We start from the raw sequence: 123,034 nt of genomic DNA on the forward strand, positions 1-123,034 counted from the left end.
AACATAGTCAAAACTGCACGAAATTGGAAGTGTAGGATCATTATGACACCCTCTGTATGCACGCCAAGTTTTGTGGAATTCCGTTCATGGGGGGCCACACAATAAATTAATTTATGTAACTATACACCAACTGGCCTGTAGGTGGCCGGAGACAGTTTTCTGTGAATATCTCGAGAACCGTAGGGCCTAGGAGGTCCACCTTTTTTTTGTATGTTGGTCTTAAGGGGGCATGTCAACCCATCCCATTACCACTTATTTCATGTATAGCGCCACCTAGTTAAAAATTAAAAAGCAAAAAATTAGGTGTTTTCATCTCAATATCTCTGGCTGACAAGGTCAAAACTGCACGAAATTAAAAGTGTAGGATCATTATGACAACCTCCATATGCATGCCAAGTTTCGTGGACTTAAAATAATGTATGTGTACATTTAGTGACCGTACACCAACAAGGATTCCCGGGACACTGAAAGACCGGGGTACACGAAACTTGGTGGACATGTAACGCCACATGGATAGCATGGAACCATCGCTTTTCGTTTTAATCTGTAGCCCCCCCGCTGGACTGGACCCCCCGAAAGGAGGGTAGGGCAGACACAGTTTTCTGTGAATATCTTAAGAACCGTAGGGCCTAGGATGACCAATTTTTTGCATATGTTTGCCTCCAGGGGTCATGTAAACCCATTCCATATGCACACATGTGCATAAACAGATACACACGCACACACATACATTCACAGTAATCCTACAGTACGTATGACACATACTCACACAGTAGACATATATACGCATGCATGCACATGCACATGCACACACACAGGCACATAAACAGGCAAACACACACATGCACGCACACACACCCACCCACACACCCACACACACATAAACATAAACATGCACACAATTCAAGAATTTCTCAGAATTATGAACAGGCAAGATGGGGGTGGGGTTGTATAAAATGTATATTACATGTGAAATCTATGAACTAATCATGTTTTGATACTTGTTGTCTTGCAGATACCAGTGAGAATTGAGTGTGCATAATGCAATTCAGTGAGACAGTTAGAATCATATATGCCTTTCAGCGTGACTTATTTTTGTGGAAAACGTGCTGGACTGGGCGGCGGTCATATTTTGTACATCTAGTTAGTGTCGGCTTGGTATCACCCGAGTTTGGGGAACACATGTTGTCATCAATACATGACCAATATGTGTATGTATTAGGGCTAAATAAGGTCTCTATTAAATATAATAACACATTTATTAGGTCTTTGTTCAAAAACTCCTTATTCTTACTGAGTAAATTAGGTATTCCTCGAAAATCCTTAATAAGCAACTAGTTGGCCTTGATCTAAGGTTATTGATATTGATTTAATAAATTGTCTTAATATGTTGCTATTCTGTCACTATAAGTCAGGTATTCAGAAAGTGTATTAGGAGACTATAAACTCTATTTTGATCCATCCATGTTGTATTAATGGTTAACATGTGTTCCCTGAACTAAGGTGTTACCGTAGGCATTTGTAAGAGCCAAATTGCTGTGATAGAGAGAGCAGGCAGCCAGGAAGGAATCACCCAGAGAGACAGACCAGGGCAAGCTCCAGGTTGTGCCAGCTCCAACTCTGATACCTGCTTGCCTCTTGCTTGCATCTTCATATAAGCCTTGCTGTGTTAACTGACTATGAAAATCTATAATCGATCATTTGGCCAGAGTAAAATAGAAAGAAATTGGATAGAGTGTGCTCTTGTGAACACACGTTTCCTTTAAAGCAGTGGTAAGGAGTTTTGGTCTAAAGCCATGTGCTAAAACAGTGGTTATCAGCCATGCTTCAATCACTTGAAAATCAGGGGTAAACTTTTGGACATACTGTCTTAAAGCTTGTAGAGAAATAGTACTGTGCATAATCTAGCTTGTAAAATAGTCAGTTCCAAGATGGTCACAAGGGAAATAGTTTGAATTTGGGTAGTTCCACACAGAATGAAACATGTCTATTCTCAGATCTGTAAGTGCTGACATGACATGGTTCAACACCTCCGATCAGGTCATTTCCATAACCAGTGAGACAGCTGCACTGATCAAGAGAGGTTGAAGAACTGAAACTATACAAAACATTTTTTAACAAACTTCTCACCACAGTTTCCTGTGGTAGTACAACAGTGATGTTCTGGATTATGTTGAGAGCAAGTTTCCATATTGCATGAGAGATTATCATAAATATGATTAAATGCATATATCTGCAATGGCAACATTATAATTAATTAACCATTACATTGCATTAAACTACTAAGGTTGACATTGTTTTTATTTTAGTCTTGTTCTGTTCATTAAATGACAATTAATTCAATTTGACTGAGTAAATTCAATCCCATTCACATGCAAATTGTCCATACATAATACTATTTAGTTTAGTCCTGGACATTTTTATTATCTATATTAATATATATAACAATCAAAGCATAACCACATAGAATTAATATTTTTGCACCATTAAAGCTTGGTTCAATTATTTGTGTGCTCCGGTCTTTCTCTGGATTCAGTCTTTTGAAATGGCCCAAGACCTGCTGTTGATTCTATGGTCCTGCTCCGTGAGCACCAACGGGCTAGAACATGAAAGATACCTACTTCATTGATTAATATTTTTGTATTTGGTAATCATGTGTTTATCCACTTCCAGCTCATCCTCCGACTCCCCCTGAGCTGGTCTTGTTGACCCCCTCCCAGGACCTCTCCTCTGGGGACAGGGCTACGGTGGTGTGTCTGGCTCAGGGCTTCTACCCTGACGGTGCCACCCTGACCTGGTCAGAGGAGGGCAAAGCTGTGGCGGGCACTGAGTTCCAGACGGGCGAGTCTCAGCGCCAGTCTGATGGCACCTTCTCCCTCAGCAGCGTCCTGACGGTCCAGCCAGAACGCTGGCGCTCTGGACACACCTACACCTGTCAGCTGAGCCACTCCGCCCTCTCCAGCCCTCTGAGCAAGAGTGTGGCACACGGACAGTGCAGCTAGAGGCAGAGAGCAGGAGTCAGCCAAGCCGCACACACAAGAGTGTCTCAGCTACTGCTATATGCTCACATATCCTCAGGCATTCACTCTTCCCTATTCCATACATTCTTCAAACCAAAGGCTAGTGGTGTTTGAAAGAGGATGGGCATCTTTGTGTTTGCTGAAAATTTACTCATTTGAAAGCATATGTGGCTACATCATGATATTTTGTTTGTTTTCCATGCCTTAAGTGGTGCACATTTTATCTGCAGCACTGCATCTCAATAAATACTTTAATTTCATGAAAACATGACACATTGTCTTATTTTCTACTAAATCGGTTTCACTTTGCCATACGAGAAGGGATCTTGATCATGTGGACATGTACATCTCAGCATTCATTTGTTAAATTTGATTATGCAGACTATTTCTTTACTAAATGTATTTACTTTTAACTGAGCGATTGAGTTATATATACTGTACATAGACATCTGAGCGTCAACTTCTTCAACACAAATTGAAAGAAAACAAAAGTGTAAGTGGCAAATTTGTTCAAGTGAAGTGAGACCCAGTCATCTAACAGACCGGTCTCAGTACACTACCTGTTTCCTGCCATGGTGTAGAATGCAAATCCTTCAACAACCTTCGACCCCATGTGCTGAAACACAGCTGCAGTAGAGGAAGAACTGAAACCATCCTTCAGTGAACTTCATTACCATAAGCTTCATCCGTTTCTGAAAAGGTGTTTGGGAGAGAGCTGTATTAGACAACCAACTAACCCAACTGGTATTAGAATATATACACTCTAAACACACAACAAAATGATTTCATGATATCTTTTTAATAATACTCTTGTTTTGAAATTCTATGATAACGTAAAATTATTAGATTATTTCTAATTTATCTGAAATATTACCTTGGTGAAATTAATTTGAAATTAGATCAGTTCACTTGTTCCCCTTGTTGTTGGTATCCAGACGACTTCTTGGTAACTGCTGCCATCACTTGTCAAAGCATGTAGGGTGGTACTTACTCAGTTTCACCTCTGGCATAGCAGAGGGGAAGTAAGCAGAACACCGTTAGTTAAGAGATTTAAGTGTGAGATATTCAGAGCACGATAACAGTCATAACTGGCATTTTTATAATATCACATTATATCAAACATGGCATCTTTTCGGATTAATTCATATATGAAAATGAAGAAAGGCAATGAAATTAATTATTATAACATGGATGTGATGTTCAGATATCCCCGGACAAATTCAAGTCCTCTCTGAGATTTGGAGATCAAATGAGGTAAATGAAAGTGGGCAGGAGCATGGAGTTGAGCTGCTCTTTATAAGGAAGTGGGCAGGAGCATGGAGTTGAGCTGCTCTTTATAAGGAAGTGGGCAGGAGCATGGAGTTGAGCTGCTCTTTATAAGGAAGTGGGCAGGAGCATGGAGTTGAGCTGCTCTTTATAAGGAAGTGGGCAGGAGCATGGAGTTGAGCTGCTCTTTATAAGGAAGTGGGCAGGAGCATGGAGTTGAGCTGCTCTTTATAAGGAAGTGGGCAGGAGCATGGAGTTGAGCTGCTCTTTATAAGGAAGTGGGCAGGAGCATGGAGTTGAGCTGCTCTTTATAAGGAAGTGGGCAGGAGCATGGAGTTGAGCTGCTCTTTATAAGAAAGTGTCCAGAAGCTTCTCTCACAGTCTATTCTCTCATCTGCCACTGCAGCAGAGCTCAGCATCATGATCTTCAACACGGCCACTCTCTCTGCTCTGGCTCTCACTCTCTGTGGTAGGAGGACATCTACTGACTTCACAATCTTACCTACTCTCATTTCAACAGGGCGTCATATTTTGTGTTATGTTTTTGGATTCAGTTTAATCGTTTTTAAAGATGTGAATTGTTGAATGGTATCCTTAGGTCTGGAGGCCCTTGTCTTGATTCAGGACAAGTCTGCAAGCGTTCAGCTGGGGCAGAATGTGAAGATCCTTTGTGCACCAAGTACATCTAGCTGGGCATTAGCGTGGTACCAGCAGAAGGATGGCAGTCCGAAGTTCTTATTGGAAGACGGCAACAGAGCAAGCGGGCTACCCAGCAGATTCACATATTCTGGGTCTGGAAGTCAAGAATATCTGCACATCAACGGAGTGACTGCTGAGGATGAAGCTACTTATTACTGTGCCTGTCATGGATGCACTGCATTAGCTCACAGTGGTACAGAGTAGTGATCTGCTTAGACAAAAACCTGTGATGTTATAAACTGATCTTACAATGAACAGAACCAGTCCAGCTTTCATTACCATCTAGAGATAGGTAATTCTAAGTCAGGTGATGTGTTTAAACCTACTTCCTGTTAGGTTGATGACCGTTTTCACCCTTTTGGTCACACAACTCATGGTCACTGAAGCTTGAAGTCTCATTACACACAGTGACATGCAGCTCAGAGGTTTTTGTACGAGCATGTTTCACTGTGGGCTACCTACTTTGGTGGAGGCACAAAGTTGACCGTGACTGACGGTGGGTAAAACATTTACCTCATTTATGAACAAGGTTACTCTACACCCATTGATCAATCTTTCTAAATTGTCATTTCTTCATGTGATTATGTTTTATCTACAACTGTTTGATTTAACCATTATATGATGAAATGTGCACCTCATATGACCATACATAAATTAATCAGGTAAAACATTCAATACTAGACAAAATCTTTAGAACAATTCGTTTGACACTTTTAATCTGAAATCTGTCCATTGTATGCGTATGATTTCAATACTTTCTCTTTATTTAATATATTTGTACTGGATGCTTATTACATGGGGTAACAAAATGAAAATTTAGTAACTGTAAATGTATTGATACATTTTACCCCCTTTTTAAATTGTACATTTAAAATTGTATCTTTTTAAGCCTTAATCTATTTTTAAACTAGGATGAATTGGCACAGTGAATTCCTTTATGTGATTATCTTTTTTTTTTGATAATGCAACAGTTTGATTTAACCATTAAATAAAGAAATGTATTCATATTTACATGACAATTAATTGATCCTGTAAAAGATTTAACACTAGCCAAAATCTTCTTTTGATGCTTTTAATATGAAATCTGTCTATTTTATACATATAATATTTAATACAATTTTTATATTTAATATATTTTAGTAGATATTTATTACATGACTCATAGGATAACAATATAAACGTTTTTGTCAATGTAATCGTGTGTTTATCCACATTCAGCTCATCCTCCGACTCCCCCTGAGCTGGTCTTGTTGACCCCCTCCCAGGACCTCTCCTCTGGGGACAGGGCTACGGTGGTGTGTCTGGCTCAGGGCTTCTACCCTGACGGTGCCACCCTGACCTGGTCAGAGGAGGGCAAAGCTGTGGCGGGCACTGAGTTCCAGACGGGCGAGTCTCAGCGCCAATCTGATGGCACCTTCTCCCTCAGCAGCGTCCTGACGGTCCAGCCGGAACGCTGGCGCTCTGGACACACCTACACCTGTCAGCTGAGCCACTCCGCCCTCTCCAGCCCTCTGAGCAAGAGTGTGGCACACGGACAGTGCAGCTAGAGGCAGAGAGCAGGAGTCAGCTCAGAGGCAGAGCAACACAAATGGGCTATTTTTGCCTAAATGCAGCCATAGGATTCTCTTCCAGATATGGCAATCTCTTCTGTTCTTTGCAAACTACTTAATATCAAAAGCAACATAGTACAAATATAATTTCTGGATTGTATTTTAGTCAGTATTTACTTCCTTTAAATATTTTGTGGCTAATGTGTGTTATTTGGTTGTTTTATCATGCATTGTTGTTAAAAGATCATTCTGTTTACTTAAGAATCTCAATAAAGCATTTTCATGAAAATACATGGCTGTTTGTATTTAATTGTTGCGTTGGTATTAAATTACCCAGTTGAACTATACATAACTTTTAAAAATATATTTGGGTCTGCTGCCTTTACAACAAACTTTACAGTTTTGTTTCTGTACTAGCCAAGGATTATAGCAAAAAAATGCATTCTCACAGTGGTGACATGAGCCATGTTGAATATGAGGCTAACCGTTTGCCACAAGCTATTGCAAGCGCTCCCGTAGCACAATAGACTAGACGTCGCTATGCAAAGCACTTGAAGCATTGAGCCAGCGCCGCAGGTTCTAATCCTGCTTCATGACGTGACCACCGCTGTCACGCGGTCTCCCGTTAATTTAGGCAGCCGTGGCCTACTGGTTAGCGCTTCGGAAGTGTAACCGGAGAGCCCCGACCAATAGGCAAGGCACCTAACCCCTCACTGCTCCCCGAGTGCCGCTGTTGTTGCAGGCAGCTCACTGCGCCGGGATTACTGTGTGCTTTACCTCACTGTGTGCTGATTGTGTTTCACTAATTGGGATACTAATCACGGATTGGGATAAATGCAGAGACCAAATTTCCCTCACGGGATCAAAAGAGTATATATACTTATACTTATGTCACACAGGATGCACTAATGTTACTTCTCTATGTCACAATACAATATGTTGTGACAAGTGGGTTCAAAGTGAAAAAAGTTTTCCTGGGTCCTATTATATTGAGATTATAATGCCGGTCAAATGTGCTCCATATAAGACCATTTCATATGATGAAAGAACAATAATTTCAAAAAAAAGTCGCCACATACTTTGACAGGAAAAAGAACTGAAACCGCCCAACTCATTTACATTCTGTTCCAAACTTAAATCAACATTTCCTGTGACCAAGCATGAGTAGTATTCTGGCTCAGAACAGAACTTTAATTTCCTTGTGCATAGAATCCATGATTTTTTAGGCTCAATTGAAAAATAAAAAAAATACCCGCAAACTGTTCTATATTAACAACGTTTCGACCAGAGGTCTTCGTCAGGTATCCCTCTGGTCAAAACGTTATTAATAAACCACTCTGGGAGCTTATAACAGTGTGCGGGTATCTTTTTATTTTTCAATTGTCGACCAAGCCTTATACCCAGCACCTGTTTAATTTTTGTAGATGTGCGTGCACTTCACTCATTGACCTTTTTTTAGGCCCAATCCCAGGACTAGTGGCGGTTCCTCTGAGGCCAAAGGAACCTTTTTCTAATAACAAACACACACATACATGGCTGTGTCGTTTGCCATACCCCTTCCCTTGTCAGTTTTAATATTGTAGTGTGTTCACACAGCATCCAGCATCATCACAGTGCCTCCAACAGTTATTTTCATTTCATGAGCTTTCAATCCATCAACGCATAAATAGGTTGCATGAAGTTATGCTAGAGTGAGTTCTCCTGCATTCACACCTTCAGTACACTATGCAATGCTTAACCCTTAGATGCATGACTTACCAGTACCTACACTCTTCCATGAGTGGGGTCAAAAATGACCCCAATTAGAATGAATGCGTTTTATGCTGTAAACTTTTAAAAAATTATTTCGTTTTGGTTAAAGATGATGATTTGATTTGATGATGATGATGATGATGAGAACAATAATTATATATATTAATTATAACATATTATATAATATTTGTATTTTTTATATATTTTTAAGATTTGTTGACTCAAGGCAACATTGTACCATAACGGTGAAAAATGAAATAATTCCTATTTTTAAGAATTAAAGATAACTTATTATTTTAAACCACCTATCCTTATAACTTATCAATAACACAAAAATATTTATCTGGATTTCAATGCATTACAAGTCTCATGCTTAACAAAAATCTTATTTTAAACTCAGTTGTTTAGTTACTCAGTTGCCCGCAGGCAACATGTGCTGAATGAAAATCAAATTTTACAAATAAGAAGTTATAATGATCAAAACATACAAATGATCATGAAATCATCACAATCACTGTGATTTACTAGTTAAAAGCTCCATAAATCTCCCCAAATATTCTCGGGTAAACACATACACACACATGAGTTGGCACACTTACACCCATGCTCATGTATGCGTACTGATGCACACTCATGCATACATACATTACAACATCTACTTTCCCTCTGAGACATGTACCTAACTTTCTGAAAGTTTAGTAAGCAAGTTGTCTCAAAAGAGAACGCAGGGGGTAGGCCTACACTGCAAATAGAGGGATAAGTCAGGCCTCAAACGTGGGGCTACAGGCTAGCAGGTCTCCAGCTTCACCGCAACACCAAAAAGCCATAAATGTTGCTATGGTAGTCAGGGCACATACTCAACCGTAGTGATGGCATTCTATAAAACTTCATGAAGCACACTCATGCACATACAGGTGCTTCCCTACTTAGTATATTTGGTATGGCCATATGCAAGTCTGTTATGGTACAATGTTGCATCAGGGCAGCATGCAGTTTCACATTGATATGAAAATGTGTTGATAATACATCTTTACTTATCAATAAAACATGCTCATATTTTGTCTTGATGATTTACTGGAAGAAAAGCACTGAGAAATGCAATTTCCACAAGGGAAAATATGGTGTTGCAAGACACCTGCACAGTCCCTGAATGAGGAAGCAAAATGACTGCCTGTGAGTCATGTGACTTTTCTTGCTGTTGCATTGAATAGTACTGGAGTTCCCACCCCTGCTAAAGAATTATCCAATCAAATGGTTGTTTCATTTTGACAGTAAATGTATACCTGACAGTCACAGTTGATAAAAAATCAAAGGTTCTAAATTCCATAGGAAATGCTTGGGGTCATTTTTGACCACACGTATGGAAAAGTGTGGTACTGATACAAAAATGCAATTGGTAGAAAATAAATCGTATGGTTTGGTATCCAATTAGATACAAATCCAAATGGCCTCAAGACAAAGACAACCTATTTGAGGAATACATGGAAGATTAAATGATACAAATTTAAAATGACAAAGATATTGCAAAAAAAATATCCCCTCCCCCTCCCCCCTGACTCGATGTTGCCAACACGGATGCCGAAACACTACTGACTTTGTGATTACTAGATAGGTGGAGGGTGGCGGCATCAGGCCAAAACACAACATGACATGACAAAACACAACATCAACATCAGTTGAGGGCTGCAACTTCACTTTTTAAATGTCAAATATCCTGGCCGGACTACTATTGTCAGTGATATAAGTATTTGAAATAAACATGATTTCTTAATGTCTAGTGACTTATCAGGGCCATTTTATGACTAATTGAAATACATTTCTTACATACGGTTCCTTTAAGCTTTGATATAAGCATTTTGTGATGAAAACATGACATTTCTACCAGTGTTACTACAAACCATATGATTTATTTTCTGATGTGGAGGTAGATCCTTCTTGGTGCTTTGACTCACAAAGATATTTTCAGTGTATAAATCATAAGGGAAAAAAAAGGAATGTCCGCACACTTGCTCCCATCAGGATTTTTTAATGACTTTCACCCGTGTATAAATAATTTAATTAAATAATAATATTTGTTTTGTTATATTGTCTATCCCACAAAGTAGATATACAAAGCCATGTTTTATATAGCTTATAATTACTTACAGTGCTCTTTTTTTTTTAGAAATAAGCTTCCAACAGGCTTTCAAGACACTGATCATATAAAATGTTATGGATGTTAAAGGAGTCATGTAATTCTGTGTTCAAGTTGTTTTGAACCAGCCACATGGCAGGCCTCCATTGTCTTGCATTGTATTTCATACAGCGGCACACGTGTCTGTGTGCCCTGCCTATAATGTTTTCGAATTATATTCCTTTTTCTTTTCTGTCTTAACATCTTTGGATATTTTTTCCCATCCAGTTTAATTTCCCTAAATTAGAGTTTTAAATGCAGGAAGTATGCCCTAAACTGACTCTTTTGACTTTTAAAAGAGACTGGTCGTGCACATGTATTATTATTCCTCCCAAGGTACTTGGAATTTAGTCCAGTAGATGGCGGTAATGCTTTATGATTGCAAACTGCCAGTGATCAACGAAGAAGAAAGAAGAGTCGTTGCGACCTAATAAGATGAGTAGCCTGGATGTTTTGTGCTTAAATTTCAGTCTGTTTCAAGTTGTGTAACCTTTGAATTGCATTGGCGAGTTTCTTGCGGCACGTCGAACAGTTCCAGTTATGGATTTCGTTGAGGATTCGGCAGGCAGCGTTTCCTGCACTGACCTGCCGCAAATTATAGACGGTAAATGGTTAAAGTGGTTAGAGAACTGCTGTAGCCTAGGTCAGGGGTTTTCAACTGATTGTGAACCAGGGACCACAATGACTAATTACGCAACCACAGGACCACCACTGAATAAAAAATACTGATTCCCACATTGAAACTACATTACTGAATCCATGGTCACTACCACTAGCAAAGTCCTCATGGACCACTGGTTGAAAATCCCTGGCCTAGGTATTCATTGTCTATTCACGTTTTGCGTTAAATCAGTCTCTGAATGAATTGTAAGAATGTTCCTATATTTTGTCGAACCTCTTCTAGTTGATAGCTCACCTGGGTGCGTTTCCCAAAACCAGTTATAACCTGTTAGCAACTAGTTGGCAATAGGAAATTGCATTACAAGTAACAAAGTTGCTGTGGTTTTGAGAAACGCGCCCCTGCTCGACAGCTCCCCTCCTACACAGCTCTTTCTGTTCGTATCTTCACTCCCACAAACCGCTGGCACGCTATCTGGCAAAATATTATTATGACCGCCGCGCAGCGAAGCGCATGCCCAAATTTCCGTCAATGATTCCCGGGACACTGAAAGACCGGGGTACACGAAACTTGGTGGACATGTAACCCCACATGGATAGCATGGAACCATCGTTTTTCGTTTTGATCTGTAGCCCCCCCGCTGAATTGGACCCCCCAAAGGAGGGTAGGGCAGACACAGTTTTCTGTGAATATCTCGAAAACCGTAGGGTTTAGGAGGACCTTTTTTTTTTGTATGTTGATCTCAAGGGGCCATGTCAACCCATTCCATAACCACTCATTTCATGTATAGCGCCACCTAGTTAAAAATTAAAAAGCAAAAAATTAGGTGTTTTCATCTCAATATCTCTGGCTGACAAGGTCAAAACTGCACGAAATTAGAAGTGTAGGATCATTATGACACCCTCTGAATGCATGCCAAGTTTTGTGTACTTTCGTTCATGGGGGGCCTTACAATAAAATAATTTATGTGTACATTTAGTGACGTACACCAACAAGGATTCCCGGGACACTGAAAGACCGGGGTACACAAAACTTGGTGGGCATGTACCCCCACATGGATAGCATGGAACCGTCATTTTTCGTTTTCATCTGCAGCCCCCCCGCTGGACTGGACCCCCCCGAAAGGAGGGTAGGGCAGACACAGTTCTCTGTGAATCTTTTATGGTATGTTGGTCTCAAGGGCCCACATCAACCTGGCTCATAATCACTCATTTGTGATTTGCCCCCCCCCCCCCCCCCCCCCGGTAAAAAATGAAAATGCAATATTATTCTGCTTTAATCGCCCCTATCTTCAGTTAAGATGTTCAGAACTGCACCAAATTTTATGTGTATGATTGACCTGGCATTCTCTGGGGGTCTGGGGGTATGCCAAGTTTCGTAGAATTTCATCCATGGGGGGGGCTAAAAAAATTAGGTTATGTGTACATTTAGTGACTGTACACTCATTGGCCTGTAAATGGCGGTGCACACATATAAACATGCACACACACAGGCACCCACATACTATCGGTATTAGAACGGCCGATACATAATTACAAATTCAATAGGATCAAAAGAAAGCCAAAATATTCATCATCATCATCATGGCTGCATTTTCAGTATTGGCGATAAGTAGTCGTTTGTCCACTAGATGGCGCATCGTTGCAGTGAGACGTAATTTTTTTGGAAGTTAAAAGTGGGTTGAAAAAATAATGGACACTTCCTACAAGGACTGTAATTTACCGCAGCGAACATCTAATAAGGACAGGACGATGTTCACATGAAGTGTAAGTGAGGATGAAGTGAGGATGTTTATCGGACATGCTTGGTTTTTACTGCAGGTACGTTAATCTTGTAATATCAATAAGGACCTAGGTAATGTTACCGTTAGCGTTGGTTGAGTGATGGAGGCCCATTTGATTGATTGCATTTGTAGAAAACTATAAATGCGGTTATACCAAGCAAATTGATAGCAGCACTGTTTGTATCTTTCGACTGTCATTTATTGCACGTGCTACAAAATCATTCTGTGCAATGGAAGATTTACCAACGTTACACCGGTCTGATACAGTTTTGCCTATACATGCGTGAGACTGAGACGCCTGTTTATTTTGTTTTAAGTGCGTGCAGGGTGTGAGAGGGGAATCGATGTGCTTTGATTCCAGCTTGGTAGTTGTAGTCTGTGAAATTAAAAAGCACGTGTGTGTGAAGTATCCAAACAATGACACCTTCATTTCATTATGGCTGCTTTAGCAACACACCTTAAGCTACTGTGTAGTGGGTCCCATTTAGAAGTGGCTACTTCATTCGCGCTTTCCTTGACTCATGGAACTGCGTGAATGTTATTACAACTTTTTGCCACGATATGGCAGTTTAAGTCCGCTTGATACTGTAAGTCGTAAGCCATTGGTTTCCAAAGGAGATTTTATTTGTGTCGCCAGCATAGCCTATTGACAATTTATGTTGTAAATAGGCCTACCTTATAATCCTACCTGTAGCTGTAGGGAAGCTAACAGCTTTCTATTAGGATCTAGTTTGTTAGTTACAGTTTTGTCATAACTCCCTAATGCATTTTTGCATTTAGAATAGCCAGAGCGTGTATATCTCAATCTGAAAATTAAACAATATCGGGTGCCTATGGACTAGGCTGGGTGAACCCAGCCTGATCTGCCCGCTATTTATTTTTTGATTTCTTAAAAGATTGAGCTTGGTCTGATGAAAGCCAGACTAGCCATGGACCTCAGTTACACAATGCAAGGGAACATGAATCAGCCTATATTTGCACGAACAATAACGGACAAAAGCTCTTCAACTTTGGCCCGTTAAAATGTGTATGAACAGTCTAGCGACGCATTTCATCAAGGCCCATTTGGACATGTCAGTTATTTGCACCACTGGTTAGATGTAAAACAGCATTTCGTTTACTTAATTTGTGCATTAACAATAACGTTTCAGACTACTGTTACTTAATTTGTGCATTGACAATAAAGTATTACATGAACTAAAGATGACTAAAATCTTATGTAGAAGAAGAAACATTCACAAAAAATCCATCCATCCAAAAATGACCTTTGTTTTTGATAGCTGTTGAAAACGGCATGGAACTGACAGAGATGTTTTTGTTTATAAATACATAAATAAATAAATAAATAACATTATGCTGATACCTTTTGCTTTTCCCAAATACAATGTAGCCTACAGGTGTAAGTGACCTTTCATCAATCCAGTTGCAATGGATGAACTGTGATGACCTGCCCTACTTGTGATTGTTTAGAGATTTTAAAGGTTTTATAACAATGCTACATCTTCTTTGGCTATTCTACAATCTATTCACCTTTTCAGCACAAGTAGGCTACTTTCTGTGCAGCCGCACACACACACTCAGGCATGCCAAACAAGCATACACAAAAGTTTCAAGAGTGGGGGATGGAGTAAAAGATGGAGACAAATTGAAGTGTGATTTATTTTCGCGGAATGGATGTACAGGACTGAGCAGCGGTCATATTTTGTACCGCTATGCGGTACATCTAGTTTAGGCACCGCTAGTCTGAGATTTACTAGTAGGCCTAGTAGTCCGGCAGCCAAATACCATATTTAGGTGAACCTGGTTTTGTCGGTTAAAGTTTTTTTTTTTGCTGTTTCTTGCTGTCAAGGGGTAACTCAATAAGATTAGAGAGGGAGCCCAATGATATCCCTTGGGCAATTCTTGATATTAAGCCAATTTCTTGTCCAATGTGTTGAATATAAAGCGAGGCACCACAGGTGAATAGGGTAAAAAAAATAACTAGCAGATATCACTATGAAACTTCCCCAGTTGATTACTTACATTAATATGGAAAAAATGTATTAGCATTTGGACTGTTTCTTTGGACAGCCCAGGCTCCAGAAACAGCAACAAAAACAACTTGGTCCAGGACCATAAAAACAAACTGTTCCAGCCAATCACCGATTAGATGCACGTTTAAGAGAGTTTCAATTGCACGGGAGGGGGGGGGGGAGTAGCAAACTAGCTCTCTGTTTTGTTTGAAAGTCAACAGAAGTGACATTACCCAACATCGCTTAGAGTACCTTTAAAAAAATGTGTGGTGTGTGAGAGCATTGAGCTCACCCACATATTTTTATTTTAAAATAGATTTTGCATAGGTATTTATTTAGCTTTAGACTTTGCACTTTGCCCATGATTTAGGCTCAATTGGGGCTACTGTACACCTCTAAAACTTCAAACTAGAAGGGCACTTGCCAAAGCCTAAGTCAGTATCTCAAAACGGCCCTTTCCATTAGACTTGTAAATCCGTCGCCCGAGTTGGAAAGTGTAAATTACCCAGCTTTCTTGCGGCATTTCACGCAGGCACGCCCCCTTTACCTCGGAGTACTTGAGGGTACCCCGAGGTGGACGTACGACCTTACGACAAACATGGCTGCGCCCATAGTTGAGATGAGATGACATGTATTTTTTTTGCATATGTACTGTGTTGGTCATTTTAATGTTGATGCAATGCTCTTACACACAAGATTACATTGCTGCTTCAATTCAGTCACCAATTCATACATTGCATGGTCTTGCTGTGCGTGCAATACAATGTAACAATTTGTTTTCCAGCCGTTTAGCTAGAGGCTACATGTAGCACAAAACAATAACAATGATTAGCCTCCTTCTAATGCCCATCGTGGCTCGAGAGAAACGCGTTCCTTTAGCAACTCATTCGTACATGTTGTACGGGTGGGTGTACAATGATTTACGAGTCTAATGGAAAGGGCCATATGTCTTACGAGGAAGTGACGTCATTTCACAAGTTACGGGCTGTCACAAGCCATCAGCATGGACAAGTGGATCATACAATAAATCTGTGAATGTGAAAATGCTGGCTTATGTTACACCCTTCCACCATGTTACATGAAAATCAGACCTGTAGTTTTTTATCCTTCATAAAGACAGTGAAACCACCTGCACAGGAAACATATCCTTTCAAGTTTGCAAATGGCTGCTGCTGTTTCTTTAAACCGTATGAGATAAAAATACTTCTTTTTAATCCTTCCTGTAGTGGGAACTGACCTCAGAATAGAACCGATCATCTCAACTGAAAAGGTGAGTTTGTTTTGTAAAATTCATATTATTTGCGATGCAAAAATGGTACTATAACTAAACATCTGATCAACAGACATGCTAACAAAAATCATAATTCAATTCTGATGAAAGAGTAAAACCAGATCATACATGCTAAAGCTGGGAATAGATCTCCTGTTTTTTTGTTGTTTTTTCCCCCAATCAAACGTGCAAATGGAATTGCAATTGGAAGTTGGTAGTATCATAACTACAACCATGGTGACCATAGAACGGACCGGTCAAGATAATAGTGGCCATCTTAAGTAAGAACACACAGTGTTCTTGTGTGGACGCAAAACCTTTGAAAAACTATGAAAAACAATAATGTGGACTAAAAATCATTTTCACCTCACATATGCACATTTCTTTTTACCTGGCTAAATGTGAGCAAGGCCTGAATCTGGATAGCATCAACAATGGAAAAAATCGCAAAGGATTCAAATCTGTTACACACATAACAATTCATTTTGTTTGCATTTGCATTTGCATTTTGTATTTCTCTCTTTTCTTCATGAATTTCAGGGACAGGAGAAACAACCAGGCATAGCTCCAGTCCTCTGCTCTGAAGCAGAACTTTACTGTACAGACCCTTTGGTTCTAGCTCAATTAAGGAGAGTATCGGTGGTGCTGGTGGACTGCAGTAGAACACAAGGAAGACGCAAGAACAAGAACAACAGAGATGGAGAACAGCCCAAACCCAGTAAGACATCTCATGTATGTAAACTTAGCTTCATGTTGTGTTCATTCCAAAACTACAGTACATACACACCTTGATTTTTGTGTACCGTCACACCCCTGATTGTCCATGGATGTAGGTGTGGTTCAATGTGGTGACATGTACATTGTAATGGAAGAACTCATGTTGTTTGTTGGTGCTGAGATGTGTCTTTTTACTTTTGAAGGTAAGAAGCCATACTCCTGCTCCGAGTGTGGCAAGAGTTTCACTGAATATCGAAAAATGCAACGGCACCAGTACAATCACACCAGAGAGAAGCCATACTCCTGCACCCAGTGTGACAAGAGATTCACTTATCTTCGAAATCTGACAAAACATCAGCCCATTCATACAGGGGAAAAGCCATACTCTTGCTCTGAGTGTGACAAGAGCTTCAACAGAGAGGACAGCCTGAAACGCCACCGGAGTGTTCACACAGAGGAAAGGCCATACCACTGCAGTGAGTGTGGCAAGAATTTTAAAGCAAAGAAAGATCTTGACACACACCAGCTCATTCACACAGAACAAAAGCTTTTCTCTTGCTCTCAGTGTGAAAGGAGTTTCGCCACCAAGACTAGACTCAAGCAACACGAGCTCATCCACACAGGAGAAAGACCCCACTCCTGCGCTCAGTGTGGCAAGAGTTTCGTTCAGGCGGGAGATCTCAAACGACACCAGCGCATTCACTCCGGGGAGAGGCCATACCATTGCAATCAGTGTGACAAGTCGTTCAGAGACAAGGGACAGCTCAACGTGCATAAGCGCATTCATTCAGGAGACGTGTTTCTCTGCTGTCACTGTGGCAAGTTTTTCTGTCGAGAAGCACAGCTCAGCAGACACATACGTAGTCACACTGGAGAGAGGCCGTACACCTGTGCTCAGTGTAATAAGAGCTTTAGACATAAAGGTGGTCTCAAAGCTCATCAGTTCATCCATGCAGGACATAAGCCACATCAGTGCACAGAGTGTGGCAGGAGTTTCACCCAGCGGGGAGATCTTGTGCGACACCTGCGCACCCACACAGAGGAGAAACCGTACCGCTGCATTCAGTGTGGCAAGAGCTTCAGGGAAGGATGTCTCAAGGTGCACATGCGACTTCATGCTGGAGAGAAGCCACACAAGTGCGATGTGTGTGGCAAGAGATTCACTCAGTTGGGGAGTCTCAAACGGCACCAGCGCATTCACACTGGAGAGAAACCATACCACTGCGCTCTGTGTGACAAGAGTTTTACTACCGGTAGCGGCCTAAAAATGCATGAGCGCAGCCACACAGGAGAGCGGTGCTACGCCTGCTCCCGATGTGACAAGACTTTCATTCAGCTAGGCCATCTGAAAACCCACCAGAAAGTGCACACAGGAAAAGAGATCTATGAGGACCCGTGAGGATATTCACACTGAATAGAGGGCATATCTGTACACCCAGTGTGAGTAACTTTGTACTCTATATACTGAATATGACTCATTCCATGTCAGTTCAGACAGAATCCAGGAAAATCGTCGCCACACCATCTCAGAATTTGCTCAAAGTTTGTCTGCATGACGCTTAGGTCCCAAAACCTAAAGGAGAATTCTGGCGCTTTTCACATACTGTAGATCTCTGTACGACAGGATGACTGACAGGATTTGAACAGAAATAGTTTACAGGCCATGGCTTGCTTTTGGGGCCCATTCATGATATGACGAGGTCTGAGACGATAATAACCTTATTTGATTTGACACAGAATAACCCTATGAGTGCCCTATGTAATGGTAGCCCCCCTCTCACTCATCTTTGGTACTTGAAGTCTGTATAGTTTCCAGAGTGTGAAAAGCCGTCATCTACATGTGCATGTGTTTGGTTACTATATAATATCTAACATGGTTTATCTCCTTTCTTCACATTTTAGGTTTGTTCAACAATGTAAAAAATGTTGTGTGTTGTGACAGAGACATATTATCTACATGAGAAAAGTTCCCCATTTCTTCAGACAATGGTAAAAGAGTATATTCTGAGCTATTAGGTGCTGTGGCCTGCCAGGTGCTTTTCAATTAAAAGTTTTCTATGAAAATAGAAAAATGCTATGGTGTTTCCTTCACAATAAGCCTTCATTTTATTCATGCCATTTGTAAGATGCCTGACACAAATCTAAGAATTTAGTTCTATATGGACATAAGAAATGGTCCATGAAATGGCCTAATCAAAAAAAGCTTTAACAGAAAACCAATTGATTAGTGGACTAGACAGTGTGCACCAGACACTCTCTGTACAAGCTGACACAGAGACATGCTGAACCCCCCCCTGCTGTGGGGCCCTCTGATAATCACCCCGTAGCCTCCACTACCCCGTCAAACCCCCGGAATCTCAGCAAACAAATGGATATAGTGCGCACAAAGAGATAGATCAGAAATCTATATTGCCTATCAAGGCTGCTAAGAGGCTATCAGGAAAGAAGGGTCATCCTGAAACATCAGTGCCTGATCTACTAACAGCGAACCATCCTAAGGCTGATATCAATACCCCACCTCCACCGACTCCTTGTTACCGCAAAGACATGACAACATTGGACACTGCTGGAATGACGACTGCGAGCAAGGCCGCTGCAACAAACTCCCCTGGACCTCAACAGTCAAATGGAGACTGAACCAATATTCAATCCCGACTCCCCTGATTTCCCATCATCATCCACACCCAATCACCTCCCCCACTCAATCAAACTCCCCTACTGGCAACAGTCCAGTCTCTGCAGAGAACATCATGTGCTTGGGTGGGGATGATGAATGATGGGTATTTAGGGGAGTTGGGGTCAGATTCTGGGTTGTTTGATTGGGTGGTGGGGTGATGGGAGATTAGGGGCGGTTGAGTGGGCTACATGCTCACAGTCTCCATTTGACTGCTGCCATGCAGCTTTTAACTAGCACAGGACCGTCAACAGGCGGTGCTCTACTAGACCTTCAGCTGTTTTCTCTTTTCAACAGCTGTTGTAAAGGCCCTTCTCAAGAAGAATAACCTGGCTCCATGTGTTCTTTGCACACACAAAAACATTGCTCAAATATCGCCTCCATAATATTTAGGCTACTATAACATGGATGAACTTATTAATAGCATACGATGATAAAAAGTAGAAATTATCTACCCTTAATTAACACAGTTTTCACAAAGTCTGGAGGGGGAAGCAATTCACAATCTGTCGGTATGACCTGCTACAATGCCTTGTAAAAAGAGCAAAATGCTATACTGTGTTTCATCTGAGAGGGCGCTAAAATCTGTTTATTGTAAATGTTTATTTTGGTGTTCCCAAAACACCTCTACCAAATGCGTGATTCATCACAGATTTCGTTCTAAATGGATGGTTTATCAACTGTCTCTGGATAAGGTTAAACATTGATCTCAATACAAATTTCAAGTTTTTGCCTGAAATTGCACTGTGCCTATTTACAGGGAAACAGTCAAAATAAATGTGTGATGTACTCACACAGAGTTACAGAGGCTAGAATATATTTTTTTCTTTCTGCCGGATTACAAGCATCTCTGAACTGACCACATTTCAGCCCTCTAGGTCACTTGATATCACTTAGAAACACAACTGAGCCCTAGCACCAGGTCTTGTGAAGCTGTGTGCAAACGTAGATCAATATAGAATGAAAATATGAGTGCTTTAGAGCATTATTGGTCAAGGTATGCCCATGCGTTTCGTAAAATGCCTATGGAAACTCCCCATAGGACTTTTTGTTATCCAAAATGCATACTGACAATCAAATGCTTACTGCACATGAACCCCTTTGTGTAGAAGCATAATCCTGGTCTCAAATGAAAGGTAACACTTTGAGGTTTCTTGTGGACTATTTTGATTGTATGTCAGGTGTTCTGATATAGACTGACTACACAAAATATGAAATAATTACAAAAAAGTCTCTATTTTTGCATAGAGATGACTATGCATCTGTACAACTAATATTGGATAATACAACATGAAGATTCAATTTCTATGGATTCTTGTGAATATTTCAGTACCCAATATGTTGCATCTACTTATTGTGCTGCAGCCAGAAGTCAGGGTAGCACCAAAAGTGTGTGTGGGGGGGGGGGGGGCATTTTGGATCAAATTTAATTAAGACATAATAAGATTAATCTGAGAATGTAAAGCACTATACATATTTTACATGAAAAAAGTTGTCATTTTTGGATTCCCAAGATTCAAAGCTTTGAAATGGTGTATAACATTACTATGTTACATAGCAATATGGTGCATACAATTTATTTAGAATGTTGGGGGGAGGTGGTGGAGGGGGGTAACCGTAGTCCAGTCATTTTAAGCCAAAATAGGGGTCAACGTTGAACAAATTGCAACAGAAGAAAACTTAACTGATTTTGTATCCTCAATATGTCCTGAGTAAGGGAAAAAAGCCCCGAAGAATCCCAATAGGGGAAAGTTTAGAAAAAGACCTAAATATACCCTATTCATGCAAATAGGGAAAAAAAATTAACCTTCACATATCACCATGACTGAGTTGATTACTTACATCAAGACAAACAAAATATGTATTATAAGTTTTTTGAAATTGTTTGTTAAAATGGGCAAACAGGGCATAATGTAATAGGTATGTATAGGTATAAGTAAGGTCTGACCCAAAACTGATTGCAACATTTGACAAACAAATTGTCCAAGGCATGGAGGAAGATGATACATGTCCTAACTGGTATTATATCTCATCTAGAGGGTATATGCTTTTAGAAAATATATAGTTTATGGTGTTTAATTTGTTTTCCCTGGACAGTATAGGCCAAAATGTATCCACTTTACACTAGATTCACCTTTACAGAATAGAGGGCAATGTATTGTGCATGGTATGGAGGAAGATGGGAAATGTCTTAAATGGTGTTATATCTCCTCTAGGGGGTATATGCTTATAGAAAATATATAGTTTAGGGTGTTTAATCTGTTTCCCTTAATAGTGCAGGCCAAAATGTATCAGCTGTTTACTTGATTCGCCTATACAGAATAGAGGAGTATGTGTTATGCATGGTATGGAGGAAGATGGGACATAAGTTGATTGATGCTATATTTCATGTACAGTGCATGCTTTTATAATATGCATTTGACTGTTCTATGACTTTGGTAAAACCATGACCCATGCATAGGCATGCATTGTCAATTATTAATCTTAAACTATATGTATTAGTATAGCATGCACCTTTTTGCCAGATGTCACAACAATAGAGTCACCTTTTTGGAGGCTAACTGCAGTTATCCCATTGGCACCCTTCTGTCGAATTTTGACATGATCATGTCCATCTTCAACTTTGCCTTCACAATTTTCCTGCATTCACTAACATGAACATACTGTGCTGTCTGATTATTGTTTTAGACAAAATGGTGCAAAAGGGGCATCATACAGGCCCCTCTGATTGGACAGACAGTCTATCAGTCAAACCCCGGGCAAGAGGTCAATTACAGTCTTGGAAAATGATGGACTTTAGTGTGATAAAGTGTATGTTTCAGTGACCTCTAAATCAGATTAAACACCAAAACCACTTTCGGCTGAATAATGTTTATGTGTTTGTACAGCTTGAACATTGTGGAATACTTAGGGGAGACCGGGGCTGGTTGGAACAGGGGCAGGTTGAAACACTGTTAATATCCAGGCTACTAGAGGGAGCTGCAACAAAATTCCAACACTAAACTGACGGCCTTATTGAGTAGAGTAAACTCACGTATGTAACTGGTCTCCAGGTCATTAACCCTTTAGGTGAGAACAACTTTTTGATTTTGTAGTGTCAAAACTTAGAATATGCACCTCCCACTAAATACATCCTAGAAGGGTAATAGTTAGGGATATAAAAAAAATATTCATTATAATTGATTGCTAGGGGACTCATCTATAATTTAAAATGAAGTTTAAAAAACTGAGGTGACTGATATTAGCAGGCTAACAGCATTTGTGCAAAAAAGTTTGACCTAATGTGGGCGGGGCAGGTTGGCACACTGATTTTGGGGTTGGTTGGCACATACATTCCCTATGGCTATTTTGTGACAAATCTATAAACTTTGTATTTTACACATAAAAACATCATCAATCTTTATTTTAACATTGTTATTGTAATTACTGAACGTAGTTTTACATTTAGAAGCATTTCAGACCTTTTTAAACATTTGAAGTAAAAAAAAATCGGTAGGGACCAAATTGGTCTTGACGGTGAGCCCTACTGAAGAAAAACTCACAGAAAAGTAGTGTAGTGATATAGTAGTGATCTAGATGAGCACTTCAAACAAAAGCAAAAGGAGTACTGCAAAGGACTATAACATAGGTGTTCCAACCAACCCCGACTACATGTGCCAACCAACCCCGTGCATGGGGCAGGTTGGCACACGTGCACAACACCACTTTAATCATATATAACTCAAAACATGGGATCATTTGTTGACATTGAATGTATACATTTTGTAGCTGAGATCCCAAGCTTTCAGTTAATCACAATTTGACCATTTAAACGCATTGTAAGACGGAGAAATATAGCCGAGAGTGAAAAGTGTTCCAACCAGCCCCGGTCTCCCCTACATGCAAAAACACACTGGCTCTATTTAAAGAGTCAACAACCATTTCCATTGATTCAAAGGGCCAAAATGTAAAAATAGACACCAATTTTGCAACAAACCAGTCTGAAATAAGCCAAAGAAATTCAATCTTTGAAAATAAAAGAATGTTCCTCAACAATGCAAGATTCTAAAATTCCATGTTAAGTTAGATGGGGTCAGATATTCTTTAGAATGTGTATTCTACAACATTCTAATTACAGTTTTGTCAGTTTGCTGAAGAATAATGCATAAAACAACCCTCATTTTAACATATTTCCACCAACTGGATTTTCATGGTCTTTTACTATGGTGTTTAGATCACCAATTGAAATATAAAAATGTGAAAATAAATTCTGTTGCAATTAGTTTTGGGTCAGACCTTGCCTGGACTATTAGCTCCGTTGTGGTATTTATATAAATTAGCTATATGTAATTACATTATGCCCTGTTTGCCCATGTTAACAAACAATTTCAAAAAACTTGTAATACATTTTTTGTTTGTCTTAATGTAAGTAATCAATTCAGTCAATTTCAAGGTGATATGTGAAGGTTAAATTTATTCCCCTATTTGCGTGAATAGGCCCATGAATAGGGTATATTTAGATATTTTTCTAAACTTTCCCCTATTGGGATTCTTCGAGGCTTTTTTCCCTTGGACATATTGAGGATACAAAATCAGTTAAGTTTGCTTCTGTTGCAATTTGTTTTTTCATAAAATGACTGGACTACCGTCCCGCCAGCGGGACACTGACAATTATGTGGTAGAATCCTGGGATATACCCGCTTGACAATGGGAGAGATGGAACTAACGACTGGCCTTTGGCCATAGCAACCATCCATTTCGCACTCTAATGGCGATCGATTTGTTACTTTGTCAGAAGAAGCAACCCAGCCGCCCTCAGACAATTTTAAGTGTTAGCTAGTTATAATATTAAAAGTAGACCTAGTGATTGCTAGCCTACTGGTCCTCTTCGAGATTTGAGTCGTTCTGTGTCACTGCTCATGACATCAATATTTTATTTATCAGGTGACAGAGGAACCCCGGCCAGGTTGTCTCAGATAGGGAAGATTCATGGCTAGCCTACAGGTAAATTTGACATGGTGTTTTGACTAAATGTTTTACTGTTTGACTGCTTACAGTAAGTAATGCATACAAAGGGTGTGCAACATGCACTAGTTTATTTCCTTTTTGTGTGTGTGTGTGTGTGGGGGGGGGTGGGTGGGGGGGGGGTAGTGCCCCCACCAAAGCTTCTGACCAAACTTAGGCTACGCCCTTGTGAACTGGATTACTTTCACTTCCGTCTTTAAAAAGGGCTTTAACAAGTAGGCTAGGCTATCTTTTGTAGTATCACCAGAGACTTGACTTTGGTATCGCACCACAGAGACGACACGACCTGCAGAGGAGTGACTGCTAGATTGGTAAGTGGCATAGTGTGATTATTGGAAGGTGCCCGGAATCAATGTAGCAAACTCAAATCTGTCCTAGAGTTAGAATTATTCAGTTAGACCAATTTATAACATTAGGCCTATCTAAAAATGACACGAAGACAGCTGATTTCTGTTTCTGATCTTTATTGGCAGAATCAAAGGCAAAAATGTTAGGCATGTGTAGGCTACTTATAATTGATTTTCTTTCTCAGATATGCTTAAGTGTGTGTGATTTGTTGGTGGTGGAGCTGGAGCTGAACATTGCATTATATCCTACTCAAACTGAAGGCAAAGTGTAAAAACAAGGAAAACTTGTTATAAGGAAGTCATGTTTAGTTTGTCCCAACCCTCCTGCGTCTCTTTCACAATAACGTTCACTTCCTTTCACTGAAACGGGTTTGGTGATATACTAGGCTATCATTTGCAACTAACAGGAATTTTACTCGGGTACGTACATGTATACCTGCCACTATTGGTTTGGAATTGTAAGGCCATTCACGTATAATGATTAGGCTAATTGTGGAAATAGCACTTCAAAACTTGAAACTATTATGTTATTCTTCTGGGACAGTTGGTGAATTCATCTCACTATGGCCAGTCCTGAAAGCCATGTGTGGGTGGGCTCCATAGAGGGCCTTCCAGTGGTAAGCTCTGTAAAAGAGGCTGTGGAGTGGGTCCTGGCTGTGGCTGCAGATGACTCCGCTCTGGCCGAAGAGAAACTGAAGGTCATCACTGCAAGGCTCGGAGAGGTGGACAAGCTGAAAGAGAACAGGTCTCCTCGGAGTTCGTCAGGATATTTCTCTCGGAGCACATCTGCCAGCTCATCACAGAGTGTGTCAGGATATTCCTCTGAGAGCACATCTGGCAGCTCCTCACCGATTGGGAAGAAATCAGCCAGCCTGCCTACAAATGTGGAACGTACGTTTTCCTCTACTGACCAATGTGATAAGTGTTGTAGTGAGTTGTAGCCTACTTTGTATCTGCATTTACTGTTAGTTCTGTTCTGCTGATCAGTGTCAGCTGAACTATTTATTTGTGTTTATTGTTATAGTAGATATAGCCTATAGACATGTCTGATTGTCTGCTGTTTACGTTATTTCAGGTTATCCGGAAATTAACCTGATGGCCCACATAATAGAAGTAATGGGCCACAAGAAGAAAGGGAAACAAGGATCTGAATCAGTACAAGACAAGGCTCGCATACAGAAAGTGCAAAGAGTTCGAGATGAGACACTAGCGAAAATCCATCGCATTGACCAAAATTTTAGGTTTGCAGAGCCTCTTGATGATCATGGTAAAAGGTCCAGAAGGGGTGAGCATGTCATCAATAATGATGTAATTCGAATTTACAGTAAAGTTGTTGATGGTTTGGGGGAGCGCTTCCAACTAATTACACTAAATATGGACCGCCCCCTTGATACAGAAACAGAAGCTGACATTATGAATGTGTTAGTGGCACATTTTGATGAACACGAACTGTATATCAATGCTAATGCAGTGGTATATGGTGTATACAGTAGGGAATTGAAGACAGCTCTTACAGAATTCCTGACAGAGCCTACTCAGGGCAACAGGGATCATGTGAATTTCATTGTAAATCACATGAATGTGATAGAGGCTTATGTAGATCCGTTTGCTAAGATAAAATGGATTAGAAATCAGAATGAAAGAGGTGCAAAATATGAGACAGTCAGACATAATGTTGCAACCATGTTCGATCAGTGGGCTGTACATTTTGCCACTGTTAAAGGTACACTAGACGAACTGTTTGGCCGTACGGCTTAAGTCTTTGGCCTAACTCTCTCTACAAGGTGCAATGCAGTGAGGACAAACATATAACATATTCCAAAACTGGGATCAGTGGTCTCTCTGTGAAAAAGTGTACCACATCTCAAATAATATTAACATTCTGTGTTCCTTCACTTGTTTTCATAATCAGTGTCATAATGTTTAGGCATTATGTAGAGTGACAGATAATAACTTGTAACCACATATTTGAACCTTGAATTTCCCCTTGGGGATCAATAAAGTATCTATCTATCTATCTATCAATCTATCTATTTTTGGTGAATGCAATTGTTTATTTGTTTATTCAGTTATTTCTGGCAAATGTGTTTTTCTGCTAAGTTTGTTTAAACAATAAAGTTGCTGGTGTGACATGGTCATTAAATGGATGATGGGTGCCTGGCATCTCTATTATATAGCTTAAGGTGTTCTTTAGATGTTTCCAGCATTAGCTCCTAGCACTGTTGCTGCCTGCCACAGACATTTGTTTGATAAATGTGGTGTAACAGTGTCATATTTTGTTAGTTATGGTCAGAAGTTTCCCTTAAAATAGTCTTGATAAACATTTTTTTCAGACCCGTAGGCCTAAAATCATTGCATGTATAGTTCAAGAGGTCCCACTCTGCAATAATTCATATTTTATTGACATATGGTAGGCTGTAGCCAATTAAAACCCAGTAAGCATTCACAACAAAGTCAATAAGCAATGTGGTAAACTCACTAAGGTCCTGCCTTGAGAGATGGAGGTCTATAAGGTTAATTTGGACAGTAGACCTAAACCTTAACACAATTTTCAGATAAAATGTTTTAGATCACAAATGTAATGTTAGTGATAAGACATGTAAGCCTACACTTGGTGCCTAGAAAGATCTAGGCAGATATATGTAAAAACGTTGTTTTTAATAAAAAAAAAAAAGAAGAAGAAAATGTGTAGGCCTACATTACATGTAAGTTGGCCCGTAGGCCTACGTCACAAAGTTGGACCCTGTCTTTAATAAATGCAAACAATAGGTGGCAGTATTGGCTATACTTAGCACAGATTCGCTCACTGACAACACCAAAGAAGGAATAGGAGCCTTAGGTGATTTCAGCATGTGAAGTGTAGGCAAGTCTCATATGAATTTAAGCATTTCTATTTGTGTACGGATAGTCTCTATTTGTGTGCCGACAGGTACTCCAGACAGCGTTTTGTTTGTGGGAAAGGAAAAAGACAACGTGAGCCACAATGGACGGTAAGCTGTAGCCCTTAGTACTGTAGGCTACCAGCAGGAGCAGAAACTGTAGCCTACTGTTGTTGGTGGCGCTAGGTAGCTACTTGACAAGCTTAACACTTCATCCATATATTATTTTTTGATTTAAGCTAATCTTTGCATGAGTTGCATTAATATGCCCAAACACGTCCAACACAAGACGCTTTCGATCTTTGTTTTAGTCGACAAGTCTTGAATTTCCCCTTGGGGATCAATAAAGTATCTATCTATCTAGTTTACTCACTCACCCATGTCTTTTCCTCATATAATAGTCTATATGTTGGCAGTTGACAGCAGCGTGTTTTTATGGACTGCCTACTTTTGTTCAATACCATTTTTGTCTTGGCCTAATACTAGAGAGCTCAACCCCAGGAAGGAAAGGGAACTTGACTGGAAGTGCAAGAAAACTGAAGGACAATGCTGCAGATTGGCACAACTTCATTTTGAAATGGGAGCGACTGAATGATGAAGGATCTGCAACTGCAACCAAAATAGTCAACCTGGTATTAAATAAAGAGTAAGTAGTATCTTTCCATGTGGAGTAAGGAAACCAGGGCTAGATCATTTGGCACATTGATTAAAACCCAGCAGGGACATCCAATAACTGGCACATACACACAAGATTCTTGTCTTCCAGGAAGGCAGGAAGGAAGAGGGTAGAGGTTCTCCCTCTTTATTCATTACATTATTATCAGAGGAAACCCTGGCTGATGTCCCTAATTTGTCTCAGGGTTGTTTAATATCTATGTGGTCATGGGCTTATATAACATGAGAGTGAATACAGGCCATAATGGTTTGAAGATTATGGAAGATACATAATGGGAAATGACTTGAATACTAATACTACAAAGGTTTTATACTACACAAAGATAAAGATTTCTTCCAACCTTTTAGGCCAGTGAAAGAGATGCATCTTTTGGCGGGGGCAGACGCTGACCAGTCAGTTACACCCCCTGTTGGGGCAGACACACTGAAGTCTGTTAAAGACCTTGAAGAGGAGTGCACCAAATTGCAGGAGATTGTGGAGAAAATGGTGAGACCAACCTCATTAATTTCATTTGCATTCATTGGTCAAAGGTAATTTACTCTTACCTAGTACATAAACGCCTAATGTTCAACTATCTTGTTTATCCAGGCTCATATTGTCTCAAAAATGGAGAAAATAGTGTCGTCGGAGAAAGGCATCTGTGACCTGGAGAAATTTCAGTTTGGAGCCAAAGGAAGAGACTGTCCACTCTTCCTTACATGGCCCACATCTGAGTTTGGTAAGACAAGATGAATGCAGAGATAACCATTTTATATTTATGTAATTACAAATAAATGACAGGAGATGTCCTGTTGGTTTAAGATAAAACAAGCATTGTTTTGTTTTGTAATCTTTGCATAATGTAAAATACAACTGGGCCCTGATGATCATATAAAATCATATACTTTCACCAGTCTTCATGAACTAAAAATTGTCTCTTGATTTCTCAGCGGAGGTGTCCTCCAGGTTGTACAAATGCTACAGGCAGGAGCTGGCACTGAAGCAGCTCATCCTACGGGAGCTGGCCCACACCTCTGACCAGCAGCTGTCCATGGTCTACCTCTCCTCCTGGCTGTACCAGCCGTACTTAGATGACCAGACCAAACTGCTCCTGGAGAGCTTGCTTCTAGAGACAGGACACAGGACACTGTAAACCACCCCACAACCTCCTTGAACGTGTCCATTATTCACAAGGCCCTGGGTTTTGAAAAACATTCACTACACTTTGGTTACTGTATTAACTGAGATTTTGATTACTGGGCACTAAGATCTATTGTAAATCTGCCAGCCTACACACAGTTAGCGCTTATGGTAGAATTCTACCTTTGGTACAATCTTGAATGTCCAGGTGTACAATGTTCAGGAATACACTGGCCTTTTTGTGATCTCCAAGTCCTGCCACAAGGTTTCAGCTAAAAATTGCACCTTCAAATGGAAGATGGTCAGGAAGATGGACAGTGAGTTACACTTCGGAAGGTCTGAATGACCCTGCATCAACTCAAAAGTTTGGCTGTCTAAACTGGAGTGTGAACTGTTAGGAAAAGGACTGCCTCACTCATTATTGCTTTGATAATGAGCCTTTTCTGGAATAGAAGTACTGTAAATGGTTAAAGTGTGGAAACATTTAACAACACCACTGAGTTTTAGGAGATTTAATTTAATTCTCCCCTTTACATATGTCCCTCTTGATATTTCAAACATATGACTGAAAGAAAAACACGGTACAGTGGAATATTTATATTAAAAAAAGTAATAAAATAGTGCAACAACTTCAAAGACTGCCTTCAAACAGGACATTTATCTACATATAAACATGTCACAGACAAATTTGATCAACAAAGAGCTACAAATCTATACAAAGGAACAAAAACACTGAAAAGAGCTCTTATAGTTTGCTTTTCATTTGAGAGTAAACATGCTTACAAAACAATATAATTGAGAAAACAAACAAAACTATGATACACTGCAGAGGTGGCCAGTGACACTGGCAGGAAATGTGCTCTCTGCTCCAGGCATACCACACACACACACGCATTCTCTCTCTCTCTATCTCTCTCACACAAACAAAACTTCAACTCAAACTGAAATTTGGGAACACAAAACTGAAACAGTCCACTACATATCTGGGAGACCTAAAAAGCTACACACCTCAAGATGAAACCAAAGTCAAAACACTTACTTATTACTGCCTGGAACTCTTTAAACATATTGTGCAATTAGCCTGAACGGAAAGCTAAAATCACACCTCAAACTTTAGTTTGAGTTGCAATATTAGCTGCTGTTACATGTTCTTTTGAGTTATGATTACAGTCAGAAGGATGACTTAAAACGGGATAAATATATAATTATTAATTAATTATTTATTTCACAGCTTAATGAAAAGAAGAGCTTGATGTTCCCCATAAATATGCAAATAATGCACCAAACCATCAACTCTAATCATAACACAGGGGCTGGATGTTTGCTGGTGTACCTTATGAAACATTCATCTCAAATCACTTGAGCAAGAAGAGTTTTCATCGAACAGCTAGATGAACATGAACAAAACTCGAATACAATATGAAAAGTCAGATTAGCGTTGAAGGACGGCTGATCGCCAAAGAATTGGTGGGCAGTCCTGCGTCACAGGAATACTATGCGATATTGTGAAACACACATGTATTTGTGTGTTTAAGATCAGTGCTGAGATCCAGCAACGTGAGCATCTGCATTCTCTTTTTTGGCGTCATCCACCTCGAAGCTCAGCAGAGTGTCCACATTTTCGAGGGCAACCTTCTGTGGAGCCTGGATGTGTTTGGCTGTGGTGGCAGTGACGACATTGGGCACATTTACGATCACAATGCCCTCCGACGTCAGCGGATTGTGCTGCATCAGAAGCTCTCCGCCCTCTGCCTGCATGTAGACCTGATCGAGTCCCTGTTCCTGAACTTGACCCCCGCCGCGCTGCTCCTCCTCCTCCGTGTGGCTCTCGGGCTGCAGAGGCTCGGAGCTCAGCGCCTGCTCCAGTTCCTGCATCTGCTCGGCGATGTCCACGGCGGCACCTCCCTCGTCCTGAGACAGTTCCGAGATCTCGCCGCCGGAGGACTCCATTAGCGCGGGCGCCTCCTGGGGCTCCAGAGCAGTCGCTACGGGGCCCGTCTCCATGGGCTCGGCTACCGCAGCTGCTGGGGCTGCCGATGCTGCTGCTGTGCTCGAGTCTGGGACAGAGAGTCCCGCCTGGGCTGGGGCCTGGAGCTGCTTCGGTAGTGCAGCGGTGGCAGCCTGTCCAGCCGCCTCCACTGTGGGAACAGCACAGCACAGGGATGGAGAAGAACTTAAGTACAAGAGCCAATGCAACTACATGACACGCATGCAAACTAGTCCTGTAGAAGCATTATATCATTCTGCTCCAGATGTCAACTCCAAAATAAACAGAATAAATCCTACATTTCTAATCCTATGTTAAAAACCTACACCTCAGTACATTGTTAGTCTCAATATTCATTTAGATGCTGTAATATTTCTGTGGATCAACTTGACTAATAAAGCAACATTCCACCTGTATATCCCAGCTCAGAGGATCATGTGCTATTCTATTATTGTTTTGATTATCCTATCAGCAAAATTTGTGATTTTCATATATTAATACTGTAGTCTGAGGAACGCTCAGTGAAAATAAAATGTGTAGATTTAAACAAACCCTTTTTGGAGGCCTCGTGCACTAGAGGCTTCTGAAGACCATTCTGGCTGATTTGAAACCCATTTGTTTCCCCACAGCGGTTCTCCATTTTGAACCTTTTGGCTGGCGGCAGCATTTTGGTATTCTGAGCGCAAACAAACAAGTGGGCATCAAATTGAGCAACTCAGAGTTCGACACTCGACAAGGACACAGGGTTCCCACTCTAATTGAAATTTAAAATTCTATAGCTTTCCCTGACTAAAAACCTGAATTTCCATGACATACTATATAATAAAAAGGCAGAATATATCAACCAAAGATTCCAGAGCAAATCGTGTAGCGTTCAAGAATCCTTTACTTTTTCAGAGTGGGAGATGAATAAATGGGCATTGAATAAACAAAGCTGAGCTAAACACATCTACTCAAGCAAGCAGTAAAGCTAATAACCAGATATACACTAATTCTGCATTGGAATATATTTGTATATTAATATATGTTGGCAAATACATTTTAAACTGCTACAACAAAATTCCCTGATAATCCATGACTTTGCCCCCAAAATAATAAAATTCCCTGACTTTCCATGTCTGGAATAGACTTTACGAAATTCTATAATAATTCTAGAAATTCCATGACATGTGGGAACTCTGAGTACAACAACGGCTGTATAATGTGACATACATACACAACAAAAAATACTGAAGAAACACCAGGAGTTATTATCAAAATTAAAAATGTAATTAAAATGATATAAAATAAATATTTAGATGCCATTAATCACATCAAAATTGTGTGTGTGTGGGGGGTGTTTTTGTTTGTTTGACTGTCTTAAAGATCTCACCTCCATATGTCTAATGTTCTTAGTGGCCGTTCCTTCTTGAGAACCTGTGGGGGTGGCTGTTGGTGTTGGCGCAGAAACGAGTGGCTTTGCCTGGCTGGGACGATCCGTAATGCCGAGGGATCGCAGCACCTGAGTGAACAGAGCAGAGCCTTCACTCACTTCCACACCAATGACATAACAACTGCTTATAACACACAAATACTATAGTGTTACTTTACATAGGACACACCACCACCCCCCCCCCCCCCCCCCCCCCCCCCCCCCCCATTCTCCATGCATAGAAATATAACACACACCCACAGAATATACACACACACACAAACCTCCATGTTGTGCACTTCCAGAGGCTGGCCGACCGGATGATGCTGAGCCATCTTCTTCACCTGGCCATGTAGCTGCTCAAATTCGCGGTACACGTCTGAGAACTGGGGCTTGGTTGTCCTACCCCTCTCCACCTGCAGCAAGGGGGTCCGTGTTAGGGTCACTCAGCCATTAGCACTGATGACTGCATGCTTTGGACCTCATTACTGAGCGTAACACTATAGGGCCCAGTGCAGGATGGTTATAACCTGATTAGTCTGCCTGGACCATATCCCTGGACTACGACTCTGGAAACATACAAGTCAATTATATGACTGTCCAAAGTACTACATGAAGATTTGAGAACTTGAGTTCTAGGGCATTTAATGATTGTGTGGTACCTAACTCAGCACAGCTGATGGCTTCAGGAATGATACGGCCATGTGAACCATAATAAATACTCAGCCAATCATTCTCCAGCCAAGCAAAGATATTGTTGTGAACACAGCATTGTGGCATTTCATGAACAAGAATGTGCATACTCAAGGATTACCTTCATCAGAATGAACTCCCAAACAGTCATGACCTTCGTCAGCCTTGGGAACACGACATCCGTTAAGTCCTCATCGTTGCACTGCTCTAATACCTGTGCCACAAAGCATGATAAAATAACACGTTTCAACGAAGTACAACACAGCTTGGTTTAAGTCATGCCTCTGGAGAAGTGCCTTTATTGATATGCTTGGTAGTCTAAATGCTACAGTCCCATTTTATCATCACCAACATCGTGCCTGACCAGTCTGTGTGCTACATAAGGTTGTGCGTGTTATATCTGTTGTTCTAATCTGGACATCTTCTGCCCTGTGCTTTAGCCCAGCATTCCATAAATATGCAGATGCTTATTCCATAAATTATTGTAATAAATAAATCATAATATGTACACCGTACTGGAGACAACCGAACATCCATCTCCCTTCTGAGGACTCCATTCTGAATGTAAAGAATGTACCGTCCCTCTCCTAATCTGCCTCTGTGGCCATACCTCTCTCAGCCGTGCTTTTCGTCTCTGTGCTTGCTGCTCTGTGACGTTGGGCGGCTGGATCTTAGGTGGGCGACCAGGCCGACCTCTCTTGGGGGGCCGTCCTACGAGGCGGGCTTTCCCTGGTCTGCCTGGCCCTCTGGGCCTCCCAGGGCCTCGCGACTGTTGCTGCTGCTGCTGCTGTCCACCAGTCACTGCCTCAGCCTGTAGAAGAGGACGTGCCATTCAGACATGGTGCTTAAAAACATAGGTTTAACCACAAGGCTGTTTATTCTTGCTAACAGTTGCCATTGCAATTATTTTTTATTGAGCATGGTTGTTCAGCCTCTAGGCACTGCATGTGTGAGAACACCTGTTCAATTACTTTTTTCATGGACTAGGCCGAATATGGTACTCATGAGGAGACTTGACTTGATAGCATCTAGCAAGAATAGCAAGATGTAGCCTATGTCTTGGGTTTGATGAATTATTAAAAGGGATATTCCACCATTTGGGGGAATACACTCATTTTCCACCTCCCCTTGAGTTAAACAATTGAGTTTTACCTTTCCCCAGTTCATCCAGCCGTTCTCTGAGTCTGACAGTAGCACTTTTAGCTCCAGCTCATTGAATCAGATTAGACCGTTAGCATCTCTCCTATAAGCTAACGGTCTAATCTGATTCAATGAGCTGAAGCTAAAAGTGTTACTGTCAGACTCAGAGAACGGCTGGATGAACTGGGGAAAGGTAAAACTTAATTGTTTAACTAAAGGGGAGGTGGAAAACGAGTGCATTTCCCCAAATGGTGGAATATCCCTTTAAAGGTGTAAGCAATCCAATGGTCACTTGTAACTTGCAGTGCTCACCGTTGTGGGTGCATCCCCAGTAACCTGGCTTGGCGCAGGGCTAGTGCCATGAGAGGGGTTTAGCTTGTAGTGTCTGGACAGTCCTCCCAGCCCTATGTAGGACTTCTCACAAGTGTCACACTTGAAGGCTTTGGGTGCCAGGTTGAAGTTGACATCCGAGCCCTTCTTCTTGCCGTCTTCGTCCTCGTCCTCCACACTGATCTCAGAGTAGTCGTCCGAGTCTGACTGGTGGCTGTCCGCCAGGTCTTCCGTCTTGATGAACTTGTAGTCCCGCACCTTGTGCTTTGGCGGACGAGACACCCTGCCGGAGCGCGTCTGGATCTTTTGGGGCTTCTTGGCCCTTTTCCTTCCCCGGGGCCTCTCTTTCTCCTTCTCCTTCTCCTTCTCCCTGGCAGGGGCAGTGGGTGGTGGGGCAGGAGCAGGCGGGGCGACAGCTGCCTGTTTTGTAGGCACAGGTTTGGTTGGCGCTGTGGATGTGGGCACCGGCACGGCCACGGGGGTGACTTTGGGTGCGGGTGGGCGCACAGGCGAGCCATTGACCGGTATCTGGACGAAAGGCTTGTGCAGCACAGGGGTCGGGCTTGTAGTGACCACCGGAGCCGGCCGCTGCAAGAGCAGCTGAATGGGCGGCTCGCCAGGGTTCTGCAAGATGTACTGCTGCTGGCCAGGCAGGGGCGTGATATGAATGACCTGTGGGCTGCTGATTATCGAGGCTGTGGAGACTTTCCCCCGGATAGGAGTCACAGCCACTGGCTTGGGTTGAAGGAGTGTGACCGTCTGCTCCTTGGTCTCAGTTTTCGGAGGCACCTGCACCTGGATGCGGATCGTTTCCACCGGCTGGTAAAACAGATGGGGACACTTTCAGAATTCTTACACTCCTAACACAGTAGTCAGCTAAACAGTCCATGATAAGCTGACAGAATGTTACATAGTTGGAAAAAATGTATGATGAAATTATTTTTTTACTAGTATTAAGGCTACCACTGTCTTTCAAGTATTACATTCAGGATAACAACTGTATACCCCAGTGTTAACAGGTTTTTACCAGTCCTGAGGACCATAACACATTCCACGAGTAAATAAAAATGTTAGCCAAGTGCCGAGGTCAGACAGAGCGCACTGAAGCTTTTTACCTTTTGCTGGATCAGTCGGGTGCCATTCTGAGATTGTTGGAGGGCAACGTGCTTAGCGACGCTCTGAAGCCGCTGAGAAGCATTCTGAACAATGGTAAGAGGCTGGGGGCGTGTTGTCACACTCACCTGCCCGGCACCTGATAACAGGCTGCCCGGATCAAGAGTGATGTAAGAAGCAGGTTGCTCATTCACGACTCTCGGTAATACTTTTGGGGAAATCACATGAGACTGTTGCAGCTGCACAACAGCCTGTGGTGATTTGTTGACGTGGTCGATCACTTGCTGCAGATCAACTGGCACGAGGGATCCATGATGCTGCGGAGGAGCGACAGGTTGTGGTTTGGGGGCCTGGCTCTGTTCTAATATGCGAGCAGCTTCACTTTCCGATACCTGAACAAGCTGCTGTTTTGCAAGCTGTTCAACTAACTGCTTCTGTTCCTCTGCAGTCAACCCAGAGCCCTCCACGAAACTACCATCGGGTTGAACATAAATTATAGTGGTAGTTGGCGTAATAGCGTTCACCAACTCTGTGGTAACTGCAGTGCATTCTGTGGCTGTTGTTACTGCTGTTTCACAATTCTCAGCTTTAGGGATGAAGGAGGTTACAACATGCTGTTCAGCCAAACCATCGTGGTCGACCAACTCAGTGACCGCTTGACAATCCTTTTCTTCCTTGGATGGTTCTTCGGTACTGTGGAAAAATGCTGCTAAGCTGTCTGTGTTGGTAGCCTCTCCAGCAACATTCGCAGCTACAACACACTGGTTACTTACTGCGGCATGACTGACTAAACTGACGAGAGACACCGTTGATTCCTCGCCGCGTGCCACCTCGGAGACAGACTGAACTTGCGAGCTGTTATTCTTGTCTTCGGCTGCTGTATCGTTTGACATGTTATTGCTCTCGTCGTCGTTGTCCGCCATTTTGACTAGTGATAGCTAACGTTAAATTTACATGCAGTGAAAATGTAATCAAACGCTCCCTTGTCACTCAGAAACAGATAGAGTGACGGAGGCAGAATTTACGGTATTCTCTCACAAAAATATGTAGACAAACAAATATCTGGATGTTTTAGAAGGCAGTGGTGCATGTTAGAAGTTTCCATATAACTGGCTCCCATAGAAAATACACAACTGGAGAGGCTTGATGAAATATGACGTATTTCCGTTTCCTCTACGCCCACTTCGTTAATCAAAAGTGCGCGCGATTATTTCAATCAACCGTGCCACAGCATGCACCCTGCGTGCACGCATGTAATGAAGATCAACAACATCGTGAAGATTGTTCAACCCATGAAAACAAGTCTTTATGGACTAGCCTATCTGTTGCTAATTGTGCACGTGAACATTTAGTTATGTGAGGCAGTCAGTCACATGCCGTCAGTGTAACGTTAGCGTTCTTTCCCACTGTGAAGTCATTCCCTGAGTGCAAACAAGGTAATGTTGAGTGGTTGCGTTTGTCAACGCTATCCAAGATTCGGCAAAATATTCTTGGTTCTACCGCCGCTAGTCTGAGATTTACGGCTAGTATTGACTCTCATGCAAAAAATCAAAACATACTTCGAAAATGTGCTCAAACTAACGCCGCATACTTATAGCAACCATTTCACTCTAATAATAAAGTAGCCTACATTGTTGGTACAAGATATATACAGCAAAAATAATAAATGGGTTAAAGCAATGTGGAGAAATCTTATAAAACTGTCAGCCCCTAAGACTGCCTATGCTCACATGTATGGTCATAATGTGTTTGTCAGAGTAATGAAATTCAAACACGTAGGCTACCTTAATTATACACCACAATTTATAAAAGAACGAACGAAGTTTAAAAAGAAAAACAATCAATCAGATGGCTTAGATGAAGTAAGGAACAGATGGTATCCATATTTCAAATGGAGGAGTTCTATTCCACCATACCACATGTCTTTTTTATAAACTATAGGCCTAATGCATACAAAACTCGTTTTCATTAACGTTAATGGTTTGAGTTACTAATGATTCCTCTCAACCATTGGGTTTTGCTCAAAACCTTTAGAAAGCAGCTTATTGTCTTTCTTCACACATTGTTGCATAATATTGTGTGCTTTTCAAAGTGCATTATTGATTAGGTATTTTCTTCAGTTCCAGTTCCAGGCAATGTCTCAGTCAGTCCTTCTGCCAATTCTGTGCCCTTTCTTAAATGAATTCCATGTCTGTCAGTCAGGACACACCACATTTGAAAAGTTGATATAGAATTGCTATAAGGCCTTTGGGAAATATTAGATATTTGACCCATCAGATGTGACAGAACAATTAACTCGGACTGGAGCAGACTTGACAACTTGGTTGTCACCGGGATGTGGAGAGATCATTGACAGCCACAGTAAAGAAGCTTCTGGAGGGGAGTGGGGTGAACAGTCTGTGGTTGCGGTGAGAACAATGATGATTGCAGTGAGATGTCTTTTATGATGCTGCACGCCTTGCGCAAACATCACAGTGTTTCCCATACTTATTTGTGGCGGCCCACCACAATATCAGCATTGACCACCACACAATGATTTTCTATGTTGTACTACTTAAACTGGTGAAATCCTTTTGTTGTAGAGCTATGCACACTTTTGCAAAGAAGAAGCTATGCACACTTATGAAAAGATGTGGGCTACCCTAATTCTCTTACCAAATTCACAATAAAATGAATTACTTCTTTGCTTTCTCTATTCCTGTAGCTTAATTTGAATCATTCTATCAAAGCAAATGTGCTTTAAGATTATGTGCTGCTTCTTTACGCCTCAAGTCAGACAATGACATTTTTGCTGTCTCATGAGCTAAAAGGTGTTGTTATCTCAACTGTGAATATAGGTTGCACACCAGTGGGGTGTCTGTCCCGGAAAATAAGAACTGTGTATCTTCAATGGATGACAGGATTAGAGTTGCTGATGGGGCAAAGATGTTGGTGCCAAGCTGTTGGAAGCCCAGCAGATGTATTTATGGTAGCTTAGTGTGAAAGAATGTTCTTCTGTAGTTTATGGGCAAACATCTGACTGGATAGCTAATAATCTGGGTGATTATTATAGCTATTTTTATATTATTATTATATAAAAATATAATAATAATTATTATATTATTATAACCCCCCCACAACTCTTTCCTTTGACCCTCCGACACACTTGGTGGCAGTATTGTGTAAGATATGGTCTCAATGTCCAATGTTTTGGACTGAAAAGAATACGTGCATTTGTTGTTGAACCATTGTCAATAATGATCCGCATCTTTCATGTCTTCGGTCACCGTTGCCAACTTGTTGTGTTACTTGTGCCTTAAAAGGACAGAAGATTTGTTACCGATCGTAAGTTTGTTGTAAATGTTGACATTTATTGTCAATGATTTTACAACTTGTAACGTCGGCTAAGCAGGTAACGTAGCTGACTTGCTGTCCCCAGGCTAACAGCTGGTCGTTAGCCTGATAACGGCTGCTGTTATGGAATCGGGTGTGTGAGACCAAAACGTTACTTGACTTGTTTTCTGTTCTTGTGCATGTTACTATATTGATGGTTAAATCAGTAGGGGTTCACCATTCTAAGTGTTCTAGTGTTAATTACTTGACAAAGATGGTTTGTTGACATTTACCGTAATGTCTTATTTGGTTGTATCGTCAACCCAGCTAGCGATAGCGTTTGGTTGTTTGACAGTATGGGCAGTTGTTCGAAATGTTACAGATATCGACAGATCAAACGAAATCAGACTGATTTGCGTGTGCATGACAGGGACATGATTATTATTGTAATCCTATTTATAATTTCTTAATATGCCCCTTTTTGTTGGTTATTCACAGTATAGTGTTAGTGTAACGTTAGTGTCAGGGCGTGTGCTGTAGCCAGCTAGCACACGAGCTAGCTTGATGTCCGATGAACTCGTGCTGTCAGGTTTCTGTCTGTCCAAGTTAGCAGTTCACGCAGATGTGTTTTAAGCTCTACTTTAACTCTATGCACTTTAAACCTCCACCTTAAAATCAAACTGCAATTATGAATCGTCTACACGTGTGAGTGCCTGTCAAGAGTGCAGTTGCTGTCAGGTGCAAGGCACAGTTAGATTGTAATTCATTGAGAACCCTTGCATGGTATGAGTGAGCAGAAAGTCAGCACTAAGATGTTTCTGCGTCATTACTTTTAACATTATCCACATGCAGTCGAGCTAGCCATCATTTTGATTACAGGATGTTAACGCCCCCCACTAGACAGCCCTGATAGAACTGAGACTTCCTAACACAAGCTCAAAGTGTATCATCATACGATCGATATACTTTCCCACAAGTGATAGTTTACTAACAAAAAGTAATTGAAGTAACTGACTAATTTTTTTTCTTAAGGTGTATTTCATATATGTTTTGCACTTTTTATGTTACAGAAGCAGACCCCTCTTTAGCTGCCATGGCAACACCAAGTCCCACTGCACCACTGAGGGAGTTCTGCCCCCTCTACTACCTGCTCAATGCCATCCCTGCCAAAGTCCAGAAGGGTTTCCGCTCTGTGCTTGTCTACCTGACGGCCCTTGACAGCAACAGTGACTACATCGCAGTGGGCAGCAGTATTAGCATGCTTTATTTGTACTGCAGGCGAGTCAGTCAGATGAACAAATACAATCTAGAGGTGAGCTCAGCAGAGAAACACATTCCTATTTGAAACAAAGTTTAAAAGTGATGAGACATGGGGCAAATTCTTGAGCAAAGTTGCTGGACAGCCACATAACTTGTTCCATGTGTTCTAATCATGATGATAATGAAAATTTGCCTACCGATGAAGTACCCCAGTATCAGTGGGAGTGTGCCAGAACAACGATACTCAGGAACACTGCTCAAAAGGTCACCTTGTGTATCATCAGCTTAATGGTCTACCTACACATTTTTTTGCCAAAATACTTTAAAGCCAACTTCAACTTTCTCAATCACATTCTCTGGGATTTTGTGAGATTTCAGGTTTACTTTCCCTTTTTCCCCTTTTCCCAGGGAAAATCAGAGGCCATTACAGCAGTGAAGTTGCTGAGCTGTTTTGATGATCTGGTCGCTGTTGGCACGGCGTCTGGTCGTGTCACACTTTTTCAGCTTGTCTCTCAACTGCCTGGCAGGAACAAGCAGGCAAGTGGCTGAAGGCTGTTTCTATAACAATAATTCTTTGTTGTTCATCTTTGCAATTTCCGATGTAATGAGATGAAAAGAGTTTTATCCCATTGACTTGCAATACTCTTTCAAGAAATGTCATTTGACATTGTCAAACTGTTCTTTTGGCTTCTGTTCACTTGAAAATTGAGATTCTCTATGGCATCTCAAAACAGAATCACTGGATTTGACCAGCACTTTTCTTGCAGGGATAGGTTAAGCTAATCTCATTACAAAACTCTCTTGTTGTTTTATGGAAACATTTGTCTTGCTTAACTCACCCACCGATTCCACCATGACCAGCACATACTGTAATTAATTTTAGTCAGGCTGCATGAGTAGGTCAGAGTTAATTAACCTGCCTCTTCTCTCCCCACAGCTGAGGCGCTTCGACGTAGTCGGACTGCACAAGAGCACCATCACCGCGCTGGCCTGGAGCGCTAACGGCATGAAGCTGTTCTCTGGGGACGACAAGGGCAAAGTGGTGTTCTCCGCGGTCGACTTGGATCAGGTGATGCTCCAGCTGCACTATGTGGCCAGGTGTTAGGCCTCTCCCCCAATCACATCAGCACAGCCTCACCCTCAAAACTGACACGTAAAATGGAGTGTATTGGCCTAGAGTGATCAATATTCAGAGCAGTAGCCTGACGATAGATGCTAATTTTTTACTTCCATTTTCAAGGCAGGGAGGCGGCAAATCTTAGCATGGTGCTATATGAGATGAATTCTCATGTGTTTGAAATAGTTGCCAGTAATAAAAAACGAGTTGAGTCAAGGGCTGAATAAATGCCTTTACATGCATCGCATGCCTTTAATGTCTTTTCAGCTTTTCCCATTGAGCTGTTTTAAACTGCTATCGTTTTCTCTCCCTGTCCATCCTCTCTTTTCTGCTTTCCTTTATCTTCTCTAACACGCTTTCAGGAAAGGCACACAAGAATATTATTGTTTATTACAAAACAGATAACCTAACGTGTGTGTGTGTGTGTGTTTTCTCTCCCCAGGGTGTGTGTAACCCTGTGGTGTTGCTGGAGGAGCCTTCAGCCATTGTGCAGCTGGATTACAGTCAGAGAGTGCTGCTGGTCTCCACCTACCACAGATCTCTGCTCTTCTACACCCAGGACCAGACTATGCAACAGTTGGGCACCAAACCCCGCAAGAGGTACCCCACTGCATGCATGCTGTTGTGTGTGGTTACTGGTGCTAAGTATTAGGATATTACATCTCAGATCCTCTGGCAGTTGTTACTGTTTTCACAAGCTCCACTGCCTCTTTTCGCTGTTTTGATATCCCAGTTGTAATATCACAAGCTAAGAGTGAGAGAGAACACTTGTAGTCCATATGCTCAGTAACAGATGCTGTGTAACATTAAATAAGTGCTTTTTGAGGTAAAATGATTGAATAGATCATCATCAGTGTTTCCCACACTTTTGTCATGTTCTTTTGTGTTTCCCATACTTTTATGTCAGTCCACTATTTAAATTCAAATTTAATTTCACTTATAGAGCGCCAAAACATTACACATGTCTCATGGCGCTTTACAGAGTGTTAGACAATCAGAGTATTCAGAGTTAGAGTCAGAGACTATCACTTAACTCACTCTATAGGCCCTAATTCAAATTAATGAATGATCAGGCTGAGCAAAGTGTCCCGTTAATTGGCAAGTTATTTTGTTAGCGTTTCTTACACTTTAGACTTTTTACTTTGCCTGTTATTTAAATGATGGCTCCACATGTTGTATCCTGTATGCTCCTTTTTTCACCCCTACATTGTTTTAAATGCCTTTACATGCATCGCATGCCTTTAATGTCTTTTCAGCTTTTCCCATTGAGCTGATTTAAACTGCTATCGTTTTCTCTCCCTGTCCATCCTCTCTTTTCTGCTTTCCTTTATCTTCTCTGTTCATCTTCTTTCTGCCGCCCTGTGCTTTCTCCCGTTTTTCGGTTATCTATCTATTGTCTGTCCACGCTCATACCCCTTTACCTTCTCTTCCTCTGTCTATTTATCCTCACCCCTCTCTCCCTCTCACACTCTCTCTCTCTCTCTCAGTAATGGCAAGTTTGGGGCCTGCTTCCAGCCAGCGCTGTGCAAGCAGAGTGACCTGCTGGTGTATGCGGCACGTCCCGGCCTGCGTCTGTGGCGCACCGACGTGAAGGGCCGCGTGGAAGACACGCACGTGCTCAGGCCCCTCTTCAACCAGGAGGTCCCCCAGTTCCAGCTCTTCCCACGGCCAGGGCCCACGGGTGGCTACCGGCCCCCTGACCGGCAGCTGGGCCTGGTCAGCTGCTTCCTGAAGGAGGGCTGGGTGCTCAGCTGGAATGAGTACAGCGTCTACATCCTGGACTGCACCAATCAGGTAACCCACAAGCCTCAGCGGCCTCACTTTTGGGACAAATAACTCAGTTATTTGCAGTTTTGACAAAAAAAATTAAAACTAAGAAATAGGGTTGTCACGATTCTCCAATCCTCGATTCAATTTAAATTCCATCTTGATTTCATTACATTTTAGATCTTTATAAATTATATTTAAAAAGATCTAAAATGTAACAACATAATATTATGTTGTTTACTTTTTTTGCCTTATTTCCAGCTACAGTGGGTTGCATAAGTATTCACCCCATGCTAAAGATAACTAATAAGAGGAATATTGAAAATTGATCTTAATGCCTTAATTAAAAAAATGAGGAAAAATCCAACCTTTAAGGACACCAATTTTCTTTGTGAATGAATAATGTATCGTATCGTAATAAATGTTCTTCATTAAAATACAGGGTGCATAAGTATACACCCCCCTATGTTAAATTCCCATAGAGGCAGGCAGTTTTTTATTTTTAAAGGCCAGTTATTTAATGGATCCAGGATACTATGCATCCTGATTAAGCTCTCTTGGCCTTTAGAATTAAAATAGCCCCACATCATCACATACCCTTCACCATACCTAGAAATTGGCACGGGGTACTTTCCATAAGATCATCTCTCAATGCGAACCAAACCAGCTATTAGGCTAACTGAAATAAAACCATGCCAATTCGGGGCAGTCGTGGCCTACTGGTTAGGGCTTCGGGCTTGGAACCGAAGGGTTGCCGGTTTGATCCCCGACTAGTGGGAATGCCTGAAGTGCCCTTGAGCAAGGCACCTAACCTCTCACTGCTCCCCGAGCGCCGCTGTAGCAAGGCAGCTCACTGCTCCGGGTTAGTGTGGGCTTCACCTCACTGTGTGTTCACTGTGTGTTCACTAATTCATGGATGGGATAAATGCAGAGATCAAATACCTTGTATACACAAGTATACTTGGCCTAGATACCTGAATTACATTTACATGAGATAACACGGAGTGATGAGATAACACAGTGATAATTTGATTTTGATGGCACACTCCAAAGAGGCTCAAGAATACTACACTGTTATTGTGCATTTTATGCCATAAAGTAATTTTGGACTAGAACTTCACTTGCAAAGTTGAGTAACCTAAATAAGTGTTAACTGATGTGAATGAATGAACTTCAAAATATTTCCACACCCGTGATTTCAGAGAAGCAGAGGGGGTTTGAGTTCAGTTGATGTGTTTTTTAAGTGGCTCTAGTATAAAGTTTGTGGAGATCATGATGACGCGCCGCATTTCAACACGCTCCCCCCCCCCCCCCCCCCTCTTGGCATGCATGCATTATACATTTGATTATGAAATTTGATTAGAGAAATTTGTGACACCCCTACTAATAAAAACTGTTAGGAGTATTTTATGTTATAAATCACAGTTTGTCATAGACGCCATCATTCACTTAGCACAGGGATCATTTCTGTTTTGGGACAAGCATTGTTAAAAACTGAGAGTCAACTGCAGAGGCAACTGAGCCATGTCTGGCAGCTCTAAGCTAATAAAAGAACAGGCTCTAGGTTGCATTCCCAGGGGCTTTTTTGTCAAGGTCCTTTTCTCTGCGTCTCTGAGTCAGATGCAGGCGCTAAAGTGATTAGCCTATATTATTGCCAGCAAAATCACTTTATAAACCTACATATCACTGGATAATGTAATATTATTTAATAATCTTATCTGAAAGTCATCTAAATGTAATGTCTTAATTCAATCTTTTAAATATAGAATATTTGTGGTTATTTTTAAATCCTAGGTCATAATTGGTGGACTGGAGAGTAGTGGGGACATTGTGTCCGTCTCCTGTACAGAAAATGAGATCTTCATTCTGAAAGGTGATCGGGATATTGTTCGCATCTCCAACTGCCCTGAGGGCCTGTCCTCAAGCTGTGAGTGGAGTAATTTATTCATTATATTAATGCTATTGACAAACGATTATCCTTAGAAAAAAATTTACTTTAAATTTACTTTACAAGACTCTGTCTGTTGCTGCAGTTGATGTTCCAAGCTTGCTCATCTCTTTCTCTGTCTTTTTCTCCTTTTTGCTGCTTTCATCCCTTCTTTCCTAGTGTCGGAGCTCTCTATGCGTCTCACCTCCCCTCTCTCCACCCCCACCGTCTTGCTCCCGCCAAATGGCGCTGTGGAGATGGCTCAGCCAATCAGGACGATGGCCATCATCGCCGAGCCCGAGGAGAGGGCGGAGGTGGAGCAGGTGGAGGAGGTGCAGGAGGACGGCACACCGGTGGGCACCGACGCGTACCGTGGCATCAGCCTGACGGGGGAGCTGCTGGCGCTGAAGGGCACCAGCCTGGGCACCAGCATGTGCACCAGTGAGTCACGGAGCCGCAGCAGCTCGCTGACCTCGTGGGACAGTGTGCCGGGCACAGGCGAGTATTCGACCTCTGACCTCTCCAGCAGTCGCTACAGCATGCTGACGCCCGAGGAGCTGCAGCAGGAGCTGGTAGTGAAGGCCATCAGGGTGAAGAAGAGGGGCAAGAGGAGACGACAAGGTGAGGGTTCTCTTGTGTGTGTGTGTGTGTGTGTGTGTGTGTGTGCGTGTGCGTGTGTGTGTGCGTGTGCGTGCGTGCGTGTGCTTGTTTGTCATAGATTAGTTCAAGTGTATGTCCATGCAACTAAATGTACACATGCATGCCGTGTAACAATCATTGCTTGAACGAAATGTTTATACGGAACTCCCAACGAGCTTGCCTCTCTGTGTCTCATGTTCATTTTGCCACGCAGAGAGTGGTAGTCGTGGGAATCGTGTGCTAGAGCGCAGCAGCTGGTCAGAGAGCATGTTCGCGGGTGAGGGGTGCGGCGGGGAGAGTAGGGAGGCGGTCAGCACCCCCCTGAGCGAGCCCCCCTCTGACCCCACCAGCCTCCTGTACAGCAGCCTGGAGCTCCAGAGCTACGTGTCGCCCGACCAGGAGAGAGCGCCAACAACCACCACCGACTCCAACATCACCTTGGACCCCCTTGCCCCCACGCAGGACACCGCAGCAGACACAGACGCGTCTGCCACCCCATCTGGCGCCACCCAGGACATGGAATGCCAGGTGGGCGTCGAGCGAGCAGGGCCTGACTCAGCAGCTTTGGCTGAGCAGAAACAGGGTGAGGACAGAAAGAGCGACTCGGCAGATGGAGCTGAGAGTCAACCTGACCCTGAGGACCTGTCGGAGGAGGCGAAATCTGACGTGGCCCAGGTGGTGACCCCGGATGTGGACCTGCTACTGGAGTGCACCTTCTCCTACATGCAGGCATCCGAGGCGCCCGAGCCCATGGAGGACATGAGTTCAGTATTCACAGATCCTGCCGACGACGCCAACTCCTCGGACCCTACCCATCCCCTGCACGCAGAGGCCTTGGATCTGGAGTTCCCCATCCGACCGCTGGGATACTCTCCATCGCCTGAGCCTTCTCCATCGCCCTCTAGTGACGAGGAGGACATCTACGGCCATGGGCTACCTGGCTCAGCCTCCAGTGAGCGACTGAGGGATGGGCTGGACGCTCTGAACTTGCAGGGGGCCAAGCAGAACGCACAAGAGGAGTCCAGATTACACAAAGCAGATCAGGTATGAACTATGATGAGCCCATTTAGTCTTAAGATAATATAAGTTGCTGTACTTACTGCCCCTTAGATAAAAAATAAAAAAACACGTGTCCGTAACATCAGTAGCCAACTGGACAAGTGCCTCAGATGTCACACAAGTAAGTGAAGTAGCTTTATCAATATTTCATTTACTTCCATTTGCTGATAGTGAGAGCTCTGTGCTGTTCTCACCTGAGCTTACTTGGACAGCTCACTGACCACACTTTGTGGAACTGAAATGGTAATTCCTGTCCTTTCCCCCTTGTCTCCTCTCTCTCCCCCTCTCTCTCTCTCTCTCTCTCTCTCTCTCTCTCTCTCTCTCTCTCTCTCTCTCTCTCTCTCTCTCTCTCTCTCTCTCTCTCTCTGCGCGCTTGTCCAGTTGGCAGAGAGCTGGATGGGATACTCAGGCCCCGGCTGTGGCATCCTGAGCCTGGTGGTGACCGAGCGGCATGTGTGGTGTCTGGACTTCAAAGGCGGCCTCTACTGCAGCCCACTGCCCAACAGCGGGCTCACTTGGCAGAAGTTTGAGGAGAACGTCCAGCAGGTGGCACTGTCCCCCTCAGGTCCGGAGGACAACTGCATTTTGCTGCTTCTTAAGACAGACAAGGTTCAGATGAAACGCATAAGAAATATCAATGCTCCCTGTCATTGTAGTGGTGCCTGCGTTCTGCAGATCATTTTGAGTTTGGAGTCATGAACTTAATAGCATGAACAGAGGAGCGGATAGGTTAATTGATGCAATGGAAATTGACAGTGCAGTGCACTGCTGAGATGTTTTCCTATGTATGGAATTGAATTACATAAAATGCCATTTTCTGTTTTTTCTTTTGAATTAGAAGTGTTTGAAATACCAACTTAACCCATTTCATTAGCTGCCAGGGGAAGAAGTTGTTGCGTACTTCTGAGAGCTTTTTGAGTGGAAATCACAAAATCACAATGTAAGATCTTATACAGATCTTAAGACTTGCCCAAAGACTGTAATGACATTGTGGGCTCTGATGATTCCATTTTCCATTCCAATGGAATAGACACTGATGCTGCGGGATATATGGTGGACATTAGCTGAAGAATAGATTCCGTGTGAGAGCATACTGTAGGTTCAAAGGGCTGCTGTCTCTCCAGGTGCTCTGCTATGGAAGGTGGAACAGAAGACCATGACGGCGTATGCCTGCGGTAAGGTCACCATCAAGGGGAAGAGGCACTGGTACAAGGCCCTGACAGAGACAGCCTGCGTGGCCCTCAGCGAGGACACAGCCTGGATCATTCGCACCAATGGAGACCTGTACTTGCAGACAGGTACAAGCAAACCATCTCCTCTGCACACACACACACACACACACACACACACACACACCACAACACAACACACAACACACACACACATACACACACAAACACACACAAACACACACAAACACACAAACACATCACAAAAACCATTTTGGTCTGTAAGTCACATGTTCTGTCACACAATGAGATCACCTTCAAAAGGCTACAAAAAAGTTCCATGTCAAGAACTCACAACAGAATCTACAGGCTTTGAGTGTCTGTGTTTAACAGTTCCTCTTGACTCCACTTGATGGTGCTATAGATTCAGAATTCATCGTAGTCTTCAAATTGTTTTGCAGGAAGTCCTCTCATTCAGGGTGTATTCTCTGAATGTGTACAGTATATGAGTTGGTTTTACATTTCTGTCAAGTATCCAGGGGCGTCAGACTGGGGGTAAAGACCAATACTGATTACTAGGGCCCCAAGGGGAGGGAGGACTGTTGAAAAGTCTGTAATATATTTTGTTATATTTATTATGGGGGTCCATCATCAGGACTGACTATGCATAGGGCCCAGGATCTTGTGCTATGCCCCCGCAAGTATCTGTTTGATATTAACTAGTGATGCACCGATGTGAAAATTGTGGCCGATACCGATAACCGATATTAATTTTGCTGTTATGGCCGATACCGATATTTACCGATGTCGATATATCTGTATAGAAAACACATTCTTATGATAATCAAATAAAGAGCTATTTTCCAAAATGCATTTTTTTAAATAACGTTTCAATAGCCTACCTTAGAACACCAGAGGATTACAATATAATAGAATATATCTGTATTATTTTATATCCTGATATAAAAAGAGAGAATACTGAATGTCTGATATTTATGACAGCACTTTATGCAGATTAGCCTAGGTAGGTATGGCACACTATAGGCCTACTATTTATATTACAACTCTCCCTCTTTAATTCAGCTGTGTGGTTGAAGCCTGGAAATATTGTAAACAAAGTAGCATAGTAGCATAGTTGGCTAGCTTATCATAGTCTACTGATTGGACTGTTCAGTTTCCCCATGTGTGTTTAAGTTTAAAGGTAATACTTGTTCTCCTTGGTACAGGCACTTTTGGGAAACATTGGTATTGAGATGATCAGTCAACTTGAAACCAAGAGTTTTAAACAAATATGTGCAGCATGCTAATGTTGCTAAGCAGATTTAATAGTAATTTAGCTAGTCGTCTTCTATGAGTCCTTGCTTTCACGATTGTAATGTTTTACTTGGATTGCGTTGGCCGAGTCGCGCGTGTCCATTGAGTGAGCGAGAGAGAGCGGGGCTAAGAGAGGGGTGTTGTAAAATGGTGTTGCGGCTCCTTTAAGAGAGCTCCGTGTGTGTGTGTGTGTGGGAAGAAGCTGGGAAGGAGGGAGATAAAGTGTGGAAGTGTATGCATGCGACTGGAGCAGAGAGTGTGGAAGTTCAAGTTGGAGTCTGTACACAGTGTGAGCGGTGTTACTGTCCGAAATAAAACTCCATAAAGTTCAGCTCGTGTATTTTGCTCATCAGAAATGGGACCGTGACCCCGACGTTATTTTATCTTATAACATCGGCCCTCGAATAACGAATCTCCCCTGCGTTTCTGACTACGGTCTGAAACAAAGCAGGAAAGGTTAACAGGGGGTTGTTTATGCGGCCGCGTAAGCTGCAAAGCACTGCTAGACACTAGAAAGGGTGTGTCGGTTCTGCCTTTTCACACCGCGACACAGGTTTGTGGATATGAGTGTTGCGATTTCAGTTTTGAATCGCATATTGTTACAGCCCTATTAAATTCCTATTACGACCATATAACTACATTATGCCTGATACACAGTTATATTTAGCCTACCGCGAGAGATGTGCTAGGCGTGACATGACATGCAAGCCAGCCATCAACTTGACTGCAAGCAACGCGAGCAGCGCGATACAACGCAACGTTTTGAAAGAACTTTTGTCAGATGCTGCAGTGTCTTCTTTCTGTCAGTCTTGTTGCCCTGCTATTTTAAATAAGAAATATGATGCAATAGAAGGGCATATTTAACGGATTCAGTGTAGACAGATAACACGCTTGGATCGCTACACACACGTCAAATACACAGGAATGATTATCGGCCTGTTCACATCGGCCCTATTTTGACATCGGACCGATACCGATGTGTAAAAAAATGACCATATTGGCCGATATTATATCGGCGGCCGATATATCGTGCATCACTAATATTAACCATAATAAAAATTTGATACCATAATATTTGTTAATATCTATGTAAGGCTATATACAGTGTTAGCCTAATGTAGTGTAGTAGAATAGGATGCCAGGTTTCATATACCTTTTGCTTAGGACATGCTAATCTCCTAAAGTTTATGAGGATGACTTGGTGAGGACTGTGTAAAACTACTGGGTTTTGTCTGCGTGAGAAGGAGGGAGTCTTAGTGTTCTAGTTAAGTGTGACGTTGAACCTCTGCAGTGTGTGTGTGTGTGTGTGTGTGTGTGTGTGTAGACAAGTTGCTGCAGTGGTGTGAATGAATTGCTTAAACATTACATAACTAGCCTGAGCTCAAGATCAGAAGCACACTCACAAGCGTACACACACACACACACACACACACACACACACACACACACACACACACACACACACACCACAGCCAGCCATTCAGTCACTTAGACATAGGCTAAGTAGAGGTCACACACAGCAAGTACACACTCAAATAGACATACAAAACAGGGTAGATGTCATACAGCCAGCTGGCCAGACATACACATTCTCTTTCAGATTCTCTCTCTCTCTCTCTCTCACACACACTCACACTCACACACACACACACACACACACACAGCATCGTAGAGGTCACACGCATAGCCAGCTGGACACACACACGAGAAGATCAGACACCCCCAGCACACAAACACAACATAGTTACTGTAGAGAGAGAGAGTTCAAGTAACTCCAGAGACAAGCAAGTCATTTTGCCATATTTCTCTTTCAAATTGCATATACATTAATGCATACCTGAGTTGATCTCAGATTTACAGATTTACATGTATTGTTGCACAGTATAATCCCTATTAATCTGTGCCTGATCTGTGCCAGATTAAAACAAGATGGTGTTTAGGCATTTATGACCATGGTTCATAGTTCAGTTCAGTCTATTCAATTTGCTTTGTTCAATTTGCTTTGTGCACTCTGTATGTCCTCCACTCCACTACAGTGTGTGTGTGTGTGTGGAGTGTGTGCAGTGTTTCCCACAGTATTGAATTCCATTTGTGGTGGTTGGTTTGCAGAATTAACTTTTTAAATACAACAGTTTTAACAAACTAGCGCAGCGTGGTTATGATGCTAAGCAGAATTTAAGCACAATTTAGTTCAACCTGGAAAATCATTGTGTGATGTTCAATGTTGATATTGTGGTGGGCCGCCACAAATAAGTCAATGTATGGGAAACACTGGTGTGTGTATGGAGTGTGTACTCACTGCAGTGGCTGTGCTTGCAGGGCTGAGTGTGGACCGGCCGTGCGCGAGGTCGGTGAAGGTGGAGTGCCCGTGCCCGTTGGCACAGGTGTGTGCCAGGGGCGGGGTGGTGTGGGCACTGAGCGAACAGCGGGCGCTCTTCTACAGGGAGGGACTCAACGCCTACTGCCCCGAGGGAGAAGTCTGGAAGAATGATAAAATCAGGTGGCCAACACCTTTTGGTTTTGGGGAAAGCTCTTTGAAATCAGACTTTGTTTATTACAAAACGGATAACCTAACATGTCTTTTTGTGTCTGTCTGTGTCTGGTTGTGTGTGTGTGTGTGTGTGTGTGTGTGTGCGTACGCGTGCGTGCGTGCGTGCGTGCGTGCGTGCGTGCGTGCGTGCGTGCGTGCGTGCGTGTGTGTGTGTGTGTGTGTGAGAGTAGTGAGAACCATGCCCTGGAGCCAATGTGCATAGCGCTGGGAGAGAATAATACTCTGTGGGCTCTGGACACCAATGGAGGCCTGTGGTTCAGGACTGGCATCTCCACCAAACTGCCCCAGGGAGAGGACCAGCACTGGTGGCAGGTGAATGCTGTAAACACAGCTGTCTAATAGGCACAGAAATAGACATGTTTAACACATCCTAAGGAATACAGCTTGCATAAATCCTGAATGGATACATACATGTTGTCAGCCCATACATACCGGTACATATTGTCAGTGTACCACAGTTGCCTAGATTATATATCAGTGAGTGAGTGTACTAGTAAATGTAGTGATCTTGAGATCTGTTTGTTTCAGATAGAAGGATATATTTATCATGTATTTTGAATGATCCAGGAATTTGTAAGGGGGGGTGCTTCTTCTTTGATTGGTGCAGTATAAAGTTATACATTTTTAACTGAATAGAGGGTATGAACACCTCCTAAATGTACTTTCATCCTTAGAAAACAGGTCAAAGGTTTCTCAGCTCAAGCGTACTTTGGTTGATTTTAAACACACATCAAACAAACAAACAAATATCATCAAACTTACATAAGCTATTGAATGAAAGACAAATGAGAAACTTCCTGAACCTATACTGAGCCATGATGAAGATAGGTCTGCAAGCTCCACGTTATGTAATGAATCAATGGGAAGCAGCTAAATGCCCTGACTCAGCACTACATTCTAACTGTGAATTGACCCTCAGTTGACCTCTCCTCACCAACCCTCTTTTTTGTGTGTGTACAGGTGAGCATCACCGACTACGTCGTGTTCGACCAGGGCAGCCTCTTCCAGACGCTCATCCACGCCACACAGAGTGTTGCCACGGCGACGCGGGCCCCCGTGGAGCGCGTGGCTGAGTGCCTGCGCGTGGCATTCCTCTCACAGCACTCGCAGTGCCAGCCCAGCCTGGTCAGCACCAACGCCAGTGGTGTTTGGATCGCCTCCGGACGCAATGACTTCCACGTGGCCAAGGGCAGCCTCATAGGTAGGGGCAGCACCGCTTGAGCGGAGCCAATCAAATCATCACATTAGCTCATGACAGCCAATCAGATCATCATATCAGCTCGAGACAGCCAATTAAATCATCATATCACCTTGTGATAGCCAATTAAATCATCATATCAGCTTGTGATAGCCAATCAAATCATCATATCAGCTCGAGACAGCCAATGCTATTCCGGTTTAGTCTAGGCATGGCCAATCACATGGAAAGCCCAATTTTGTGTTCACTCACTCAAATGGTAGGGTGTGATGTTATCAAGGCTCTTTGTCTAGAGCATGTTAGAACTATAAATGTTGATGTGTGTGCTTGTGAAATGACTCACTGATAAACCACCTATCTGAGGTGGCTATCATGCACCCTCTTGTTTCCTAAGGGCTCAGCTATCTGTCATACCTTTGGACCATAACCTTCAGCAAAGCACATTCTTTGCAAGACCATCTGTGTCATCTCTCTTTCTCTGTGTGTGTGTGTGTGTGTGTGTGTGTGTCTACAGGTACTTACTGGAGGACTGTGGTCCCTAGAGGAACAGCATCTGCCACTAAGTGGGCGTTTGTCTTCTCCTCAGCTGTACCCTCTAAAGAAGGTGAAAACCCCACACACACCCTCACGCAAACTAACCAACCAGTTATTAAACACACTGCCACACCCTTGTTATTCTGTACAATTACAAATTCATATGATTACCAAAAGCCATGCACCCTTTCTGAAACACTCTTATACACTTGAAATAATGTGGACATGAGCAATTCTGTTATAAGTTGGTGCAATAACATTTGTAAGAGATTTGTATAGGTAGCAGCTACATAGATCCTGATATAAATAAACAAGTACATTTTCTGTCCTGGTGGAGAAAGTGTGGCAGTCCTCTTCTACCTCTTTGACCATAACTCTCTTATAGTATTTAATGGCCACAGTTAGTACTTTTCATTGACAGGTTGAAGTATTCGGATTGGTAGGTACAATAGATTACTGTATGCTTGGATGGTCATAAGCATCAATTATAGTAGGGAAGTTAAGCACAAAAATGTATCACTTTGTGATAAAAGCATCAAATTTGGTAGGAAAAACTCTCAAAAGGGGTCTGATCAGATTAAGAATTGAAGTCGCCTAAGAAAAAAATGGCCAACAAGTGTGGGTTTTGTGAGATAATTATAAAATTTGGCTCCTGTGACCAAATAGTGCTATATGCAAGTTCATGTAGTGCGATCACAATTTGTCTTTTAATCATTTAGCTGATGTTTTTATCCACAGCGACTGAGCGATTATTGATGTCATTGTGGTTCATTGAGATATCTGTAATTAGTTTCTGTTAAGCATTGGCATACAGTAGATACAATAGTACTAGTTGCCTTTTTCAGTGCCCTTTGCTCTGCTTAACTGCTCTGCTACTCTTAACTGCTCTACTGCTGTTAAGAGTTGCTGCAGCTCTGACATTTTGGAAATCCTCAAGCAACTCATTTGTGTCTCATTTGCCGTTGAGCTCGCCCCAAAATATAGTATTAATTTGAAGGCAGTTGCTCACACACAGACAGAAGGCCATTCGATACCCTGATAAGCAGCACCATTAGTAACCACTAGTGATGGCTCAGTGATTTGCGTTGTGTGCGTGTGTGTGTGCGTGCGTGTGTGTGCGTGTGTGTGTGTGTGTTTGTGCATGCGTGTGTGTGTGCGTGTGTGTGTGTGTGTGTGTGCGTGTGTGTGTGTGTGTGTGTGTGCAGGGAGCTTTCTGTGGCTGGGCCAGAGCAGGAAGGATCTGTTCTGCATGTGGGACGGGGACCCACAGCTGCGCCCCTCCACCGTCCAGCTACCGCCGGAGACCGAGATGGTGCACCTCTCCGCCTGCCCGGACGCCCTGTGGGGCCTGGACCAGCACGGCCGCGTCCACATTCGCCCGCTGAGCGTGGGCTGCCCCACGGGCATGCACTGGACCCTGCTGGACCTCAACCAGCTTGGTAGGTGTTGAGTCTCACACCTCACACTCACATGTACAAGCATACATGCAGACACATCCACACACACACACACACACACACACACACACACACACACACACACACACACACACACACATACTGTACACACACACACACACACACATACTGTACACACACACACATACTGTACACACACACACACACACACACACACACACACACACACACAAATGCAATATGTGTGCACATAAAAACTGTGAGAGTTTAAAACTGTAAGCACGCACAGTCAGTGTTAAAGAGTTAAAGGCCTCTATCGTGCACCCTGTGCAAGGTGGTGCAAAGCGTGACGCAAGGCTTATTCTTATCTTACACTCAATAAAGTGTTGATTTTTCCTCTTTTATTAAAACCTTGCGCCTAGGGGTGTGGTAATTAGCAACATAAGGTGTGTTCTGGCGCATGATCGAAAAATCGCTATCTTACACCCTCTAAAAATCATTACGCCACTGACCAAGAAAATCCTGGTCAATAGCGAAAGGTGCATTTAAAGCACAGCTGAAGATGCACTGTCACGAGATGTAAGCAACAACTCCTCTGAAGGAATATCCTTAGGATTTTTATTCAGTCATTCGAACATTATTGGGGTAAGTGTTGCTTTTTTCAGCTTTGCTTGCTTTTTTTTAATGTTTTTGATGGTTACCCCTTGTCAGTCAATAGTGAAAGTAATTAACTGTTTTGTTGTTGGCTATGAGACCATGGTTAAGTTAGTTAGACTTTGCCTATGAGTTCAAATACTAGACTTGTGCAGATGCATATAGGCTATACTCTGCTAGTCACAAACAGGTTTTAGTAAAGCAAGGTTTAATGGAATCCCTGTTCCATACGGTCTTGCGTGCAAGCAGATTCCTTCAAATGCGCCACTGACTATCAAAATACCGATGCGCTGTTTGAAATTATAGGGATACAGCTTGCTGTTCTAGGGAATGACAGATGTCATCCTCATTGGTTTAAAGGATGTTACGCCCAAAACACACCCATAACTGATTAACATAAAACATAAGAACAACCCTTTTGCACCAAGCGCCCGACGTTTGACCACATAATCACGCCATTAAATTAGTGAATATGGACTGGCCATGGCATTAAACTTTGCGCCTCTGACCATCCGTTTCTGATCGCCAAGATAGAGCCCAAAGTCTTCTCAAAAATAAACGGTCTATTAGGAATCAACATTAAAAAATTGAACTGAGTTTGTCTATTCAGTTAAAATCCATCCATTTATCATCCAATAGATATAAGATAGTTAAAATCCATCCATCCATCATCCAATAGACATTCCTGATTTCTTTTTTTTTGCATGTTTGTCATCAAACAAATTTAAATATAAGATAAAGATAAACACAAAATACTTAAATGAAGTTTTAAAATTAAAATTAAGGTTTTTATTAAAAAACCCATTCGCGCTGGATGCTGCATGACGCAACATTGACCTTCCCGCTGGATGCTGCGTAGCACAACATTGACCCTCCCGCTGGATGCTGCGTAGCGCAGCATGCTTTTTATTTCATGTTTCTAGGTGCTACAGAGGCTTAGATATTAAATGTTGGTAGACGTTAACAATTTTTAGTATGTTTTCAGAAAACCCTCAGGAAATAAGGTTATTTAGTCTAGAATGCCATAGGATTCTATAGGCGTTTTTAGCATTTCAGGAGTAAATGGGTTAAGGGGAAACAATCCAAACCTACACGGCCCTGTGTGACACATGTTTGGATTTTGTTTTCCCTTAATAATAACAACCTTCATTTAACCCATTTACTCCTAAAATGCCTGCTAAAAACGCCTATAGAATCCTATGGTTTTCTAGACTATATAACCTTATTTCCTGAGGGTTTTCTGAAAAAATACTAAGAATTGTCAACGTCTACCAAAACCTTTATATCTAAGCCTCTGTCCACCCAGAAACATGAAATAAAAAGCATGCTGCGCTATGCAGCAACCGGCGGGAGATTCAATGTTGCGCTATGCAGCAACCGGCGGGAGATAGAATGTTGCGTCATGCAGCATCCAGCACGAATGGGTTAAAAACTGCATTTTGGGTTTACTTGTGTTATCTTTGACTAATATTTAAATTTGTTTGATGATCTGAAACATTTAAGTGTGAAAAACATCAGGAAGGCTTTTTCACACCACTGTATATATGTATAAAAGAGAAGCATTGCATGCATAGTTCCACTGCACCTTACCCCTGGTCTTGTGGTCAGCATAAGTCTTCTGTTACTGTGTGTGCTGGGGCATCTGCAAAATCGTTCATGCAAGTCCACAAACACACAAGCTCTCACGCACACCATCATGTGCACATTGACATCCTAGACACACCATTGGTGCACATGGACATCCACGACACCTCTGCACCCCGCAGCGCTCGTCCACTGGCCTGGGGTTGACCCTCAACCCTTACCCCTAGAGGCAAAACCACTATGGGGACTTGGCAGTCCTCTCTCATACATACACACATATCCGAAGACTGCCATGAGTTCCTCTCATATGGCATGGGATGAGGCTTTTCTTTCCAAACACAAGCATCACACACACACACACTCACATGCTCTCTCACACACAGAAACTCACATGTACAAAGTCTGTTGCATCAGCAGAGTAAACAGCAGACACCCTCTAGGTCACATGGGTGTTAAATTTAGATCAGCTGTGTGTGTGTTTGTGTGCGTTTGTGTTTGTTTGTGTGCACGTGTGTGTGTTGGGGGGGGGGGGGGGGGGGGGGGGATCAATAAAACCCTGGTTACTAGCTGATTTCCCTAGACCAGCTGTTGAAGTTATTTAATCACACCATTTCAGTGCACTTCACTGCAGTAAATTAGCAATTTGACATGTTTTTGTTGGGCAAAGCCGTGTGCATAAACGAGCCCAACGTCCTGCTGCAGGGACAAAAATTGGGCACATTCTTGGAAGAGCCGGCTGAAATGTCAGTGGTCTGTTTTTGTGTTGGGTACACCGCGCTGAGGTCAGGAGTGACGCCAGGCTGCGTGGGGAACATAGTTTACTCCGCTGGAACAAGACAGGTCACCTCAGCAATCCACCACCACACCCCCCCTCCCCTGAGCCACACACCCCCTCCCCTGAGCCACACACCCCCTCCCCTGAGCCACACCCCCAGATCAGTTGACAATGAATGCTCCACATATTGGCAATAATGCCTCTCGCTGACCTACTTCTGTTCTATACCTTATGTTTGCACACACACACACACACACACACACACACACACACACACACACACACACACACACACACACACACACACACTCTTTCACTCTATGCTGTCTGGTATTTACATACTTTTGTATGTAAGGCTTTGGAAGAGAAAAAGGTTGCCGTGACAGAGATGCAGTTGTCAGTCATGGTCCTCACATCCTGTAGTTACACCGTGTGACATTTCTACTTTGATCGGTGTACATTTCGTCTGGGGGGGGGGGGGGGTGTGCTGTGGGGGACACTGCGGGGTTCTCACATATCCAGACTCTCTGTTGAGGGACGTGTTTATATTTTTACAAGGCCAGGTGGTTCTTGCATAAGACATGTTCCATAATAATGGCCTTGTCCCCATGCAAGGTCTCAAGGTTCAATATATGTCACCATCATGTTGGTGTATATTTAAGGTTATGTGCATTTCTAAGGTTATGTGTTATGTGCATGTATTTTAGAGACTCCTATAGGTTGACATTGCACTGCCTTCGGACCGTTTGTATGAATGTTATTATGTTTACCAGTTATTGCTGAAATTATTCTGCTTCTTGTGTTATTTTAGCAGCGATTGTGGCAGTGCCAAAAATGATAACAAAACAAGTTTTTTCTCGAAAAGCTGTATGGAGAATATAAACATTAAAACTCTGTTCTCTAATGTTGCTGGTGCATATGTAGTATTACACCCATATGTAGTACCACACCCATATGTAGTACTACACCCATATGTAGTACTACACCCATATGTAGTACCACACCCATATGTAGTACCACACCCATATGTAGTACCACACCCATATGTAGTACCACACCCATATGTAGTTGGGTGTGCATTTGCGGAAGTTGGATTGAGTAAGGAGAGCTAAACAGAAGAGTGTGGATGAAATGGGGTAGCAGGAGATTGATGAGATTGAAAGGACATCCTGGAACGCTGTGTTTTTGCTGTGTGTGTGTGTGTGTGTGTGTGAGAATGTATATGTGTCTGGGACTGGTCTACAAATAGAGGAGCATGTGATGGGCAGCTGTACCCATGCCCGTTTTTGGGAGGTGTGTGTGTCTGTGTAACAGGATCTGTATGAGCCAGTCATTTTTAGCCTGTTCCTCCGTGCTACTGGACATATGATGAGTCCTCCTCCGTCACCAACACCCTCTCAGTGGCCACACACCCCAACCCCAAATATTGCGTCAGGACCCTACAGCTCCTTGAAAGAGTCATCAGCAAAATGGCCACAGAATCAACAAGTGCTCCGTTTGCTGTGCAGACAAGGATCTGTTTTACCAAGCCACGCACATGAGAAAGAAATAAACAGCACTGCCTTTTCTTTTAGTCACAACTGGCCTAGTAACGTAAACAAAGCTTGTAAAGGCTCCATTGTCCATCCACATGTTATCCATGACTACTGTACCTGACCCGCTTCTGACACACACACACACACACACACTCACATGATAAGTAAGAACAGGCAGTTTTCATACCCAAAGCACAATGGCTTTCAGCCATAAGTCTGAATTACCTTTTTGTACTAGTATTGAGACAGTAGTGTAAAGCCCTTTGCAGTCAGTCAGAATAAGAAGTCTGCTTCAGTGTGTACTGGCATAGACAGTTTAGCAATCAGCTGGAGCAGCACCACAGTGGACCCAGATTCTTCCCGTGCATGGATTAAGCCTAGTCCTAAAGTAAAAGTGGAGAGGTTTTCAGTGGGGAATGAGTTCAGTGGAGGCCAAAAACCATTGGTCTTAATAGACCATCATGTAAAATTCAGGACTTTCTCAGTTCTTTCTCAGAAGTTAAACAACTTCAGCACATTTCTGTAACGAGTATATATTTTTTTACACGGTACGAGTCATGCAACAAATATATACCCATTAACATGATCAAACGAGTTTAGAAATTGAATTTAACATGGGTCTCCCCCCTCAAAATCTTTTCATGTACCTTAGCCACCATTTAAAATTCCTAACAGCTACGGACTTTTCTTGGCTTAAACGTTAGCCTACTCTGGAGGCAAATCCATGAACGGAAAATCGGCCCCTTGTGCTTATGTGAAAAATCTCAGAGCAAAAGCACTTTCAAGGAAGACTCCTGGGTCCTGACCGATGACAAGATGGTACTGATAGGATTTCACAGCGTTTGCACGTTTCACGAGATGCTGTGAGACACCTTGAGAGTTGTCCATCCAGGGACCTGTCCTGCTGACCCTGGCCCAGTTACGCTTTAGGCTCAGGTCGCTGCCGTTTCCCAGTGGTCTACTTTCTGCCTTCTTTTTTTTTTTTCTCTAAAAAGAATCTGGCGTCTGCTGTTGTGGAGGGGTCTGGTTTCTGGCGTTGTTGGTAGGGTGAGGTCTCTACCTTTTTTAAACTGCACGTGAGCATTCTGGACCAGAGGAGCATCCTGATGGTGGTCATCGTTTGTCAGGACATTGACAGGAATAGAGCATGTCACAAGGAGAGCATGTTTTGAGCCATGGTGGGGCTCTCTGGAGGAGGATGGTGAAGGGTCATGCCAAATATGTGTACACACACACACACACACACACACACACATTCTGATAGGCCCCAGAGGAGCCAGAGAAAGGAGGAGTTCTGTATGTAAATTATAAGGCTGTGATGTGGGTCTTCCTGCTTAACATGCTGATTTGTTTTAATATAATGTCAAATAACCATTTCTCTATGCTTTTGTATATCAGTGTATTGGGTGTGTAAAGTCAGGGTGTCCTCAGGGTTTTAAAATGTAGTAAATCAACTTAGCAAAAAATAAGGCCATTAAAAGGTATTAAAATGTAGTAATCACAATTTTACGAGGTATTAAATGTCATAACTATTTTTTAAATAATGAATATCCAAATAGCCGCTCCTGGAATGTGAGCCCTTCCGCAAAATCTTCACTCGATCAGTAGACTATACAAATAGGATTGAATCTGATTGAATAGGATCAGATGGGTATGAACTGAAATTCGAAATCAATTAATTTCATACCCCGATCAATATATTAAAATTACTAAATTTGACAAAGAAAGGTTTTGCCAACGAAAATCACCTTGGCGTTGAGGTTTTACATTTTTTGGAGAAGGTATTAAAAAAAGGTATTAAAATGTATTGAATTTCACTTCAGGAGTTCTGTATATACCATAAAAGTGGCTTGCTTTTTGACAAGTCTGTTAATATTTTGTATTGATTGTGTGTGTGTGTGTTTGTGTTTGTTTCATGCAGGTCGCGCCAGGCTGGTGAGTCTGTCATGCGGGAGCCAGAATGTGTGGGGGTGTGACTCGTGCGGGATGGTTTACTTCAGGGTGGGGACTCAGCCGCTCAATCCCAGCATGATGCTCCCCGCCTGGATCTGCATCGAGTCACCCGCGCTGGTACGTATGTCCATACACACACACACACATTCTCACTCGCTCACTCCCATACTCTGCAACCTGTCCTTATTCGTAATAGATACAGAGTTTGTCCGCCTGTCTCATATGCACAGTCACACAGACACAAACAAAATGGACAAAGAATCTTAAAGACAAAGAAGACCTTGATCCTCAAGAAAGACCTGATATGACTTGATTAAAGAGACGGTTTGGCCGCTGATTGAAGTGCGTGTGTGTTTTTTCCCTAGATAACAGTAGGAACACCCCCCTCATTTTCATTCACACAGTTTTTACTGTGACGCCACTCACAGAAAACACATTCTTAAGAAAGTAAACTCCAAGGTCCATGACCTCCTCACAAGACTCTGGCAGGCATGACTTGAGTCTGAGGGCTTGTCTTGGTGTTATCTAAAAGCACACACATACACACACTCTTGTCTTGGTGTTATCTAAAAGCACACACACACACACACACACACACTCTCTTGCGCACAGACATAGCTCTCAGAAATCTTCTGGTGGAAAAGTGGTATGTATGAGCCTATACACAAATATGGCTCATTTGACGTCACTGAGTGGAGCTGCTATCTGAAGAGTACTGTACCCAACCCCGGCAGAGAGCTCAACACCTTGTGGTGTCTCAGTGCCAGTGAGATTTAACAGGCTCTTGGGTGAAAACTCCAAACACGTGTTTCTTCTTTAACTCGTTCATGGTTCGCATGGTTACAGGTCATGGTATTTACAGACTATCGTGATCAGACGAAAACATGTGTTGTCATGTATTTGTTGAGGTGTTTCGGATTTATCTTATACCATCTTATATATTGTACTTGATTGATTTAAATTACGGCTTGTGTGGCACTCTTCACTTTAACATCTAAGTACTGTAATCATTCAAAACACCAGTTTTTCATTACAAGATACTGTTATAAAAATAGTCTTTTGATTTACACTGATTTCTGTGTGTGTGTGTAGCCGGTTGGAGTGCAGCTGGTTCGGGTCCACACCAGTCCGAATGACCGCATGCTGTGGGCACTGGACAGCCGGGCCAACGTGCACGTGAGGGTGGGCATTACTGATGAGATGCCGGTGGGCACAGACTGGGAACACATTCCAGGTACATCACTTCACTTCATTTTTCTGTACTTTCAGATTTCTCTCTCATATATACACACATACAAACACACAAGCACATCCTTATGTGCCTCCATCCTCCATCCTCCAGTATCCTCCATAAACACACTCATGTTTACACACACTCACATTGGCCAGAAAATGTCTTTTGAGTCACAGATTCAGTTTATTTACTTTTGTCCATTACAGAACTGGCAAGATCTATGTAAGGGATAATGTATAGAATGCGGTCATTATTGGGAAAATAAGTCCCAACAGGGCGAACCGGACCCCGACACGCAGCGGAGAAGGGACTTATTTTCCCAATAATGACCGGCGTTCTATACATTATCCCGCTTATTACACGGCTACTTGCCAAAACGAAATAATAAACTCCCCACGATATGACTTTAGCCTACATAGCCTAGCCTATGTGTTACCGTTCATTGTGGCATTTGCTGAGAAACAAATACTGTAGTTCGCAACAGCACACGCTGAACTTGAATCAAACATTCTTTAGAACACAGCTGATCAACTGTCAGCTTTCACTTTTGAATGAAGTTTCAGTCCTTGCGTAGAGATATGAAAGACCTGAATTAGAAGCACGAAAAGCAGTCATTATTTTTTTCAGAGGTCTTTTCCTCGAAAATAATGACCGCTAGAACTTTGGGAAATCCCATTCAAGTCAATGGAGCGTTCTACTTGCATTGTGAAGAGCCATGTAAAAAACTGTGTTAAACGCTGATTTTGAGTTGGTTGTCAACAATGTGACTGAAATGCAACGGAAATACTACAACATTTGGTATATTGCCTGTCTGATTGTGTCCGCCTGTCCGTCTGTGTGTAGGTCTGCAGGCCAGCCAGCTGGCTGTGAGCATGAGGACGGTGTGGGTGCGGTGCCCCAATGGCGAGGTGGCTCGGCGGTACGGAATTACAGACAAAAATCCTGCAGGTGACTACTGGAAGAAGATCCCTGGCCTGGTCAACTGGTTAACAGGTGAGACAACCACCATCCACATACGAGATTCCATTTCAGAATGACAGGCTAAAATAAAATTGTGTGCGTGCGTTCGTGCGTGCGTGCGTGCGTGCGTGCATGCGTGCGTGCACGCGCGCCATGTCTTTTGGTGCTGATGTTGATTACCTCTTGCTTGTCTCCCATCAGTGACTCCTCTGGATGAGCTGTGGGCAGTGACTCCAGCCGGTTGCCTGACCCAGCGCCTCACCAAGGCTTTGCAGCCCCAAAGCCCCAAACCGCACCCGTCCACTGGCTCCCTGAGCACCGATGACCTGGAGGACGAGTGGGAGGTCATCTAACCCCCCCCAGCCTCCAACCACGCCGTCATCCAGATAGAACTCTTTGGCGTACTGATGAAGGCTTTGCTTTTGTTTACAACTCTCTTTGTCTTCCGTCTTCTATGGTTCATTTTGATTCCGTTGCTCCCTCAACTCCTAGTTAAGAGAGTGAAGTTTTATTTAGTTTTTAATTTCGGTTATTTCGTTTTTGTCTCCTATGCTGTTTCGTTCTGTAGCCCCTTATCCAACCACGAGCCCTGTGTTTTGTGTCCAGTCACACCATGCCACTGCTGAAATGGTTGGGTTTGATTGGGAGTGTGCACTTTAATTGTTTTCTTTCTAACCTGTGTAAATAACCATGTGGTAACAAAAGGGATCGGCCATGCTTGGTAGGCATGACTGGTTCAAGTGTGGTTGTTGTTTTATGCTGTACAGACTTATGATCACTCAACTGATATTGTGGCTCATCAAAATTGGTCTTAATCTACCCATTTTAATTGTGGAATAATTTATTACATCTTCTCTAGAAGACATTATCTTTTTTATTACAAGAAGGAATTATTTTAAAAGGATCTGTGAGGTACCAATTATGAGAAGTCAGTCACCATCACAAAGTGAGAGACACTGGAGGACTGATCATGGCCGTTATTAACTTTACTTGACATAGTGTTCTGAATCAAACAAGTCCAGATACCCATAGTATTGAGAAATCAAGACAAAATGGTTAGACTTGTTGCAGTTTTGTACTCCTCTAAGAACAGATTGATCAGAAACAGCCTGTGACACCGTTATCATGTATATGCAACCGAATGAGAATCACTATATGTCAAAGTAGCTTTGAGGATGACGTAGGGAATTATGTAAATATCATACTCATGGGAAAAGAGTAGCTGTACTAGATAGTGTACAAGAAATAGTGTGTATGTAGTGCATACTAGTCATGGGAAGTACTGTACTACATTCAAGAGATAGTGTGTATGTATTGCATACTAGTCATGGGAAGTACTGTACAAGGAAACTCCAGAGTGGCATTTCCCAGTTTTTTTTTTTTTGTTTTTAATTTTCCTCAGAACATAACCAGGGTATACATCTGTAAAGCATTTTAATATATGCCATTTTAAGATGGTTGCTGTCTAACCTCTAACACTTCACTCTTTACATGTGAAAGGGAAAATGATGTTAACAGAAGTATCTGTTTGTGAAAGATGATTGTTGTTTCATGCTGGACAATTGTCTTTGTTTTTATGATATGCACTGGCCTTGTAGCAAATGAATGAAGTTATGTGTGTGAATTTATAGGATTTATTAGTGTGTGCGGGGGGTCTTCTTCATCTGCTTTGACTTTTAGTATGGACGTGGGGTTTTGAACAGCTTCTACTCTAAGGCTGGCTGCTACTGCCCATGGACTGACTGCATGATGGCCATTGTGAAACTGTGAAAAACTGGGGACGGCTTACCCGTCCGAGCTTGGCTTTGTGCTTTCTCTTCCTTCTCATGCTGATAAGCCTGAAATAAGTCATTCCCATAGTGGGTCTCCTGAAGCGCCAGCCACAAGGGTGCAGTCACAATGGCCTCATTCACACAAAATGCCAACAAGTTAGAGGTTGCAATTGTGTCAGGTTGCAACACTGTTGATCACCTAGGCACTGATCACTGTTGATCACTCTCAACATAATCTTTGCAACAGCACTTTTGTTCCAGCTTTATCTACCTTTTAGGTGTGAGGTATTGATTGGAGAAATGTTTGAAGGACTGTGCTGAACAAGTATTTGATTGTCTCACTTAAAGTATCTCTGGTTTCCTGTCTTAAGGAAAAAAACATCAAATATTCAAACTGTTGACTTGAGTGTTCCCTTATCATGCAGACAGATAGTCAGTCTTTCCTTAATTTTGTCATGAAATACACAGGAAATGTTTGCAGATACAGGATGTCGGACAGAATAGTGCTGTCTCGGGCACTGTAATTGCCTGCCATGGTCATTCTTACATAGATCCAAATTGACTTTTGACTTGAAGTGTCTTTCCAAATGGATATCCAAAGAGATCACTACTGATTATGTCAAGAGGACATTTATCGCTGGTTACTGGTTGTGCTTGTGGTGATAAAATTTGATCTAGCCTTGGCTGCCACTGTATCTGTTGCATAAGAGGCGACTGCTGTGCAGCCTCGTCAAGAGTGCTTGGAATGGATCACCCAGTGGCCCAGCTTCAGGAGAACCCCCCTCTGCCCTCCTGTGGAGTTCATATTTCTCAACCATCTGCCTCTTCTGCCCCAGGAATTAACACAATAACATTAACCCTCCCCAGTGTGCTCCATAGTATGTATGCCTGACTTAGTCAGCAATGCAGCTAACAGAATGATGAGTTAAAACACCAATGACTCCCTGCTCTGTACTTGATCCATGCTTCACAAACTTCACAAATAAAGATGTTTACAATTGTTCTGTGTGGTGTGTTTCACACTATAGCATGCAGTAAGGAGTAGTATGGCTCTTCTGGCATATGCTCTGTTTAACGCTGTGCAATTAGGCAGTGGGTGATTTTAAGGTTGATTGATTATTTCATCACACAGGTGTATTTAGGAGTTAATACTTGTGTTGTGTCTGTCTGCCACAGCAACAAAATAAGGCAAGATATATATATACATATAATTTTTTACAAAGAAAATGACCTTTTATTTACACACTGTACATGGCTAAAATGCTAGTCTTTTTAAATGCAATATTTAAAACCATACCCACAATATCCAACAGTTATTTACAGCAGAAGTCCCAACATTCCAGTCTGTGAAACTATTTACAATGTATTCCATCCCTGAGTTTTGGTGGCAAAAAGTCTATGCTATTTTCTGCAGCTGGTGCAGTCTGAAGTCAGGTGGCTTGAGGAAATCTGGAAGAGAATCCAGCTGTTCAGGGGGGATGGACTGTGTGAGCTTCTGCATGGCTTGCACGAACAGGGACGGAGGGGCCGTCCCCGAGAGCCACTGGAACGCCTGCTCGCCCAGGAGCGTCTTCCACTGCAGCGCGTTCGTTTGCAGCTGGCTCTTCATCCGGAAATGCAACTCTGGCATGAAGAGGATGAGGTAGCCAAGACAAACGTGCTTCCGCCGCATATCGAAATCGCTCTGACATATCTGATTCAGGAGGCAGTCCAAAGGGGTATCACCAGAGCGGTCCGTCACGTAAGGGGAGGCACCGTGCCCCAGCAACAGGATCAAACATTCAGGGCGCACCAAGTCACAAGTGAGCTGCAGTGCGGTCTTGCCGCCATCGATGTGAACACAACCGTGGCGGTTCAGATAGCTCTGCCTCTCAGTTTCCGAGAAGACTCTGGCAGAGTCCATGATCATTTTAAGAATGTTGACGCGGTTGTAACGGACGGCGATGTTGAGGTGCGGCGTGGTAGACGCTTGACAGCAGCAGAAGCTTCGACTTGGCATCTCCAGCGCTTGGATTGAATAGCGATTTAGGAGGTACCTCGCGTACTGCTGATGGTCGTGCACCAGTGCATACAACATAGCCTCGCACGGGGAGTAAGCGCACGCACGTCCATCGTCCTCCCAGTGAAACACCTCCATTGTTCGCATATCCTCCAGCACCCATACTGGTAACAAGTCCCTCACTGCTTGGTAAAAGGCGAACGATGTTCTCTGACACTGTTTTTCGGATTTATAATCCGCACGGCTGTCATACATTCCCAAATCGAGAGGCATAGTCAAAACTGGATGTCACAAGTCCTTACACGCTTTCGTATTTGACCAATACAATTACTTGACATGCACAACGCACTTTTTGTGCAAAAGCAGATTATACTAGTAGTTGTTTTTAGTAAGGATATCACTATGACAAAAGTTATCACATCAACCGTTCTAAATTGTCAGGATGGATCTTACTGCTCTGCGCTCAGTTCCAAGAGTTTCATCACAAAACAAAAACAGCAAAGCTTTCTGTTAACCTGTCAAAGATGAATAACAAACTGTCCAAGTTGTGTTATGGTTACGCATGCAACCAGTAACAAATCTCATCGAATTGTTTGCTTCTCGCTAGGAGACGCGCCCCCTTCAAACCCCACAATAAACTCCATCTACGGCTTATATATCCACATTCTGTATGACGTCCAGGGAACTCCCAGAACGGCCGCCCCAGTTGGTTCCCTCTTGTCGCATCAGGACACACCATTGGCTCCCCTGCATTGCAATGCTCTGCTGCGTCATCGGAGTACAAAGTACCCTCAACTTTTTTCCATATTTGTTGCGGACGCCTTGTGAGCGGGCTGTATGACGGTCGGGTACGCTCGCGCATAGAGTACATTCAGATCAGGACGCATGTTTAGTGGCGGGTCACCAGCCAACGTTATGTAATGTAGCGCATTTGAGTGGTGTGCCTCCTGCAGTGAGAGAGTACAGCGGCACTACACAAGCCATTCCACTACTTTATTAACACCAGGGATATTATGATTATTATATTAATAATATGAATTAGCCGTAAGCGTAGCTAATTACAGATAGCAAGCTGTAAAAATGGGAAATTATAGAATATGGGAATAGAAAACTAAAGTGTCTGTCTTTGTTTAACCATTTTTAGGCTGTTGTCCAAAAAAGCTTGTATGTCCAGGGGCATATACAGTTCTTTATTCACTGCGAATGCAGCAGCACATTTTTGCCCTAACTAATATTAACTATGTTTTTGTTTGTTTGGACAGTTGTATAACTGTATCCTACCATGTTTAAAAGGATGCTCTTAACTGATAAACAGTAGTTGAAATCTATTCAGCTTTCAGATTTAAAAAAGAAAAAAGAAAAAGTAGGCTAAAGAAAAATCCTCAGGCTCTCAGATAATGTTTTTAATGTCTGTCTCTGCTCTTGGCCTACATACCATGACTGAGATTAGGTCAATTTGGGGTTATATCACTTCAACTGTTCAGAGGGGGGCTTCACTTACAGTAATCATACTCTTCTAATCTGGAGGATGGTAAAGGTGTTACATGATATTCTATGTCAGTGTCTTCTTTTACCTAGTAGAACACTCAGTTGATACAAAACAAAATATCAATGGCAGCACTGGCATTCACCTTGCATACATTGTTTTAGGAGATAAGACTGTGACTTTGGTCAATAACACATCATCAGGAAGCTATCTTCAACTTCTAACTAATTGTGTTTTCCCACAGACACACCTGGTCTGGTTTGGGGTCATGCAGTTCTAATGAGCTCATGGGAGTGGTGGGGATACCACACTCCTGTCATGTGCTGTCATTCATGATGCGGGCAACAGTGACAGTGTTGTGAAAACACTCACCAGACAAATTACTAAGGTAACACCAATATTTCTATAGTAGTTCTATGGTAGTGTATCGTACCTCTATGGTGTTCTGTAATACCTCTATAACAGGGATCACCAAATGGCGGACGTGACGTGATCCTATCCGATCCTAATGACGTGATCCTATCCGGACCCAGACCATAATAGCCTAATTTAGATTTTCACGTAAGATTTCAAAGCTGCGCTAAATGTTTCGTTGGTTAGGATAACAGCATTTACTTCAGGAGCTTCAGGAACCATCATTTCGCTTGCTGCTACTCAGCCAGTGAAATCTGTGAATTCTGATAAAGTCGAGTCAGTGAGTAAAGTAGCCTACAATGGGGAAGAGACTGATAGCCCCTGCTGGGCCCCCTGAACCGCAAAAAAAGCAGTTTTTCCTAAATAACTACCTGAACCGTGACACTGAGGATGAAGAATCTTTTATGGTATGTTGGTCTCAAGGGCCCACATCAACCTGGCCCATAATCACTCATTTGTGATTTGCACCCCCCCATACATAATTACAAATTCAGTAGGATTAAAAGAAAGCCAAAATAAATATTCATCATCATCATGGCTGCATTTCCAGTATTGGCGATAAGTAGTCGTTTGTCCACTAGATGGCACATCATTGCAGTGAGTTAAAAGTGGGTTGGAAAAACAATGGACCCTTCCTACAAGGACTGTAGTTTACGCAGAGAACGTCTAATAAGGATAGGACGATGTTCACATGAAATGTAATTCCCATTTCTTCTTGAAGCCGAAATAAATCTGAGGATGTTTATCGGACATGCTTGGTTTTTACTGCAGGTACGTTAATCTTATAATATCAATAAGGACCTAATGTTACCGTTAGCATTGGTTGAGTGATGGAGGCCAATTTGATTGATTGCATTTGTAGAAAACTATAAATGCGGTTATACCAAGCAAATTGATAGCAGCACTGTAATTGTATCTTTACAATTGAAATGTAAATGACTGTCATTTGTTGCACGTGCTACAAAAATCATTCTGTGCAATGGAAGATTTACCAACATTACACTGGTCTGATACAGTTTTGCCTATAGGCTACATGCGTGAGACTGAGACGCCTGTTTATTTTGTTTTAAGTGCGTGCAGGGTGTGAGAGGGGAATCGATGTGCTTTGATTCCAGCTTGGTAGTTGTAGTCTGTGAAATTAAAAAGCACGTGTGTGTGAAGTATCCAAACAATGACACCTTCATTTCATTATGGCTGCTTTAGCAACACACCTTAAGCTATTGTGTAGTGGGTCCCATTTAGAAGTGGCTACTTCATTCGCGCTTTCCTTGACTCATGGAGCTGCGTGAATTTTATTACAACTTTTCGCCACGATATGGCAGTTTAAGTCCGCTTGATACTGTAAGGCGTAAGCCATTGATTTCCAAAGGAGATTTTATTTGTGTCGCCAGCATAGCCTATTGACAATTTATGTTGTAAATAGGCCTACCTTATAAGCCTACCTGTAGCTTAGGGAAGCTAACAGCTTTCTATTAGGATCTAGTTTGTTAGTTACAGTTTTGTCATAACTCCCTGATGCATTTTTGCATTTAGAATAGCCAGAGCGTGGATATCTCAATCGGCAAATTAAACAATATCGGGTGCCTATGACTAGGCTGGGTGAACCCAGCCTGATCTGCCCGGTATTTATTTTTTGATTTCTTAAAAGATTGAGCTTAGTCTGGTGAAAGCCAGACTAGCCATGGACCTCAGTTACACAATGCAAGGGAACATGAATCAGCCTATATTTGCACGAACAAAAACGGACAACAGCTCTTCAACTTTGGCCCGTTAAAATGTGTATGAACAGTCTAGCGATGCATTTCATCAAGGACCATTTGGACATGTCAGTTATTTGCACCACATCATGGTGGGAAGGTCATAAGTGACATTTATGGGGAGGTGGTTGGTGGTTTCCCAAATGATCATGAATTGGTGCACCAGGTAGAATTCAACCTCAATCTGAGGAGGGCGAAGCACGGCAACAAAAATGACATCCTCAAGTTCATCTTGATCATCATCATCACTCATGATGATTGGAGGTGTTTGCACTTGTCACAGATGGTAAAGCAGTATCTTCACCATCACTAATAGTGGTAATGGGTATGTCTGCCCTTGGTGGAGATGGTGACCTTGCTCTCTGTTGCAATTCTGAAGGGGCATAGAGGTCTCGTGAGGTTGCTGGTTGTGGGGACCTTCTGCCATTGGTTGGCATGGAAGACTCAACTGGCCTGGACCTCTTGGACCGTCTTGAGTCCTCATCATCACTTACGAGAACATCATCCCTCAGAAGAAAGAGGGGGTCAGCTCTCAACTGGTCCTGTAGATCAGTGTGGTGACTGACAGAGGGTCCTGTCTGTGAGGAGTGTCCATCTTGGCTAGACAGCAAGTAGTAGCCGCTGTTTGATTAAACAGCTCGGCGAGACTGTCGAGAGGACAGTTTCCTCTTCCTGCTGCTGTCACGGGTTCGCATTTCCTCACTCAGTTTTAAGAGAGGTGTTGGAAACTAAAGGGCAAAATGTAGAAAACATTTTATTCTCAACTAAAACTGAAGTAATTATGTGAAATAACTAAATCAGAATTATGTGTGGATGTTGGAATTTATTTAATATATTTTATTTATTAGGTGAAATATTTCACAATATAATTAAAAAATAAAAAATTACCTTGTTTAATGCAAGTCCTTAGTTCACTAAGGAAGTGTTGTATCAAAGGTTAAAAAATAATATCAAGACCATTATTTGGATAGGGAACTTGTATAGAGTTGTAAATCACAGTGAATAGGAGACAGATGTTTGAAAATTAGATAAATATGATTTTAGAACCTTTTCATCCAAGCCATGATTGCATCACAAAGTTTTTTGTGTTCCATGGAACCAATGTCCAGTCCGTATTATGTCAATGGAACCTAAAGGCCTGCAGAGGCCTGTAGATGTTCTGGCCTGAAGAAAGAGAGGGCTTCCCCAGACTGGGTCTGGAATGGATTACTGTCCTCATCTCTGATCTATGGACCACACCTTGTGCTGCAGGGTAAAGCCAAGAACTTTCTGCATGTTTTATACCCCATCAACACAACCCATTCTTGAGCTGTTTTTACACATCTCTCTTCTATCTCATTATTTCTGATCCTCACGGGATTGCTCAACATACAGGAACAAGGACAGTAGCTGAACTGCTGAATCTAATCATATTTTATTTTTTATATGAAGATGGAGGTTAGTTTAACTGTGTTATTGTGTTCGTTTTATTTTAGTTTTATGGTCCCAGAGTCCCATACCTTTTTAATAGCAGGTCATCTTCACACTGGCCAGTGTGGCATTTCCCTAATTTCCATATAAATATTTTTATATATTTTTGATACATGCCTACTATATTTGAGGTTTATTTTGATGCACTTCAAATTTTATATTTTATTTTAAGATACATCTCGATGCTTTTTTCCTCATCCCTGATGACACCTACATTGATATGTTATGAAAAGTTGTTGATAACACATCTTATTTATCAATAAAGGTTGCTCATATTTGTTCTTGATGATTTACTGGAAGGAAATAACTGAAAAATGCCATTTCTGCAAGGGAACATTTGATGTTGCAAGACACCTACAGTACAGAAGCCCTGAATGAGGAAGCAAAATGACTGAGATTCATGTGACCTCTTTTTTGCAATTGCATTGGTTAGCACTGGGGTTCCCACCCATGCTGAAGAATTATTCAATCAAATGGATGTCTCATTTTGTTTAATCAAGCCAAATTGGGTAATGTTGCCTGGTGGAAACACCATACAATAGGGAACATTTCCCAAATAGTTGCAGCACAAGTTAAAAGACACACTTTTCCACGCAAGTATTGGGTTAAGAATTGATATGGAAATTTTGTTTTATTAACAAAAAGTTCATAGTTCCAGGACAGTGTGCATCATTCCTCCCATCATAGTGCATCAGGTTGACCACACTGGGGTGGCTTACAACCCTAACCACACAAGAATGGGCTGAGTCACACCTGTGCCACACCTGTCACATATGTTGTCGTCATTAATTGATGTACCTTTCGCATGCATCTCATCTCTCGTACCGCACCTAAAACAGAGAGCTATACAGTCCTGAAGTCCTGAGTTTGGATTTAAATATAGTGAGAAACAAGATGAAAGAGGTCTCTGCTTATAGGACCTGATCCAAAAGGTGATGTCTCGTGTTGCACTTGTAACAAGAACTTTTTCTGCAGTGATGTTGTATGTCATCCAGCAAACAATATGTTGGTTCATGGAGGTGGTGGGAGAGAGACATAGCAGAGTTAAAAATAAAGTTAATATGACAAACAACAGGACACAAGTAAAAGAGAGTGATCCGCACACCATATAGCTCCCATGGAAGGTTTTTTTTTTATTATTTTACGTGCTGCAACGTTTCGAGCCCCTGGCTCTTCCTCAGGCAACCAACAAGTGTGTTTATGGAATTGATTATCTAATTGGATTCACGTGTGAGTAAGGGCAAATGTAGATATATTGATGGTACATTGTGAAACACTTGTTGGTTGCCTGAGGAAGAGCCAGGGGCTCGAAACGTTGCAGCACGTAAAATAATAAAAAAAAAACTTCCATGGGAGCTATATGGTGTGCGGATCACTCTCTTTTACTTTTGAACTATTTCCTCGGATCCAGCACCCATCCAAAACGGTGAAAAGGGATGTGCTTGACTTGGAAAGCTTGACTGTATAAAGGACACGTTCCTGTGATAGTTTTGGGTCTTTCAAGAGGGGAAGGCATTTCTGATCAACATGCACTTTATGGTTTGTATATTATAGTATTTATTTTCATTAGGCCATTGATTGAATTTACATTGTTGTATATTATTGTTATTCTCCTTAATGTAGTCTTAGCAACTTGTTTACTGTTAAATTTAACTTTGTATTGTTGTTATTTGTATGTCGCTTTGGACAAAAGTGTCTGCTAAATACCATAACTATAACTATAACCATAACCACTGTCAGCTGTGGTCTTGTAGAAGGATAGGCCTACCTGGTCACTGACAAGGTCCAAAACCAAACACACCCAGGTGCATCTCTGTGGAGTCAATACATTCTGGCCCTCACAATTGATCACATCTAACTTCATTGTGGACCAGCATACAAATGTCCATTTCATTTCCAATAGGTTCCACACACAAACATACACACCTGGTGCAGCAGAACATGTACTTATTTCATCCACTAGGGGGCAGTGTATCTTCACAGTTGGGGTCCACAGTACTATACATTACATTACATTACATTACATTTGGCTGACGCTTTTTAACCAAAGCGACTAACAACATGGTAAACAGTAAGTTTTAGAACAATTCTCACAATTTTAGGACAGTTTAAAAAAACATTAGAGTACAGTAAGAATAAGTGCGTCGGTGAGTGCTGTATACTATACCAAGTGCCATTGCTTCTGATGTTCCATAACAACAGTCAACAAAAAGGTGTTTTCTTATAACCCATCCCATGTAAAGCAAAACATGTAAGGTGCCTAAGACTTTTGCAAAGTACTGTATACAGTGAAAAAGTCTCAGTCTCACTCACTCTTAACTAGTATATGACAAGAGAACACAGGAAATATGTAAACAGTATTTACATACACATAAAATGTAGTTTCTGTTCTGATACCAGTCCAATTTCAATCTCAAGCTGCCTTGGATTTGTTGTTTAAGCAGTGTTATAATGACACTGCTCTGTTAGTGTGTGTCTGACACAAGCTCCGTCAAGAGCTTCCCCAATTCCCCACCCAGGCCACTGACAGGCATGCCTGGGCTGCCAGAAGCTGCTAGATCCAGCTACGACGGGGGTTTCGAGATCAGCTGCTGACTTGACCGTGGCTCACCCTAAATTTGACGTTGCCATGTCAGGAGCATTATGGGATGGCACAAAGTTGAGGAGCCACCTGCCTGAAATATACTGTACATCTCCCGTGAACCTCTTCATTGTATTCCCAGGTGGGAATACAGTGTCAATTTGCTTCATCAAGGCTCTTTGAATAGAAATCTTTGACCATGCTTTTTCCACTTTAGGTGAGCAATTAACTCTTCCAGCTGTCTACCTCTTTGGAGGACAACTTTTTTTTAAATAAAGCAATATATATATATATATATATATATATATATATATATAGCATACACAATATGTTACAATACAGACTTAGATCTAAGTGCATTTACTTTTTGTCCTACCGTAACCATTCACCCAGTTTAGTGAGACTCTGGGTACATAAGGGGAGGGGAGATTATAGCACCACTTTCAGAGTAACACATAACATATAAGACACGACAAGGTGACAGACAGTTGACAAACACAAGGACGTATTATTAATGATTGGGTAGAATGATCTGAGATTCACATTTGCTGGTCAGGGTTAGGGTGTTGAGAGGGGTTTGGAAACATGTTATGCATGAGTGTGGATAGTGTGTGCCTATGTGTGTGTAAAGTGGTAGCTGCAGGGGCAAAAACAAAAAGAAAAAGAAAAAGAAAATAAATAAACTTTACAGAAAGTAACAGGGAGGTATGTGTCTGGTAATGTACACGGCTTGTAGTTATGTTTTTGTGGAATTTAGAATTTAGGGACCAGGTGTCTTCAAAGGCTGATATTTGCTTCCTTCTGTGTGCATTGTGTTTCTCCATTGAAATGTGTTCTGAGATTAAATTAGTCCAGTGATTGATGTGGCAAGATTTCTTTGATTTCCAGTTTTGGAGGACTACTTTCTTAGCGACAGCTAGAGAGATGAGCAACGAATTCCTGAATTTTTGCGGGATATGGATTTCGGAGATGTCACCAATGAGACAGAGTGTTGGGGATGATGGGATTCTGTAGCTCAGGATGGTGGACAGTGACTGTGATCCAGAAAGAGTAAAATGGTTGACAGCGCCACATGGCGTCCAAATAGTTGTCTGTGCTACCTAAAGTGCTTTGTGAACAGATATCGGTGTTGGCTAGGCCCATTTTGAACATTTTACTTTGGGTGATGTGAGTTTTGTGGATGACTTTATATTGTATAAGTTGCAGGTTTGTGCTATCGGTCATTAAAATATATTCTTACAGATTTGTTGTATCAGGGTTGGGAGAGAAGGCCAGGTCGGTTTCCCACTTGGTTGTTGGGAGTGTTATTGTTTATCTATAGAGAGGGTTGTAATGTGGTGTTGGTAAGTGTGGTTTTATCTTTAATTTTAAGTGTAAGTTGTTGATATTGAAGGTTCTCTCCCAACCCCATATTTCTGTGTGAAAACCCTAAATTGTGGTTCTCAAATAGGTGGTGAAGATGTGTGATTCCTTTGGTTACACTTTATTTGACAATATCGACATAAGAGTGACATGTCACTGTCATGAACGTGTCATAAACAAGTCATAAATGTTTATGACATAACGCCTCTGTTAATAAGTGACATTCGGTTTTTGTCATAACAAGTTAGGGTTAGGTTTAGGATTAGGGTTAGAGGTTAGGGTTAGGGCTCATGTATCATGACAGTGTCATGTCACTCTTATGTCGATACTGTCAAGTAAAGTGTTACCATTCCTTTTTGTGCCCATGTGGAGAAATAAAGAGGTTTGTTCTGTATCATGAATACTGGGTTGTGCCAGAGTGGGGTGAACTTGTTTAATTCTAGTGATGATTTTGTGATTTGGTTTGTTTTCCACCAGGCTGTCAGAGTTGAAAAGATGGTAATACATTGGCAGAAGTTGGATTTCTTGATTGATTGTGAGGGGATGGGGGGGGGGGGGGGTCTGCAATTGGGATATTTGTACATTGGTTTTGTTCCAATTCCAGCCACGGGTAATTGTGCTTGTGTATATTGATCCATTTAAGGTACTGTAATTGATTTGCCAGGAAGTAGTGATGGATGTTTGGTGCCTCAAGCCCCCCATGTGATTTTTTTTATTTTGTAGTGTTGAGAGTGATATTCTGGGTTTTTTGTTTTTCCAATAAAACTGTGTTGTTAAGGTTTTGAACCATTTATCTGTAGGAATGATGGGGATCATAGAAAAAGGTAGTTAATCTGGGCTAGGGTTTTCATTTTGACTGCAGCTATTCTTCCAATTGAGTGAGTGTGTGAGTGGGTGTTCAGACCAGTGTTTGTATTTGTCTTTCCTGAGGAGGGAGGTGTAATTGAGGGTGAAAAGCTCTGACAGCCTGGGGGAAATCTGAATCCCAAGGTCCTTGATGTTGCCTGTGTGAAGGTGGAGGGAAGTGTCCTGAGCTCCTGGATCCCATGCATCATCTGAGAAGGGTAGTAAAATTGATTAATTCCAGTTGATTGTGTAATGTAAGACAAGGGAGAATCTGTTGATTGAATGTTTTTTTGAAGTGATACTTGTGGGTTCTGTAAATAAAGTAAAAGATCATCTGCATATAAACTGATTTTGTGTTGTACGTTGGCTACCTGAATTTCTTTTGATTATGCTGTTTTGTCGCTGCTATTGCTGCTGCGAGAGGTTCAATGAAAATGGCAAAGAGGGAAGGCAAGAGGGGGCATCCCTGTCTGGTGCCCTGATGCGGTGTGAAACTCTGTGAAGTGATTCCGTTAGTGGTAATGGTGGCCCTGGGTGATGTGTACAGTATTTTAATCCAGTGGATGAACGACTCTTCAAAACCAAACTTATAAAGTGTATTGAATAAAAATTTACCTTATTGAAAGCTTTTTCTGCATCAAGTGAAATGATAATGATTTTCTGTTGTCTTTCTAACGATATATTGAATAGGTTGAAAAGTCTGTGGACGTTATCTGTGTTGTGTCTATTATTTATGAAGCCTGTCTGATCTGGATGAATGAGTGTGGGAGTGACTGTTTCTATTCTGGTTGCTAGTGCATTTGTGATAATTTTCAAGTCAGTATTCAATAGTGAGAGAGATCGGTAGCTAGAGGGGTGAGGTGGATCTTTGTTGGGTTTTAACAGTAATGTAATTGCTGCTGTGTTCCAGCTGTAGCTGTTCAATGAAATCTTCAATCTGTCAAAGTGTTCAGTCATCTCCTTCCCAATTTTGTTAGGAACAATGATAAGACAATGTTTACCAGTATATTCCTCTTACTTATGAGCATCTTGATTATTTGTTGTGGGGTTTTTTTTGCATTTGGCTTACAAATTTTAAGGGTAGGAGAGTTTGTAAAACTGCTATGTAAAGTCTTGTAGACCTGATATGTGCATTGTGCAAGAATACTGCAATTGTTTTTTCATCATGCCACCAGAGTTGTTGCACATGCTACAGTATTAAATGGCATTCATAACTACAGATAGATTTCTCAAATGGTTTGAAAAGAATCAGACTGTGGTGTTTATTGTACAACATTCATCAATTAAATGTAAATCACAATTAGTGGAAAAAACTGCAAGTTTAATTGTCTATGATGCAGTATTTTAGTGTTAAGGTATTGGGTGTATTTGGATACTCTGGCAGTTATTGCAATTGCAACACCCTCTCACCAGTTTCTTTATTTTAAATCTTCGCAGAAAAGAGAACACGAATTGTGCAGATGAAGCGAGATGTACCCACTTTCATAACATGTTGCATAACTTGACCATGTGTCACACGTGTAAGCTTGCAGTTTCTGTAATCTCCAAATCCAGTGATTTACACATCAAAGACAAATAAACAAACAAAATGTCCTTTTAAATAAACAAAATTTGTTTTAATTTGGATTACTACTCATTACACAACACATTTTTGCATACCTAAGATGCATAAAGCTTATGTCCAGCAGCATCAAGATATCTTAGCTAGTCAGCTCTGAATGGAATGGGGAAACAAGTGTTTACTGCACCTGTGACGAGCTAAACGCTCACCGCCACAATGAGAGGGAGAGAGCTTGGGTGCCTATGTGATCTGTCTGTGTGTACGCTCGCCAGGGCTGTCCACCTTCATTGACAGTCAACAAGAACAAGCTTGTAGCCAGAGCAGACGCACGATCACGTGCGCCTCAGTGCCCCCGGGTTCCGTGGTGGCAGCCTTGCAGCCAAGGTGGAGCACGTCCTGAGGTCCTTCATCTCGACTCATATGCACCAGAGCAAAGATGGAAGAGAGGCGACTGTGTCAGGCGTCATCTATTCTGGCTGCAGCACCTAGGACCCATGTTTCATTGGGCTTGATCTGCTGACCAGGTTGGGGGGCCATGGTGCATGTGTTTGGGGCTTTCCCCTTTTGTTGATAAGAGAAACCACTTTCCCTGCCAGTTTGCATACATTTAAATAAACAAACAAACACACACACACACACACACACACACACACACACACACAGCATGTGAGCAACAACTACATCATATTTACACATGTTTTATGTAATTATTTTTACAATGGTCTGATTTGGAATGGTCTTTGAAGCCACTGTCTTGCTTCCAGTTAGAAAAGCCTGATTCTAATTTGAAGACAGACGATGGGGAATTTGGAAGCAAAAAATTACGGAAGGTGTAGCAAAATACTAAATATGGAATACTCCAACCATTTGAAGTCTCTGTATCAGAAGTAATTTAGTGGCCTCTTCCTATTTCCATGCTGTATCTTGCGTAATACCTTTAGGAGAGGTTGCACAGAACCATCTGCTCTATAATGGGAAATATCTGTAGAGAAAGAAAATTAAACAAGTTTGAGTAACTTAATTGTTAATAACTTTCATAACCCAACACTTTAATGTCATGATTACATTATATTGTGTGTGTAGGTCTATAGGTGCCTTTCACTTTAAGAAGGAGAGTAACTTGTGTCCTTGTCTGTAGGCTATTATTTGGAAATGAGATGTGCATATGAGGATGTAAGTCAGGATGTTTGCTATTTGATTAATTAAAACTAGATGTACCGCATAGCGGTACAAAATATGACTGCCGCTCAGTCCTGTACATCCATTCCGCAAAAATAAATCATATTAATGAATTTGTCTCCATCTTCTACTCCATCCCCCACTCTTGAAACTTTTGTGTATGCTTGTTTGGAATGTGTGTGTGCGGGCCGCACACAAAGTCGCCTACTGGCGCTGCAAAGGTGAATAGATTTGTAGCACGCCAAAAAAATTGTAGCATTGCTATAAAACTTTTAAAATCTCTAAACAATCACAAGTAGGGCAGTTCATCACAGTCCATCCATTGCAACTGGACTGATGAAAGGTACACCTGTAGGCTACATTGTATTTGGGAAAAGCAGAAGGTAGCAGCATAATGTATTTATTTATTTATTTATTTATTTATTATTATTAAACAAAACAATCCCTGTCAGTTCCATGCAGTTTTCAACAGCTATCAAGAAGAGAGGTCATGTCATGGATTTTTGTGAATGTTTCTTCTTCTTCTACATATGCATAAGTTTAGTCATCTAGTTTATATGATATTCAGCTTTATTGTCAATGCTCTAAAACAATGTAGTTTTACCCAGTGGTGCAAATAACTGATATGTCCAAAAGGGCCTTCATGAAATGCGTTGCTAGACTGTTCATACACATTTTAACGGGCCAAGTTGAAGAGCTACCGTCCGTTATTGTTCGTGCAAATACATACATTCATGTTCCCTTGCATTTTGCAACAATTGAGGTCCATGGTTAGTCTGGCTTTCGCCAGGCCAAGCTCAATCTTTTAAGAAATCGAAAAAGAAATAGCCGGCAGATCAGGCTGAGTTCACCCAGCCTATAGTCCATGGTAGAAATTGATAAATTGGTAGGTTTGATAGAAATATTGTTTAATTTTGCGATTGAGATATCCACGCACTGGCGCCCCAACCCCCCCCCCCCCATGCGTTTCCCACCAGCGGAGCTAGTTGGCTAGTTCAAACGTTTGCCTACTTAATAAAAACTTAACTCGTGTCACACTGTTCGCCAGCAGCAACATCCATCTTATTATGACCGCCGCGCAGCGAAGCGGCGGTCATATAGGTTTAGTCAGATTTTTTTTTTTTTTTTTCTTTTTTTTTTTTTTTTCTTTTTCGCATGCCCAAATTTCCGTCAATGATTCCCGGGACACTGAAAGACCGGGGTACACGAAACTTGGTGGACATGTAACCCCACATGGATAGCATGGAACCATTGTTTTTCGTTTTGATCTGTAGCCCCCCCGCTGAATTGGACCCCCCGAAAGGAGGGTAGGGCAGACACAGTTTTCTGTGAATATCTCGAAAACCGTAGGGTTTAGGAGGACCATTTTTTTTTGTATGTTGATCTCAAGGGGCCATGTCAACCCATTCCATAACCACTCATTTCATGTATAGCGCCACCTAGTTAAACACAAAAAAGTAAAAATGAGGTGGTGTAATTGAAGGTATCTGTGACCTAACATAGTCAAAACTGCACGAAATTGGAAGTGTAGGATCATTATGACACCCTCTGTATGCACGCCAAGTTTTGTGGAATTCCGTTCATGGGGGGCCACACAATAAATTAATTTATGTTACTATACACCAACTGGCCTGTAGGTGGCCGGAGACAGTTTTCTGTGAATATCTCGAGAACCGTAGGGCCTAGGAGGTCCACCTTTTTTTTGTATGTTGGTCTTAAGGGGGCATGTCAACCCATCCCATTACCACTTATTTCATGTATAGCGCCACCTAGTTAAAAATTAAAAAGCAAAAAATTAGGTGTTTTCATCACAATATCTCTGGCTGACAAGGTCAAAACTGCACGAAATTAAAAGTGTAGGATCATTATGACACCCTCCAAATGCATGCCAAGTTTTGTGTACTTTCGGTCATGGGGGGCCTTACAATAAAATAATTTATGTGTACATTTAGTGACGTACACCAACAAGGATTCCCGGGACACTGAAAGACCGGGGTACACAAAACTTGGTGGGCATGTACCCCCACATGGATAGCATGGAACCGTCATTTTTCGTTTTGATCTGCAGCCCCCCCGCTGGACTGGACCCCCCGAAAGGAGGGTAGGGCAGACACAGTTCTCTGTGAATCTTTTATGGTATGTTGGTCTCAAGGGCCCACATCAACCTGGCTCATAATCACTCATTTGTGATTTGCACCCAACCCCCCCACCCCCCGGTAAAAAATGAAAATGCAATATTATTCTGCTTTAATCGCCCCTATCTTCAGTTAAGATGTTCAGAACTGCACCAAATGTTATGTGTATGATTGACCTGGCATTCTCTGGGGGTCTGGGGGTATGCCAAGTTTCGTAGAATTTCATCCATGGGGGGGTCTAAAAAAATTAGGTTATGTGTACATTTAGTGACTGTACACTCATTGGCCTGTAAATGGCGGTGCACACATATAAACATGCACACACACAGGCACCCACATACTATCGGTATTAGAACGGCCGATACATAATTACAAATTCAGTAGGATCAAAAGAAAGCCAAAATAAATATTCATCATCATCATCATGGCTGCATTTTCAGTATTGGTGATAAGTAGTCGTTTGTCCACTAGATGGCGCATCGTTGCAGTGAGACGTAATTTTGTTGGAAGTTAAAAGTCGGTTGGAAAAACAATGGACACTAAACAATGCAAGGGAACATGAATCAGCCTATATTTGCACGAACAATAACGGACAAAAGCTCTTCAACTTTGGCCCGTTAAAATGTGTATGAACAGTCTAGCGACGCATTTCATCAAGGCCCATTTGGACATGTCAGTGCACCACTGGTTAGATGTAAAACAGCATTTCGTTTCAGACTAGGCTACTGTTACTTAATTTGTGCATTAACAATAACGTTTCAGACTACTGTTACTTAATTTGTGCATTGACAATAAAGTATTACATGAACTAAAGATGACACAAATCTTATGTAGAAGAAGAAACATTCACAAAAAATCCATCCATCCAAAAATGACCTTTTGTTTTTGATAGCTGTTGAAAACGGCATGGAACTGACAGAGATGTTTTTGTTTATAAATACATAAAAAAAAAAAATAAAAAAAACATTATGCTGATACCTTTTGCTTTTCCCAAATACAATGTAGCCTACAGGTGTAAGTGACATTTCATCAATCCAGTTGCAATGGATGAACTGTGATGAACTGCCCTACTTGTGATTGTTTAGAGATTTTAAAGGTTTTATAACAATGCTACATCTTCTTTGACTATTCTACAATCTATTCACCTTTTCAGCACCAGTAGGCTACTTTCTGTGCAGCCGCACACACACACTCAGGCATGCCAAACAAGCATACACAAAAGTTTCAAGAGTGGGGGATGGAGTAAAATATGGAGACAAATTGAAGTGTGATTTATTTTCGCGGAATGGATGTACAGGACTGAGCGGCGGTCATATTTTGTACCGCTATGCGGTACATCTAGTTTGTTTTCAAGTAGCAGGGAATTCAAGCCAAACCGTTTCAACTCTGCCATCAATCATTATGTTAAGCCCACCTAACCACTCTATACACGATTTCATTGGCCTGATTAAGTTTCGATTTCTGGAGCTCACAAGCCAACGGAGAGTTGCTAGACTAGCCCTGGCAGCAAATGTAATTTGCGGCCGCTAGTGGCGCGTCTAGATTAAGGCTATGGTTTACAGTATCAAGCGGATTTAAGATGCCACCTCTTGGCGAAAAGTTAATCGTTTTGCATATCAGTAGTATCCTAATACACGCAGCTGTGTTAATCACGGAAAGCGCGAATGAAGTGGACACTTCTAAATGGAACCCAACCCACTGTACAGTAGCTCAAGGTCTGTGGCTAAAGCAGCCATAAAAGCGTTGTTTGGATACTTCACACGTAATTTGTTTAATAATCGCATAGACTACAACTACCAAGCTGGAATCAAAGCACATCGACTCCCCTCTCACACCCTAAACACGCACTTCGAACAAACAAAAAGCATCTCAGTCTCACGGTAGCCATAGGCAAAACTGTATCGGACCGGTGTAACGTTGGTACTAAATCATCCATTGCAAAGAATGATTTTTGTAGCACGTGCAACAAATATGTGTAGGTAGCCTACAGCCCTGCCCTGGATACATCAACGTGCGCTCTAAAACATTTGTCAGTTTAAATGGAGATGTAGATCATCACGGGTGCGTTAATAAATCTACATTGCGGCGAGTTGACACAAATTATTCACTTTGACGAATTTATGTAGTTTCAGTCAGTTACTTTACTTTGGGCCATGCTCTTCCTTACTTGAATCACCTTTGAAAACAGAGGATTGATTGAAGTAGCCTATATGGGTGTTTGGGAATGAACGTTGACTCAGATGCTTTTTGAGACTTTGAGCAGAAATGTCCCAGCCCGGTGTTTAGTTAGTAGCGTAACTTTTTTTGAAGCATCCCATGAACAACAAAACAAGGGTAGGCCTACAACAATATTTTCCAAATGTGTTTTCTTTACAAAAGTCCATGATAGAAATGTTCTTACCTCACACAACAAGGAAAAATTATTCGGCTTCGTTCATCCTTCTGACACTCTGTTCTGTTCCCACATAGGGTCCCGAGGGATATAATGCAAACATTTACCACGTCCGGGCTGTACACATCAGCAACCATATAGGCAGCACAACACGGTATTTTCTTTCGAAAAATAATGATATCACAGATATATATTCCTCTCTTGTAAGTTGTCGCACTTGACTTGTTCATAACGATAATGAAGACTAATATGTGCGTGCCTGTGTGTGTGTGCGCGTGTGTATATGTGTGCACCACCATCTAGGCCAATGAGTGTACAGTCACTAAATGTACACATAACTTAATTTTTTTAGACCCCCCTCCCCCCCCCCCCATGGATGAAATTCTACGAAACATGGCATACCCCCAGAGAATGCCAGGTTAATCATACACATAAAATGTGGTGCAGTTCTGAACATCTTAACTGAAGAGAGGGGCGATTAAAGCAGAATGATATTGCATTTTCTTTTTTATAATTAAAGTTTTTATTTGAACAATTGTGGTACATATCTCATTCGGACAAGACAAGCACGGTCAGACAGTTAAATTAACATATTTAGATAAGTGTTCCTGGTTGAGAAGAAGAAAAATAAATAAGTGCTAAAGATAAAGCACAAAGTATAATCTAATAAACACCATACAAGAACATAAAAGCAGAGAAGATGAATGTGCATAGTCTTCCTAGCACATCCCAGTAGTTAAAGTACAAGTCCAGAGGTCAGGTACTCTGCAAAGAAATCCCAGCTACCCAATACCACCGGTCCTCTACCCTTTATTCTAGCAAGCATGACCTCATACGACACTGTCTGGCTCATTAAAACTTTCCAGTCCTGGAATGTTGGATTTATAGGTGACTTCCAATGTCGTAGTATAATTCTAGAAGCTGAGGTCAACCCAACCATCAGCACTGAGTGAACATCTTTTGTCAGCTGTGGTATTACAGTTTTATCTCCTAGAAGACATAAGCGTGGACACACCGGTAGGTCCACTCCTATCCACGTCTCAAGAAACCCCAATATTCTACACCAGAATGGCTTGACCATAGCACAATCCCACATGAGATGCAGAAATGTGCCTGTTTCCTTTTTACATTTCCAACATATATTACTAGTTATTAGTCCTATTCTAAAAAGTCTGCATGGTGTCCAATAAAATCTGTGTAAGATTTTGTATTGAATAAATCTACATCTAATTTCTTTAATATATTTACCATTATCTGCCAGAATTTGCTCCCAATTATCTTCATCAATTTCACACTCAAGATCCCTCTGCCAAATTATTCTTAGATTTTCACATGTGCTCCTGTTCAAACAGATGGATTTATTGTAAAATACTGATGCTTTATGATTACGTGGATATTGGAAATAATCAACTACTGGATTGTCTTCTTTTATTGGCTGACTTTTTCCCATTATGCAGTGTCTAATCTGTTTTGGTATTTCCAAAAGTCACCTTTCTCTCTGAGATCATACTCCTGAGTTAGCTCAGCAAAAGATTTAAAAAAGCCATCTTTGTAGAGGTCATTAATTGTATGAAGTCCATTCTCTACCCACCTTTTCCAAAACACTGTTTGTTTCCCTATTTTAATTTCTGGGTTAAGCCATAGTGAGGCATATTGCTGTTTGTGATGTGAGATTTTATGTAGCTTATGAATTTTTGCCCAAACCTCCCTAGAGTGCTTAATAATTGGGTTTTTATCTCTCTCCAAACCAGTCACCTTTTGGGATAATACCTGTATAGGATGAAAAGGTTTGGCGAGACTCTCCTCTATGGTGACCCATTTTAAACCAGACACCCCTCCAATCCAGTGTTTAGCTATCTTAGCCATTTCAAAAGACAAGTTATACAGTCTAATATCAGGTAAACCCAGCCCACCTTTATCTTTAGGTGCAAACAGTTTGCTCATTTTAAACCTAGGTTTCCTCCCCGCCCAAAGAAATTCCTTGATGAGATTATCATGCTGTTTAAGAATATGTTCTGGTATGCTGAGCGGGAGCATCATGGATATATAGTTAATTTGTGGTGCAACTACCATTTTGATGACATTTGCTTTGCCACATAAGGTCAGTTTTAACCTCTCCCATTTCCCTATATTCGTCTTGATTTTTTGAAGCAATGGGTCATAATTTAATGCAAACATTTCACTTAAGTCTGGACTCAACTTGATACCCAGGTAGACCATGCCCTTTGGGACCCATTTAAAGTTATACTGTGTCATTACATGTGGATGACAATGTTTGGATATTGGCATTGCTTCAGATTTGGTCCAATTAATTTTATAACCTGAAAGATGAGAATATCCATCGATGGTCTCCATTAAGGCAGGTAGGGAGTTTTGTGGGTCACTGGTTAGAAAAAGTATGTCGTCAGCATAAAGCATTAGCTTATGGTCGCTACCCCCTCCTTCCACTCCTTTGATGGAGGGATTTGCTCTTACAGCTATGGCCAGAGGTTCCAAAACGATTGTAAATAAAAGTGGTGATAGAGGACACCCCTGTCGTGTTCCCCTGGAGAGGTTAAAAAATGATGAGATCAGACCATTTGTCATGACTGCTGCCTTAGGATTACTGTAAAGAATCGTGATCCATTTCATGAAACCAGCTCCAAACCCAAATCTTGACAGGGTCGAGTGAAGAAAACCCCACTCGACCCTGTCAAAGGCCTTCTCTGCATCCAATGAGACTGCGGCCACTGGTGCAGTGCTGGAGGAATTCAACCATATCAAGTGTATAAGCCTTCGTAAATTATCAGAAGAAGATCTACCCTGTAAGAAACCAACCTGGTCAGAGTGTATAATGTCTGGTAAAACTTTTTCTAGCCTCAAAGCCAGAACCTTGGCCAGTATTTTGCTATCTACATTAATCAGGCTAATTGGCCTGAAATTGGCAGGATCTGTATGGTCTCTGCCTTTTTTAGGAATCAGTGATATAAGTGCGTCGTTCAGAGATGGTGGAAGTGAGCCGGTCTGAAAAGCCTCTTCGTACACCTTAGTCAGAACTGGAGAAATTATGTCTGTATACTCTTTATAATATTCAACAGGAAACCCGTCGGTTCCAGGTGATTTCCCTGTTTTCATAGCTTGAATAGCCTTTATGACCTCTTCTTGTGAAACTGGTTTATCTAAAATGTCTACCTGTTGAGATGATAGACTTGGAAGAGTTATGGTGGAGAAAAAAGTCTGCAATGATGTTTCGCTTGGCATACCTTCTGATCTATAGAGCTTCTCGTAAAAACTTTGGAAGACCTCATTAATTCCTTTGGAAGATGTTATTAGTGAACCCTCTCTTCTTATCGCAGGAATTACATGAGCAGAGTTTTGCTCCTTAAGCTGTCTAGCCAAAAGCCTGCCCGTTTTCTCTCCTGCTTCATAAAATGTTGTTTTCAATCTAAATAAAGCATATTCTGCCTTTTTATTAAATATTTCTTGTATTTTGAATTTAGATTTGCAAATATCATTGAACAGGCTGTCTGAATAATGTTTGGCCAGTTCTCTCTCCATTATGATTATTTCTGCTTCCAATTTTTTAACAGTGTTAATGTACTCTTTTTTCTTTTTAGAAGTTTGTGCTATGATTTTACCTCTAACATAAGCTTTTGATGCTTCCCATACCACTGCCACACTATCTGTACTACCCATGTTGATTTCAAAAAATGATGATAAATCTTCTGCCAGTTCATTACGGAATATCATGTCTTGCAGCATGGAGGTGTTCATCCTCCATCTACCTCGCCTGGTTTTGTCTGGTTGTATATTTATACAAAGTGCAACGGGTGCATGGTCAGACAAGGAGATGGCATTAATGGTGCTGTCGATGACAGAGTTGACTAGATTTTGAGAGACCAAAATAATATCTATACGTGAAAAGGACTTGTGGCAATGAGAGTAAAAAGAATATTCACGTTTGCTTGGATTGACCAAGCGCCATATGTCAATTAAACCATTGTCTCTCATCATCATGTGAATAGCTACTCTATCCTTAGGTGTTACGGTTTGGGTAATTCTGCTTTTATCTGACGTACTATCCAAAACTTGGTTAAAATCCCCTGCTAAAATGGTTTTACCTTGGGCATTCCCCAGTATGCTATTAACCTCATGGAAAAAAGAAGGCTCATCTTTGTTGGGGGCATAAATGTTACAGAGTGTTAATTCCATGCCGTTTATAATGGTATCAAGACAAATAATCCTACCATTTGCATCCCTAAATTCCCTTACTAATGAGAAGTTTAACATTTTGTGAACCAAAATGAGAACTCCGTTTTTTTTGCTGGAAAAAGAACTGTAAAAAACTTGCCCCACCCAATCTCTTTTAAATTTTTTAGCCTCATCATCTGTTAGGTGTGTTTCCTGAATAAATGCTATGTCTGTTTGTTGAAGCTTAAGATATGAGAGAACTTTCTTCCTTTTTACTGGATTTCCGCATCCATTTATGTTCCAGGACACTATCTTAACATAAGAGTTATATGCCATTCATTCCTTATGGAAAACAAATTAAGATATAGAGCATATAAAGGCAATTCAATTTTGTCTGACCTTCTTGAAACAGTACCAGAATTTTTGTACCAACACTGAATAATTTCCTAATCAAAATGTGAACAAACACGACCAAACTGGTCAACAATAACCCCCCCTTATCAGTCAAAGAAAACATATTCACACACAGGAGACTACTAACTGGAGACTCTTCCCTTTTTAAATCAGTCCAAATACCAAAAGAAAGCAAAACAAAAAGAAAATCTGATTTGGTCTGAGGAACGTCCAGCTTCCCTAGGTTCAGATAACTACACAAAAAAAAAAAAACCGTCCAGTCACACCATACCTTTCTCAAACTCTCCATTAGTGAAAATTGTCATTGTAGGCCTACGCTAATCTTCAACAATATCGTCTCCTCCATCAGCTGCGCCCTCCGTTATTCGTTGCTCAATGAACTTGACAGCCTCCGTCGCGTCTTGAAACTTTCTATTCCTCCCATTCCACGTGAATCGTAGTGTCGCAGGAAATGCGAGGGTGAACTTTACTTTTTTGGCATGCAGTAGTTGTTTGGCCGAAGCAAAGGCTTTTCTGCTCTCCGCCAATTCCTTGGTCATATCAGGAAAAAATGAAAGCGCGCATCCGTTCCATGTTGCTCCCCTTTTCTCTCTCGCTGCCTTAAGCACCCTCTCTCTCGCAGATGAACGTAAGAATCGAATCATAATTAGACGTGGTGGTTGGTTGTCCTCCGGACGGTATCCAGGAGATCTATGTGCCCTTTCAATCTCAAATTCACTGTCAATGTCCATACCTAAGCCCTCAGACAAAATCCTTTCAATGCAGGCCTTTAAGTTGTTTCCTTCGGCGCCCTCCTTCAAACCTAGCAGCCTAATATTGTTACGGCGGCTTCGGTTTTCTAAATCTTCTACACGGTTCCATAACGTGTCTATACCATAGACTGTAAAAAATATGGACAAAGCGTCTGTGACGTCACCCATAGATTTTCTGAAGAACGGTTATGAAGCCGGGGGGTATGGGCGGCGCCATCTTGGAAAATCTTGGGAAATCCTAACCCCGCCCAACTCCTGAGCAAGCCGGTGAACCCGCCTCGTCGTCAGCCGAGCAGCCTCAGCTAAGCTATCTGTAACGTTAGGCCTACAAGATGGACTGGCACAGACGTTGCTGTAACATAATTTGCTGGTAAGTTTGATCTGCTAACGTGAAGTTCATGTATGTTTCTTAATGCCATGTTCAGACACTTTTTAATTTTGTATGCTGAAAGGTATTCGGGTGAACGGTTGAAAAGTTGAGAATGAAGAGTTGAGTTTGCAGATTCTATAGCTTCTAGGTAAAATAAGCTAACGTTAGCTATCCCTCCCTTGCTGAAGTTACGGTAAAATAACGTAGAGTAATTTAGCAGTTTAGCGTTACAGGTTCAGCAACTCATACTGACAAAAATATATCTTTGCCTTTATTGTTTTGTGATTAACGTTAGCATCTCATATCCTCAGTGGCAGCCATCATTGTAACGTTAATTAATTTACGATAACATCAGCCAGCTCGCTGTATTCTGTCAACGTGTGGTGTGAATTGATAAAATCGTAGTAGGGTATTAGTTAACTTGTACATCATGAATTCATTTTGATTAACTCTTAATATCACGTTTTGAAATCGCTATATTGCTCTAAAGTTGTCAGTGGTAGCTTGGTCTAAGATGACACTGAAATTTCTCATCGGTGGCCATTTCACGATCCAGCGTTCATGTTCGGTTAGCTTGCCTTATTTCCCCTTCTTGTCAGGCTATTATCAAAACGTTAAATCCAGTTAGTGTCTGGTGTTTGGCATAACAATGCCAATATTAGTGTAGTTTGTCACTGAAGACCCATTTCAAAGCGCACAATAGTACTACAGCATTGTACAATAACTGTACTTTTGTTGATTACAACAAGTAGTGTTGGTTTGCATTATTGTATTATATTGTAAGCTATATAGGTACTAATGAAAAGTTTACCTTTCTATTTTGGCAGTTCGCCATGGGGAGGAGGCGGCAAGGAGATCCATGGGCTCTAACCTGGGACTAGAGGTCCAGGTGAAGTGGTTTGGCTGGGGTGTGGTGATATTGAACCCATTGAGACTATACAGTACATTTCACTTTATGTCTATTGATGGACTGTTACACCTACCCTTTACTGAACTTGCACTTGGAAATGTTTATGGTACTTTTCTGAACTGTGAATTACATTAAAACTCATGCCAAACCAATTTGCCTGTGCTTTCAAAAACATTTATACAAATCCGTCAGCTTCAGTCAGTAGGTTGAATTGAAGACCCAGATGCAGAAGTAAAGGTGATTTTTTACTTGTATATCTTGAGCATTACAGGTAACCACTGAATTTGTGAAACTAAAATAACAAAAACTAATATGTACTAAGCTAGTACATAGTCAATACATATTAGATCACTTTAAAGACACAGATGCAAATGCTGTAAATAAAGGTGAACAAAGTCCTTGAAATCAGAAGCTGCCACTGCTCAATGACTTCTGCCCCATCTGGTAGGATTTCAAAATGTTCCAGATCTGAAAACAGAAATATTGGTATATGTCACATCCTTGAACTTGAACAAGTGCTCACAAATTAAGCTAAAAAATATATTTTTTATGTGGTAATCATAGACTGTGGAGGCAATATATGACAACAACGAAGTAAGATTTGCAGACTCACTCCCAATATTTATAATGAACAACAAACTCACAGAACACTTAGCTGAATGGGGACAGGACACGCGTATTCAACTATTGCACATGCCCTGTTTATGCGGGCAATAAGCAAAAACAAATGTGGTGTATTTAAAGTAATGTAGAATAAATATTTCTTGTATTTTTGTGTTTTCAGTGAAACAGTGTAAGCTCATATCTACACCCTATTGAGGTAGTTATTAACAGTTAGGCCAAGGTCCAGTCAAACAATAGCCAGCCACTGGTGCCATATTGTTTAATTATGCAATCTGTATCCAACCAAAACCTGCTGATTTGAAGGCATAATGCAACTACTTTCCGTGTGTGACTTATCAAAAGATGCTAATGATAAATTATTTTGATAGTTATTGCACAGATGTGCCCTGGACTGCTCAAAATAAAAGGCCACTCTAAATGTCTGAAATGCATTCATGTTTGTTCAGTATATGGTAACGATGTCTGGAATATACAACCAGTAGGTTGCTCCAATTAAATGTATGAAAAATGTCAAAGTACCATGGAATCAGTGCTGAAGTGATGCTTCGGAGTGTCGACTGCACAGACGAGAATTGAAGTTAGGAGTCCAGAGCCCTCTCCAGCACCCAGCCTGTCTGGATTACCTACAGGGAAACTTTGCATAGACAAGAAGTGTTCGTTCAAATTTGTGTTTAACAAATAAATGGCATCAATAAGAGTTTCAAACGTCAGTTATAACTATCGCTTGTTATCACAGCTCCATGTTCAAAGTACACGGTCAATGGTTCATAGCGGTTCACAATTTTGCCTCAGCTAGCCGACAACAAGCCTTTTAATGCTTCGGCTCTTAAACGTGACAACCCAAAGACTGTATAAATTGTCAATGGACTAAGCATTCCCACAGAGCGTATTTACAAAAGGTTTTTTGACGAGAACATGCTTTGTTGCCCCAGTATGTTTGTGAACTAACGTTAACTTTAGAGCTGTCTGTTCATTGACTCACACCTGGCTAGTGTATGACCAACGTTAAGCTAACTCATAACGGGAGCACAATGGTTTTCACTAACGTTAACTTTATTCAAGTTAACTAAATGTATGTGTGTGCTTCTGCCATTCGGTCATCATTTTCGACATTAACTTATTTGAGGCGATATGACGCTAACGTAGCCTAACGTTAGTGCCCACTCGATGCTAAATAATGCTAACATCTAGTGCTACGTGAAATAGTAGTGGAATGAATGTCACTTACCTGAAAAAACTGGAACGAAGTCTTCTGAAAGTGTCGGTTAGTAGGCTTCAATTAATAGCTTAGCAAACCATTTTATGTCAGCTTTTTGAATAAAGATGTTCAGAAAGGATGTGGTAACTTTGTGTATAATCATGGCTGAGACGTCAAAGTTTCAGGGTTTCCAATCAGCTGGCAACGTCTGCTGCTGTATGCCTCGACGTCAGCCGTCAATCAAGCCGACCACGCCCTTAATTATTCATATATTTTATATCTAAATGTGATCTAAACTAATGAGTTAGAAAAAAATTCACCCCCCTCACAGTTGTCAGGCACTGGGAAACTGCCGAAAAGTACAATAAAAGTCCATGGGACCAGGCTTTAAAAACATGTATTTACGCTGTGAAAACGGACATTTTAACATGGGAGTCTATGGACATTTGCTCGCTTTTGGGACCAGTCCCTAGCGGATTTTCGATGTATTGCAGTTTTTCGAACTTCCGGGTAGGCTTCATTGTTCAGATTAGAATGTTGCCGCTTGGTCTATACGCTTGCAGTGCACCTGTCGGTCGCCAACCAACTGTTGAGTAGTGTCCTGCACTTCGGATATTCGCGTTTCTGCCTCAGTCAGCCGCGCTTGAATGGCACTTACAGCATTTTTCAGTTCCGTTGTAGTCGTTTTAATAGTTGATATGTCCGAAGCCACTGCGTTCAGCGTAGAGCTCATTTTACTCACTTCACTGAAAAGATTGTCCAAGCTAACATTTTGCTCAGGGCTTTTTGGGCTAGCTCCACCAGTCTCCATGGCAGCCTTTCCACGTGTACCTTTGAAATACTTAGACGAAGCCATGATAATGTATATTTGACGGAGAAGTTGTCGAAGGAACTAGTATTACTGAAGTATTGCTGAAATAGTCGTAAATGAGGAGATATTGACAGATATATTACATTATTTCGGTGACTATTCTGGACCGCTCTAATGTGCAGCCATCTTGCTCGGCGATCCCACGTGACTGATATTGCATTTTCATTTTTTACGGAGGGGGGGGGAGTCTACATACCCACCAAATTTCATGTGCCCCGGTGTTTCAGTGTCCCGGGTATCGTTGACCAAAAATTTAGGAAGTAGATGACGAAAAAAATAAAATAAATAACTTTGACAATCATTATATGACCGCTTAGCTAGCTTCGCTCATAATAAATAGGCCTATTGAAAAAACAAACAACTTGAAAATAACCTGTCTTGGATCGCAGGAGTGTCATGCAATGTTCATTTCTGGTGAGCACTTAACAAGCAAACATGACGTGAGCTTACTGATGGCGAAAAGCAGGGGTAGCCCCAGCAGTTGAAAACATTCGGGGCTTAACCCATAGAATCTAAACAGCACTGTCAACATGGCGTTTCTAAAATGAATGACAAAATAAGCTCACTGTAGTGGCAATAGGAAATAGCATCGTACCATATGACTGAAGTTTCTGTTGCAGGTCTACTGTGATTATGTAATATCAGTTGCATGGAAAAAAGAGGAGGTCCATGTTCCACTTTACATGGAGTCCACCCCTTTTCCCAGGGTATTTAACCACCCATGCCATTCAGTGGTAAAACCAAACCTTCTGTAGTTGGCTACCTGCTGCATCAGGGTTTACTCGCTCAGTTTGACACCATGGTAAGTTTTGTTACAATGGTCTATCCACAGCCTTCTTGTGATGTAAGTGATTCACACCTCAGATTAACATTTCACACTTCATTTCTGTATTCGTGTTGAGGTCTCTGCAGCACTGCTAGTTGTGCTGTGCACATTGCCCTCCCTGGCTCATGCTGCATGCTTGAGTACTCGGCGGGCACCAGGTAACTACAACTTAAAATTGAACTATTTCACAGACTTTCAGGCATAGTCAAATGTTTTGATATCATTTTAGAAAATAAATCAAAACGAAAAACATTGTGATGAGAATACTTTAAAGCCTCCTTGTTTAAAAATGTTTTTCCTAATTGTTTCTATTTAGAAATGGACCGGGCCTGTAGGGACTTCGATAATAGCTTGCACGAGGTAGGGAGCAAGTGGAGAGTACACTGCATGGACTGCACCTGCTCTGCCTCTGGGATCCACTGCTGCGATGTGTAAGTCACCAATGCCGTTTGCCATTGCCACTGTCTACTAATATTGTTTAAGGGCATTTGAATGAAAAGATTCTTCAAAGGACTGTATCATTCATAAAATGTTAGTCACAACCATAGACTGTAGCCTATAAGGGTCACAACATACTGTACAAGCATAGACCCTTTCGATCAGTTTCTGGGGGATTTCCGGCATAAACCAACGCAGATACTTTGAAATGAAAATGAATCGGGCTTTGGCGTAATGCTCCACAACATGTCAAAGTGATTGTCAATGAGAGATCTTTTGTTTCTTTTTATGATAGTTTGCCAACTAGCATATCGTTTCCTGATGACTGCAAGGAGGTGTATGACGAGGCAAACTGCAACCGCTATGCAGTAAGGAAGGATGATCCATCCATTAAATGTCGAATTATTGGAGGAATTGGAAAGTGATAGGCCTACATTTGATCAGTATTTTGATCGAAAAAAAATATTGATCGGAAGAAATGTGATAATGTTGTAAATGGTTCAAAATGTATCAAATGTGTTAAAAATAAAGAAATGTATTGTTTCTGTCTATTTCTTATTCTCTAAATAAAAAGGATAGACACTTGAAAAATGTAGTTTAATGTTTCTCCATGTTTTTGGTAAGAAGTATAATGTAGCCTATCATACTGTCCAGGGGCGCAGCTACCCATTTTTGAGGGGTATGCAACAACAATTGCCCCCCCCCAAAAAAAAAAAACACAAACAACTAAAGCAAAACAAAAGGCCAATAATTTACACTATTACTTTGCATTAGTGTCTATTGAATATGTTTTTAAAGAAATGCTGCCAATTTAATGTTTAACTTGATGTTATACTTGATAAGTAGCCTATTGATAAATGGTGCATTGCCACTTTAAGAGAGTCTAAACGGTTCTCATAACGTCCTTTTTCCAGCTATTGCTCACAATGGATAAGGCTGATAGGCACTCCAGCCTTGTTTGTTTGCACCACATTGACAACACAATATTAAGTTATTACAAGGAGCCTTCATTGTTAGGATATGGAAACATGTTGCTGCTAGCATGACATTTCTGTTTGCAGTTGGCCATTAAAAGTGCAGTATAAGCATGGTAGCCACCTAGCTATCTGAATGGAATCGGCTATGTTTCAATCGGCATTATGCTTAACAAACGCTAGTTAGTCTGTTAACATTCATATTTGCAAGCCTCCAAGTACAGACGTCATCACTTTAAATCCTACCTGTTGCCTTTCACCGTCCACTTATTTAACTGCTGTTGCATCCCTTGACATGCCATCTCATTTTCCCTCTTTCTTTTTCTATTTTTAGTCGTCAACAGCTTTTTTTTGCTGTATCCATCTTTTTCCATAGACGGCAACTCACTACTCGTAGGCCTATCTGCTCGTCCAGCGCTCACGGCGCCCCCACTCCCTCTTCTATGTCAAAATTCTATGATGGAATCTTATGAGATAGGGCGCCTACTCTAGCCTGTTAGTGCTCTAAAATGTTATAGAACATTGGGAAAATGTTGAAATGATTTAGAAATGGACAGCAGTAGCTACATATAGAAAATACCAAATATATATATATATATTTTTTTTAAACATCGCTTTGGCGCCCCCATGGAGCTGCGCCCCTATGCGCCGCATATAGCGCATACCCACTTTTTGCGCCACTGATACTGTCTAAGAGTCGTTGCAAAATAACTAAATAAATACATAAATAAAAATGCCTGAATTATTTCATTATGGCATGTGGGCAAGACAACAGCTTAGAAGTGTAAGGCCACGCACATCCCAGGCCAAAGTTGGAATGGTGAAAGATCCCATATAAAAGCAGTAAGGCTTCTCTGGTGTCTCTGAAGAAGGTACTGGCTGTCCAGACTGTTGCCCTCACCGAGGCCATCCAGGGCACTTGATATGGAGGTCCCTGCCTTTGGCCTCACAGTGGAGGTAGATGTAACAGCTGCTCAGTCCCTGTTATTTACAATAATCGTGAATGACGGCGACCAGACAGTGCATGAGGAGGCACTGTCATTACATTTTGAGGCCCCCAACACACCTGGCACCCCCACTGCACCTGAGACCCTTATTTCCCTGGGAAGCATCCAGGAGCCCTCCAAGCCCACCTGGGGAAAGTTCTGGTGGAGGTTCAGCTGCACAAAGTGGACAGCCCCCACCACCACCCAGGAGTGCCTGGTTCCTCAGGAGGAGTCCACCAGCTGCCTTCCCTGAGAAACAATCTGAGGAGACTTCTTAAAAGGAACAAATAAATTCAGATCTTGCTTGAACATCCTAAATGGTCAGAATGCCTTAATTTTAAAGTCTTTAACATAGTCAGGTCAAAATGTATAATTTGTTAATATTCATCTTACACTGAGGTTCTCCCCATCACTGTAAAGAGCTTACAGTGCCTTAAAGCGCTACATAAATCCAAGTTGTTGTACTTGTCAAATGCCCTCTTAATTTTTCAATATGGAAAAGACAAGAAAATACACAATAATTCAAATAAGGAGAAAATGTGTTGGCCTCCGTAAGTCAGGGAAATAAATGGCTAATCACGATCACCTCCTGGTTGTGAATACAACATGGGCATAAGAGTGGCCTTGCTGTGCTCCATCCATCCATCGCTTCTAGGACTGTATCAGTATCCTTGCACGGCTTGCAGGATTTTTTTTGTCATTTGAATGTCTTATTCTGATTTCAATATACATGTTGATTCAAAAACTAACTTTGCTGATCATTTTCTGAATCAGCAAAACTGCTTTGAAAGCACTCACTCAGCCAACATGTAAAAGTGTCCCACCCACTTCTAAAGTACATATAGATCTTGTCTCTACCACTGACATCACTCGCAGATGTTTCTGTCTCTGACCACAGGGCTGTTCTTTTCAATATTACTGCACCCCTGAGCCGCACCTGTGCCTCTCGTTACAGCGGCTCTATTAGACATACAACAATCTAAACTTAATGAGCCACTAAACTCATCCTCAGATGATTTTGTGTTACTTTACATTATTCCTCTGTCTGATTCTCTAACTCAGCTTGCCTTTCTGAAGACACACATCATCTCCTTCTCACATTCTGCCACATGGTTCAAAACTGAACATGCTAAACAAAAGGAATGCTATCAGCCGTCAGCTGCAGCCCATAGACAGTATGGCCTAACAGTTCATAAGCACTGGTATGTAAGGATCATGTCTTAACTTATAAGGAATCTCTGAATGAAGGTAAGACTGCTTACCTTTATCGCCAAAGGACAGAGCAACCCCCCTTTTCTCCACCATTAACAAGCTCCAACCTGCCAAACTATTCCCATTTACCCCACCAATCTGAGTTTCTTGAAATTTTCCACAATAAAATTAGCTCTATATACCCCCACCACCTTTAATGATGTACCCTCCCCCTTCACAGCCCCAGTTAGATCCTTCTCTGTCTCTTCTTCAGTTGATGAACACTTTGTCCTTGACCTTGTTACAAAGGCTAGGCCTATCACCTACCTTGTAGCTCCATTAGGCTTATTTTGAGGTGTTCTCCAAGGAGGTCTGTGAATGTGAAATTCTGTCTTTTAGGAGATGCTGTTTTAGCCATATACTAACTAAATCAATGCTGTACGCAAAAATATATAAAAATGTATTTTAAAATAAAATATAAAATATCCTAATTTTAGTGTATCAAAATAAACTACACAACACGCCATGTATCAAAGTAAAATACTGTGTTTTTTTTATTTTTAAAATACTAAAAATACTCTTTAAAGGAGCATGAAATCACTTTGCAAACCTTCCATATCCGTCTATTTAAGATATTCCTTCACCAGTACATTTACTGTTGATGAAGTGGACAGTGTTTGAGAGCAACAGCTTTTCTCTGCCTATGAGACATGCCATAAACCTACAAACATCAACAGATCAACTATGCTGACCTGCCTGTGCATCTTATTAATACTGTGTCAGAGATGCACTAAAAAAGTCACAACTAAACTTGTCAAGTGGAGACAAGACTCTGACATTGTCAATGCATACCCAGATTGCTTGATTGCACTGTGTAACACTATTGATCAGGAAGGATCAAGACCCTTTTAGTTTTTTTTTTTTTTTTATCTAACTGTGTATGTACTAAATGGTGTTATATTGACGCCAAGGGCCATAAATATGATTTTTTTCAATGTGTTGCTTTAATAGGCAATACATTAGATTAGATGCATTAGATTATATTAGATTCAACTTTATTGTCATTGTGTAGAGTACAAGTACAGAGACAATGAAATGCAGTTTGCGTCTCACCAGAAGTGCAAAAAAAAAAAGCAGAAAAGTGCAATGTGGATACATAGTATAGACAGGTAGTGCAGTATAAACAGTACAGTTAAGAGAGTTGTATGGTTTGCAGTCATATAAATTAAATATAAATATGTGCAATGTATTAGCAGTAGCCTAGAGCAGAATAGATATGGATATGCAGTATAAACAGTGTATGAACAACATGTACAGATAGGTGCAGTGTAGTAGCAGTAACATTATAAGAGTAGTAAAAATAATATAGATGCAGTGTATTAACAGTAATACAAAACAGAATAAATATGGATATTCAGTACAAACCTAGACAGATATGTACAGTATACAGATATGTGCAGTAACAGTAACATTATAAGAGTAGTAAAAATAAGTATGTGCAGTATGAACAGTAAAGAGCAGTAAAATATGGCTATGTATAAATGTAATTACAGTATGTACATTTTATGAACGTAAATACGATATGGATGGGATATAGTGCAATTGTCCGTTGAGGAGCAGAATGTCCTCCTCCTTGTTGTCCCTGTCAGGGTTGCCATGGTCGAGGACACCTCAACAGGCACAGGCCAGGAGGCATGGTGTGTGTGTGTGTGGGGGGGCCTTCCAGAGGGGAGTGGGGTGAACAGTCTGTGGTCGGGGTGAGAACAGTCAGTTGCTTGCCCTGGATGGCCTCGATGGAGTGAGGAATACATGGGGCAACATTTTGAGCAATGATGAGAGCTGTGAGAGCACCAGTCGGAGGCTATTCATTATTTTCACGATGTCCTCACCAAAAGTATTGGTTTTACAAAAAATATTTTGCAGTATTTTTAAACTACAAAAATGGACAAGTATTTGGATACAATACAAAGCCATTTTTTTCAACTCAATAAAATACAGATTACAAACTACTATTTTGTATCATGTATCATAAATACTACCCATCCCTGGGTAGTTAAGATAGTTATGTCTAAAATGATTTAGGAAGGATTTATGAAGCATGCAAGCAGTGCTGTTGGTTTAATAATTCCGCCTTTAACAAACTTTCCACATCAAATTCCAAAAGGACATTTCTATTTGGACAAAATTACCTCGGTATATAAATTCTCACAAAGTTATTATTAGCCTATAGCACAGGGTAACAAGTGGTATTAGTGGTATCAGATAACTTGATTCAAACTTTATAGCATCACACGTTTTATACACATAGGGTCAATCCCAATGTCCACACTCAAAAAAACAGATTTTGAGGCATTATTTCTGCTTAATCCATGAGAGTTTAGGGCTGTCCCTTTGTCAAATGGTTAAGTGCATGATATTTCAAGCCCTTTATGCACACATTTCCTAACTTTGCTTGGCTATATAAAGATAGGGATTGATTTCTAGAGAGCTTTATTGTTCCAGGTAAACTAGTAATGGTTCTAGTATAGGCCTCACAACAGTTTGTAGGGCCTAACAGATAACTTATAGGCTACAACAAAGAAAAATTCAGTAGCCTATAACAATGGAAGGTTTTCTCCCCTCACAACTTTGTATTTACACAGGACAACGAATTATCGCTACTAAGGCTATCAAGCAGCAGCACTTGGAAAATTGAGTAACTTCAGGCATAGTCTGCGTTAGATCAAGTTCCTCAAGTTCCTCACAGGCGTTTTTTTTGTATCTCCATCTAGTGGAGAACTGCGATCAATGCATGCTTGTTGTAGGTCCATAAAAGCAGCGCAGCATCTAATTGCATGCAGTCGGAATAGAACTGTTACATTAGGGATATTGATGAAATAAACTATTTGATGCCTTCCCGGTGTGATTAATAGCCCTATTTTAATTGACTTCATGGAAGCAAAATCATCTTTTTGCAGCCAACACATTTGACCAGATAGATAAAAAGATAACTTTTGGTGAATATCTTTTCTGATAGTGGATTTTTAAGTGGTTTTAAAAATATATAAGGTCAATTTCTGACTATAGCTAATCGAATCACTGCTTTCATGTGAGTGATTTTTGTTTCGAACGAAAAGTGTAGTTTCTGGAACCCCCAGTAGCTGTGATAACTCCTCCACGGATTAGGTGCATGGGCAAAACCGATTGGTCTGGCCATTCATTTGCTTGCACAGGCCTTACATCGAACTCAACTGAAGTTCCAAGTTACATTGTAACGATAGCTAGCAAGTCCATTCTTAACAAAGATTTTTCACCAAGCCTGCTGTCAAGATCGTCGTCGGATTCGATTGGTTTGCAACTCACGAGATATCTTTAAATTAGATTATTTTTTAATTTATAGAGAATTGGGGGGTTTAAGCTGAATTCCTTACTAGCTCAGGTTACTTCTATTTCGCGAGCTAACTTCCCATCCAACTAACCTTAGCTAGCTGGCTGATGTGGCTAGGTAGTATTAGCCACCTAGCTAGCTAACGTTAGCTATTTGGTGGAGTACTGTGTGTTAGCCACAACGTTATCAGATTTGCATTAGCGAGCTAGTTGGGCAGGTGTCCAAAATACCCCGTGCGTGATGTCCAGTGAGATACTGATATTAGGCAACTAACTTGATGTTTCCAGGTTATGTTGAAGCATTTACGTAAATAACGTTAGCTACTATTTGAGACCTGTTCGCCTAACGTTAACGCCAGCTAGCATAGCCTGCAAAGTGCAGCTGCTGCTATTTGTCGTCAGCCAATTAGCTGTTGTTAGCTAGTGAGCCCAAATCTGTTGAGTTTCATTGCTGACGTTTAACGTTAGTTGTGACAATGCCTGCCATGCTAGATAAAGGTAGTACTGAGATGTCTGGTAAAAGAAGGGGTAGGAATTCTGTTAGCCACCCAACTAAAAGTTTCGCTGCAAATGGAAACAGTAACAATTCATGGGAAGAAGGAAGTTCGGGATCTTCAAGTGATGATGAACATGGTAGGTCATTAGCTATGGTAGCCTCGATCATACTCAGCAAGTTCGTATAGTTGGATGTGAATAGTTACGAGTACGTTTCATTCTCATTTTTTATAATAAGGTGCAGGGGGGATGAGAGTCGGCCCACAGTACCAAGCGAACGTTCCAGATTACGATCCAGGTAAGTGGGATTTAACTCACTTAATCATCCTCAAAGCAGGTTATAAGTCATGATAGCCTCAAACGTTGTTGCATGCAGCCTGCTGAGCATCCGGATTTCGCTAAGCAGTCCCGTGTTCACGATGAAGTTTTAAATCAGTGACTTTTTTCAGTCTTCAGTAGACACTGGCGAATAACTAGACTATTTTAAATAAGTTTCAGCGTTGTCGCCTTACTTAGATGTAAGTAGTATTCATCAATCACACTAAAGCAATTTTTATTTTGTGTGGTAATTAATCCCTTCCCTTAGTACAAAAATGTGATCGCATTGTGTGTTCAACATTACGGTAATAAATCGAAGTTCACAGGCCGTGTTTTGTAACTTAATATTGTATGTGTATCCGTCAATGATGATTCGACAAAACCGAGGCTATCAGTTTTAGTTCCTGTCTTCCATCACACGCATGTGGTCTTTCCTCAGAGGTGGCAAAGGCCAGTCAAGAGAGAGAGAATCTCGGCATGCTGGTTTGGTTTCCTAATCACAATCTGGCAGAAGCAAAACGTGAGTTATGTTGTTTTCCCCAGTAGGCCTTTACTGGTCATAATAATTATGAAGCAAAGGAGAGAAAAAAGTACATATTCATATTCTTTCACAGCTTGCAAATGGTTTCTTTTTTTTTTTTGTAAACACATAAATCTCATGCAAATTGTTTGTATATCTGATTTATCTGTTATGCATCCATGTAATGTAGGCTGTTGTTGATCAGTATCATATATTTATTTATTGACAGTGGATGAATACATTGCAATTGCCAAAGAGAAGCATGGGTACAATATGGAGCAGGTAACAATAAAGAAAACCTTTTCATGCCTTTTACATATAATGTATTTGTATGTGTGTTTGGGGAGGTGGTGTTATGTTTTTGAATAATAACTAAACTGAGGGTTGGCAGTAATCACTGTAGACGGTGATCTGTGTTAATTTCTGTGCCCTGGTGACCCAGAACTGACACATCTCCTGGATAATTGCCTAATCAACTGTTGTTAATACAGTACTATGAAGGAAAGAGACATCTTTATTCAATTCCTCTTGTCAGTTGTACGGTCATATGCTCTACTTTTTTTCAGCCTGGTATTTGCTCAACATTCAGTGCAAACATTGTAGTTTTGTAACAAAGATAGGTCTGAATAGTTGCAATTCCTTTGAGTGACATTAGGCATATTTAAGTTTAGATATTTTAAAGCGGCATTATATAGTCCATGACTGTGTGGTATAATTTATTATGTTTGAATTTGAAACCTCCTGCTATTCTTGTAGTTACTATGTTTGTCAGAGTTAATTAACAGAGCATACTGTAGTATTCCCAAAATTACTTTGGTTGTAAACAAAAGAGCCTGCTGGAAAACGTTTTGCCACTAGCTGAATCTGTTCCATCTGTACGAAATGGACAGAGCTGCATAAGGGAATACGAGCTAAAGTTAGTGCTGGTGTATCTTCTTGCATAGACAATTCCTTTGCATGTATATGATCCTTTGTCTTCCATTTATTACATGCTGTTAACTGATTACTTAGAATTTACACTAATAATAGGCTATATGCAGTTCTACTGTTAAACATGTGTATTTGATACTGAATTAGTTTCCTGTCATAAACCTCAAATTGAGTCACCAGAGTTTATCAGCTGGATGAACTGGATTTGGAGATTTGAACTGCTGAAACAACCCTGATATTATTTGGACTATCCAAATGTTGAGAGGCTGTACAGCTTTGTAAGTGCTGACATTTGGAGTATACATTGTGGCAAGTGTAACATCTGTGACTGGCTGTTCTCCATAGGCTCTGGGGATGCTCTTTTGGCACAAGCATAATATTGAAAAGTCTCTGGCGGACTTGCCCAACTTCACGCCTTTCCCTGATGAGTGGACAGTGGAGGACAAGGTCCTGTTTGAGCAGGGCTTCAGTTTCCATGGCAAAACATTCCACCGCATCCAGCAAATGGTTAGTGGAGCCCTTTTCACAAGTTTGTTTTCTTCTCTTCGCAATCTATATGTGTAATGGCATTGCAATTGTACATAGTTCATGTACAGGTGGGTCTCAAAAAAAGAAAATTAGAATATCGTGGAAAAGTTAATCACCCCCCCACCCCCCCAATTTAGTTCAAAAAGTGGATCTTTCGTATACTCTAGATTCATTAGATATAAAGTGAGATATTTCAGTCAATATTTTGTCTTGATGATTACGGTGTACAGGTAATGAAAACCAAACATGAGTATATAAAAATGTTAGAATAAAGAGGTTATATACAGAAATGTTGATTTCCTGAGCCTTTAAACTCTTAGTCTGGTTCAGTAAACACAACCATCATCATGGAAAAGACTGCAGACTTGATAGTTGTCCAGAAGGCTCATTGACACCCTCCACCAGGAGGGTAAGCCACAGAAGGTGGGCAGGGGGTTCACGGAGTGCTGAATGAAAGCATATCCATGGAAAGTTGACTGGAATGGAAAAGTGTGGAAGAAAATGGTGTGCAGGCAACAAGGATGACCGCAGCCTTGAGAGAATTGTCAAGCAAAGTTGATTAAAAAACTTGGGAACCTCACAAGGAGTGGACTAAATCCAAGTTGCTTGAAGTCCAGTTTGGTGTTTCCACAGTCAGTGATGATTTGGGGTGCCATGTCATTTGCTGGTGTTGGTCCACTGTGTTTTATCAAGTCCAGAGTTAATGCAGCCTTCTACCAGGAGATTTTAGTGCACTTAATTCTTCCATCTTCCATTTTTGGTTTTCATGAGTTGTAAGCTGTAATCATCAAGATTGCAACAAAAATGGCTTGACATATTTGTATAACTTTTCCAAGATATTCCAATTTTGAGACCCACCTGTATATTATTTGTTATGTTATGCTATGTTTACATGTTAAGAGGAATTACCCTTTTACATGATAGTTAATGTGTGTACAAGGCTCCAGTGTGTAACAAATTTGCCATATTTAGTTACTGTTCTCCATACAGTACAAGGAAACGCTTTGCTCTTTAGTTTGTTGAGTAAGCTGTTTTCCATATCACACCTCTGCCCAGTGTTGGCCATAACGGCAACATTCAGTGCAAGTTTGCCAATGACTTTAGTGAGGATGTTAAATACTCTATGGAATTTAAAATCCTCTCATGATCGCTTAATTGCATCCCCATCTATTTTGTGTGAGTGTGTCTCAACCACCCAGCAGCACTCAGAACGCAGAAATCCTCGGCCATGACATTGGCTGTTTTTTCCACTCATGATGTGTTTTGTAAAACATAACAAGGTTAAAAGTGTTCTTAAGTACCAAAATTCAGTAAAGAGTTATAGTATTCTTTAGCGCTGCGACTAACAATTATTTTGGTAGGCGACTAATCTGTAGATTATTATTGTTGATTTAGTCAACGATTATTTCTGTCATGTTCACCATCTTTGCTTCTACTCTGTTGTCCAGCCTCAACATACATAAATTCCCTTAGTAGATTAAAATAATGACTCATGAACCAGATGAATATGAAACCTAAGCTTGATGGCTTAATCAGATGTATTTGTAACATTTGTACAAAAGAAATAAATTCATTTAATAATATAAATTAAAGTAGCCAAATCTGTTAAACAAAAGTATAATGTGAAAAAGGCCAATAATGTGTTTTGTACTACTAAAATTCTAATTCAAACAGAAAGCTATTAGGTTTATTATTATAGATGGAAGGCCACCATAGTTCATTATAGTTCTTGCATGCTAAATGCAGAATAAACACTTGTAGCGTTCTATTGCACTTAACACGGTAAACATGATGGCGTTCATATACCTTTTCCGACAGGTAAGCTAACACAAGCTACGATATAACGTTATAGCCAGTTGGCGGGTGCTTGCGATTGAGATGTGTATCACTGTCTGCCGTGAAATGACAGCTCTGCTTTACGGAGTCTGAATTCAACTTTTTTTTTTTTTTTTTACTTTATTTCACTAAAATATTCCCACACGTTTTAAAGTTTTGGTCTCACTGTCACTTCACCCTTTAGCCAAATACTTTATTATGCCTTTCACGACCCGTCAACAAATTTCATAATCAACTTTGTCGACTAATCATTGCAGCCCTAGTATTCTTCCTTTTGGTTTACCTTAACCTTTATCTCAAAACTCCCAACATGGGTTGCATGAACTCTGCTTACTAGCTCTTTTGCACAAGTTGTATGACATGTTCTGACGTTTTGCACAGCTGCCAGACAAGTCCATTGCCAGCCTTGTGCGTTTCTACTACTCCTGGAAGAAGACGCGCAGCAAAACCAGTGTGATGGACCGACATGCACGCAAGCAGAAGAGGGAGAGGGAAGAGAGGTTTGTTTCCAGGATCTCCAGGATGAGTGTTCTGTGACAGTGTGCTAACCCAGTGTTGCCATGTAAATGTGTCTTTTAGTAGCTCTCTTATTGTGAGTGCAGATTACATTAAAAAAATTTGTGTTCCACGATGGTCTGAAGATTAACCATGTCAGACTAGGCGATCAGAGGACCACACATTCTTGCCGTGTCTTGGTCAGAAGATTGGCCATATTACAAGATCATGTAGCTTATCGTACTCATCTCGTGTTGTCATAGTGTCAGTGTAAACACAGGAGTCATAGGAGATCCCCAAAAAGTCTGACTTGCACAGTGCTTGAAGTGGAGAAAGGAGCCGGTACTCATCATTCACATGTATCATACGGTGTATCGATATCAGCAAATGTATTAGTTGGTATCGAGACATCAAATAGGCTATTATATTCTTAAAGGAATTATCCGGAGTAAAATGCACTTTAGATCAATTTACGGATGATTGGGAGTACATACATTGAGTTGACATCAAAATCATGTAATTCAGATGTGTTTTAAGAAAGTACGATTTTACCGTTTTTAGTCAAAACTCGTTAGCCTGGAAGTGACCAGGGCATGTCATTTCGCCGCTACAAAAGGCTATTTTTATACCTCTTCTACAGTTCCAACCAAAATTACACTTACGTGGTAGTGAGTAGAGGGTCCCTAAAGCCAAACCGATGTATCCCGAGGTCTTTATGTGGTCGGATAGAGAGTCCAGAATGAATTTCATCAAGCCAGTACCTTTCCGGAAATGTTGCTGCTGCAGCTGGCATCTTTAGGGGAAAGTCCGTAGAAACTATTAATGAGAAATTTTAGCGAATATTCACGTTGGAACTAGCGGAAGTATTACAAATTTTAAAAAGTAAAAAACGGGTCTTGTCAAAAGGGCACTTGGGACATCAAAGGGGCAAAAGGGCAGGTGCTAGAGCCCCTGTAGCCCCCCTTCTCTGCACGTGCCTGCCTTTTGTAGCGGCGAAATGACATGCCCTGGTCACTTCCAGACTAACGAGTTTTGACTAAAAACAGTAAAATCGAACTTTCTCAAAACACTCAATCCGTAAATTGATCTAAAGTGCATTTTACTTCGGATAATTCCTTTAATTTTTACATCGAATAAAAGATACTAAGAGATATTAGTGATGAATCACAGTGTGCTTACTGCTTAGGCCTATTTACAGACCTGCAAACTAGGGCTGAAACGATTCATCGAGTTATTCGAATAACTCGATTACAAAAATTACTCGAGGCAAAACCCCTGCCTCGAAGCCTCGTTAAATTCCTATTCCTATGACACGCACTATACCCGCAGGGATCTGATTGTTCCACACGGACCGTTGTTCAGGGAGCACACCACTAGCGCGTGAATCGTGATACATTCTGAATTTAGCTGGCGCGATGGCAGAGTCAAGATATCCATAAATGGCAGAAAATGTCTAAAGTTTTCAAGTAAAGTTTTGGGATCATTACATACTCAAAAAGGAAAAGAACAAGCATCTGAACCTAAATATCCACTCCATGCTGTTTCACCAAGCGTCAATAAAGTAGGCTAGGCTATTTAACAATCTATCTAGCCTATCCATCATCTATCTACGTAGCCTATAGCCTACATTGATGTTGGCTGATTTTAATCACATACTGTATTTGTAGCGATGTCGTGATGGCTTGGATAGATAGATAGATAGATAGATAGATAGATAGATAGATAGATACTTTATTGATCCCCAGTGGAAATTCAAGCTTAGCTTTGATGTTTTTAAGTAAGTAAACTTATTCACGTTCAATTGCAAGACGGTATGCCTAAAAAAGAACCCCTCACACACATGCATGCACCCTCATCTTTCCTCACGCACCGCACGCGTGCACACACACACACACACACACACACACACACACACACACACACACACACACACAGGTTGCTAGGTTACCATAGCAAATAGGCTCACCCCAGAAATTATTTTTTAGTAGCCTAATGGTAGGCTATGTTTTAGTAGCCTAATGGTAAAATTATTTGTTAGTAGCCTAATGGTAAATGCTGCAGGTGTAGAAATCTACATAAAACAGATATTTATGTTGATGTTAGGTCTAGATTACAGCATGAAACTTGTTGTAGGCTATAATACATTAAATTGCTTTCCCTCTTCTCCCTCCCAGCACTTCACAACATGGTATGGACAGCTTTGATCGCCCAGCAAAGTCATGCACAAGAGGCTGCAATTTTACAGAGAGCATTTTGAACATTATTTAATTGATGGCACTGGCACTTAAAAACACTAAATGGGTAAATTGCAATAAATGGGCTTAGTTTTGAAGCCTAATCTTGGAGTTAGAATAAATACCTCTGTGCCAATTGCTTTATCATTTTACAGCCATGTAATTTTCGTTATGCATTATGTGTTTTGGTTGTTTAAAAATGCAAAAAAAAATGTATCCGATTAATCGATCGATAGGTGCAAGATTAATCGATTACAAAAAGAATCGATAGCTGCAGCCCTACTGCAAACTGAGAAGGGCTGAAAAATGTTCTATATTTGCAAAGTAAACCCCTGTAGGGGCGTCTGGGGACAACCCCCCCACCCCCCACCCCCCCCGTCTGGACCAGGCTGTTTTTGTTGCCGTTTTTGGAGCCTGGGCTGTCTACAGAGACTGCGTTTTTTACAGTGTAGTCAGGGGACAGGCAGCTAGCGTATCGTGAGGAGATGTTTGCTGTATGTGACAAAAAAAATTGTCAGAAATGTAACAAACTGCGTACCGGTGTGTACCGGTCCACTTCAAGCACTGATGTTGTAGACAATAAATCACTGGTTGTTGAATATGTCACATTACAAAGACGCGTTCCTCCTTCGGTGTCGTTCCGGTGTTGGGCACAACACTGAAAATTAGTTGGCTACGGCAAAATCAGGCTGTATAATTACTGTGTGGTAAAAATGTGTTTGTGTTAATCAGAGAGTCAGTGTGGCCATGTCTGTGGCCATCTGAGTTTGATGTGGCTTTTTTCACTGTGTGTGTTAAAGATTTGCTTGGGCTTATCTGTAAGTGTGTGGTTGATGGAGGATGTGAATCTGTCTGCAGTGACGAGGAGGTGGAGGAGAACAGCTGCATTTCCCCAGGAGATGCAGAGTATGAGCCCAGCAAGGAGGAGAGGAAGGAGGTAAAGAGTGTGAGTCCACCCCCCCGCCCCCTTCCTCACCAGTGTTTCTGTCAATGAGCCCAGCTTGGATACTCAGAATTAAACCCAGTGGGCTGGTTTCCCAGACATGGATTTAGCCTAGTCATAGACTAAAAGCTCTTTTTTTGGAGGAGATCTTCGTTGAAGTTCTCTGTTAGTCTGGGACTAGGCTTGGAACTATCCCTTTTACTTAACCTAAAATTAAAACTCAAAGTTCTTAGTCATTGTTACTCATTGTTATAGACATATTGGTATATTCTCATCTGTGGGGAATTCCAGAAAGGTTAGGCCACTTACCCCGGTTGTTAGCTAATGTTTATGGAGTTTGTCATGGGTCAGTCACTGTGTCAAGCTAACTTTCCTAGTGTCAGGATTACCAGAGTTAAACCTATGTTTAAGAAAATAGTGTGAGATAATTGGATAGAACTTTCCAAGTTCTCTGATTTCCTGTACTTGTGTTTTGACCAGGAGTGGAAAGAGAAGTTGTGTGCCTCTTCGAGTGAACTTTGGAAATGCAACAATATTCCTTAAAACATGTTCCCTAAAACAACTGTATTTGTTTTGATTTCAGTTGGGGGCAGGAGTAGAAAAATCAGAGGCAAAGTCATCAGTCCCTCAAAAGGTACTTTTTCCTCATGTCACCACACACTCTTCCGCTGCTCCTGTTAAGGGTTGGGTATCACTTGGGATTTATCCGATACCGGTGTTAAATTGGTACCGGTGCCTGAACCAGTGCTTTTTTTTTGTTTGTTTTTGTTTTTTTGGAAATTGTCCAAATTGATGGTCGAATTTGATTGATGAAATGTGTTTGAACTTGAAATTGAACTATATTCATTATTTTTATCAATATCTGCAATAGAGTACTAAAGCCAAAACGTCACGTTGTATGGGCAACAAGATTTTCTGTTCTAAACAACCCGAACCTAGAATGGCGTTTTCCATTGCTTTGCTGTGTTCTTTCTTTGAAAACGGGAATAAATCAATTTCAAGAGGTGAAAATCACTTTATCGAAACATATCGAGGCTTTTATGCATTCTTCCAGGGTATTAAAAGGAAAAGTTCGCCCTAGCATAATGGATAAAGTCTATAACGTAATGGTAAATTAGCCTGATTACATAACGTTGCTACTGTCAACCGGGGTGGCTTCGGACACTTTTTAAAAAATGTTTGGAATTTATTTACAAACCTAGTAGGCTATGAGACTGACTGATGATTGCAAGTAGGCTATGAGACTGACTGATGATGGCATTCAGGAAGCACTGCATGCGGTTTATACAACGTTAGTTTCAGTGTTTTTAAATAAAAAATAAAGACAATCTATTCTCAATAATTACTCGGAAAGGCAAACTGCTTATCAATTTCCAAAAAAAAAAAAACGTTCCTTTTCTATAAAACTTTGGTCTGGCATAGTGTTTCACGTTGTTTATTTGGTTTGTGTAGAACAGAAAATTGGTTGCTATGGAAACATGTTGCTATGTGGTCACACATTAGTACTAAATTGCATTTATCCTTGTCATAATTCTAATTGCAGGTATATGAAATTGCGATTTTGCTAGATGACTTCTCCTAGCCTATAAAGTTTATCTAGTCAATGTTATAAGGGCTTGCCATAGACACACACACACACAGTCATGAGCGAATGCAAGTATCCTAATCAAAGAGGTGCATTCCTGTGCTTTCAAGTTTATCCAGTGTGTTTCCAAATGCTTCTTTTTCACCTTTCTCATTTACATTATTAGTAGAAAATTGATATGAAACAAAAAAAAAATGGCACAACACGAAGTTATTATTTACAATTAATTGAAAATTTAAACTTGATGGCATAGGTCACATCTCGCATGTGAGCTAAACTATTACACTTGTTTTTAATGTCATTACATTGTATTGGTGGTGTGTAGAGTGCCTGTCACTTTAAGAACGTGATAGTAATTCAGTTTATAAGGAATGGTTGCTTGAGTCTCGGTGTTTTAGGCTACTAGCATTGTGCAAAAGGATATGTGGATGCAATTTGTTATGTTGTTAGTTAAAATAAATATAAAAAAAAACAACTCGAGCATAATCTAAAAACAACTTGAGCATAATCTAAAAACAACTTGAGGATAATCTGTCTTGGATCAAAGGAGATACAGTAGGTGTCCTCCTGGAGAGGGACAAACAAGTTTACCCGACAATGGTTCCCGCAGTCGCGTGGAATTTTTTTTTATCTTGTTGCTGATCATGTTGAATGCATAGCAGGGGAAGCACCGCTACATTCCACTAAGTTATGCATGCCATTTCACTTCCTTACTCCTGCATCAAAATGCATAGTTGGGGCGTGTGCCTAACTGTCAGCAAGCATACCTGTCTGTCAAGTGTAATTTCAGACCACAGGTATGTAAACAAAAGCTTATAGGGGAACCCCCCCCCCCCCCCCGTTGAAACTCCACCTCACCTTTTACCTTTTTTCTAAGGTGAAGCCGTAGAATTCAAATATGCGTTGTGGAGAATAGACCTGCATTTCTACACACTAGCAAAACCACCACTGACCTCTCATAATCCTCCCAGTGCTTTTACCCCCCTTTTCTGTAATGTCTGATAGTGATTGAGTATGTGCTGACCCCCCCCTACCCCTCATGCTCGCCTCTGCAGCCGGCAGGCTCTGGGGAAAAACCCGCTCACTTGAAGAAGGAGACTCCGGGCCCCACGGGTAAGAATCTGCACCGAGCCAAGAAGAAGCCGCCCAAGGGCATGCACCTGATCCAGCGCGACGTAACCGCCATGTCCAGCAGCTCGCCTGCCGCCACAGGCGTCCTCCGGCAGCTCGACATGGAGCTGGTGGCCATTAAACGCCAGGTCTGGCTATTATTTTTTCATTACATTTTTTGTATTAGAGCTTTCAGTTTCAAGTTGTGTAACTGTATCTTCACCAGAAGAACTGGTTGGTCTTGATTCTTCATCCCTGATCTTAGCCTGTCTCTAGGCCTCACTAAGTCTTTGGTTTATTTACTCTCTCAGCTTCTGAAAACCCCATCTTACTACTTATACAAAGCACTGATCACTTTAGTGCAAAGTCCATCTCTATTTTATTAGCGTAGATTTGAATAGTTATCCTAGATAAGTTCAAATGGGACGGAGGTGTTCAAGGCCAAGGTCCTTTCATCCATTGATAGATGGTGGCATTCTGAAAATCTAAGTAACAAAGTTATTTGGGATTGCGAAACTGAAACTTAACATCCTAAAATGTTATTTGTGACCCTGTATGGCTTTCACTATGCACATGATGTGTTCTATACTCCTGTGTCTATATTCTGCATATTCTATACAGTGAATTTATGCAACATTCATCTTTAAGCTCATTAATCATTGATCTACTTGGCATCCCATAATGACAAAGCATTTTTTTAGGATTGCTGGTTCTTTTCTCTGAAGCTGAAATATCATACTGACTTTTTAGATATTTAATTTATGAGGTGACTTCTTTTTATAAACTCCCTCTCTACTGTTTTAGATCCAGAGTATCAAGCAGACCAACAGCACACTGAGAGAGAACCTGGATTCTGGAGTAGAGGACTTCAGACCATCTGAGGTCATTGCAATTTTGTGTTTCACGCTGAACATCCCCATAATCCCTGTGGACTGCTACTACTACCTTGACCCCCTCCCACTCTGAGGCCAGGGTTTTCCCTGGTGTAGCCCCTTATGGTGTAGCCCCTAAGGGTTTTTGCCCAGCACCTAAGACGGATGAATGTAAAAAGTAATTTAGGAGTCATTTTTACTCAGTCAGAATGAGTGTAGCCTACTGTGCATGCATAGACAAAATGGCAAACTGAAAGGTGGCTTGATCTCAAATAGACAACTAAGTTGGGAACAGCAATGACCTGACAATCAACAATCTCTGATGAGTGTTAATGACTGATACTTGTTGCCAAGCTAATCCAGCAGCTGATTGGCTATTTCTTTGTCGTAAAATCTTTTTTTCAGATATATATATTAAAACAAATTCCAACATTTTGAGAGAGCCAAGAGCCATATGAAACTGCCCTTGAAGAGATCTAACCAGCCCTCTCTAGAAACACTCAATGCTGGTTACAATATTTGGTTGTGCTCATACATTTCTAAATACATATTTTTGTACTCAGGTCACCCAGAAGTTCAACACCCGCTGGACAACAGAAGAGCAGCTGCTGGCTGTTCAAGGTAGACAAACTATGACGAGCAGTCACACAACTCTGGCACCAATGTGTTTACAACATTGCACAGTGTGTGATGTTATTAATGTGGGAGGTTACATCAGACGGGTTGTGGTGATGCTGTGAGTTACAGTGTCTGATTTAGTGTGTCCCACAGAATGGAATTGTATTTGTAGTGGTAGCATTTGACGTGGGCAGCGGGGGTTGGGGTTTCATCCATTTTAAATGTACAACATAGAAAATCATTGTGTGGTCAGTGATGATATTGTGGCGGGCCGCCACAAATAACTCAATGTATGGGGAAACGCTGCTGGTTAATCACCCACTTAATTTTGAGTTGAGTGCATTAACAATCACTCATTCATTGATTATTTTCCACAAAGTGTATTTTTCATTATTAAGGCTATCAACAATTTTCCAGTGGATTTAGAAATGCATCTGTCCTAACTTAATGCAGCTTGAGTTGTGAGTCACTTTGCATACAGTTGTCTGCCAGATGAATACATTTCAATGTTGTTTTCTCTCTCTGCAGCAATTCGTAAGTACGGCCGGGACTTCCAGGCCATCTCCGACGTGATCGGCAACAAGTCTGTGGTCCAGGTGAAGAATTTCTTTGTGAATTACCGGCGACGCTTCAATCTGGACGAGGTGCTGCAGGAGTGGGAGGCGGAGCATGGCGTGGAGAGCAGCGACGGGGCAAAGAACAGCGAGGAAGAGAAGATGGAGGTCACGCCAGAGGACGGTACCACCACCCCAGTCCCACCTGAAGAGCAGAAAAAGGTTTGCACCAAAAAAAAAATACCAAAAAATATTTTGTGTTTTTTTTTTTTTTTTTTTTTTTTTTTTTTTTCCTTCAGACATACTGAAGAGTTTGGAAATCATGACGATAAATTGTAGGGTGGCTGTGCGATGTGGCCAAAAAGCCTTTTTGCGATTTTTGGATCCTGCACATATACAGAGACGGCTATCCAATTCAGCTACTTGAGTCAGTATCCAACCCATGTCCATTATCAGTATCCAATTTCTAGGTGTGATGGCAAGTCCTACATCTTTGGATGACCGAGATTGTTTTTATCTATTTATCTGCAAATATTGTCTTAGTAGTTTTGTGGAAGTTGGTTGGTACTTCTGTTTTGTGAGAGATTTGTACTAATATGTAGCATGATTTGTTTGTTTTTGTTTGTGTGTATACTTGTTGTACAGGAGCCAGCAGCTGCAGACACACAGGCCCCCCAGGCATCCTGAACCCTTGAGAACTCAACCCATTCATTCCTACAGAGCTGCAGTTTGGAAGGAGAGAACGAGAGAAACAGCGAGAGAGAGACATCTCTCGGCAGACCTGTGCTGTGTCTTTAAAACTGGACCCCCCCAGCCCCTGACTTCCTCACCCACCTATCCCCTGCTCCTGCTCCACCGGCCAGTCCCGTGTGGCAAAGGACCTTCAGTAGCTGCCTCTGCACAGGAAGGGGACATAAAAAAAAAACCCAAACAGATGCAAAGCGCCTGGCCAGGCCAGCGCTCCCGACTCTATCTCTGTGCACTTTACCCCTCGAGTGCCCACGCCACCTCCACCACATCCAGGTTTTCACCCCCCCCCAACCACGATACTGCCCTCGATGCTGCCTCGCTCTCTTTGTTTGCCCTCGACTCCACGCCATGCATCCTACGCCTGACGCCTGTCCCATGTGACCCTAAGCCCTAATAATGGGGGCGATGGCGTATACTGCTGCTTCTCTATTTGTCCATCGTTCACCCAATAACTCAACATGTGCGAGTTTCACATCCAGCTCATCTCATGCTATCTTGGCCATCACTAGAAAAGGCAAGCCTAATGTATGACGTCATCGCGTAAAACTGTAATGTGTGGTTTGTCGTCATCATCCAGCATCTCTCATTTCTCAAGAACTTCCTCAAGACGGCTGTTCTGAGTATATTTAACTGGATTGTAAGATTTGATGTTTGCCATTGGGCATATTATGAAAACAATAGTTATACATTTCTCAGGCAGTCCACAGTGCCTGTAATTTATATATAAACTCTAAATTTATTCAATATTTAATTCTTTATTTGAAAATTATTGCTTGGTTAAATAATTGGAAATGGGCATTGTTGAGGACAGTGTGGCCTCCAATGTAATATAATGCTTACAGTTAATTATAAAGAACCGTTTTATCATGCTTTTTATGATGCACCTCTAAAATGATGCCCCTTGTTATTGGACTTATATGTCAATACGCAGAAGAGATCATGTGAAGTCTCAGACCTGGGACACTAGTTGGAAAAAGGAGTGTGTGCGTGTGAGGAAACTAACAATAGGGTGAACTGGACACATATGAACACTCTGGAGATAAACCAACATTGTCCGGGACCCTTAATACAAGCGCGCTGAAGTCTGACATCCCAACAACAGTCTGAGCAGCTTTCAGGGGCTGTTGAAGCTGTGATGCTTTCGGTTATTTTCTATTACTGTCTTCTGTCTTCTGCCCCCCCCCCCCCCCCCCCCCCCCCCTTGGTATTTTAATTCTCAGATATTGAAGTTGTTGATAATGACCTATGTATCATAATACCAGTCAGTTTCGTGGTTAACATGTGGAATTGTTTAAGGGAAGCACAGGGCAGACATGTTGATGTAAGCTGAGCGCCAGCCTACACTGCCATTCCCTCATCACCATGCCGCCCATAGGCCAAAGGTCTATTGTGTGCTGCTATCCAGACACGTTCACCAAAACACATACGCCTATATTAATCGAACACATACATGCATGTGCTCTTCATGAATAATGATCACCATTCCCTTACCAAAAGATACTCAAAGGAGATCCTCTATACTTGCTATGTTAAAACCAAAGTATTGAAACATTTCCTTCCTGCTGTGAAGTACATTTTATTTAATTTCACCCCCCCCCCCCCCCCTTCCCTTCCCAGTTTTTGTATCATGGACAGTTATTTCATATACAGGTGGTTTTGAATTTCTTTCTCAGTCACACTAGCGTTGTAATTGGTTGACAGTCACCTGATTGGTAAGCGAAGCAGATGGTGTCGTTCAAATTCCTTGAGTCATTTTCAGAGTTCTGTGGACAGAGTAGCCACATCATGACACTGCAGCAAGACAGGAACACGTCATGGCCGTTTCTTTTAAAGGGTGATGAAAGGTGGCCCTCTTCAAATATGGCCTTTAAACAGTGGTGGCAGACAATGTACACACTGTAGACTGCTTAGGTCTGTTTTTATTATGTTTTGTATTTCTTAAGTTATTGTTTTGCTGTCTGCATTATGTAAACTTAAATCCCCGTCATAGCCTTCCTTATTTTGCTGGACTGGTACTGCATTGCTTTTGAATAGTATTCGTGAGAATATTATGTGAATGTTTGAACCTGGAATTTCGTGAGGGAGAAAAACATTGTAGTCATTGTATTTCATTGAATTTTAATAGCCATGCAATAAATGTAAGGATTTACAGGGAAATCAGACTTTGAGCATTCGTTTCACTCCACTTCTTTCCCCTTAGGTCCATGTGATCTTAACATGACATACTGTGGCACATTCAGAACCCTCCGATGACTCACTTTCATTCAGTAAAAAATGACTTCGTCACTATATGCAAACCAGGCGTTGTTGCACCGTAAATGTTGTCAGCTATCTGTTCCCTTTCCTTCCAGTAAGTAGGGCCCTATCTGTCGATGTTTGGGGAAATAATGCATTTGGGACGCCTCTAATGTTTCCACACAGAGGAGTCGATAAATTCCGTGTTTTCTATAGGAAACGAAAAGGCACATCAAAGAACTGTTAGTTTTGCATTGATTTTCTTACGCAATCTTGGCGACACCTCTCGAAAAGAAAGTTTAACTTCCATGCAGTGCGTTACATCATTACAGTAGGGTAAGATGTACCATTTTCTTTCATTTATATTGATATAATAAATATATATGAAGTTAAGTTGATGTTAGGCTGGACACGCTCGCTCAAGTTGGTTAAGCAGCGGGCGTAGGCTGCAGTACCACAACGAGACGCAGGGGGCAGTACGTTAAAGTAGATTTCCTCTCTGATTCAACGCTTTCTATGGCGTCCCATAGGCGTCCTCTGACAAACCACATTTTTTTCAAACGGGGATTTCCTGAGGAAGTCAGACCAGGGGGCTTTCCAGCAGAGGATTGACATCAACAGCTCAGATATTCATGGGCGCCTGTGTAGCCTTAAGCTCCTCATTTTTTTGCTATTTTATTTCAGTTCTTGTGTTCAGAGTCAATTATGTCGACTTTAATTAGCTTATCCCTGGCTGCGCCTTTGAAGAGCGGCGAAGTCCCATCTCTTTCTGTGTAATTCAGACGGTGTCTTCGCGTCTATGACTGCCAGTCACCGAAGCTCAATTTCATAAAAACAGTGTGGAATTGGACGACGACGCTGACGAGCTGATTCATGTGAGTATTGTTTATTACACGATTTTTTTTATATATTTTTAAAAGGTTCGGTAGCTACCCAGACTACGAAAGCATATCGTTAGCTAATGTTAGCCATCAGCATTGGCAGTAACTATTAAGGTTGAACTGAAACATGTGAGTTCCACCACCTGTAGTTACCTCTGCAATGAAGTTATAAACATAAATAGCTGGGTATAGTCTTTATACTGTCAACTTTTTTCTGTGATGGACCACTCTGTACCAGTAGCCTACATGTAAGCCCCCCTAACTGAATTCCAGAACGTTAGAGGATCACCTGTTGTGGGGTGGTTCATGCAGTCTGGCATATTTTGAGAGGTGTTGTCTACCTAAATAGTAAACCCACGGACCCAATCAAGAACCGTATTATGCCTTGTCTTATTTGTTTTATCGGAGAGAAGCGGAGAGTTGGTTTTCGAGGATGTTGGTAGCTTGCCTACTGTACCTGACACGGTTAGGCTACATAGGAGATGACTGCGTCCAGACCTTCAACTAGCAGTTCACATTTTCTGTAGTTCACTTAAATTCTAGAGAATATATGTCACACACAATACCATCTGCTTGTGGAAACTACGATGTTAAGCTACAATGTTGCACTGTTACAATGTATCAGAATGACGATCGGTTTTATTGTAATTTACATTGTCTGATAATCCGAATTATCACTACTCCTCTTTTTTTACTACAGCTGATCCAAAAATGGGACAATGTATACATTTTAGGAAAAGAACACGGAGGGCAATGTCTTTACAAGGATAGCTTTACATACACTAATAGAACTGTGCATAGGGAGGTGCTTAAATTCGTTCAGAAAATGAATGGGATGGATCTGCTTACCCAGAGTCTACACTCAACTGATGCAGTTTTTTTTACCTGCTTATAACCTATAAACTACCCGCCTAGATACACATATTCATTTGGAGTTGCTGTCCGTGCATTCCGAATGTTGTGGCCCTTAATCTTCTCAGTGTGGTGTCTGAAGAGAGAAGGCTGATTCCTGTAAGAGACTGACGGTGGTGGTGTGTGCTGCGCACCTCCTCGGCGATGCTGAAAAGGTCACTGAGCGAGCGAGGTAGTGGCAGCGTTCCCCGTTTGACTTTTCTTTCATTTCTCAGTCAGTCATACCGTGGGCCTTGCCTGTCTCGATGTGAGAGAGGCCTGAGTGCCCCTGGGAGCCGGGGAGATAGATGGGCTCCCCCCTTCCATCATCGGTTTGGGGGTTTTAGGTTTCCTATTCCTCAGCAGCACCCGCTGCCATCGCAGGCCTGGCCTTTTTGGGGTTTAGAAAACTGAATCTTGGCAAGTGTGTGTGTGTGTCAGAAAATGGACTTGTCAATGAAAATTGAAAGTTTGATTCATATGGTGCAATGGAGTAAGCCTTAAAGTGTTTAAAGTGTGTGTGTGTGGTATGCGTGTGTAGGGGGTTAGCACTTGTTCTGGCTCTTTCTCTCTTCACAGGCTGCAGCACCATATTGTATTGTGTCCGGTACGCACACGGAACTGCAGGACCACTGCTTTGGACTGCTGTGGAGATGGGTGCCAACAGGGAGCGTAGGCGGGCATTGGGTGTTGGCCTATTCTCTCTTTCTGTCTCTATCTGTTTCTCTCTCTCTCTTTCTCTCTCTCTCTGGCCATGTTTTGTTATTGGCCCACAGAAGGGTCATTCTAGCACACGTTCTGGGACTGTTCCTGTTTGGGTGGAGTCTCTCTGGACACAGGAGTATACAGACCCACTTCTCTCTTAGGGTGGTTCGTAGTGTGCGAGTGTGTCTCTTTGTGTGTCTGTGTGTGTGTGTGTGTGTGTCCATGTTTTTTTTATGCATGTGTGGCTTGTGTGTGATTTGTCTGTGTGTTCGCGTATGTTAACGGTGTTACAGTTAAGCCCAAAGTTATTCATACCCATGTCAAATTTTTATTTATGAGTGATCAATAGGATTCTTCTTGCTGTAAATGACGTGTGTCTGCTAGATGTCTTACAGGCTTGTTTGTCATATGCTTGTCATATGGAGCTAGAAATACCTACCGGTTAAAATGAAAATGTCCTACAAATCCAAATATGGCATGAGTATAAATAATGTTGGGCCTTAACTGTATGTGTGTATATCTGTGTGGATGAATGGTGTTGAGATTTGGGGAAAGTCCTAGAGGAAGCTACTGTGTGAGATTGCAGTGGTGCCTCTACACCCATCAGCCGTGTTCATCTACGAAGGCCGCACTTAGTTTACGTAGGCAAAAAAGATTAACGTTAGAAATATCGCGTGTGCATGTGGCGGGGAAAGTAAGAGCGTGAGAGAAATGTTATTCTCTCAGAGATAATTCTGGTGGCCTTTCAGTAGTGTGTCTACCAGTATATGTGCAGTAACCATGATGTGCAGTAGTTGATAGTTCCTGTATTTTTCAATATAGATGATTATTGTGATCAGAGGTCTTTGGGCTTTGCAGGATGTTGCTAGTGCTCGTGTTAGTTCTGATTTTCAGATGAGGAGGAAGATGCCCTAAGCATCAGGCTCTTGGTCAGTTTCTGGGGCACTGTTTGAATCTTTTCCCGGACCGAGAGAATGGAAATGTTGGCAAACTGCATTGATATAAAACAGGTTGATAAAGCAACATTTTTCTCCTTTATTAGCTGAGATTGTAAGGCGAGGAAGAGGTGACCGGACACAATGATGGGATGAATGCAAGTGAATGAAGTAACTAATCTAATACCTGGACTCGCACATCAGCCATTTTGTTCACGTGATCTGTGTGTGTCTGACTCTGACGCTGTTTGATGCCTACTGAAGGGAGAAGGAATGACCAGCCTTAGGAAAAGCCCGTTGAGTGTTGTACAATGTTCCTAGAAGTCCCTGGAGATCTGCAAGCACTGGTCATTCCCTTGTAGTTCTCTGTGTCACCAGTCTCTCACACACAAAGTAAGCGCTTATCTGAGGAATGGATGTCTAACCTGTCTTAACTACCGGTCTCAGATCTTAACAGACAGGCACATACACACACACACACACACGAAGGCTGCGGGTCCATGAAGAAAGCAAGAAAGTGTGAATGTACCCAAAATACCACTGGATTGTTGGTACATTTTAGGCTTGTGCTTGTGGTGCAGATGAGGTTTTGCACCAGGACAAAATGGTGATTTGGCTTAGAGACAGACTGTGATTGAGTGAGTACAAAAATACACGCCACCCACCCTGAAGGACTCGTGAGCACACATGCGCACGCACACACACACACACACATACACAGAAGGCAGAACTGTGTCAGTTTCAGCACAGACACTGCTGTACTGTGTACATTTGCTCGTCATCACATTACATTGACATTGCACTGAACTGTAATTGCCTTTGGCATGAACACACAGATCCAGTAGACCTCCAGCTAACCTGAGCCTCCCCACCATCACACATACACATACACATACACACACACACACACACATGCATACACAGACAGACACACACACACACAGACACACCTTATCACATTTACTACTCCAGCACAGCGTGTCCTCACCTCTCTTTGTAAGATGGGTCACTCACTCTCCAGCCGAGCGTTCTGTTGTGTTGTGAGCTCCTTCATTGTTGGCACACCTCTGAAAGCAAACCGACCTAAACACAGGCCTACTCCAGATATCTGTTCAGCTCGAAACAGCACCTTAGACACACGCACGCACACACACACACACACACACACACACACACACACATAAACACACACACACACAAACACACACAGCCAAATATGGCCTATCCAAGACACATAACCCCAACTCACCTCAGCCTTATCTCTGTCTTAACGTGCACAAAGCTGTAGGGCGTCACTGCAGCCAGTGGGCCTCAGTTCCCCCACTTCATCAGCACACTCTCTCTCTCTCTCTCTCTCTCTC

General features: G+C 41.6%; 8 protein-coding genes, 1 long non-coding RNA gene and 1 gene segment (V, D, J or C); 7 read left to right on the forward strand and 3 right to left on the reverse strand.

Moving 5' to 3' along the window:
• Positions 1–5,397: 5,397 nt before the first annotated feature.
• On the forward strand, positions 5,398–6,824 carry LOC121693619. The segment is given in 3 exon segments: positions 5,398–5,410; positions 5,458–5,481; positions 6,204–6,824. Coding segments are annotated over 3 exon segments (366 nt in total).
• A 3,991-nt stretch (positions 6,825–10,815) lies between these two features.
• Positions 10,816–18,916, forward strand: LOC121693703 (zinc finger protein 501-like). Of its 2 annotated transcripts, XM_042073323.1 has the most exons (5): positions 10,816–11,064; positions 16,101–16,144; positions 16,685–16,862; positions 17,065–18,301; positions 18,764–18,916. In XM_042073323.1, the coding sequence occupies exons 1-4, from the start codon at positions 11,001–11,003 to the stop codon at positions 18,258–18,260; spliced, it is 1,482 nt and encodes a 493-aa protein (XP_041929257.1). In that variant the 5' UTR covers positions 10,816–11,000; the 3' UTR covers positions 18,261–18,301; positions 18,764–18,916. The 2 variants fall into 2 exon arrangements, with proteins under 2 accessions (XP_041929257.1, XP_041929256.1); XM_042073322.1 differs by lacking the exon at positions 18,764–18,916 and having other exon boundaries at positions 17,065–18,704.
• A 5,819-nt stretch (positions 18,917–24,735) lies between these two features.
• On the forward strand, positions 24,736–30,053 carry LOC121692965 (cyclin-dependent kinase 2 interacting protein). Of its 2 annotated transcripts, XM_042072066.1 has the most exons (8): positions 24,736–24,850; positions 25,431–25,777; positions 25,962–27,725; positions 27,816–27,876; positions 28,252–28,411; positions 28,789–28,927; positions 29,030–29,159; positions 29,371–30,053. In XM_042072066.1, exons 4-8 carry the CDS (start codon positions 27,870–27,872, stop codon positions 29,571–29,573), a joined length of 639 nt encoding a protein of 212 aa, XP_041928000.1. In that variant the 5' UTR covers positions 24,736–24,850; positions 25,431–25,777; positions 25,962–27,725; positions 27,816–27,869; the 3' UTR covers positions 29,574–30,053. The 2 variants fall into 2 exon arrangements, with proteins under 2 accessions (XP_041928000.1, XP_041927999.1); XM_042072065.1 differs by lacking the exons at positions 27,816–27,876; positions 28,252–28,411; positions 28,789–28,927; positions 29,030–29,159; positions 29,371–30,053 and having other exon boundaries at positions 24,748–24,850; positions 25,962–27,033.
• A 4-nt stretch (positions 30,054–30,057) lies between these two features.
• On the reverse strand, positions 30,058–37,423 carry znf839 (zinc finger protein 839). Its single transcript, XM_042072064.1, has 8 exons — positions 36,237–37,423; positions 35,104–35,940; positions 34,262–34,462; positions 33,773–33,865; positions 33,243–33,374; positions 32,920–33,048; positions 32,100–32,223; positions 30,058–31,698 (listed from the first exon to the last, which is right to left on the reverse strand). Exons 1-8 carry the CDS (start codon positions 37,155–37,157, stop codon positions 31,097–31,099), a joined length of 3,039 nt encoding a protein of 1,012 aa, XP_041927998.1. The 5' UTR covers positions 37,158–37,423; the 3' UTR covers positions 30,058–31,096.
• Positions 37,424–39,404: 1,981 nt separating this feature from the next.
• Positions 39,405–66,966, forward strand: tecpr2 (tectonin beta-propeller repeat containing 2). Of its 2 annotated transcripts, none has more exons than XM_042072199.1 (20): positions 39,405–39,558; positions 40,617–40,858; positions 41,215–41,343; positions 41,744–41,875; positions 42,366–42,523; positions 43,411–43,717; positions 45,485–45,617; positions 45,798–46,238; positions 46,471–47,300; positions 47,697–47,880; positions 48,440–48,613; positions 52,118–52,298; positions 52,520–52,661; positions 53,310–53,550; positions 54,062–54,151; positions 55,287–55,520; positions 61,969–62,117; positions 63,093–63,234; positions 64,078–64,227; positions 64,396–66,966. In XM_042072199.1, exons 2-20 carry the CDS (start codon positions 40,640–40,642, stop codon positions 64,545–64,547), a joined length of 4,188 nt encoding a protein of 1,395 aa, XP_041928133.1. In that variant the 5' UTR covers positions 39,405–39,558; positions 40,617–40,639; the 3' UTR covers positions 64,548–66,966. The 2 variants fall into 2 exon arrangements, with proteins under 2 accessions (XP_041928133.1, XP_041928132.1); XM_042072198.1 differs by having other exon boundaries at positions 39,415–39,700.
• Positions 66,967–67,174: 208 nt separating this feature from the next.
• ankrd9 (ankyrin repeat domain 9) lies at positions 67,175–68,602 on the reverse strand. The gene has a single exon (XM_042072200.1). The coding sequence runs from the start codon at positions 68,236–68,238 to the stop codon at positions 67,363–67,365; it is 876 nt and encodes a 291-aa protein (XP_041928134.1). The 5' UTR covers positions 68,239–68,602; the 3' UTR covers positions 67,175–67,362.
• Positions 68,603–92,176: 23,574 nt separating this feature from the next.
• LOC121693742 lies at positions 92,177–94,595 on the reverse strand. Its single transcript, XR_006025559.1, has 3 exons — positions 93,617–94,595; positions 92,908–93,022; positions 92,177–92,232 (listed from the first exon to the last, which is right to left on the reverse strand). It is a non-coding gene; the product is annotated as an uncharacterized LOC121693742 (long non-coding RNA).
• Positions 94,596–95,099: 504 nt separating this feature from the next.
• Positions 95,100–96,322, forward strand: LOC121693741 (beta-microseminoprotein J1-like). The gene is made up of 4 exons (XM_042073386.1): positions 95,100–95,259; positions 95,360–95,441; positions 95,600–95,714; positions 96,017–96,322. The coding sequence occupies exons 1-4, from the start codon at positions 95,179–95,181 to the stop codon at positions 96,144–96,146; spliced, it is 408 nt and encodes a 135-aa protein (XP_041929320.1). The 5' UTR covers positions 95,100–95,178; the 3' UTR covers positions 96,147–96,322.
• A 5,743-nt stretch (positions 96,323–102,065) lies between these two features.
• Positions 102,066–118,186, forward strand: rcor1 (REST corepressor 1). Of its 2 annotated transcripts, none has more exons than XM_042072777.1 (13): positions 102,066–102,871; positions 102,972–103,031; positions 103,491–103,571; positions 103,801–103,853; positions 104,847–105,008; positions 107,247–107,365; positions 110,453–110,540; positions 111,121–111,171; positions 113,178–113,381; positions 114,037–114,114; positions 114,668–114,725; positions 115,251–115,498; positions 115,922–118,186. In XM_042072777.1, the coding sequence occupies exons 1-13, from the start codon at positions 102,715–102,717 to the stop codon at positions 115,961–115,963; spliced, it is 1,401 nt and encodes a 466-aa protein (XP_041928711.1). In that variant the 5' UTR covers positions 102,066–102,714; the 3' UTR covers positions 115,964–118,186. The 2 variants fall into 2 exon arrangements, with proteins under 2 accessions (XP_041928711.1, XP_041928713.1); XM_042072779.1 differs by having other exon boundaries at positions 110,453–110,531.
• Positions 118,187–118,783: 597 nt separating this feature from the next.
• The window catches only part of traf3 (TNF receptor-associated factor 3), a 16,731-nt gene continuing 12,480 nt past the window's right edge, over positions 118,784–123,034 (forward strand). The window contains exon 1 of one of the 2 annotated variants that reach the window (XM_042071508.1): positions 118,784–119,136. The gene's annotated coding sequence lies outside the window, so the exon portion shown is untranslated. The remainder of the gene's footprint in view (positions 119,137–123,034) is intronic. The other variant, XM_042071506.1, reaches the window with a different exon arrangement.

This window comes from Alosa sapidissima, chromosome 19, assembly GCF_018492685.1.
Source record: "Alosa sapidissima isolate fAloSap1 chromosome 19, fAloSap1.pri, whole genome shotgun sequence".
Classification (NCBI taxonomy): domain Eukaryota; kingdom Metazoa; phylum Chordata; class Actinopteri; order Clupeiformes; family Clupeidae; genus Alosa; species Alosa sapidissima.

Excerpts from the sequence above, each read along its gene's own strand:
- rcor1 (XM_042072777.1), top strand. The coding sequence starts at position 102,715 with ATGCCTGCCATGCTAGATAAAGGTAGTACTGAGATGTCTGGTAAAAGA. Across the intron at positions 103,572-103,800 it reads CAATCTGGCAGAAGCAAAAC|TGGATGAATACATTGCAATT; the intron begins GTGAGTTATGTT and ends ATTTATTGACAG. Across the intron at positions 114,726-115,250 it reads GCAGCTGCTGGCTGTTCAAG|CAATTCGTAAGTACGGCCGG; the intron begins GTAGACAAACTA and ends CTCTCTCTGCAG.
- ankrd9 (XM_042072200.1), bottom strand. The coding sequence starts at position 68,238 with ATGCCTCTCGATTTGGGAATGTATGACAGCCGTGCGGATTATAAATCC.
- LOC121693703 (XM_042073323.1), top strand. The coding sequence starts at position 11,001 with ATGGATTTCGTTGAGGATTCGGCAGGCAGCGTTTCCTGCACTGACCTG. Across the intron at positions 16,145-16,684 it reads CGATCATCTCAACTGAAAAG|GGACAGGAGAAACAACCAGG; the intron begins GTGAGTTTGTTT and ends CATGAATTTCAG. Across the intron at positions 16,863-17,064 it reads TGGAGAACAGCCCAAACCCA|GTAAGAAGCCATACTCCTGC; the intron begins GTAAGACATCTC and ends TTACTTTTGAAG.
- znf839 (XM_042072064.1), bottom strand. The coding sequence starts at position 37,157 with ATGGCGGACAACGACGACGAGAGCAATAACATGTCAAACGATACAGCA. Across the intron at positions 33,375-33,772 it reads GGGAGTTCATTCTGATGAAG|GTGGAGAGGGGTAGGACAAC; the intron begins GTAATCCTTGAG and ends CCCTTGCTGCAG. Across the intron at positions 33,049-33,242 it reads TGGAAGTGCACAACATGGAG|GTGCTGCGATCCCTCGGCAT; the intron begins GTTTGTGTGTGT and ends CTGTTCACTCAG.
- tecpr2 (XM_042072198.1), top strand. Across the intron at positions 47,301-47,696 it reads GATTACACAAAGCAGATCAG|TTGGCAGAGAGCTGGATGGG; the intron begins GTATGAACTATG and ends GCGCTTGTCCAG. Across the intron at positions 55,521-61,968 it reads GCTGGACCTCAACCAGCTTG|GTCGCGCCAGGCTGGTGAGT; the intron begins GTAGGTGTTGAG and ends TGTTTCATGCAG.
- LOC121692965 (XM_042072065.1), top strand. The coding sequence starts at position 25,450 with ATGGCCAGTCCTGAAAGCCATGTGTGGGTGGGCTCCATAGAGGGCCTT. Across the intron at positions 25,778-25,961 it reads CCTGCCTACAAATGTGGAAC|GTTATCCGGAAATTAACCTG; the intron begins GTACGTTTTCCT and ends ACGTTATTTCAG.
- LOC121693741 (XM_042073386.1), top strand. The coding sequence starts at position 95,179 with ATGCCATTCAGTGGTAAAACCAAACCTTCTGTAGTTGGCTACCTGCTG. Across the intron at positions 95,260-95,359 it reads TCGCTCAGTTTGACACCATG|GTCTCTGCAGCACTGCTAGT; the intron begins GTAAGTTTTGTT and ends ATTCGTGTTGAG. Across the intron at positions 95,442-95,599 it reads GAGTACTCGGCGGGCACCAG|AAATGGACCGGGCCTGTAGG; the intron begins GTAACTACAACT and ends GTTTCTATTTAG.